The sequence below is a fragment of the Alligator mississippiensis genome, chromosome 2 (genome assembly GCF_030867095.1).
Source record: "Alligator mississippiensis isolate rAllMis1 chromosome 2, rAllMis1, whole genome shotgun sequence".
NCBI lineage: Eukaryota > Metazoa > Chordata > Crocodylia > Alligatoridae > Alligator > Alligator mississippiensis.
In genome coordinates, this window is record NC_081825.1 from 116,101,888 (window position 1) to 116,246,066 (window position 144,179).

The 144,179-nt window shown below is 44.1% G+C and overlaps 1 long non-coding RNA gene across 1 annotated transcript; it reads left to right on the plus strand.

Annotated features, from left to right (window-relative positions):
• Positions 1–32,759: 32,759 nt before the first annotated feature.
• Positions 32,760–110,722, plus strand: LOC132248585 (uncharacterized). The gene is made up of 4 exons (XR_009459839.1): positions 32,760–33,262; positions 106,709–106,907; positions 109,947–110,063; positions 110,500–110,722. It is a non-coding gene; the product is annotated as an uncharacterized LOC132248585 (long non-coding RNA).
• The last annotated feature ends 33,457 nt before the right edge of the window (positions 110,723–144,179 follow it).

Sequence of the window (144,179 nt, forward strand, 5' to 3'; positions counted from 1 at the left end):
CATAAAAACACAAGCCACTTTTTATTATCTCTTTACTATTCATATATATTTATCATTGGAGTTGCAGCATATTGTTTTAATTTTTCATATCAAAATTGTATCGCAATAGAGAGAAGTGCAGAGTAACTGATGGAATTAATGATATGGTGTGAAGAATGCAGCACTGTATATATTTTAAAACTATCAGATGTCCATATTTTATATAATTTTGCTGTTGCATTTGTATATTATTTTAAAGAAGAACTTGAGAATTCTTTTCAGAAAATTGCAGTCTTTTTGAGAATATATATATTTTGTGCAACAAGAATGTGGCAAGAATATTTGAGGAGGCTAGATCACATTAAAATAGCCACATGATCTAAGGTAAATCAGGATGGGAAGCTAGAGGAGGGTGGTGGTGGTGATTAGGGTGGGGAACAGGCTCTGGGGATGTTCAGAAGGTCCATACGGAAATCAGGGAAGCTGGGGGTAGGGGGGGGGAGTCTGTGGGGAGATTTGGGGGGACAGGGTGGATCCAGGGTAGTTTCTGGGGTCTGAGAGGGTTTGGCAGGATTAGGGGAGCTTGAAGCATCCAGGGGGGTGCTTGGGGGATGAGGGAACGTTCTCCTCCATTCCCCAGGACCTGAAGCTATTTTTAGACCCCTGACCTCTCCCACCCCCAGATAACCCCCTTCCCAGAAACCTAGTGCCCCATCCCCACTGCCCCCTTCCTCTACCCCAACTTCCTTCCTCAGCTCCTGACATCAGTGATTGCTGATAAAACTGACGCCAAGAGTGGATTGTGGGCTGCGGGGTTTGGTAGATTGGGAGCTAGGCCAGGCTAGATGATCCATATATAAGGGATCTGGGGGGATAAAAATAGCCTGGTGCCAGGGAGGGGGTAGGAAAAGCACAGTCCTGGGGCTGGGCCAGTGGCTGGAATTTCCCAGCACTAGGGTTGCTTTGGGAAGTGTACAGAAGTTTAGTTAGATTGGTTTTGCCAGACCTGAGCTAAGTTAGACTAGACAGAGGTACACTTAGAGTGAGTTGGCCATTTTTAGACTCATCTAACTGTCCTGAACTTCTGTAAAGTTCACACTCTGATCCATCTAACTAGAGTAAAGTCTGCACTTGGGCGAACTAAGATTTGGTGGCCCTTTTTGGGTGGGCAGATAATCTAACCACCCTCTAACTTCCATGAATGTTTGTATGCAGCCTATGTCTTGATTGATATAGTCAGGGTTCATGAAGGTAGTTACTATGGTAGTATGCTTTCAGAACCAGGCATCTTCATTGTTGTGATTTGTATTACTATAGCACTGAAGAGTCCTGGTCATAGATGGGGATCTGAATTGTGCTAAATTCTGCACAAATACAAAACAAAATGACAATTTCTGCCATCGAGAGCCTACAATCTAGGTATGAGAACAGAAATAGCATAGCAGATATTGGAGCACAAGAGAAAAACAGTGACTGTGATCAGCATGACAGACAGCAGTCATAGTACACCAGCGGCCTCACTCTTGTCAACTGTTTTATAAGCATTACTGCAAAAGAGAGTTTTAAGGGGTACCTTGAGGGAGGATAACAAGGTAGCTTTTCTAATGTTTACAAGGAGTTCCTTCCAAACATGGGGGAAAGAAACAGCTGGTATGGGCTGACTAGATGCAGGAGTCAACTTCTTGCTGATTACTGAGGACTGATAGAGTGAGGATAGGGTGGGAAAGTGAAGACAAGCAGCATATCTTTGAGAAGGGGAAATCAGTGAAGGATGCATAGATAGGTGTGACATTGTTAAAGCTGAGACATTGAAATCTGGCATTATCCTGTTTATCATTAATTAACCATTTTAACAATCTATCAGGTTATAAAATGAATTTTGCTAAATCTGAGTTATGTGGACTAAATGACTATGCAACAAAGGATGTGTTTAGCAAATGGCTGTTTCAGCGGCAATCAGAACACATAACTTATTCAGGCATTAGCATATCCAAGAATATTAAAGTTATTGTTTGCCTAACTTTCAGAACATTTTTAGATGTTATATTAAAGATTCTGAATAAATGGAGCAATTTGGGAATATCCTTGCGTGGGTGTGTTAAAAATGAATGTCTTACCCTCACTTAATTTTCCTAAGTGAAGGGACCAGAGCAGATCATCAAGTCTGATCCCCTGCCGGGCAGGAAAGAATGCTGTGGTCAAATGACCCGGGCAAGGTGTCTATCTAGCCTCCTTTTAAAGACCCCCATGGTAGGAGTGAGCACCACTTCCCTTGGAAGTTGGTTCCAGATCCTAGCCGCCCTGACTGAAGAAGTGCCTCCTGATATCTAGCTTGAATCTATTCTCCATCAACTTATGGCCATTATTCCTTGTTACTCCCAGTAGTGCGCAGGGGAACAGGGACTCTCCCATTGCCAGTTTATAGACAACCACCAGATTCCCTCTCAGCCTTTTTGTGTGGAGACTGAACAGGTTCAGGTCTTGTAGCCTGTCCTCGTAGGGCCTGCCCTGCTGCCTCTTGATCAAGCAAGTGCCCATCTTCTGGACCCTCTCGATGTTGTCCACATCCCTCCTGAAGTGCAGCACCCAGAACTGGATGCACTACTCCAACTACAGCCTGACCAATGTCATATAGAGGGGGAGGATCACCTCTTTGGACCTGTTCGTGATGCATCTGTGGATGCATGACAAGGTGCGGTTGGCCTTCCTGACTGTGTCCCCACATTGGTGGCCCATGTTCATCTTGGAGTCTATAATGACTCCAAGATCCTTTTCTGCCTCTGTGCTGATGAGAAGAGAGTTCCCCAACCTGTAGGTATGCTGCTGGTTCTTTCTCCCTAGGTGCAGTACCCTGCACTTGTCAGTATTGAACCCCATCTTATTCTCATCCGCCCACCCCTGAAACCTGTCCAGATCCAATTGCAGCCTATCCCTCCCTTCTAGCGTGCCCACTTCTCCCCACATATTAGTGTCATCTGTGAATTTGAACAAGGTGCTTTTCACCCCCTTGTCCAAGTCACTGATGAAGATGTTGAACAGTGCCGGCCCAAGGACTGAGCCCTGGGGGACCCCACTGCCCACATACCTCCAGGTCGAAAATGACCTGTCCACCACCACTCTCTGACCGTGGCCCTCCAGCCAATTGGCAACCCAGTTACATTACATATCCATTGTAATCTCCAACTGTAGTGTGTTAAAATCAACCAAATGTTCAACAGGATCTGTGGAGAGAGGATAAGAGGGCTTGAGTTGCTTAAAAAAAGAGTCAGCTACTAATTGAAATGAGTGGTTTTCATTTTTAAAACATTCAGCAACATCATAATACCTTCTTTGTAACCTGCGCTATGTACTGGATGACTGATATAATAGCTCAGCAGGTTCCAATCTGTGGTATGTATACCACCAGTGGTACGCAGAAAACCTGTCCATGGTATGCATACTCCACCCAGACCTTTTGCTCGTAGGCAGAGGGAAAAAAAAATTTGGTGGGGCTGAGACCATTCCCCCACCCCCTGTCTAGCAGGTAAATTTGGGGGAAGGGGTGGGGGAAGAGGGAAGTGCCATGGGAGCAGGGGCAGATTGAGGCCTCTGTGTTGAGGGAGGGAGTGGGGCAGAGGCAGGGACAAGGGCTGGGGTGAATGGGGCTGTGGCCTGGCTGGTTGTGAGATGCTTGGAGCCTGGGCAACTCATTCAGGGGTGTGGGAGGACTCTCATCCCTGTGCTCACCCTAGGGGAGGCCCAGGGGCCAGGTGTCCCCCCGATCTGTGTGTGGGATGGAGGCAGGCTGGCACTGCACGCAGAACTCTGAGCCCTGCTGCCGCTGCCTCCAGAGCCACGCAATGCCATGTGCATCCCAAATCTGGGTGGGCAGGGGACACAGTGCAGACCAGTAGTGGCAGGCACATGGCACTGTGCAGCTCTGGAGGCAGTGGCAGTGGCAGCAGCAGTGGGGCGCAGAGACCAGTGTGCAGCAATAACTTGCCTCTGTCCCACACACAGATGGGGGGGCACGTGCCCCTGGGCCTCTCCCAGGATGTGCACAGCAGCAGAAGCCCCCACTCTCCACACCCCTGGATGAGCTACCTGGCCTCTGAGTGTCCCATGACCTGGCTCGCCTGGGACCCCATTCACCTCAGTCCCTCCCTTTGTCCCACTCTCTCCTTCAATGTGGGGGCCTCGATCTGCCCCCCACAAACCACTTTCCCATGACAGATTAGGCTGATACTTGCCTGCCAGTGCTGGGCAGTGATCTATATGTGGGTTTATGATCCTGGCTATGTGTTCGCTTCTTCTCACCCCAGCTGCAACCACCCAGAGCCTGCGGCTGGGCTGCTCTGTGGCCCTACCCACTGCCCCAATTTTGGCAGGTCTAAAGTCCATTATCCCTGGGCTTTCACTGCCTGTGCTTCTTCCAGCAAGAGTGGGTACAAGGAGCTCATGTGGGGGATGCAGTCAGGAAGACCAACCACACCTTGTCATGCACCCACAGATGCATCTCGAGCAGGTCCAAGGAGGTGATGCTCCCCCTCTATGCAGTTGGAGTGCTGCATCCAGTTCTGGGCACCGCACTTCAGGAGGGATGTGGACAACTTGGAGCGGGTCCAGAGGAGGGCCACTCGCATGATCAGGGGCCAGCAGGGCAGGCCCTACGAGGAGAGGCTAAAGGACCTGAACCTGTTCAGCCTCCACATTAAAAGGCTGAGGGGGGATTTAGTGGCCTGTTGCAAACTAGTCAGAGGGGACCAGCAGGCATTGGGGGAGTCCCTGTTCCCCCAAGCACTTCCAGGAGTGACAAGAAATAATGGTTCCAAGCTGGCAGAGGGTAGATTCAGGCTAGACATCAGGAGGCGCTACTTCACTGTCAGGGCAGCTAGGATCTGGAACCAAATTCCAAGTGAACTGGTGCTGGCTCCTAACCTGTGGGTCTTTAAGAGGAGGTTAGATGAACACCTTGCTGGGATCGTTTGACCCCCGTACTTTTTCCTGCCATGGCAGGGGGTTGGACTTGATGATCTGCTCAGGTCCCTTCTGACCCTAGCAACTATGAAACTATGTGTGCACACACCCCAAACATACCCTATTGCACCTCACTCCCACCCTTGTGGGTGGAAGTGCCCAGCCACACCAGCACACAGATTCTGGGTACCTGCTCAGCTTACCTGATCTCCTGCTGGCTCCAGGCAGTGGGTAGGGAAGTGGTGGGGGCGGGGGCAGGGGCATAGCTGCAGCTGCATGGAACTGCAGATTGTGGGGCTGGGGCTGGCGGCAGCACAGAGCCTGTGCCCAGGGGGGTGGCAGTGTGGAGCTTGGGTGGGCAGTGTGTGGGGCTGAGGAAGGGTGGGAGGTGTGGGAACTCCCCCCACACTGGGACCCATGGTGTGAAGCCCCAGCAGGTGGTGGCAGCAGCAGCAGGAGGTGAGGGTGCTCAGGGCACTCATGCCTGGTGCAGGCACATGGTGGGGCAAGGCCCCAGCCAGTGCTGTACATTGCAGTGAGGGGTGCAGCCTGTGGCTTGGGCTGTCTGTATCTCCAGTGCTCCCCATGTGCACACACAGCCCCTGCACTTGCTGGGCACAGGAAGGAAGCCCTGCACACTGGAGCTGGCTGCCTTCCCCGCCAGGGCTGTGTGGCATGGGAGGGAAGCCCCAGGCAGCTTCCCCTGTGGGGTAGGTTAGGCAGCTGGTTCCAGCACTTGGGGCTTCTCTCCCATGCTCGGTGAGTGCGGGGAGCAGTGGCAAGACAGGACTGCCCAGCAGAGGATGCGCCTCTTATTGCTTTGTTCAGCAGTGGCTAGAGCCGTGCTCCTCTGGGCACCTGAACCCTGAGCACCCCTGCCTGCTGCTGAGCCCTGGAGGGGGTGAGAGGGGTGGGCCCACCCCCCCCCCCCACACCCCACAAAACCACCATACCCACACCCTGCTCCTGCAACCCCCCTCATATACACAATCCCCCAATGTATCCTATGCTCCCCAACACACAGCCACACCCCTTCACAACCCCGCCACCCTACCATACACATAGATCCATAGCCCCTGACACCTCATCCCATACACACATCCACTCCCCACACCACACCATACACACACACCTTAAGTGCTGGTGGTACTTAAGGTTGTATCATTTTAAATTGGTGGTGCACAATCTGTCAGAGTTTGGGAACTGCTGTAATAAATAACTCTCCTGAATGGGTAGAAGTGGAACAGGCATGTATGTTTGACCCTCCATTATTAACCATCATAAGGTCATATCACCATCTTTCTAACTTTCTAATTCCTACAATTTTTGCAGCCTGACAAGGTTGGAAAAAATTGGCAAACTTACTGAAGTTTCATCCTTTGTTATATCATAAGGTCTCAATTTGGGGCAATCCATTTCTGAAGCATGTATCCCACAAATTGATGTGGAGGAAGTGGATAGATAAGTGCATATAGGACAGCTTCTAGTAGGAAATCATATTAGATCCCAAGTTATGTGATGAATTTGACCTTCTGAAAACAGTTGAATGACAAAATATGTGGTTGCAGCAAGTATTAGAAATTTAGGTTGGGCCTGAGGCTTTACATTTAGCAAATACTGCAGATGTATTATTGTTTGTCTTGAAATCTATTTCTCTTCTTCATTCTGTGCCATCACTCTATAAATGTATGTCACATAACAGCCCTCATGCAGAATATTTACTTCAATGTTTGAAGTGAAATGAAGACCTAGGTATCCAGATGACCAAATCCCAGTGGAAACCAGCAGTTCACAATATTTGAACATCAACAATTGATCTTAGATGTTGTCCTATATGAGAAAAGATCATTCTTGTCTGTACTGCCTCCCTCTAAAGTTAAAAAAGGACTCTAAAATTAAAACAATCAATATATACTGCCAATAGATATATGCAGTGCATTGCAGGCAATAGTTTGTCATGTTCTGCTTTATCATGCCCTATTATCAATTTTTTTGGAAAGAAATAACTAGAACTAACATGGTTTTGAAAACAGCACTGATCTTTGGCAAATATACGTGGTCTTGGGTATATCCCTCAGGAATTCAAGCTGAATCCTTCTCACAATAGATTCTTGCAGCAGGCCTTATTAATGACACCAGGATTATATTATTGCATTGGAAGAGCAGGACATTTCCAAGGGCTGAAACCTATTATGATGAGATGGCACATCTGGCATCTATGGAAAGAGTCATGTTTAGCAGATTTAACAACTTTGAAAAAGTTTAGCATAGTTTGGAGAGAATTCGTAGATTAAGCTGGTAATTAAATATTAGTCTTGCACACTTCTCTTTTCTTCTTCTGTCTATCCCGCAAGGCAGAGAAGGTGGGGGGAGGGAGGAGGGAAGCAGGCAGCTGCTGAGGCTCTGAGGTTGGGGCCAGAGATGCAGCTGCAGCCGCTGCCTCTGCATTGCCTGCCATTCTTTCCCTGCAGCCCCTAGTCTCCCCACTCCCAGTGCCACTTCTCTCTCTCCCCCACTTTGCAACACTCTTTCTAACCTTTTCTCTCTGCCAGCAGGCTCTGTCTCTCATGCAATCTGGGACATGAAGCATGGCCTCAGCCTGGCCCCATAGCATCAGTGGCAGGGAGCCAGTGCTGCTGCTATAGGGTTGCACTGGAACCGCAATGCTGGTTCTGTACCATTGCTACAGGGCATCTTGAGCCATGACTTTATTACATAGCAAGGTAAAACCCATCTGAGGTATTTTAGTTTGCTACAAAACAAAGTGCACAGGGCGCTGGAAGCAGACGTGCTCAGGGAAGCTTGGGCTCAGTGGCTTCCAGCGCCCTGTGCACCATCCCCGCCACTTTCTTCTACCACCAGCACACCCAGCCATCCTTCTGCCACCTTGCCGCTCTGCCCCAGTGGCAAGCCAGCCTGTTTCTGGGTGGTCCTAGGCAGCAGGAAGGTGGCAGGGATGGTGCACGGGGCACTGGAGCCTATCTGCCTCTCCTGCGACCTTCCTTCTACAGCTGTGGTACCCACCTGCTAGCACTTGGCCCAGGCAGTCCCAAGGATGGCCACCACTGTGGAGGGAAGCACTGAGCCCTGTGCAGCTCAGGGGTTATATGATCTGGCAGCAGCTTGTGCAGGCAGACTCTACTGAGGGGGGAAAAAAAAAGCAGCGAGGAGCCTGATCTTTTAAAATGTTTTTTCCTCCCAGAGCTTGCCTGCTTGCTTGAGCTATGCAGGGCCCAGTGCTTCCATCCATAATGGCGGCACCCCCAGGCAGTATCTGCCCGCTAGCAGCCCACCTGGGACTGCCCAGGCTGGGTGCTAGTGAGTGGGTGCTGCCTGGGGGGGGCAGTGCCACTGCTGCAGAGAGAAGGACCAGGGTCCCCCACAGCTCAGGGACTGCTCAGCCCACCAGCAGTGCACCCCTCCCCTCCCACTGCAGGAGACACAGGTAGGCTTTGGGGGAAAAAAAAAGTATCAGGTGCCTCACCACTTTTTTTTTTTTTTTTTGTGGAGCCTGGGGGGCAGGGAGGAGGAGGTGAGCTGATTGGGGGTGGGGGTGTGTATGATGTAATGTGATGCCACGTGACATCACAGAAGTCCCTAAATTGAAATGTTGTTTTTTGAAATGACACAATTAAAAACCTACCAATTAAAAACCCACCATTTCAATTTAGGGAGAACTAAACCCTTGTCACATGTACAAGCACCCTAAATGCTTAGAAGGAATTGTCTCACTAAAAAAAGATTTTAGCACATCAAAGCAACAACAACACCAACACACCAAAAACAACACACAGGAGCATTGTAGTGATTTATGACTCTTATGATCCTGCCATCTGGGAGGCTGGGATTTATCAGAAGAATGCTTGGGTAAGGTAGAATGGTTAGAGTCCTGGTGGACTCCAGGAATTGGCCTTTTCTGTACGGTTACTAGCTGATTTAAATTAGGTTGATCTAACTGGTGGTTGAATTGACTCTCAATAATCCTGTAGTGGAACTGGTGTTGAATGAGGAGTGTAGAGGTGGCAAAGCATATATTAACCATGAAGATGATGTAATGCGAAAGAGCTCAGTTCTGGAAAGCACTGGGCACTATACTGTGTTGGAGCCTAATTCTCATATGTTTAATGTCTCAGGTAAATTCTTTATTGAAGTCAACTATTAAAAAGGAAGTCCAGTGTATGCCAATGCTGCTCTGAGATACATTATACAGAAAGAAAACAAAACATTTGTGCCAAACAAGCATGATTGTTCTTTGTTTATGTTCATTATATTTATTACAGTTTAATATACGTCATAATACAGTGTATGCAACAAGTACTCGTATATTTTGTTGTTCATGATATTGGGATACTCATAAAAACTTAAACCTTGTTGGGTTGATAAAAATTCTATAGCTCTTTTTCTAATTAGGCTTACATCACTTTTATAACGCATGTTCTGGGCCAGGGGTTTTCAACCTTTTTGGATCAGTGTACCCCCAGCAGCCGGACATGGAGCAGTGTACACCAGGAGGCTGGATGTGGAGAGTAGGGGGAAGGTGGTGGTGCATGGCTGGATGTGGACTGGTGGCAGCTGCCATGTTCAAGCTTCCTCCACGTCCAGTTGGGTGGGCAGTGCCTGCGCAACAGTGTGGTATGGTGTGTGGCGGTGCTCTGTCCCTGCCCGCCTGTGCATACCCCCTAGGGCCGTCTCAAGTACCCCCAGGGGTATGTGTACTCCAAGCTGACAACCTCGGTTCTGGGCTATTAAATTTTGTGCATCTTAACTGCTGTTATGTGACATTAAAGCAATACTAAGGATGAACTTGGTTGTGCTGAAGGCAAAGTTTCAGAGTATGTTTTTTAAACGTCTGGATAATGAATAGCTCTACCCATTATACCAAAAAATCTATTTCAGATAATGATCTTTTCAGTAAAGATGACATTCAGGAAACTTTCAAAAAAAAAAAAAAAAGAAGATGCTTAAGGACAGTACAGGTTTCGCTCGATTTATGTGAATTTGCTCTTACGCGATGATCCTTTTGTACCTGAAATTTGTTATATGCAAGGTAAATTTGCATATATGCAGTTGGCATAGGTGTGCTCCACCCTTCCCCAAGCAGGTAAGTCTGAGTTTGTGAGGGGAGAGAAATGGGCCGTAAGCGGAGGAAAGGGGTGAGGGGAGGGAAAAGGGCCATGAGGCCGGGCCCCACTCACCCACCCCTGAAGAACTTGGTGCCACTGCTGCCCCGAGTCTGCAGTGGCTGCCGGCCCCAGCCTGTGCTCATCCAGCTGCAGGAGGCTGCCCGCCCCTGCTGCAGCTGCTCTGGGAGCGGCCTATGCAAGTGGCTTGCAGCCACTGGGCTGCACCATGCCCCAAGCCCCCCAGGGCTCCACTTCCCCCAGGTCACCATGCCCTGAACCCCCTAGCATGGTGCAGCCCAGCAGCTGCAATCACGCAGCATCCACTGCTCCCAGGCCTGCAGCAGGGGCAGGCAGCTGCCTGCAGCCAGATGAGAGCATGCTGGGGCCAGTGGCTGTTGCAGACTCAGGCCAGTGGAGGCACCAGGCTCCCTCCAGTGCTTGGGGTGGACCCCTGGGGAAGCAGAGCCAGTGGGGTTTGGGGCATGGTGCAGCCCAGTGGCTGCAGGCAGCTGGTGTCAGCTGCTCCTGGGGCTGCTGCAGCAGGAGCTTGGGTAAATGGGGACAAGCAGACCCCCGGGGTGTTTGGGGCATGGTGCAGCTCAGTGGTTGCAGGCAGCTGGAGTTGGCCGCTCCCAGGGCTGCTGCAGCAGGGGCTGTGGTGAGTGGGGAGAAGCAAAGCAGTGGGGTGAGTGGGGAGGAGTAGAATGAGTGGTGCTGCCGCCCACCCTGAGCACCACGAAGAGCCCAGTGCTGCCCCTGCTGCAGCCCTGGGAATGGCAGACACCACCAGCTTGCAGCCAGTGGGCTGCGCCGTGCCCCTCTCCCCTCCCCTTCCCTAGCCTGTAGCTCCCTCTCTCCCTCCCTCACTGCTCTGGGAACGTAGCCCTATCTGTTTCATTGTAAACTGGGTTCGCTTTATGCGAATTCGATTTATATGCCATTGCCTACCGCATAAATTGAGGGAAACCTGTATTATGTTTCTAGAAGTTACAGTGTTATGTGGTCCTGCATAAAGAGAATTACTAAATTTAATCAGGGTTCTGGAACTTCTGAATGCATCATTATCTGCAAATGGCCCTGAGATCACAAACATCCATGTATGTGTTTTGACTTCAAACCCCCTTAGGGTTTGAAGTCAAAGCACAAGCACATGTAGAGGTTTGGTATTTATTTGCTACTTTTTCAGGTGAGACGCAGAACCCTTAAATCTAGTTATTAGCATGTTATAAAACTTTCAGTAAACCTTTGAAAACAGGGAAGGAATCTGATCATGAATTATTACAAATAAATATTGTTTTCTGCACACATTTTAAAAGCTTTTTGGGTTACAGAGCCCCACAGGGATGACACCCCTCTTTATTCTAATTAATTTTATTTCTACTTTTTGTGTCTTAAAAAAGAAAAGTAAAATATTTTCCTGTATTTACCACTCTCTGGTTCTAGCATTTGTGCCAGGCTGTCAGATTGAATACAGTGACATCCACATTAGTACTGCTGTTATTCCTGTTAAATTATTGGAGAAAATAAAGATAGATTCAGAACTGCTTAAAATGTCCTATTTATGTCTCCTTTCTCTCTCTCTCAAGGAAGGATGGCAGGAGAAGGGGTGGGATAGGAACACCTCAAAGAGATTGGAATACCCATTTGCACAGATGTCTGGAAAATTAGTTTCTTCCTAGGCTATTGTAAGACTGTTGAAGAAATAGTCATGTTACTTTTTAATCCCTTGGTGCCAGCAGTTGCTTGTGCAACCAGACATTGCCAGTGATGTTTTTTTTTTGTCCAGCAGTCTCTTCTCAGTGTCCACATGTTAATTATATCTACTTTTGGGAAGAAAGGGATATGCTTGCATGTACGTACACACACACACACACACACACACACACACATATACATTTTGGTTTTCAGAGTTCTACAGTGAATAAGAAATGAAAGAATCAATGGTGTTTTTGAAAAATACAAATTACACACACACACACACACACACACACACACAGAGCTTTTAGTTTTCCGAGTACTATAGTGATTAAGAAATAGAAGAATGAATGGTGTCTTTGGAAAAATACAAATTACAATTTACATCCCCTTTGGCATCAAATATATTCTGTTCCTACAATAAGGAAGCAAAGAAATGTTGGCAATCTTTGTCTCTTACAATAGCCCAGACACAATAACAATTGGATGCTCAGCTCTTCCTTTTCATGGATAGAATGAATCCAAACTAATTCCAACCTGGTTAAAAAGATCAGATTTTATTTTAAATAGATTTGTTGTTTTCTGGTTTGTGGAATAGACTTTAGAAACACATTATGGGCAAAAGATCCCTGACTGATGACATTTTTATTTCTCTGATGGGGCTTAACTCCTGGACATTAGCTTTTAAAATATTGCAAATAATATATTTGACACCATTTTCTCATGAATAATCCTTACATTTCTGTTTCTTAATTACTTCTTGCAGACATTATTTGCCAAACAAGGACTTGCTTATGTAATTTAAGCTGTTTCAATATGTATGTACGAAGGAGCTCAGTAAAAGTTTAAATGGAAGGTTAACCATATGCCTGACATTTCTTAACTTTTGAACACTTGATTTTTTTCTATCTTAATAATGTTCTGCTAATGAAGTTTTTTCTGTAAAATGAAACATATCCCAGGCTTATATTGTGTATATTCAGCTAGAACCTGACATTTTGAAGATAATGTGTTTACTATTTAATCTGTGATATAAAATGTCACAATTGGTCATTTAGAGCTAAGTCTCATGCCTTTTTCACTCAAAGTAGTTCCACTGTAGTAAAAGAGTTTACTCAGTTAAACATGTGGAGATAGATTTGGCTCCTACCTTGCAAGTAATTAATTTTCAAATGAGCATAGTTACTAATTTAGCAGTTGTCATATTGTGGTTAATGATAGCTTAGATAAACAATACCACCTTTGTTATCTTAATACTGAATATAGAAATGCACACACAACTCCTTGAGTAACAAAGATTGGCTTTAATTGCTAGCAAAATCTAGAAAAAAATTCTTGTTGAGGATATTTCTTCATATAAACTGTTTTACTGAGCACCCTTGGGTTGGAAGTGCTGAGCCAGACTGATTGCTTAAACCTCAGCTGTTGAAATCACAATTGTATGTGTTGGTGATCCTAGGCTTGAAATGTGAGAGAGATTATCATTCTGTTTTTTAAGAAATGTGGCTGCTCGAGTCAGTTTTGATCTCTGCTAGGCAAAACTATTTATCTACAATGATAGGGTGGTTTCTGGAAAATTAGGCTCTTATAAAGGTGACCCAGATGTCTTCCAAGTATCGTTTGTCCTAAGATAGACAGGGGTGATGTCCCCAAAGTCAGCTAAGTAATAGAACTGACTTAAAGGTGCATTATCTCAAAGACATGAGCAGAGACAGGGTAATTGGCTTTGTCCTAGTAGCAAGTACAGTTATGTTAAATGTGGGCCTGAGGGGAACCCCTGTTTTGGGTTGTAGTTTATTATTAGGTGAGGAAATTACTGGACACCTCCAGCTGCCATTAATCAGCCATGGAGTCTGACTGGAGCCAAGTGAGAGGCCTGTGGGTGGATTCCACCGAATAGTAGGGAAATACAACGAGACAGAGACAAATGTTTTCCAGCCTAGCAGCACTAAACTCTGCCCTTTCACAGTCCTTAACATGCATGTTCAAATTGATTTAGTCTGTTTACCCCCTTAGCCTAACCATCCATTTCCCTTGAAGACTGACAGTTTTATGTGTTGCTACCATGTTATTATGTGTTGCTGTTCTGCCAGTAGCTATAGTATTTCAGAAAGGTTTACTTCCAGACATAAGGGGGGTAGGGGGTGGGAAGACTGAGTCATTTAATTCTTTTTTACAGGGTGCAAAACATGTTGAGCATGGCACCAATTCTTTCCTTCTTTTTTTCCTTTTTTTTTTTTTTTTTTTTGTTGTCAACACATTCCATGTAAAAGCCTTAAATAAACTGGCATGTTTGAGAAATACATCTGTCAGGTGATGTAAGTGTCTGGCTTATTCCTTTTCCTGTTTGGTTTACAAACATGACATTCCTTCATGGCTCTGGAATGCCGACTGGAAGTCTGTTGTAGGTATGTGCCACTTAAGCAAAAATGAATACAGGTAGCAAATTGTAGGCTTGGGTTGACTTGTAAACCTAGTTGAGAGAATCATTCCTGCTCAGCTGTAGGGCGGGTATATCTGAATTGTTAAAGAAACCGAACTCACTTAATTTTTAATAGCCTATTCATTTACAACATGGGGATCAACTAGAAAAAAGTATTTTTCAATTGCTATGAATCTGTCAGTCCAGTATATCAAACCAAAATGAAAAGGCTGCATCTTTGTTTCCTTTGAATATAGAAATCTAAGAAGCCCAAAAGAATCATATTTAATATGAAAAGACATGTAATTTGAGAGAGACAGACGTGACTGAAATACAATGGTTAATTTCAGTAGTTTGATAATAAGAGAGCCCGCTCTGACCTCCAGGGCTTTCTCATATATCCTATGCACTTTATTCTCAAGTTCAGAGCTGGGCTGCACAAATACCCAGACAGTTTTACCTCCCTTTCCTTGCATAGTCTGAGCACTGGCAGAAGCTTTTATCAGCTGATCCCAGTTTTGGAGACTTTTGCTTGTTTTCTGAACTCTGATTGCACACTGGCTGTTCTGAGAAATGGCACAAAGATTGTTCTTATGGTTTCAGGAAGAGTCTAATGTGATCCGTCATATTTTGCTTTGCTTCATGCATATGTAGAATATACAATAGCTCTATGGAGTAGTCACATTAAAGTTACATCCCAATAATAAAAATGCCCTCAGGCTTAGGATTGCCAGTTGATAATGGGGTTTGTTTTGGCTTCTGTTTGCATTGCATAGCTTCATTGCTATCAAATCATAACATGTTTAGAGACAGAAAATTGGGTCAAAAAGTACTTACATTTGCAAAATTCAGATTGCAGTTGTGAAGTTAGCGTGCTCAGGGCCTCATGTACGCTGTGGCAAGCAGATCCTAAATTCTGGATTTTGCAATGCACTGAAGCAGCTGACTGGAACTTCTGTGGTATATTTGGGTACATTTTCAATAGCGGACGCCTTTAGTGGTATAAAAAAATAGAGAATGATACAGCAAGTAAACAGCTGACAGAACTACCCTTGTAAATACTTCCTGCCTCCAGAAAGTAGAGGCTGTCTCTTAAGGTTCTCTAAAATCTAAAAAGCTTGTAGACCAAGCCTCAGCACTTTCTGGGTCACCCAAATCTTCTCTCAGCTTTGAAAGGTGTCCAACATATTTCTTTGGCATCTTCTCATATGGACTTCTCCTATGCTGCAATTTATATACATTCAGTAACCTGTAAGATCACAGGCACCTATGGGAGTGATGGTTATTTTTGATAAAGTTTTCATAGTTTCATAGTTTCTAGGGTTGGAAGGGACCTGAACAGAACATCGAGTCTAACCCCCTGCCCTGGGCAGGAACGAGTGCTGGGATCATAATACCCTAGCCAGATATCTATCCAACTTCCTCTTGAAGACCCCCAAGGTAGGGGAGAGCACCATCTCCCTTGGGAGTCCATTCCAGAGCCTGGCAGCCCTAACTATAAAGTAATGCCTCCTGATATCAATCCTGAATCAATCAATTTGTTGCTGTTATTTCTTGTTATCCCAGGTGGTGCCTGGGAGAACAGAGCCTTACCTATTTTCCGCTGGTCCCCCCTGGTGAGTTTATAGATGGCCACCAGATCCCCTCGTAGTCTTCTCTTGTGGAGGCTGAATAGATTCTGGTCCTTTAGTTTATCTTTAAGAATTTAAGATCCCTTTCAGCCACTGTGTTGTTGAGAAGGGAGTTCCCCAGCCTATAGGTATGTTGCAGGTTCCTTCTCCCCAGGCGCAGCACCTTGCACTTGTCTGCTTTGAATTCCATTCTATTCTCATCCGCCCACCCCTGAAACCTGTCTAGATCTAGTTGGATTCTGTCCCTCCCCTCCAGTGTGCCCACTTCTCCCCACATCTTAGTGTCATCTGTGAATTTGAACAAGGTGCTTTTCACCCCCTTGTCCAAGTCACTGATGAAGATGTTGAACAGTGCAGGCCCAAGGACTGAGCCCTGGGGGATCCCACTGCCCACATACCTCCAGGTCGAAAATGACCCATCCACCACCACTCTCTGGGTGTGGCCCTCTAGCCAATTGGTGACCTAATTATATTACATATCCATTGTAATCTCCAACCATAGTATGTTAAAATGAACCAAATGTTCAACAGGATCTGTGGAGAGAGGATAAAAGGGCTTAAGTTGCTTAAAAAAAGAGTCAGCTACTAATTGAAATGGGTGGTTTTCATCTTTCAAACCTTCAGCAATATCACAATACCTTCTTCATAACCTGGGCTATGTACTGGATGACTGATATAATAGCTCAGCAGGTTCCAGTCTCTGATATGTATACCACCAGTGGTACGCAGAAAACCTTTCCATGGTACGCATGCTACACCCAGACCTTCTGCTCGTAGGCAAAGGGAAAAAAAAATATTTGGTGCGGCTGAGACCACCGCCCCCCCCCCCCCCGCCTAGCAGGTAAATTTGGGGGAAGGGGTGGGGAAAGAGGGAAGTGCCATGGGAGTGGGGGCAGACTGAGACCTCTGTGTTGAGGGAGGGAGTAGGGCAGAGGCAGGGACAAGGGCTGGGGTGAATGGGGCTGTGGCTTGGCTAGTTGTGAGATGCTTGGAGCCTGGGCAGCTCATTCAGGGGTGTGGGGAGACTCTCACCCCTGTGCACACCCTAGGGGAGGCCCAGGGGACAGGTGTCCCCCCGATCTGTGTGTGGGATGGAGGCAGGCTGGCACTGCATGCAGAACTCTGAGCCCTGCTGCCGCTGCCTCCAGAGCACCACAAGCACTTATACAGCCATGCCAGGGGCCCTGCTATGACCACCGCCAATTCCCTCAGTACCCTTGGATGAAGAGCAATTGGACCTGCTGATTTAAACACGTCCAGCCCCTCCAAAAGTTCCCTAACTAGATCGTCCCTGGCCCTAGGCATGGTGTTGTGTCCCCTGAGCCTGTCTGTAATCCCGTTGGGGGAGTTGTCCCGGTTCCTGCTGAGAAATGTGGAGGCAAAGAACTCATTGAAGAGATCAGCTTTTTCCTTCACTGCAATCACTAGATTGCCAAGCCTGTCCTATAGGGGCCCCATGTTACCTGGTGCCTTCTTACTCCCTATGTATTTGAAAAAGGACTTTTTACTATCCTTAATTCTGGTTGCCAGCCCTAGTTCTGTCTCTGCCTTGGGCTTCCTAACCGCCTTCTTGCAATCACAAGCAATGGAGAGGTAATCCTCCTTGGTGATAGACCCTTGCTTCCACTGATTATATGCCACCTTTTTGCCCTCAGGCCCTCCTGGATGCCTTTACTGAGCTAAGCGTTTAATTTGCCCTCTCAGCTTTCTGGACAGTCAGTAGTTTAGGAAGTGGTTTAATAGTTTAGAAATGAAGATGATTTTGGCAAGAATCAAAGATGTGTTAAAATGAGATATTTCTGAATGTACCATAAAACCGACATCATGGGATCTTTTCTTATCGCAGGAAAAATGAAAGAGTACACTTATATACTTTATAAACAATCTGCTGACTTCAGGTTTTCTTTCAATTCAATTTAAATATAATGCTGGAATCATTTCACATAATTCTTCACCACATGAGTTAATACAATAGGAGTCACCAGAGACTGGTAGGGGAGGTATGGGGTGGTACGTGCCCCTCTCATTCCCCCGACAGGGCTGTTCCAGCTGCTGCTGCCGATTACGCCATTTGCAAGTGCTTGCCAGCTCCATTCCTGCCATCGCCACTGGGATCTGCGGGTACTTGCCAGCTCTGTCCCCGTTGCTGCCACCCACTTCTGTGGGTGCCCTGCCAGACTTGGGGGCACCAGTCGCCCATGATAGGAGCCAACCTTTTAGGGAGGCAAGCCCCAAATTAATCCTACACCTTTCCTGAGTGTCACTCCAATTCCCTTTCCTTGCCTGATTGGCTGCTCTGCTTTCTGTTTCATAGTTTCATAGTAGCTAGGGTCAGGAGGGACCTGAACAGATCATCTAGCCTGACCCCCTGCCACAGGCAGAAATGAATGCTGGGTTCACAAGACCCCAGACAGGTGATCATCCAACCTCCTCTTGAATTTGCCCAAGGTAGGGGCGAGGACACCTTCCCTGGGAAGTTGGTTCCAGATTTTGGCCACCCTAACTAAAATATTGCCTTCTGATCTCTAACCTAAACCTGTTCTCCATCAGCTTATTATCATTGTTCCTTGTCATCCCAGGTGGTGCTGGGGAGAAAAGGGCTCTGCCTATTTACTGTTTATCTCCCCTGATGAGCTTGTAGGCAGCCACCAGGTCCCCCCTCAGCCTCCTCTTGCTGAGGCTGAGCAGGTTCAGGTCCTTCAGTCTCTCCTCATAGGGCCTGTCCTGCTGCTCTCTCACCAAGCAGGTGGCATTCCTCTGAACCCTCTCCAGGCTGGCCACATCCCTTTTGAAGTGTGGCATCCAGTACTGGACACAGTACTCTAACTGTGGCCTGACCAAAGTTGCATAGAGGGGGAGTATCACTTCTCTGGACCAGCTTGAGATGCACCTTTAGATGCATGACAAAGTATAGCTGGCCTTGCTGGCTGCGGTCTGGCATTGGCGGTTCATGTTCATCTTGGAGTCAATAATGACTCCAAGATCCCTTTCCTCCTGTGTGCTTTCAAGAGGGGAACTGCCCAGCTTGTATGTATGCTGTGGATTCCTTCTCTCAAGGTGCAGCACCCTGCATTTGTCTATGTTGAACCCCATCCTAGTCTCGTCTACCCACTTTTGTAGTCTGTCTAAATCTATTTGCAGCCTCTCTCTCCCTTCAAGTGTGTCCACCTCACCCCACATCTTAGTGCCATCAGCAAATTTGGACAGCGTGCTTTCCACCCCCTCGTCCAAGTTGCTGATGAAGATGTTAAACAGTGTGGGCCTGAGGACTGAGCCCTGGGGTACCCCATGGCTCACATCTCGCCAGGTTGAGTACAACCCGTCCACCACTACTCTCTGGGTGTGCCCCATCAGCCAATTTTTTACCCATCCAACTGTGCAGGCATCAATGCCGCAGTTGCTTAATTTATTGATGATGGGGTGAGAGACAGTCTCAACGGCCTTCTTAAAGTCTAGAAAGACTACGTCCACAGCGACACCATCATCCCAGGATTTAGTTACTTGGTCATAAAAGGCAATCAGGTTGGTCTGGCATGACCTGCCTTTGATGAACCCATGCTGATTGCCCCTGAGCATGATCTCCCCTGCAGGCCCCCCACAGATGTGCTCCTTGATGATTCTCTCCAAGATCTTCCTGAGCACCGAGGTGAGGCTTACAGGCCTATAGTTACTTGGGTCATCCTTCCTCCCCTTCTTGAAAATTGGGACCACATTAGCCAGTTTCCAGTCCCCCGGCACTTGGCCAGATGACCACGAATGCTCATACAGGCGGGCGAAGGGCTCCACGATGACCCCTGCCAGCTCCCTCAACACCCTTGGGTAGGGGGCATTTGGACCTGCAGATCTAAAAATGTCCAGCCCTTCCAGAAGATCCCTAACTACATCTGCGCTGACTGAAGGCTTGATAGCTCTCTGCTCTATGCTCCTGCTTGAAATTCTGCTCTGCTTTCAGCTTCCTGCCCTATGCTCCCTGTCCAATTGGCTGTGTTGCTTTCTGCTCCCTGCCCTCTCTTTCACTTTTCCACTTTCCCACTTCTCAGTCTGCTCAGTGTCACACCTAGAGACTACCTATGCCACTTATGGCATGTGTGTTGTAGGTTGGTTACCCCAGGGTTCATTTATCACATGGTGTATTTTTTAAAGCAATTTTCATTGTCATTCTCTCTCTCTTGCCTCCAGGATTGCATTAAATAAAAAGTTAATGTCATGACTGGGTAGTCTTAAGGGTGTCTGATCTCCGTGGACTGTTCAGAGTAGGTACAGTACATCCTTGGTTAGCCAATCCTTGTTGAGTCAAATGCTTACTTATTTGAATGGTGAAAGTTGCCGCCATTTTGATTTGATGCTGTTGCATGTGTTCTTGTAACTAGCAGCAATGGGTCAACTAAGACTCAGGTAACAGATTTCAGCCCAAATACATTGCATACAAAAAGTAGCCTGGCCAGCACCACAATGGAATTGATTTAAATAAACAAATCAAAAGCTGTATGAGGAGAGAGAGAAGACCATGATCTTGCTATGGTTTCACTTATGTAAACAAATTCAAGTATATGAATAGCTTCTCAGCAAGTGTTTCAATCACAAGCTGTTATTTAATACTCTAAAATCCAACGAGGAGGAAGATTTTCTAGAGCATTTAAATAATTCTGGAGCTCAAATCAGTTGATTTGGAAAATCTCTACCTTAATTGTTGTTGATGTTTTGAAAATATTTTTATTACTTGGTAACTACTTTCAGAGAAAAAGAATAGTCCTGTGTTTATCTGCAGTTTTTATTGAATGAACTAGTTTATAAACTCTCCTATAACATAACATTTTTCATTCCCAGTATTAACTGTCATGCTTTTATTTAAAGGAAAAAATAAGTTTATAAATGTCACCTCTAGCTATTTGTGTACAGTTATGTAGCTCAGTAAAGTCATTTCAGATTCACATTCCCTTTGAGAACTAAACTGGGTGGATAGTGAGAATACTAGATTGGTGCTATCACAGAAATATTATGGATTCAGTTTATGAATGTCTTGGCATGGGATAAAATTTAAGTGTGTTTTGTATCATATGTCTGAGTTGAGGATTTGTCATTAGTGATAGCCATTTGTCTTAGTGCAATACCTGTATTTTTTTATCATTAAATATGAAAAAGAAGATTGGGACAAATCTGTTAAAAAAAAAAGAAAGAGAAGGAAAAACTCCAATTTCTTTCCCCACTCTCCTCCCAAAACATAGCATTTCTTAAACTGGTGTGACTGTGTTCTTGTATGCCTGCATCAATGAACATCTGACATTACATTATTCAACAAGTAATATTGAAACATCCTAGGATAACTTAGATTTGAATGACAGACACTGTATTAAAGGATGCAAGTATGCTTAAAAAAATTAACATCCTGTGAACTCTGCATATATTGGACATGCCAAACTTTAAACATTACTAATCCCAATGAGTTCATTGACTTAAGTATGTGCTTAAAGTTTGTACAACTGGGAATTTTAATGTTATATTTATATCCCTTCATTTATTGCATCCAGTGCAACTGCAAAGGACGAGAACTGAAGTATAGAGAGTCTTGCTGTTTGCCCACTAAGCTTACTCCAGTGGCCATGGAACATTATGGGAATCTATGCATTTATTTCCATAGGCTTTGGATCAGACCCTGAAACCCTAAAGAGAACTATATGTTGTCCATGTAAAAAATTATGCTTTCTCTCTAAATGTTATAATGAAGCTCATTAAATGATCTGCCTATACGGAGTTTTATGTTGCCACAGAAATCCTCTGAGGTTGATTTTGGACAGCCGGCCTATGCATCCCTTTCATTAAAATGCTTTTCCTTCTGGAGATACTTAAATAATAACTTGAGGGTGTTTCCTCTTAATGAGGTAATAATACCCATATCCTGGGCTAAATAAACTTGAGGCCAAAGGCCTAGGTGTTTATTAGTGGAGGATGTGGTTGTTAACAAATTTTAACAGGAAGCACCCTCGAGATATTATTTTACTGACATTTCTAATGATTATATATTTGAAGAATAATTGGGTGAAAAATAATGCATTCTTTTCTTTTTTTTTTAATAGGGGAGGTAAAGTAGCAGAAACTTTAAGGAAAGAAGTTTTGGTAGGAGCACACCTGTATGGATGGTTCATTCTGAAGGAATAGTGAAACTAGAAACTTAGGCCATGTCCAGACAAGTGAGCAAGTGCCTGTTGTGGCACCTCAGAGCAGTTTGGGATGTTGCAAGAGGCACTCTGAGAATGAAAAATGTTCCCCGTGCTGCATATTTGCAGTGCGTACTCTAAATCAGATACTGGGAAATCCTGGTATAAAAAAAAAATACGCTGGGAAAAGTGGCACAGGGTGCACTCCTGGAGCATGTCCTGAGGCAAACAGAGGTTGGGTCCTCCACAGAGGTGCCCTGGCACCCAGCCAGAGCAACTTTGTGGCTGCCCCATTTCCCTGCTGCCCCAGCATGCTGCTTCAGTGTGCTGGAGCAAATAGGAGCAGGGCAAGGCTGCAGTGGTGGATCGTACCCAGGCTCTGTCCCTGGTAAGTAAGGATGTGGGGGTGGTGGGGACTATGGGTGGGAGCAACTGCTTGGGGAGGGTGGGTTCCCTGTCCGCCTGCCTTCCTGCATGGTGCACAGCCCCCCCCACCTGCAGCAGTCAGCAGCAGCCATCAGGGTGCTAATGGCCCGCTGCAAGCACAACCCCCCAGCAGCGTGTGGCACCACCTCAGACCTGGGGGCTGCACATGGTATGACCCCAGTCTGCTGTGCGCACCCTTGAGCAGAACTGAGTTGCTCTTGCTGTCACCTGGACTGCTAGCACCGCATACAGAAGCCGCATGCCCTCGGGCTCAGCCAGGTCATGCCTCGATGGAGCCAGCCTGGCCTGATGGTGCCTGGAGCACATAGAGGAAGGACTCAGCACAGCCTGAGGGTGAACGGCTTCTATATGCGGTGCTGGCAGCCCAGGTGACAGCAAGAGCTGATCTGGTTCTGCCTGAAGGTGCAAACCGTCAGGCAATGCCCATGCCATGCACCATGTACAGCTCCTGGGTCTAAGGCAGCACTGCACTGCTGGGAGTCTCTGCCAGGAGTGGGCCAGGAGCACTCTGATGGCAGCTGCTGCTGCTACACGGGGGCTGTGCACTGTGTGGGACAGGAGAAAAAGGCGGAGCAGAGCATGCACGGGCAGCGCTCCCTTGCAGTGTGGAGAACACCTGAATTTGTGGTATGTGGCACTGCAGATGTGTTTTCGGTGCCACATGCCGCATGGCTGTGCTTGTCTAGACATGGCCTTAAAGGCCCCATTATAATTACTTGCCCCCAGGCAGTTTAGGGCAGCAAATTAATACCATGCATATGGGTATGCCAATGCCAAGTTTGGTTTTGAATAAAATTCCAGTTAAACCATATGTCTTCTTTTGAGTTACTATTCTTTTACTTAGTTACTTTTTTCATTGTAGATGGTGCCGGTAGTAAAGTTATGAAAAAGGAATAATACTTGCATTTGGGGTAACTATTTCATTTAAATTGGGGTTCTGATCCTGCACTTATTATGTGTGGACGTTTTGCCTGGATAGTAGTAGCAGCAGCAGCAGTAGTAGTAATGATGCTCATTGCTTACAGAGAGTACTAAGAAGTAAGATCTTTAGGTCTCAATGCATTTTACAAAGGCATTATTTCCTCTCTTTTAAAGATACGGAAACTGAGACACAAGGAAATTAAGTACTGTGTCTAGATTGTATAGTGAAAAATAAGAATTTAGAACAGAACTTGGGGGCTTCTATTTTGATTACATCTGGGGTCTCTCATGTTCTGTAAAGTCCTGATCTTACCTACATGAATACACATTTGAATAATCTGATCTTCATTACCTTGTACCTTGTGTAGTCTTCTGCCCCTATGAAAATGGGTACAAAACACTACCATTCTGTCCTAAAAAAAAATTCATAAGCATTTTTCATGCAATAGCAGATACCAACAGAAGATACATAGTTACAAAGAATCAGGCTTACTGACCTGAACAAGACTACTCACAGGTTTAAAGTTAAGTACATGTGCATGTATTTGCAGGATTGGAATCTAAGTGAAATCAGAATCATGTCTATTTATTTCACCCACGTCATAAAAAAAATAACAGCCATGTATAAAACACCATCACTTTCCTTTTCTGGCAACAGACTTGAGAAGGTCGGAAATAATCATGTAAAAAGAAAGCAGTTTTCTGAACTATGAGGTTAGCAGTGTAAATTTAAACATGCATTTTCAGGTCAATTATGGACACTGTCGTAAAGCATTTTCACAGATTAACCACTTCACCTATTCTTCCCTCTAACCCACCAAACCTGATATCGCCCATTACAAATGTGAAATTGACTAATTGTTATGCTGACAGTTTGCTCAGGTTGAGTATAAGATAGTCTTGGTGGAAGAACAAAAACAAAAATACTGAAGGGTAGAGATGTTATGCCTACAATTAGCAGAATAAACATTTTAATAGGCAGAGAGGGCACAAGCAGATGTTCTGATTGCACGGCTGTGAGAAACCGATATTTGCTAGTTCCACTCTAGCTTGACCTCTACACCTCAGGAAGTTTCAGTCCCTTGGAGATTTAAATGATTTATTCATTTGGGTGAAATGAATATTGCAGAAGCAACCAGTATTTGATAAAAGGTTAAATGCATCCTTAGTTTGTGGAGCACTAATTCATGTTTTAAAGGAATCCACACATCACTTTAATCAAACCAGAGGTATCTACAGCATTTGCCACATTCTTAAGCAAGTGGGAGGAAAGATGGATTATGCAGAGGATATGATATTAGGAAGCAGGGTGAAGATTAAAACAAGGGAATCATTTCTAGTAATTAAATCCTCTACTCCAAAATAATAGTTTTGAATGATTTGCACTGAAGGAAAAAAGCATTTTGTATCACAGATTGCTGAGCCAGAAATGCAGCTGACCTTTGGAAAATAACATTATTAACCTTTCTGGAAAGATAAACAAGATTTCCGTTCAAGGATTTCATAATAAATCTTCAGACAATAAGTAATGAATGTTAAGTGACTTTAAATCAATTGAGTTTAACAAATGCAGCATATGTGATTCTCAGGTATGATATCCTTCTTTTCTCCAACCCGGAAAAATGATCAATTCAGGTTTTTATTAATTTTGTGCTTATTTTTAGTTTAGAATATTTGCTTGGCGTGCTCTTGATAACTCTGACCAATCCTGCAAACATTTACTTGTGCATTTAACTTTAAGCCTGTGAATATCCTATTGAAATCAGTGCTTATGCTTATGTATTTGCTTACCTTTGTTATGGGTGGAGGTATATGTGCAGTAGGTGGTCTGCATACCTTCCCACTTAAAATGATTTAACTATGTTGAATTAAGACTTAACAAAAATACCACTTAGCACTGGTGAAAGTAATGTTTGTTTCACATCACACATTATGGAATCAATGCAGAGGACAGCCTGAGCTCCTTTGTTTGCCCTGCTAGATTAAAGAATATGTTTTCACTTTAAAAACCTTTTATTTTAGCAAAAAAAAAAAAAAAATGAAAACAGATACAATAACAAGTTTATTACCATAGACTGAATGGATGAAAATGTTGCAAATGTGAGCAAAAATAACTGTAATCAGTGCAATGAGGGTGAGACTGGGTGAGGTCCTCACATAAGTGGAAAAGGGTAAATATATAGTGCCCATCATAGGTGGTGGGGGGCTGGGGCTAATGGGGCTTAGCCCCACCAAATGCAGGCAGCCCAGGTGGGGGCTCTGGACGGCTGCAGCAGGGGATGGAGGGCGGGGGGGTGTGGAGGCGTGCGTACAGACAGAGATGAGCAACTGGAGCCTGCAGGTGTCTGGGAACTCTGCCCAGCCCAGCCGTGTGTGAAGCAGTGCCCAGGAAGTAAACGTGTGGACAGGAAGGGGCACAGGGGAGGGAAGGGGTGTGGGAGGGCAGATTGAGGCCTTTTCATAGATTTCATAGATTTCATAGACATTAGGGCTGGAAGGGACCTCGGAAGATCATCGAGTCCAGCCCCCTGCCCAAAGGGCAGGAAGTCAGCTGGGGTCATAGGATCCCAGCAAGATAAGCATCCAGTTTGCTCTTGAAGGTGTTCAATGTAGGCGCTTGAACCACCTCCGGTGGCAGGCTGTTCCAGACCTTGGGGGCTCGGACAGTAAAGAAATTCTTCCTTATGTCCAGCCTGAAACGGTCTTGTAGTAGTTTATGACCATTCGACCTAGTTGTCATCCCTTGGGGCGCTCTGGTGAACAAACGTTCCCCCAGATACTGGTGGTCACCCCTGATAAACTTATAGGTGGTCATCAGATCACCCCTGAGCCTGCGCTTTTCCAGGCTAAAGAGCCCCAGGGCTCTCAGCCTGTCATCGTAGGGTCTGCTTCCCTGACCTCTGATCATGCGTGTGGCTCTTCTCTGGACTCTCTCAAGCTTCTCCACATCCTTTTTGAATTGTGGAGCCCAAAACTGGACGCAGTACTCCAGCTGCGGCCTCACTAAGGCTGAGTACAAAGGGAGAATGACGTCCCGGGATTTGCTTGAGAAGCATCTACGGATGCAAGCCAGCGTTTTGTTCGCTTTACTAGCCGCAGCATCGCACTGCAGGCTCATGTTCATCTTGTGGTCAATGATGACCCCCCAAGTCTCTTTCTTCCTTAGTGCTAGCCTACATATCACTGCCAAGCCTATAAGGATGCTGCGGGTTTTTCTTCCCAAGGTGGAGAACCTTGCATTTATTGGCATTGAACACCATCAGATTCTCGTCCGCCCACTTGCTGAGCCTGTCCAGGTCAGCCTGGATCACCCGCTTGTCTTCTGGTGTGGATGCTTTGCCCCAAAGTTTGGTGTCATTGGTGAACTTGGCCAATCCGCTTCTGACTCCAGTGTCCACATTATTAATGAAGATGTGGAACAGTATGCAAGGACAGAGCCTTGGGGGACCCCACTGGTCACAGGACACCATGATGAGTGACTTCCATCAATTATTACCCTCTGGGTCTGACCCCGGAGCCAATTTTCCAGCCAGTGGATCGTGGAGATTCCACAACAGACTTACTTGCTGGAGGGGATAGATGTGTGCTTGTGCGCTTGCATGCACGTGCACACTCAACCCCCCCATCCCAATCATATTTTCTTCCTCTGCCTATGGTGCCCATCTTTAGGAATGAGAAGCAGGAGGATCTAGGGAATGACAGATCAGTCAGTCTGACCTTGACACCACAAAAATTTATGGTTGACCAACCTGATTTCTATCTACCTCAATTAGACAGGCTTTATGGATCGGGGAGAGCAGTGGGTGTAATTTACCTTGATTTTAGCAAGGCTTTTGACAGTTTTCCATGACATTCTCATTAATAAATTGAGGTAATCCAACCTTGATGGAAGTGCTGTAGGGCTGTTGTATTTGGTTGGTTTATGTATTTGGTTGGTTTATAAAGCGGAAAAAGTAGTCATCAATAGTGCAATGTCAAACTGGAAAGAGGTATCAATTTCCCCAGCAGACTGTCCTGGGTCCAGTATTGTTTGATGTCTTCGCTATGATTTGGAGGATTGGATTAAGTGCACAGTTAACAGATCTGAAGACTAAGCTGGTGGAATCTGCAGGCACTTTGGAGGGTAGAATAAGAATTCAGAATGACCTTAATAAACTGGAAAAATGGGTCAAAACTAATCAAATGCAATTCAGTAAGGATAGGTGTACAGTCTTTCATTTAGGATAGAACAGTCAGATGTAAAGATGCAAACTGAGGAATGATTGGCTAGGCTGCTGTACTGCAAAAAAGAACCTGTGGGTTGTAGATAGGGCCTGGTTTAAATCATGGACTCAGCTTGTTAATATTGTGGCCCAATTGTGGTGGGGGCCACCATTTTTGTTCCTAGACTGTGGTGCTCCCCCATGCTCCCTGATTAGCTGGGGGGCAGGTTTAGAGCCAGGTTTAATTGTAGCAGCAGAGGCCTTTCTTTCAAGGCCTCTGATGGCTGCTGAAAAGCCTATGTCTCCCCTTTCCCCCCCGCCCCCCCTGCCTTAGTGGAAGAGGCAGGAACAGCAGTAGCGGCCATCTGACCCCACATTGTTTCTGACAGGCAGGGAGAAAATTCACTTTTCAAAAATGCCACTGCTCTGCCGGACTCCCAGCTAATTGGCAGCGAGTCTGACACTCAGCCCCAGTCAGTGCCTGGTGGCTGCCTTGGTAGATGGCCCTGGCACTGGGTAGGGGATGGGCTGTTTGCTCTTCCATGTGTGTGTTCTCTCCCTCCTGCCCCCAACCCCATGGTGCCCCAGTTTTCCAGCCCAGAGAAGCAAATAGACCCTCCCCTATCCAGTTCTGGGGCCATCTGTCAAGGCAGCCCCCAGGTGCTCCCAAACCTCTGTGCTCCATTTTTCCTGCCCAGAGAAGCAAACAGCCCCTCCCCTCCCCATCCTCAAGCTCTCTCCTTCCCCTGCCCCTTTTGCAACCCTTTCCCCCTCTCCTGGGCTGCTCAGCTTTTGCTGCTGGCTGGAGAATGCTTTCCCCAGCCTGCAGAAACCATCTTATTGCAATGAAATGCCATGATATGGCTGCTTGCTGGGGAACTTGCAAATTGAATGTTGAAAATCACATTTTTCATGAAAATCACTTAATTTCATCATTTTCATGAAAAATGTCAAATTGTAATTTAAACCAGGCCCTAGTTATAGAGGACCACAAACTGAATATGAGCAAACCATGTACTCTTGCTGGGGAACCCCCCCCCAAAACAAAACAAAACAAAACAAAAACAACAAAAAACAATAATATCCTGGGCTGCGTAACAAAAGAGCATTCTATAAGTCAAGGGAAGTGATCCTTCCACTCTGTTAAACACTGGTGAGGCCTTATTTGCTGTACTAGGTCCTGTTTTAGGTGCTGCTCTTCAAGCAGTATGTAGGCAAATTGGAAAGAAGCTAATGGAAAGCAACACCAATGGTTACAGGCCTAGGAAACATGATTTACCAGGAAAGGTCTTGGAGGAGAGAAGACAGAGGGGATCTGGTAAGTGTTTAAATACATGAAAGATGGTTATAAGGAAGATGGTGACTTTTTTTCTGTGGGACACAAGAAGAAATAACTGTCTTAAAGTGCAGCAAGAGAAATTTAGGTTGAATAAAAGGAATTTTCTAACTGTAAGACCATTTAAGCACTGGAACAGATGACCTAGAGGGATTATCGAATCTCCTTCCATGGAAGTTTTCAAGAGCAGGTCAGAGAAATGGTTAGAATCGTAGAGAAGCAGTGCTGGAATTGACCTTCATAGGTCATTTAGTCCAGCCCCCTGCCTGAGACAGGATCATTCCTTTATGAACATTGCTATACAAATCCATTATCTAACCTCTTAGCAAAACTACACAGTCAACCCTGACACAACACAAGGCATAACACCCTAACCTCTTGCAAGTAAATAGGGGGACCATGGTGGCCAATGTCTTGCTGTTGTAAAGTTTTGTTAATATACATTCAAGAGATTCCAGGAAGAGGCCATGCTCCCTGCTACAGGGGAAAGAAAAAATCCCCACAGTCTGTATCAGTCTGACCATAGGTTAAAATTCCTTCCTGACCCCAAATATGGAGATTGGCCTGACTCTGAGTGAAGGGGCAAGACCCTGTATTTAGGAACTTTTGTGTTTAAGTCCTAGCAGAAGCATTGATGTACCTCAGTCAAAATTTCCAACTGTGGCTGCAGCCAACACGTAATGCCTCTGAAGAAGACTCATAACAATCTGACACATGTATAAGTAAGAGAAGTAGTGGGGGGAGGGGTACAGGAAATTTCCTCCTAGCCACATGTGGCACCCAGCAAAGCACAGAAGCATGGGAAATACCCATAGTAGAAAATAGACATAGCTATGCCAAAACCATCCCCAACCATTGGCTGCCCAGTCTCTTCTTGAACAACTCTAGTGCTGGAGAGTTCACAATTTCCCTAAGCAGTCTATTCCAGTGAAGAAGTTTTTTCCAGTTATGTAATCTAAACCTCTTTTGCTGCAACTTCAAGCCATTGGTCGCATCCTAAGTCTCTGCAGTAAGAAAAAAAAAAAGGGTTTTCCCTCTTCTTTATGGCAGTCCTTCAAGTATTTGAAGATTGCTATCATGTCTCTTCCTAAGCACCTTTTCTGCATGCTGAACATGCCTAGGTCCTTCAGCATCTCCTTGCCTTCCAAGCACTTTATTATACTTGTTGCCACCTTTGGATCCTATCTAAGTTCTCCATGTCCTTTATGCAGCATGGAGCCCAAAACTGCACCCAGTACTCTAGAAGAGGCCTAACCAGTGCTGAGTAGAGAAGCACTATCACCTCATGTGTCTTGCACCTAATGCTTCTATTGATGCATCCCAAAACCACATTTGCCTTTTGTGCTGCTGCATCACACTGCAGATTTATATTGAGTCTGTGATGTACGAAGACCCCCAGGCTATGTACAGATGCTACACCTAGATGGGAGCTTAGGCTGAGCAAAAAGTGGCTACCTGATCTAAATTTGTTCACCTATGTGCAGATCTTATTTTTAGATCTGTAGTAAAGTTGATTTAAGTGCCAAAGTGCCGAACTATATAGACATTCCCTGAAGGTTGGATTGAGCAAAAAATGACTGGTTCCATCTAATTTAGTTCACCTGTGAGTGAGGTGTACTTAAGTTAGATTGGGCAAGGTTAAACCAGTTTGCCAAACATGTGTACATGTTCAAAGTACAGCCCAGTCGCTCACCCCAGCCCTGGGGTTGCACTTTTCCTATCCTGCTCCCCAACTGGGCTATTTTTAGCCCCCCCCAACCCACCCCCAGACAACAAACAATTGCCCACTGTAGACCCATCAACTGTGTGGACCTGCTGCCCCCCCACAATCCTGCCAATCCTCCCCACCCCATACCCTACTAATGCCCTGTGGACTTGACAGCCTCTCCAGTCCCACCAGATCACTGCTGATCCTGCCAAACTGTCCTCAATGCCAGTGTTTTAGACATTCACTAGTGGTGGGAGCCCAATTTAAGTAATTTGGAGTGGGGGAAGGGGCGGGTGGAATTGGGGGTTAGTGGGTCCATGGAGGTGTTGATGGGGCCTCAGGGGAATTTGGCAGGATCTGAGGGCTAGCAGGTCTGTGGGAGAGTTGGTAGGATCTGGAGGGAGCTTGGGATTGGAGAGACTCTCCAATCCTTCCCCCCTTCCCCCAGACCTCAGCAATCTGCTCACAGACCTGCTAGTAACCTGATCCTTCCAATACACTTAGATATGGCTCCTCACACCAGCAAACATCTGAAACACTGGCACCCATTCTACAATCAGATGTCTTAAAGTAAGCTGCCTTATTAGTAGATCAGGTGCCAGGAATGTCTGTGCTGTTCTGCAAATAATTTGTGAAGAGCAGATTTCAAGTGAGGAATCACTGAGTTAGATCAGGTGGCCCTTTCTTTACCCAGTCTAACCTCTCAAACTTCTAAGTATAATGTTTGTGCATGGGGCCAGATCCTTACCTCTAGTGCATCCATCCAGCCAAGTGTCATCCATTTTGTATTTGTATTTTTTTATTATTTTTTCCAAGGTATAGCACCCTGCATGTGTCAGCATTGAACTTCATCCTTTTAACTCCAGCCTAGGTTTCCAATCTGCCAAGATCCTTCTGTACTGCACTCCCATCCTCCAATGTGTTCACACAATCCTTCCCAGTTTTGTGTTGTCTGCAAACTTGCTCAAGAAGCTTTCTATGCCAGCACCTAAGTAATTAATAAACATGTTTAGATGTTTAGTGCCCCCTGGCATTGGGGATATAATGGGTAGTCTCCTATATTTACCATCTGTTTGTAGGAACAGTAAAGTCATGGTTTTATTTTATTTTGGATAGGCATCTGCCTGGGATCATCTGACCCCAGCACGTTTTCCTGCCTAGGCAGGGGGTCAGACTCAATGATCTGTTGAGGTCCCTTCTGACCCTAGCAGCTATGAACCTATGAATCTTTGTTGAACAGTGCCGGGCCCCAGACAGACCCCTATGGGACTCCACTCAAAACCACCTGCCATTCTGATGTGGAGCCATTATAATTATCTTTTGGTTGCAGTTATTGAGTAAGTTGCATATCCACCTTGTAGTAGTTTTTTCTAGCCCACATTTCTCCAATTTGTTTATGAGAAGGTCACGTGGGACCTTGTCAAAAGCCTTGCTGAAGTCCAGATACACTGTTTCCACAGTATTCCCTTCATCCATCCAAATAGTTATTTTGGTTAAAAAAGGAGATCAAGTTTGTTTGACATGATTTGCTAGTAAATCCATGCTGGCTTCTTGAGATTAGCCTTTTCTTATTCACATGCCTGTAAATGGAGTTTCTTAGGATATGCTCTATTAGCTTCCCAGGTATTGAGGAGAGGCTAAATGGTCTGTGGTTTCTTGAGTTTTTTGTTTTGTTTTTTAAAGAGGGGGGCACTTTGTTGGCCCCTTTCCAGTCCCCTGGTATCTTGCCAATCTCCCATAACTTCATGAATAGCTAGAAAACTTATTAAGGATAGTTTAAGTAGTGATGATCCTGTTTTAAATAGTGGCAGACTAGAGGACCTCCAGAGATCTCTTCCAGCAATATTTTTTTTATGAGTCAATCATCCATTTAGTCTATAGCAATAGGATTTTGTTACTTTGGTGGAATGGACTATAATTGTTTTTTGCAATTTTGGTGTTTTTTAGGTAATTTAAAAAAGAGTGAAAGATAAAAGTAGAATAATATTAGTGTAGCAGGCTTAGCCTTCAGAGCTTGGGTTGAATCCCAGGCTTGAGATCCTGCTGTTTTGATTGGTGCAGCCCATCCACCAATCAGGAGGCAGCAAGAGAAATAACATCACACCCCTTTCCTGAGGGGAGGGGGAGAAGAGCTCCCCAGGACCTGATTGAAGACTGCAAACTGTCAGGTCCAGAAGACTTCAGGGGCGGAGACCTGGAGTGTATAAAAGGAGCTGCGTGCCCAGCACAAGGGGCAGATGCATCGGGACAGAGAAGAGAGAAGAGCTGGGGTTAGAAGAGCGGAGGAGAGCTACACAGCAGGGTGAAGCAGTAGCCCAGGAAGAGCCCCTGAAGACTTCTATCAGCAGGGAGTGTGGCACGGCTCCAGTGGTTAGGCTCTCGGTGCGCAGCACGGCATCCAGACCTTGGGAGCTGTGGGAGGTGGCTTGGGCCTACAGGTGCTGACGGGCCAGCAGCTCAGTGCAGATGAAGCTGCCCAGAGGGTCCAGGAACAGACTGAGCCCCAGTGCTGCATAAGGCTGTCCAGGCCTCCAATCCCTAGCACAAGGCAAAGCACCCACTACACACAGCGGTGCGTGTGGCCCTAAGCAAGGACGGCGGCAGCAGAGTCAGGTGGCAGGAAAACCCGATGGGGAACCAAACTTAACCTGGAGAAACAAGAAGCAACCCCCCAGGACTGTGGAGTAGTAAGTTACCCTGGAGAGAGAGTCCCCACAGGGGAGGGACCCCCTGAGGGTTGTGAAGAGGCACCACGTGGGCTGCGCCTGGGTGATAGCGGGGGAGCTTAGGAGTCTTTGGGGTCTTCCTCTCCTTTTTCTTTCCCCCCATCTCCTTTCCTGTAGTGGTACCTTGGGAGCGGGGCCTCTGCCCTGGAGGGCACCCAGGTAGTTTAAGGACTGCTCATCATATTTGTGGACTGTGCCTTACAGTTTATGTGAATAATTTGAACTAATAGTTTGTATATGAATAGAGTTATAAGGTTGCCCAATCAATATCCTTTGGTCTGGTTTATTCTCTTGTTCAACTGTATTTCAAGTGATAACTGGGCGTGTGTATATGTGAGTGAGTGAGTGTGTGTGTGTGTGTGTGTGTGTGTGTGTGTGTGTGTGTGTATAAACAAAAATAGGTTTTATTGTTTTGTAAATTTGTACATATAGATATAGATATATATGTCCTTACCCGTTAATGGTTTTCTTATAATAATAAATCTGTATATAGTTAAGTAATTGATTGACTGGACCTGACTCTATGGGGGACAGAGGCGGCCGCTGGGCTGTTGTGTCCCTCCACAGCACACTGCCCTGCCAATAATTCCCTCAATTGGAGAGGGAAGTACAAACCCATGTATACGCGGACTACATTAGAGATCCGTGGAAAGATAGTAAGAAAGGAAGGAAGAGTGAAGAGATAAAAGGCTGGATAATTGGAAATCTGAAATGGACTTCTGGGAAGAGGGAAGTTAGATACTGCTTGGCCCATGGCATTCATGAGCTAAGAGGCATCAGAAAATTCTTTCTTGTCCTTGACATTTTGAAAGACAAGATCCTACCTGATGAATGCTGAGCTTTGTCTTGTTTTGCTTACACAAGGGAAGAAAAGCTTGGTTTTTCAAGTGATATAGACAATTTACTTAAACAGAGCCATCACTTGAGGCTGTAACTTAAAAATACTGTAACGGGAGATTTCATTTTGGTGCAAGTGATTAGTAGCATAACTTGGGGGTGGGCTAAGGGCAGGGCACCAGCTCCAGGTGCCAATTCAAAGTGGGTGCCAGAATGGCAGCCTCCAGGGAGCCCGTGTTGCCAGTACTGCTGGTGCAGCAGCCCATGTTCAGGAAGCTTGTGCTGAGGCAGCAGAAGCATGTGCCACTACCGCAAGTGCAGCAGCTCCTGCTGGAGGAACTAAGCACTTGCTCCTATTCCCATCTTTCCCGCAGTGCCCCCAACTCTCCTGCAGTGCCCAGGGTACCAAAATTTAAGTTACACCTCTGTGAGGGACTTTGGGTAATGAAGATATTAGCTTGAATTTTTTGCCAATCCCGGTCCAGTTTTATTTTTATAAAAGTAAGACTGAATTTGCAATCTGATTGTTTTCTTTGGGATAGCGATGGGTTTGTGTGGAGGCGTGTACTACATCCTCTGTGTCAGATACCTGTAGAAAAAAGCTTGGCCACAAAGCTCACGAATGAGTTTTTTAATGACAAATGTCTATGTTCCAGACAAGCAAGCATTCAGTCCAAGGATTTATGAAGGTGTATGTCTATGAGCATATGGTTTAATAAGATGCGAGATGTGAGGTTAAAACTTAGTATTTTTTTATACCTGGGCCAGCTACCCAAATGTTCACAGGTTGTATTGTACTTTACTTAATAATACAAATATACACTCAATATTCCTTGAATAAAATACACCCAGACATAAAAAAACCCTTCATCACTCATCCCTTTCTCTCACTCTTTATTGCCTTTACCTTCCAGAGCTTCCATCTCTCAGCCTTTCATGCTCCCTTTCATCCACTGCCCACTGTTTCATCCAAGTTCATTGAGGCTCTTGTATATGGCTTCCCTGCTGACTGTTCATAATTTAAACTGTAGTGCCAGATGAGCTGCCCTGTGGTAACAGCAGTGGTGGCAACTAAATCTTTCAGTCTCTGGCTGAAGGATGGTTTTTTGAACAGGGAGTAGGTTCACCCCACTGAGGGTCTGGGTGACTGGTCAAGGAGTTGGATCTCTCTTGGTTCTTCATGTGGGCAAACCTCTACTAAATCTTGATTGTCTCCTAAGTCTGTGGGGTAGGTAAGAGAAAGTAATTGTAGGCTCTGTGACCAGGTTTCTCCTGACTAGTGGGGGACAATGTGGCTTCAAGTTGTCCCCAAATATCTAGTGTTAAGAGGCTGGACTGGGGTAAAATGCACAGGCATTAGCAGGGGGAAAAGTAATCTGCTATTGGGTTTATATTCATTGCAGGTTCAGTTTTACCCTACTTTCTGTCTTCTTTCTTCTTGTGCATGCCAGCTGCAGGAGTAACTAGCATGTGGAAGGGCAGAAGACTTGTGATGGCTAGAAGTTGCATTATCCCTGTATTCCAAGTGTTTGTTTTCAGTAGGTTTCTTACTGCTCCTACCACGTATTTCACTAGGATGTGTATTTTTTCTAAAAATGACTTTCCCTACGCATGGCTGTAGAAGCATATTCGGCCACTTGTACAAGTGACAGGGGTTTAGTCCCCTAAATTGAAATGGTGGGTTTTTGAGATGATTAAAACCCACTGTTTCAATTGAGGGGCTTCTGTCACTGTTATCGTGAGGGGTCCAATCTTTTTTTTTCATGGAGCCCGGCTATGTTTCCTGCAACGGGGGGGGGGGGGGGGGGGACGCAGAGGCAGGTGGTGACACCTGGGGGGCACTGCCACCGTGGAGGGAAGGTCTAGGGCCCACAGGCAACTTGTTCCTCAGCCACAGGAGAAGCAGGCGGAGAGGCAGGCAGCACCCACTGGATTCAACTCTTCCCTGAGCCTGTGTGGGAAGCAGTGCCTGGTGGGCTTCCAGTGCACAGAGTTGGGGAAGTGTGGGATCCAGCGGGTGCTGCCTGTGACCTGGGGCAATACCCATATAGCTAGCACTCTACTCAGGTGGCCCCGGGGGCTGCACTGCCACAGAGGGAAGGACCCAGGCCCTCTTGTAGCTCAGGGTCTGCACAGCCCTGGGGCAGCTCGTTCAGGCAGGCTCCACGGAGTGGGGGAAAAAAAATCAGAGAGGGGCCTGGTACTTTTTCCCACCCCCCGTGGAGACTGCCTGCCTCTCCCACAGCTGGGGGGTAAGCTGCCAGTGGATCTTCCTTCCATGGTAGTGGCATACCTCAGCTGGCATCCAGGTGGGCGGCTAGTGGGTGAGTGCTGCCCCAGCTCCAAGGCAGCACCCAGCCTGATCCAACCATTCCCTGAGCTCGAGCTGGGGCAGCCTGTCTGGGTGGCCCCAGGGGGTGCCACTGCTACAGGAGGAAGGACAGGGGCCCCCTGCAGCTAAGGGGCCAGATGGCCCATCGGCAGCTTGCCCCTTGGGCTGTGTGAGATGTGGGCAGGCTCTGCGGGAAAAAAAATGGATCGGGCCCCTTGCCACTTCTGCCTGCAGCCCACCTCTCCTGCAGTGGGCAGGGGCAAGCTGTCAAAGGCTGCAACATTACAAACAGCTACACTGCAAGCTAAATTACATGCGGATGTGGTTTAGTTTGCAATGTAGCAAACTTATTTAAACTGTAAAAAACCCCACACGTGTATAGCATGATGCAATTAAACCGCAAAATGGCCAATTTTCATCACGTGTGCAAGTGCCTGGGGATAAAATATGCGAGTTCCCATAGCAGCACTGTGTTTGTGCCTCCATGGGGATGCTTAGAGAAGGTGAAGAGTGATAAATGTGAAAATGAAGCATAGGGCATCAATGCAGTTTCTAAGCCCCTTAGCTGTTCCCAGACTTAAATGTTTTAGAACTTTTATGTATTCCATCCAGGAAGAGCACACATCAACTGCTGAAACTTCCTTAGCCTGATGAAGGGTTTTTGAACCCAAAAGCTTGCTTAATAACTATTCTCCAACTATTTGGGTTGGTCTAATAAAAGATATCAAATTCACCCAAGGAACCTTGTCTGCCTATGTATACACCAATGCACTCACATGCAGGGATTTCTTTTATTTACTTTCCTTTTGAAGAATTATTCTCTTTTCTGGATTTTCTGTGCTTTTTATGTATTATATTGATATATACTTTCAATGTAAACTATTTCTTCATGACATTTTTGTTTGTACTTACAGGGATGAAAGACTTATATTACCAATAGGTATCATGATGAAGAGTTCACAGCATAAAAGAAAGCATACAAATTATACATGTGAAGTAACTCCACTAAAACCATCAGAGTTAGGAAAGGGATTACCTATGGCATGGTATTATTGCTTTTCAATCAAGTTTGTTTCATTCTTTCTTTTGTTCATTCTTTCATTTCTTTCTCTCTTTCTTTTCTTTCCTTCTTTCTCTCTTTCCCTTCTACTCTCTTCCTGCCCCCCATGCTGGTTCATTTTTCTGTGCCAGTGGTGCTAAATGGTGCATGAATGCAATTTTCGTATAATTGCTTTGGTGCTCGATATCTTTTCCCATATTTTCTGGGTAAATTGCAACCGTTGAATTAGAATACAGGTTATTTTCGGATACCTATTTCAGAAACAAGGAACAGGCATATGGGCTTCTATCTACATTATTTAATAAGTCCCATATGAAATTAATCTCCAAGAACTTTCAGAAAAATGGCAGCTATTTGACATCTGTTTACTGCCTATCCATGTACTACCTCTTGTATAGTGTGTGTATGTGTATACACAAATATATTACTTGTGCAACATAGATATTTTGTGAAGAATAAAACTATAAATGAAGAGAAGAGTGAGAGAAAGGGAGAAAGAGAGTTCTAGTATTTTGTGTAGCAGAAAAGACAGCTCTTGGGAAAGGGAAATTCTACAATTACAATCATACGTACATTAATTTAATCGTATTTGAACCAATATGACTCAAAAGACAGAGCCAGATAACATAGAACACTCATATTTCAGAACTCCAGTATCACAAGAAAGACTGTATTTTATGACAGCATTGTCATGAAATATGACTTAATGTAAAGCTAATAAAAAATAAACTCTCTGGTTGTTCGGGGTGGGGTGGGGGAAGGGAGGTGGTGAGGTTCCTACAGTATTGTATTTATATGTAACCGTTCTGTCAGGCACTGGTTAGCAGCAAGAAGGGGTGGGTTCACATTTCAGGGTATCCCATAAATTATACCAGTGGCTCAAGCCCCCACCCAGAAATCTGGGAACACTAAATTTGCTGGGGCATCCTGTATATACAAACAGTATAGACACAAGCCCCCAAATTTATTACAGAGAATAAAAACAAAAAACAAAGGAAAACATTACATATAACTTAAAAACACAATTAACTACAAAGGAAAGTCTATAGGTGGCACCCTCCTGGGGAAGCTTCACCCATGCCCAGACAGCCTGGGACTTGGGGCTCTCCCAAGGGTAATTCTGGGGGCCTTCACCCCTATACCTGTCCTTCAGCAGTGGGCAGGAGAGGGGGGCCCACACCACAGAGTCCTATGAGCCGTTCTTTGGGTTCATTGCACTGTGGGGAGCTGCTTGAGAATGTGGGTCCTTCTTCATTGCAAGGGGCTGTGTTCAAAGGTTCATAGATTCTAGGGTCGGAAGGGACCTCAATAGATCATCGAGTCCGACCCCCTGCATAGGCAGGAAAGAGTGCTGGGTTCAGATGACCCCAGCTAGATGCCTATCTAACCTCCTCTTGAAGACCCCCAGGGTAGGGGAGAGCACCACCTCCCTTGGGAGCCCGTTCCAGACCTTGGCCACTCGAACTGTGAAGAAGTTCTTCCTAATGTCCAGTCTAAATCTGCTCTCTGCTAGCTTGTGGCCATTATTTCTTGTAACCCCCAGGAGCGCCTTGGTGAATAAAACCTCACCAATTCCCTTCTGTGCCCCTGTGATGAACTTATAGGCAGCCACAAGGTCGCCTCTCAACCTTCTCTTGCAGAGGCTGAAAAGGTCCAGTTTCTCTAGTCTCACCTCATAGGGCTTGGCCTGCAAGCCCTTAACCATACGAGTGGCCCTTCTCTGGACCCTCTCCAGGTTATCCACATCTCTCGAAGTGTGGCGCCCAAAATTGCACGCAGTATTCCAACTGCGGTCTGACCAGCGCCCGATAGAGGGGGAGTATCACCTCCTTGGATCTGTTCGTCATGCATCTGCTGATGCACAATAAAGTGCCATTAGCTTTTCTGATGGCTTCGTCACACTGACGACTCATGTTCATCTTGGAGTCCACTAGAACTCCAAGATCCCTTTCCGCTTCCCTTCCACCAAGCAGGTAATTTCCTAGGAGTGTTGCTCCTGGAGAAGTGGTAGAGCGCTGACCTTCACTTTGACATGGTGGTTTTGAGGGGTTAACTGTGGCTTTCATCAGCACACCGCACCCCAAAATTCCTAGTACCAACCCCAGCTCTGCTGGGCAGAAAGCTGCAAAAGAGCTCAGAGGAAAGGTCAGGTCTATCTTGGCTTGGGCCTGAACTACAACTAGCCTCCAACCAAATCACTTGGTTGCGACAAACTACAAAAGGGAAAAAAGGAGGCCCAGGCCTATCTCGCTGGGCCTGAACTGGGCAGCAAAAGTTAGCCAGGCCCATACTGCACTCACTGAGGCCTGGATCAATAACAAGAAGTGCCAGGTCTCAACTCAGCTCAGATATGCCAGCCAAACATATGGCTGGGGTTCAGCCACACAGCCAGGCTGAAACACAATAGCTGTGAAACAGCAAAAAGGGCCCAGGCCTATGGCTGTAGCCTGGACATCTAGTCTCAGTTGTACCACTATGCTAAGAAACTACAATTACGAAACAGAGGGGGTTAGGACTATTTGGCCAGTAAGTGCCAGGACCCTATTCCTGGTCAGTCTGCTCCAGGGATTTATACCCCCATGGTATTAGCCCACTTAAGGCCTATGTGGCCAAAACCACCACCAACACTGCTAGAACTCCATTCCTGATCAGTTTGCTCCAGGGTTTAACATCCCCATGGTACTATCCCACTCAAAAAATGGGGAAAAAGGGAGGAAATAGGGGTCTTAAACTCAAAGACAGATTTTCTCTTTCTGTATCTGAGGCTTCTCCTTTAAATAGCTTTCTCCAATGAAGACAGGGGAAGACCTATCATGGGGAACAGTTTTTCTGGATCCCAATTCAGGAGAAAGAGAAAAACCTCAGTTGAGTTGTTCTTATATACCTGGTGTGACATCATCCAAGCCTTGTCCAATTAGGGAGTGCCACACTCCAGCCTCTCTCACATAATCTGCCTAGAAAATCTTCTGCTTCCTCTGGCCTCAGGCCAGAGGATTTTAAATATTTTGCCCAGATACAGGCCCTAGCTTTCCATGTGGAGAGCACATGTCCAGAACAACAGGGGCTATCTTGCCCACATGAACATACACACACACACACACACACACACACACACACACACCCCAACCAAAAGCACACACTTTACCATACACAATCCAAGTGTATGTGGGTGCTACATATGCTAAAGGCAAACCCATTGTTAAGGGAGCATTAATGCAATGTAACAATGAGATAATGCAGATCTTCAGTTCCTAATAACAACTCTGTTGCATTGTGTATGCCCTAGCCCAGCCCTTCCAGCACAAAATATGAGTGACTTGCAGTATGTTGCAAGCTATACCTAGTGAATCAGACCACGTATGTTTTGAAGACTCCCTTCTCTGGATATGGACGTCCCTATAAGTATTGGAACTGGTACAGTTGAGCTAGTGGAAGGCAGTGTGTCTTGGCTGTCTCCTGCATTGTGAGTTCTGTATCCAACTCACAATTCAGCCCACTATTTCCTTCATATGGTTTAAATAGTTTGTGTGTAAAGGAGTTATCTATTATTGGATTGGCTTACGTAGGCTTACTTATAAAGTAGACCTCTTATAAAATGTGGTCATTATAATTTAAAACCCTTCAGTGGATGCAGGTTCTAACTTATTCAGTATACATGATCACACTTTCCATATAGTTCAGTCCAATGTGGCTACTGGTGGTAATAGACAATATTTATACCTGTGAGCACAACAAACAAGTTGACCATCTGTAGGTATTTAGATAAAATAAGACTTACTATTAATTTGCAATGCATTATGATGTGCATTGAACTTCACCAATTCAGGTTCTTTTGCATCATGTGAGAAAGTAAACTGACATAATCTTAATGAAAGCATCACTTTGTATTATGTTGTTAAACATGCTTCTGTGACCTAAAATAAGACATATTTATCGAACATCCTTATTGTTTGTAGAAAATTATGTGTATTCCAGTATTCATACATGTCTGCATTACTGAAGTTGGGTGGCTAACATATCCTTAGTTGTAGTTTTCTTCAGATAATCACATGGGAATAATAGAGTTGGTCCTGTGGTAAAAGGTATGAGCTAGAGTTTAAGGACATACAAAAAATCCTTGGTTTATGTATTCTGGACAAAGCACAGAGATAATGTCAGCTTTAATTACTGTTTTCTTCTGCATACAGGGAATAGGCCAAAGGCCATGAATGGAAATTAAAGAAAAATGGAAAACAGATGGTAGGAAGTATGCCACAGGAACTGGAGTATATGCAACACTGTACATAATTTACCAAAGAAAAGGGGTCTTTATGAGTTATATTGTCCCCATTCATGCAAGGTCTTCTTCAACTCTGTTTCACAATAAAGAATTATTACTAGAGTATTGCATACCTTAGTTACTGAGCCACTACTGCGGTTTCCAGAACTTAAAATACAAGGTTACCCCAAAACTTAATTTTAGGAAGTCTTTGAAGAATTATCTTTTAAAAATATACTGCCTGTATAGGTGCCTGAAGTTAGGTCAGTGGGCCTAACTGAACCACTGCCTTACAGAAAGGCTGGGCACTGAGATGAATCCATGTATTTTAGTGAGTATGACTGAACACTCTGTGCTTTTGAAAATCAGGGCAGTTATTATTGACATTCCACATTGTGGGGTTAGGAGTTTACATTTAAATTTCTTTACGGCCCATACCATATATTTTAGGTTGGTATTTTACATAAAGGCTTGATTTGTTTAAATCAGAATAGTTTTTTTTTCATACAGTGCCTCCTTAATTGGGGGACCAGACTGGAGCAACCACTACCCTGATTGGGTGACTGTTGTGATTAAAAGAAGATACTAGAAATACAAAAATTCTGAAAGGCTTTAAATATTCACTGATTTAAACATAGGAATATATAGGATATTCACAGAATTTAAATATCTTAAAACAGGTTTTTTTTCCTTTCTTTATATTCAAATACTTCCCCAAGAATCTGTGGGGTTAAGTAGCTTAAAAGAGAAGTGAAATAATTCCATTTCAGTTCACAGAACTGGGGAGGCAGGCTGAGGTGAATCTGCTGACAAAAAGGCTAGGGACAGACGTTCAAAAAGCTTGAGCTTGAGTTGATTCAATCTTTGCAGGTTACTCTAACCTGGCTAGGCTAAATCGGTTTTGGAACTGAAGAGACATCCTAGAAATGAAAGCACATGCCTGCAGTGGCTCAGGCTAGAAGGTGTGTATGTGTGTGTCCTAGAGCAGCCCTCTCTTTCTTCCACAGCATGAAGCTGAGCTGAGGGGGGCATGGTCAGGCTCCAGTAGGAGCTCTGACTAGCCCAGCAGGGAATTGATAACAGTGTTTATCACCCAATTAAGAAAACAACAGAGAGACATTGCCAGCTACCTGGTGATTCTGCCTGTTGATTTTGCCTGTTGATTCAGCACCAGAATGTGGTCTGTAAGCTAATACACAGACACCTCCTCAGCAAGGCAGAGGGGAAATCCTCCTTAGCAGGGAGTGGTAAGGGGAGTCTCTGGAGCTTCAGCTGGAGAGCAGAGGGGGGGGCCAGCCCTGCTGTGGAGCAGAGAGCCCCGCCCAGCCCAGAGAGCATGCTGGGATGCTGGGGGTGTCTGATTTATATTGTACCAGCAAGGGGTCTGGGACAGACATTGCATAAACTGGTTTGAGCCAAATCAGTTAAGTCTGATACTTCATTCAACCAGGTTTATCTCAAACAGGTTTCAGCCATTCTCAAACTGGTTTATGTGCACAGAACATCTGTTCTGTTACAAATTTAAACCAGTTTCTGATCACTTAAACTGGTTTATGTGTAATGTCTGTCCCTAGGCAAGATGACTAACTATCCCTTGGAATAACCCGGAACAATGGCCACAAACTGACAGAGCAGATTTAGGTTGGACATAAGGAAGCACTGCTTTATGGTAAGGGTTGCCAGAATCTGGAATGGGCTTCCAAGGGAGGTGGTGCTCACCCCTACCTTGGGGGTCTTTAAGAGGAGAATGGAAAAGCACCTGCTATGGTCGTATGACCCCAGTGCTTTTTCTTGCCCAGGGCAGAGGGTTGGACTTGGTGATCTATTGAGGTCCCTTCTGACCTTAACAACTGTGAAATTAGTGGTTGTAGCAATGGTATCCTCCCCAGACTTCATCCAAGTTAAAAACAGTGAAAAAGGAGGCTTTGAAAGGAAGGCAGGATGTTGCCTACTCAACTTCTTGTGCTAATTCAAATCAAATTAAATAAGAAACTTTCAACTGTATAGGAATTAGTAAAAAAGAAAACATTTTTGTGAAATCTATTTTCACTCAAAAATTATTAAAAGAAAATGTCAGTTAGCAATTTGGTAGTCTTTAATAATAGAATTGCACTAATATTGTTTAAATTTTTGCCAACCTCATTCGAAGCACAAATAGCAATTGATTCACAGGCCTCTCCAAACTCCAGGGATGTGAAAGAGATGGTTTCTCCAAGGAAGAGATTTTCTTCTTTCTCCTGACAACAGGTTTGCTTTCAGACTTTTTCTCAGAGCTAAAGTAGGATTGCTGCTACTATGTGCCATGGCTCATAATACCAGTTGCAATCACTTTAAACAAAAATTGATAAAAATGAAGATTGATTTGTATAGTTCTTATATAGACTGAAGCTTAGTTAGTAGCTTTGTCTGAGAGGACAACAGTTACCTCCTTTACAAGGAGCACTGGCTGGAAAATTTCTGATGGAGCCCTCCAGCCAAGGAGGTTTCAAAGTTCCTGCCTGGCTGAAATGTGACTCTGTTTCTTTCTAAATTTTAGCTTTTTCTTTTGAACCAGACTGGCACATCTGTTTTGTTTTGTTTTTGTTTTTGCTAGCAGTGTCTTCAAAGATAAGTGAAAGTGGGGAAACTGACTTAGTATATATTAAATTTACAAAGTAAATTTGTCCAGAAAACAACCTGATAGCTAAGTGAGTTTCACCACAGTTTCTGCATTACTAAAGGGAACAGGGAGGTTGGGAAGAGTAAGCAAAATATGAAGAGAACTAGCAGATATTTAACTTAAATGTTTCAAAAGCTGAAGTATTGCTCCTCCTCCCTCGCATTCCTCAAAGTGTTTCAGAAAGTGGACTGCTGCTAGCTCTGGAATGCTCCTGACTGGTTAACTGTAATCTTTGTTATAAAGCACTACAACTTTGTTTCAAAATCATTCTCCTTCCAGCCAGGCAGCTCTGGTTACTCAAGGCAGATTAACCAGAACATGATTTATTTCAGGCCCCATTCAGCAATGCCAACTGAACACCATAATTAGTCAGGATGCCATCACAGATAATATTAACCATGTACTTAGAAATTTTTCTAGATAAATCTGACTGTCGGAGTTTGGGCCTGAGTTTTTCACATGTACAACTGTGGCGTAAATGAGGAGAGGCAGGCAGGGAGAATGAGGTGCTATCTTAATCTCTCATATGTTGGATAGCATGGATATTTACACAGGCAGGCAGATGCCATGTAGTGCAGTGCTCTTGCACTGCCGCATGGAAGTAGCTTCTTGGTCGGTTGTCTATGTAACACACATTTGGAGATCATTTGTCCCTCAGGAATATCTGATATTATTGCTTAGCACTTTGCACAGCATATAACTGATGTCCTGAAATATACACTACATTCAAAAGACAACCCCTGCCATCCTTATGAATTAGGCAGATTTGTTTAGTAAGCATTTTGTTTTATTTCTGCTATAATTTTATATGAGGAGCACAAAATTAATAGCTTTCCACTGAAACAGTTGGCAAGTTTAAGTCTTGCATTTAAAAAAAAATAATTAAAGAACCATCTAAGTTCAAGGGACTTTTGTCCCTTAGCATAAAAATGAAAAGTGAGTTCTTCCAACATTGGAATTGGAACAAGTCTCCTTTCTTGGTCAGTGAAAACATCACCATCCTGCAGCTAGGCATAATCATCAGCTCAAACCTTTCTGCAGTTCATCTGGGCGAATCCTGTAGATTCCCAGATGGTCAGTGTCTGTTGGTACCCCTGCATTTCAGCGCCTTGGGCAGTCACCCCACTTGCCTCCCCCCACCTGCTATGGCACTGGGGGGCATGCACAGGTTCTGAGAGTGGGGAGGTGGGGAGGAGAAGGACACAACAGTCTTACTTATGCCAGGAATTCTGAAACAGTCCCCAGCTGTACTACTGCTGCCTCGATTGTGTGTTTTTCTGCCCCAGCTGTTGCTCTTAAAGCAGCAGCAGCAGCCACTGTGGGGTCTACTAGTTTGTAGTTCCCAGCATGGGTAAGTCCTGGGGATGCTCTTGCCGCCATGGCTTGAACTCCATAGGGATGGGGGGAAATTCTTGTGCCCCTCCTAACTTAGCACCCAGGGTAGGTGCCCCTTTCGTCTACACTTAGTTATGGTACTAGCTGACTCTTACTTAGTCTGCTCATATTGGGCCTTTGTACACCCCACAAAATTTGCCTTCAAAGTGGCTTAAATGCCCTTTTTGCAGTACTTTAATGGTGTAGTTGTTTACACCGTCGACGGTATATTGTGAGTTAAATGACTTTGGGACGCAGCAAAATAAAATATGTCCGAGGGGTTTCAGTTTGCTACCTTGTAGCCATGGAGGGAAGTACCAGGCCTCATGCAGCTTGGGGCTGTGCAGGAAGTCCATGCAGGCAGCCCGTGCAGACAGACTATACTGAAGGAAAAAAAAAAGTGGCAAGCCTGATCTTTTGTTTTTTTTCTTTCCTGGAGCCTGCCTGCCTGCCTGAGCTGAATGGGAGCCTGGTGCTTCTCTCTGCAGCTGCTATGCTCCTCGGGACCACCCGGGCCAGGTGCCTGTGGGCCGGTTCTGCCTGGGGGTGCCACAGTTGTGATGGAGGGAAGCACCATTCTCCCCCTGCAGCTCAGGGATCACTCGGCCCACTGGCAGCTCACCCTGCCCCCCACTCCCCCACCACCAGAGAGGCAGGTAAGGATCGGGCCCAACCCTTGTGTATATGCCACGGGGGTTTACTTCACCCAAATTGAAGTGGTGTTTTTAAAAACCCACTTGTCAAATTTAGAGAGAATTAAACTGAAGTAAACCCCTGTGGCGTGTACAAGCAGCCATTGACTTCCATTACCTACTTGTCATATATTCAAACAGGTACCTTTGTGCTTTCTACTGGGCAACCCTTCACACTTGGGAGAAGCTCTCTATAAATATCTGCAAAGCCATTTCATTGTTTTCCCTCAAAAAATTCCTTAAAAAAAACCCTCCGTCTTGACAACTGCAGGCTGTGCAAGCCACTATCCATCATGGCAACAAGTACTATCTCACTGTTTCCCATGTGCTCCCCACTCTGTTGGTACCCATCTCATTTCTTGTTTTAAAATTGGATTGTAAGATCTTTGCAGCATCCACAACTACCTGAACAGAGTCCTGTCTCCTGAATGGGGTTCCCAAGTGCTACAATACTGTAAATAATAAAAATGTATTTATTTAATAATAAAATAATTAAATAATAAATTAAAATAATACATAATAAATATGTATTCTTTTTGTATGCTATAGATTGAATCAGCTGAGGAGATCTATTGTAAACCAGGTGCATTGAAAATAAAATAAGAAGTATTTACCTTGTGCTTATTAAAGAATATTTAGAGAGAGAATACCTTTTTGGCCATTAAATAGTATCTTCCCTTGAAATTATTTCTTTGCTTTTACCAGGCCTAAAGAAAGACCAAGTTACATCCTGGTACTATTTTCCAGTTAATTGGATCAGGTTAAAAGAAAAATAAATTAAATTACGTTATCTTCATGTAGGCTTACTTTTTAGAAATGGATGCATCAGAATAAATGCCTGTTGGATATCTACAATTGAATTACATCAATACTTAAGAGTGCTATTGAAAGTGGAACTCTGTTTGCATTGAATTTTACCATAAGTTTTGCTTTACATTAAAATTGCTGTGAAATCTGAAATTAATTGAAAGAAGACTGCAAAACAGGGGAAACAATAATTTGCAAGACTCTTAGGTCAAATTTTCACTGCCGCATGGCTCTCTGAAGAGTTGGGGGCTGCTAAGAAAATAAGCATGCCCTCTCTTATGACTAGGGAACCTGAGATCAGGGGTAGAGTGTATTCATGACCACTCTAAGCCATATGTGCTGGCTTTGGCCTGAGTAGAATTTGAACAAATGGGTGTGTTTGCTTTCCTTTGTGGTGGTCCCTGACTCAGAGAGGCAGTATAGATATAGAATTAGTACAAGACTGAGATCTGCCCTTGTGCTGGGGTACAGAAAGAAAGTGTGTGGGGGGGGGGAGGGGGAGGAAGGATACAAGGAGGAAACCTCTTCCCATAAACCAGTGCAAAAATAAAGCATAAGAGTTGTGTCATAATGGTGGAGCTCTTTGTGACCCTTGTTTCCTACAGAGAGACAATTGCCTGGAAAGAGCTGGGGAAGAAGAAGGACCTAGCTATTCCTTTACAGCTCCCCAGAGCACTAGTGCTCAACCCTTGGGTCCTGTGGGCTGGAGGAGTGGTGTGGGGCCAGTCTGTGGGCTGAATCAGGCCCTATGCTGCCTCTCCATGGCCCCATGCTTGGATTGGGCCCCACGCCATCTCCACCCAGCCCGTGTGCACCTGGATTGGCCCCATGCCACCTCTGCTCATAATGAGCCATGCACACTTAGAACAGGCCCTGTGCACCCAATCTAGTGTGCAGGGCCACTCTACCCAGACTGTAGGGATCCCCATGGGTCTGGAAATTTGGCATCAGGGGACCCACCACTGCTTTCCTGTCACCAACCTATGGGGAGCCTTGACAACCCAACGACATATCTCTGTAGGCTGGATCTGGCCATTGAACTGGGGGTTGAGCACCCCTACTGACCCAGGGAATTCCTTCTGTAACAGACTTCAACCCTATGCCCCATGCACTGGATAGATTGTGCTGGACGTCTAGGCCCTCAGATCCTCCACAAAACCTCTTAATACAGGTCTAATGTGTCATCACCATTACACATTGTATGTGGATATGGGTTTATGCATAGTTACCCTGCTAAGCAAATTATTTTGTAATCATAATCAGAATAAAATGAATGTAATGATATACAGGTAGTTAGAAACAGCAGTTCCCCATTGGCAGATCTCAAAAGAATAATGTGAAGATTTCTTTCCCCTCTGGTGGCTAAGGATTTTTTGTGCTGTTAATTATTTTTATAAATGCTGTCTGTAGTTCTGCTGTCAGTGCAACATACTACCAAGTTTCTGTCTTGGGGCACCTGTATGGTTAGTGTCAGTCAGGTTTGATGTGTTAGCACCTGATATTGTTCAGAAAGGAGAGACAAATAATTATACTGAAGCAACTACAGCTTCTGCTGCTATTTCTCTATATAAAATCACCATATGTTGTTGACACAGATTAGAATCCTCATAACATTGTATGGTGATATGTAACATTACATCAGGCCACTGTCAAATCACACTATTAAAAAAAACCCCATGCTTCTGTTCCACTGAGAGTGATTCAGCTTGATAATACATAAAAGTACCCTACAGAGGGGTGGTGGAAGTATGTGTTATAATCAGAGGCAGGTGAAATTTGACAAGAAATAAATTTGCTAAAATGTGTTGATTGGGTTGTTCCTAAACTATTAATTAATTTGGTTTAAGTTTGCCTAATACTTTCACTTGGAAACAAAACTGAGGGTGGAGTGGAGTGAGAAGGATTAGATTTGCATAATCTGTTTTACAATCCTTAATTACCCACTAGGCCAAGTGTATGCACAGCTTGAATTGATCACCACAATGTTTTTTGGGAATGATTACTGAGATTGAATTTACTATTTAATAATAATAAAAAAGGAAAAAAAGCCTCATTCAGGCTCCGGGAGTGGTGAGAGATGCACGGGTGCAAGCCCGTTGCGCCCGCACCCCAAAGCCCCCCAGTGACCCCCAGCAGACGCAGAGCACCCTGCCGACCCCCAGCACAGGTGAAGGTAAGCAGGGCCCATGGTGGGAGGGATCTAGCCCAGCTGCGGGGCAGCTGAGTGGAGTGGAGAGTCTCACCCCACCCTGCCCAGCTCCTACTTTGTCCAGCCCCCCAGGGAGTCACACGACGGGAACCTTGCGAACAGGATGTACAAACAGGCATGCTTCTGGGCCCGGTGCATGAGTTAGCATGGGAGTTTGTGCAGGAGGGTGAGCAGGAGGGCCCGAGGCCCTGCCAGTGATTCCTAGGGAGGGTAGTCCCATCAGTAGCTGGCCTACCAGTGGCACAATGTGGATGAGCACACGCTGCTCCGAGGGTCCCCTCAGAGTCTGCAGCGTCCCCCTCTGGCACATCAGAGGCCTCCACCCAGATGGAACCCATGGATCTGGGCTCTATGCAGATGGAGCCTCTGGCTCTGAGCTGCAGGGGCTGCTTGGCATGTTTCCAGGTTCCTGGGACTGGGAGCATAGCCACCTCCCCTTGCAAGGTTTGCTCCACTTTGGAGTCTCTGGGGCACCAAATAGAGGAGCTCCAGGCCACAGTCCAGAGACGGCATGCCATCAGGGATGGTGAGCGGGAGATAGACTCCTACTACCAGGCCCTTCTCCCCCAGGAGGCAGAGGATAGACCAAGGTCACCTTCCAGGACAAGAGAGGACTCGGGGATCTCCCATACCGTCCATCCATAGGGTTGGACCAAGGTCTGCTGCACCAAGGTCCCCTCCCCTCTGGGGCTTTGCAACAGGTTCAAACCTCTTGCAGCCCCATTTGAGCCTGCAGAGATGTCAGATCCTGCAGGCAAGGGAGGATCACCCACCCCTACTCTCCCTAAGATGAAACACAGAGTGATTGTCATGGGAGACTCCCTCCTGAGGGGGACTGAGGGGGCAATCTGCCACCCCGAACCCCTAGCCTGGGAGATCTGCTACTTCCCAGGGGCCTGCATATGAGACATAGAAGAGAGTATCCCAAAGATTATCCAGCCCTCCGACCACTACCCTATGCTTCTTATCTATGTGGGCATGAATGACACAGCTTGCAACAATCCCAGCAAGGCCATGAGAGACTACAGGGCTCTGGGAGTGGAGCTTAGGGGGTTGGGGGCACAGGTGGTCTTTTCCTTGCTCCTCCTGGTTGTGGGTCATGGGCTGAGGAGGGAGAGACGGGTCGAGGTAGTTAATCAAAGACTGCAGCACTGGTGTCATTGTGAAGGTTTTGGCTTCCACGATCACAATCTGCTCTTTGGTGACAGAAGCAGTGGTCTGCTGGGGAGAGATGGCTTCCACCTCACTCTGCTGGGGAGGAGGCACTTCTCAGCCAAACTGGCTGACCTGCTTGACCAGGCTTTAAACTAAGTCCATCGGGGGCTGGGGGATTAGCACCATAGATTCATAGATTCATAGATGTTAGGGTTGGAAGGGACCTCAATAGATCATTGAGTCTGACCCCCTGCATAGGCAGGAAAGAGTGCTGGGTTCAGATGACCCCAGCTAGATGCCTATCTAACCTCCTCTTGAAGACCCCCAGGGTAGGGGAGAGCACCACCTCCCTTGGGAGCCCATTCCAGACTTTGGCCACTCTAACTGTGAAGTTCTTCCTAATGTCCAGTTTAAATCTGCTCTCTGCTAGCTTGTGGCCATTATTCCTTGTAACCCCCAGGGGCGCCTTGGTGAGTAAAGCCTCACCAATTCCCTTCTATGCCCCCATGATGAACTTATAGGCAGCCACAAGGTCGCCTCTCAACCTTCTCTTGCGGAGGCTGAAGAGGTCCAGGTGCCCTAGTCTCTCCTCATAGGGCTTGGCCTGCAAGCCCTTAACCATACGAGTGGTCCTTCTCTGGACCCTCTCCAGGTTATCCACATCCCTCTTGAAGTGTAGCACCCAAAATTGCATGCAGTATTCCAACTGCGACACGCAATATTCCAACTGGACAACCTTTGTAAATCCAGCAGGCTAAGGCACTTCAGGGTACCCACCCCTAGCCTAGCCCCCAAAAAATCTGTAGGGAAGGCAGGGGCCCCCAGTAGGGCACTTACCTGCCTGTATATCAGTGCCAGGAGCTTGGGGAATAAACAGGAGGAACTGGTCCTCCTGCTAAACAAGAATGACTACAACCTCATAGGGATAACGGAGACCTGGTCGGACTCCACCTATGACTGGGCTACAGGTATAGATGGCTATACCCTGTACAGACAAGATTATACAGATAAAAGGGGTGAGCTTTCTATGTCAAGGACAGCTACACGTCCCTGCTAATTGACATTGGCATCCAGGAAGGACAACTGGAGTCTCTCTGGGTTAAAATATGTGGGGAACATGGCTCAGGGGACATCATGGTAGGAGTCTACTACAGACCTCCTAACCAGAAACATGAGCTGGACCAGGAATTCACCAGGGAACTGGCTGAGGCAGCATGCTATCAGTGCATGATTGTCATGGGAGACTTTAACTACCCAGACATCTCATGGGAAGAGTACTCGGCCAAATCCGTTTGGTTGCAAAGCTTTCTCATATGCATGGATAAGCTCTACCTGACTCAAGAAGTCTATGGGCTGACAAGAGGCAAAGTGTTGGTGGACCTGGTACTGGCTAAAGAGGATGACCTAGTTAGTGACGTAAGAATCGATGGAAAGCTGGGTGATAGTGACCATGAGCTGATCACCTTTACTATCCATCACAAAGCTGGTAAGTCAGTCAGCAATACAGAAGTCCTCAACTTCAGGAAGGCTGACAAGCTCAGGAGGCTCATTGTCAAGGCCCTAAGGGACCATGACTTGACAGGAAGAGGAGTGCAGGAGGAGTGGTTGCTCCTCAAGGGAATGATCCTGACAGCACAAGGGATGGCCATCCCATCTCGGAGAAAGGGTAGCAAAAGGACACAGCAACCCCCTTGGCTCAGCAGGGAACTTGAGGACCTCCTATGCCTCAAAAGAGAGACTTATAAAGGATGAAAGGCTGGAATCACCACCAAGGAGGAGTACTCAGCACTGGTCCATACCTGCAGGGAGTGGATCAGGAAAGCCAAGGCTGCAACTGAGCTCCATCTGGCTTCACATATCAAAGATAACAAAAAGTCCTTTTTCAGATATGTAGGGAGTCAGAAAAAAAACAAGGGTAACGTTGGACACCTGCTGAACCAAATGGGACAGCTGGTAACCGACACCCAGGAAAAGGCCAATCTGCTTAATGGGTACTTCGCGTTGGTCTTTCATCAGTCCATTGGGACCACCCTGCCTAGTAAGACAGGGGACAGCCAGGGTGAGGGCATATTTATACCCAGCATCAGTGTTGATCTAGTGAAGTATTTGAGCCATACAATTCCTAGTCACCATTCAATGCATGAAAATATTTCTATGAGATTGCTGAAGTTTAAAATTATTTGACCTACAATGATTTCTTCTGATGCCTGAACAGAATTCGCTAAGTTTACTATTTCCTGCAGCAGGCTGACACAGTTCATTGTGTAAAAAAAAATAAAAGTTAAGCAGAAAATTATTTGACCTACAATGATTTCTTCTGATGCCTGAACAGAATTCGCTAAGTTTACTATTTCCTGCGGCAGGCTGACACAGTTCATTGTGTAAAAAAAAATAAAAGTTAAGCAGAAAACTTTTTTCTTTGTGAATTATATTGACATTACAGATGCTGCGTTGACTTGCTGTGTTTTCCCTTACAGCAATTGGCTACAGATGCACTTAAGAGTAAACAAGAATAGTGCCATCTCACTTCCGCTTCAATCTAAGCATTATGAGCTGTGCCAGTTACTGAAATGTAGTTGCTTCTTCTTCAAGCCAATGTTTTAGTGATATTAAATAGTTCTGTGTGGTCACCAAATACTTCTTTACAAGTTGCCAACTATGATAACTATCTTGCCCCTCCCCAAAATATGTTGTTCAGATCCAGAGCGGATTACAAGTGCAACGTAAGTAAAATATAAACATTTAAATATAAGGTCTGGAAAGTAAATTCTGGGGAGTGAATTTACTGGAGAGTGTCTTCTTGTTCCAGAAACCATAAGAGTGGCTTATTCCAAAGTGCAAATCCTTTGTGAGTTTGCACTCACACCCTTTCATTAGACATGGCTTAGATTGGTAGAAATAATCTGCAGTCTTGAATAGGGGACCTGACTGGCCTATGCCCTTAATGAGGGAGTACCAGAGAGCTTTTCCTGAGTTAGAATGGAGCAGATTGTTTTCCCAAATACAGTGCTGTTCTTGCTTCTTTTCCCTCAACCTCTTTCAACACCCTTCTCTTTCAAATGGAAGTGGCAAGAGGAGAGACCTGCCTTCGTATCATCCAGAATGCAGAGACTGCTATGTTGCTTATTAAGCCATAAAAGGAGGTACTTTTATTGAAATATTACTGCATTTACTCAAATCTAAGATGAGTTCCCTCACCCCCAGTCAGCATGGGGAAAAAGCCCCATGTCTTAGATTCATGTACAAAGCAGAAGGGGGCTGGGGAGGGAAGGGTTGGGGCCTGAGTCAGATCCATAGCAGGCTCCTCCCCTGCCTCCCCTTGCCTTCTGGAGCTTCTGCCTTCCCCTTCTGTCCCCTGCTCCCTTCTTTCTGTCAGGCACAGCTTGGTTCTGGCTCAGGCTTGATTCCCTCCTGGGCATGGAGCACATGGAAACTCTATCCCCTGCCCAGCCAATCAGCAGTGCTAACACTGCCTGCCCAGCCAGACATCAGCACTGACAGTGCTGCATGGCCAGAAGGAGCTGTGTTTCCATGTACTGGGCTCTAGGCAGGAGATGGAGCCTGAGCATCATCTGGCAGTGGGTTGGGGGAAAGGCAGAGACTGGGGAGAGTGCAGAGGAGGGGCAGAGGCTGTGGGGAGCTGGGGCTGGGTAGCAAGGGGAGCAGGAAGGCTGCAGGGGAAGTCGGGGGGCAGAAGAGAGGGCAAGGGGCTGCTTGACCTTCTCTCAGCCACCTGACCCCCCCCCCCCACCACTGCTTTCCCTGTTGTAGCCATGGGGGAGGATGAATTAAATGCAGCCCTCCAATACTTAGATTCTATACCTGGAAAATTATAACAAATTTATACATTTTCCATATATAGAATCGAATTATTGGGGGTTGTCTTAAAGTCAGGGTTTACTTGGATTTGAGTGCATATGGTATGTAACATAGCAATAAAAACCTGACATAGGCTACAGTCACTCGCAGTCCATACCATCCCTGCAGTCCATGACCCCTCGTCCACCCTATATTCTCATACAAAAGGCACCTCCTTCATGCAATTGCTATTGCCCAGAGACCTTGAATAGTCACAATAGTTACATACCTCTGCAAGCTGTGTGAGGCTCCTTCCACTATAGCACAAGCAAATCATTTGGTTCTTTGTTAGGGAACAACAAATACTTGACCAAAACCCTGAACTCCAAAATCAAAATCTGAATAACATCTTTTGTCCCCACATTTTTTTCCTTTGCTGTGCAGAGAGAGAAATTACCAAAATATGAGCTAAGGTCATCTTAGTTATGCAGAGTCACATCATGTTACCCATGGTAAAATTTGTGGGTCTTTCTTAATTGAGAAAGTATGTGTTACAGAAAACAATTCTATTTCTCCTTTACATCACATTTTATTTTTTTCATGAAAAGAACAATGGGAAGTATGAAATTTAAAGCTGTAAAAGGAAATAAATGCACACAGAACATACAGCCAGCTTGTGAAATTTGCTGCCAGAGAGATCACAGTATCTGGAATTTGTGTTTAGTTTGAATACTGTGTATTCATGTTCAGGAAGGATGAATTCAAACTGGAACAGGTGAAGAGAAAGGCTTAGTAGGCTCATCATTGAAGTAGAGAGCTACCTTATGCAAAGAAACCAGAACAGCTTGGATTGTTTAGTCTGGCAGATCAAAGGCTGAGAAGGGGTCTGATTATTTTCTGTAAATGCATAAGGGCTGTGCAAAACAGCACTGTTCTGTTTCAACTTGAGTTTCAAGGTTTCAATGGAACAGTGTTTTGTTTCGAATTTCATTTTGATTCAAAACCACTGTTCCATTTTGTTTTGTTGAAACTGAGGTTGTTTTGACGCTATTTCGACGTTTCGCCCATATGCTATAATAGGGAAGCTTGAAACAGCCTCTCTCATCCAGCAGGCAGATGGGGACCCACAACCCTGGGAGGGCTGCGGGAGCTGTGCCAGTCCTCCCGGAGCTGTGGGCCCCCTGATCTGCCTGCCAGATGAGGGAGAGAAGCCGGGTGCTGCTGCCTGGGACTGGGGAGTTGGGGAAGGGAACTGAGCCCAATTGCTCAGTTCCCCTCCCCAGCACTAGAATTGGGCTGGGGAAAGGAACTCAGCCCCATTGGATCCTAAGGGCTCAACATTGTCCTTCCCAGCCCCTGACATGCTGGGATTGATCCATGGGGTTCAGCACAGCCCCTGCCTGCCTGTGTGCTCTGGAATTGGGTATCTTATCCAGCACACTGGGCCTGGGGTCTGAACAGGCCTGAAAATTTGGGAGTAGGGGAGTGGTGCCACCACTTCCCCACTTCCCTGCTGCCAAACTTCCAGACCCAAGGGTAGCCCAGTGGGTTGGATGATATCGCACTGTCAGGCTGGATCTGGCCCACAGGCTGGGGGTTGAGCTCCCCTGGACTATTGGAATGGTCAACTATGGTTATTCCTTTCTTCTTTTCAGTAAAGATATTTCATGATTCTCTTTGTGATATTTTCAGGCACTGATTTCCTAAAAAATTACCAGATCACTATGAATTTTGCAGTTTGTTCATGCTTCTTTCTGGGGAGGTATTTCCTTTGTGTGCAAAGTGGCAAGCAACAGTAATAATCATTATTCAGTGTCAATTTAATGGATCAATTAATAGCTCAATTACTACCTGTGATGGTGGCAGAATTATGCAATACAGGAGACATTTGATGCAAGACATGTAATAAATTTCCAGGTGGAGCTCTGGGTAAGGGTTCATCATGGCTTTAAGTGACTTTTATAGTCCTCTGATTGTAAGGTTGGGGTTTTTGGACACAAGTCCGATTCCATAGGATAAGGGAGAGCAAGCTTAAGGTGCCTAGTACACAATAAATTGATACTTGTAATTGGGATTTCTGAGATACAACTAGCTTACACTACTGTGTACTAGCTTACTCTACTACTGTAGAGTCTCCCTTACTCAACTTAGTATCACTGTACTTAGTATCAGTTCATCTTAACATGAAACACTGCGTGAGCAAACCCCATAGTGATTCTATATATGAATGGTATCACCGATACATTTAATTGATGAACAAGGGTTTAGTATTTTCACACCAAAAGGTAGCACTGGTATGTTCCATTGCTGCTGATTTTTGCAACATGAGTTCAAAGAGAAATAAATGTACATACAGGACCAGATAGTGCCAGGAATAGTAGACGACTTTTATTGGCATTAAGAATTTAATGACTCAGTGAGTCTTTTGAACAGCACCAGCCAAAAAATACCAAGTAAAGGTTGCAAAAAAACCCCAACCTCACACTGACTTCCAATAAGAAGTGCTCACTTACTGATCTTCATTTCTTTTATAAGGTCTGATTAATCATTTCTTTTAGATTATATATGAGTATATAATTATCATAAGTCTAGTAGAACAAACAGCTCTTTGTTTTCATGGAAGACCTTACGTGTATCTATAGCAAATGTTGATTTATTTTCATGATGTCCCTCAATAGTTCTCAAAAGCCTAAGGATATTTCCCTCCTAGGTTCATAGTCTCAAAATTCATTTCACAAAGATATAGCACACTTTATAAATGTTATACTATAGTATACTATAGTGCAATTTATAAAGTGATAGTATTTGGGAAAGAATTGACAACCAGAATTGAAAGTAAAAAAATATTTTTTTTGCTTAGACTGTGGGGAGACGGTGTGTTTATTGCTTGGAACAGGGAACTGGAATGTTTGGATTGTATTACTAGCTTTTCTGTTAATTCACTGTTTTGAAGAAGTCAAAAATACTATTTTATTTTTTTGAATGTCATGCTCAATCAAAATATTTACTCTTAGAAGAGAGAATACATTTGAGGCTCATGTTAATCCAAATTAAACAGGAAGAAAATATGATTTAGCTGTTACAGCATGGCAATGAAATATAGGAGTCTTGAATTTTATTCTTGGCTGTATACTTTTAATTGAAAGACACTGTAAAAGTTCAAGGTGGTATATATAATTTATAGGGTTATTTCATGACCTTGTGCCACTGTCTGCGATTTGACAGTCTTTCACCTTGAGCTCAGGATTAACCATACCCCTAGTGGTCAAAGTGTTATTGTAATATGGGGGTTTAGGTTGTAGCCGTGTTGGTCTAAGGACATAGGCAGACAAGGTTCCTTGGGTGAATTTGATATCTTTTATTAGACCAACCCAAATGGTTGGAGAATAGTTATTAAGCAAGCTTTCGGGTTCAAAAACCCTTCATCAGGCTAAGGAAGCTTCAGCAGTTGGTGTGTGCTCTTCCTGGATGGAATGAAAAGTAAAGAAGCCAGGGGCTGGGCTGGGGAGTCAGTTGCCAGGCAGATCGTAATGTATCAAAAATCCAATGTCTATGTTTAGTCCCTGATCTCTAGTATCCAGCAGGTTGATGAAATGGAGCTCATAGGCTCGTCTCTGGGAAGTGTTGTGTAAATTTCCCTTGAGGATCAGGACTGAGAGATTGGAGAAAGAGTGGCCCTCCTGTGAGAAATGTGCCCCCACCGGGAATTGAGTGTTTTTGTCTTTGATGGATTTCAGGTGTGCATTCATTCTGGTGCGCAGTTGTTGTCTGGTCTCTCCTACATATCTTCCATCAGGGCATTTGGTGCATTGGATGAGGTACATCACATTTCTGGAGGTGGAGCTGTAAGATCCTGGGATGCTGATGGCTCTGTTGTGGGGTGTAGTAATTGTGGGGGTGGTGGAGATGTGTGGGCAGATTTTGCATTTCTTGTCATGGCACGGTCTGGATCCTTTTGGTGTGTTCTGGTCTTGAGGAAGTTTGCTTCTGGTGATGAGGTTGGCGAGGTTCGGTGCTTGTTTGAAGGCTAGGATGGGTGGCTCTGGGAAGATCTTTTTAGTCATCCTAAACCGTGAGGATTACATAAAGGAAGCCAACAGACAGCTCTCTGACACCACCTACTACAAAGAACTACAAGAAGATCCTACTCCCCTTTTCACCAAAAGACTCAACAATACCATCAAAACATTTCCACCAAGATTACAAGAAAAACTACAGACCTTGATCCCCCTGCTACCTAACCCAGGGACTTTTTACATGCTCCCTAAAATCCACAAACAAGGGAACCCTGGCAGACCTATCATATCCAACCATGGGACCCTAACTGAGGAAATATCAGGTTTTGTTGAATCCATCCTAAAACCACTTGTCACCCACAGAGCAAGTTTTGTCCAAGACACTACAGACTTGCTATGGAAACTTAAAAACATAGACCACCTTCCCAGCAACACACTCCTAGCCACCATGGACGTTACCAGCCTATATACCAACATCCCACACAAGGATTGGGGGTCGGACTTGATGATCTATTGAGGTCCCTTCTGACCCTAACATCTAACATCTATGATGGCATCCAAGCCTGCCTTACATATCTACGGGAACAAGGTTACAACCCAGAATACAGACCCAAAGATATTACTGAGCTTATACACTTCATCCTCACACACAACAATTTCACTTTTAATAATCAACACTTCCTCCAGATGATGGGAACAGCTATGGGCACTAAAATGGCCCCACAGTATGCCAACCTTTTTATGAGCCACCTGGAAGAAGACTTCCTCAGGAACTGCACCATCAAACCCTTACTATATCTAAGATACATCGATGACATCTTCATCATTTGGAGTGAAAACCTGCAATCTCCGATTGAGTTCCACCAGAAATTCAACAGTCATCATCCCTCCATCCGACTTTCTTTAGAATACTCCAGCACCAACATCCCCTTTTTAGACACAATGATCAGTATCCGGAAGGGTAAAATAGAGACCACAGTATACAAGAAACCCACAGACCAACATACATATCTGCACAGAACCAGCAATCACCCGAAACACACCAAAAAAGCTGTGATATACAGCCAAGCCCTCAGATACCACTGCATCTGTACTGAAGAGCACACCCGGGATTGCCACCTCACCAATCTTAAAAAGCCTTTCACCCAGCAAGGACACTCCTCCAGAGAGGTAGATCGCACATTTGAAAGAGCCACCTGGATACCACGTGAAGAACTGCTGCAGTACAGAAGAAAACCCCCCACAAATCGCACACCGCTGGTTATGACCTATCACCCATCCCTTGAACCTGTACGGAAAATCCTCAAAAAATTGCAACCCATATTAGAAAGAGACCCTATTCTTAAAAAGATCTTCCCAGAGCCACCCATCCTAGCCTTCAGACAAGCACCGAACCTCGCCAACCTCATCACCAGAAGCAAACTTCCTCAAGCCCAGAACACACCAAAAGGATCCAGACCGTGCCATGACAAGAAATGCAAAACCTGCTCACACATCTCCACCACCTCCACTATTACTACACCCCACAACAGAGCCATCAGCATCCCAGGATCTTACAGTTGCACCTCCAGAAATGTGATGTACCTCATCCAGTGCACCAAATGCCCTGATGGAAGATATGTAGGAGAGACCAGACAACAACTGCGCACCAGAATGAATGCACACCTGAAATCCATCAAAGACAGAAACACTCAATTCCCAGTGGGGGCACATTTCTCACAGGACGGCCACACTCTCTCCAATCTCTCAGTCCTGATCCTCAAGGGAAACTTACACAACACTTCCCAGAGACGAGCCTATGAGCTCCATTTCATCAACCTGCTGGATACTAGAGATCAGGGACTAAACATAGACATTGGATTTTTGATACATTACGATCTGCCTGGCAACTGACTCCCCAGCCCAGCCCCTGGCTTCTTTACTTTTCATTCCATCCAGGAAGAGCACACACCAACTGCTGAAGCTTCCTTAGCCTGACGAAGGGTTTTTGAACCCGAAAGCTTGCTTAATAACTATTCTCCAACCATTTGGGTTGGTCTAATAAAAGATATCAAATTCACCCAAGGAACCTTGTCTGCCTATTGTAATATGGGAAATGTCTTCTGAATACCTGAAGCCTTAGATTGCTAATAGTAACTTTTTGCATGATGAAGCCTAGTCAGCGTTTCCACAAAAAAGTGGATAAAAAGAAAATTATGAAAAGCAGAGGCAACAAATACTCCCCTTGTAAGATTCTATGGCAGACACAACAATAGCTAGTTACACCCCTGAATGGTTTTGTCTTCTACCTAGTCATAACTTACTTAACAGCAGGGCTGTGGGGGGCCGGGGAGGGGGGGCTTTAATCTTAATCACGGATTTTGGGGTTTTTAGCAGAGAATTTGCAGTTTTTTATCATGGAAAACCAGGATTCCTGGTCATAAGTAAGTCTGTAAATGTAGCGGTATTTTATGAAGTGACACACATTCCCATTAACCCATTGTTGTGCTTCAGTGGTAGAATCCTTATCTGCCATGTGGGAGACCCGGGCTTGATTCCTGGACGTGTATATAACTACAGCCATTGATATACCAAACATCTGGACTTGGTGTTTGGATGCAACATTGGTCTGGCCTTTGGATCCTGTCTCAATTGTCTAAAGTGGGGATGAAAGATCTGAGCAACCTCTACTCCTCCATACTCCTGCTTAGGTGTATGTGTCAAAGGTCCTGGTGGTCTCTCATGATATATCATGATCCAGAAGAATTGAAGGTTGCCTACCACTACATTCTCATTGTTTCTTGTTCCCATGAATGTGGGACTGATCAAAAGGCTTCTTGAACTTGTCTACACTGTGTTGGCAGCATGGCCTAAGCATACCCCACCCATGCCCTGCACACTTGCTCCCACAGAAATGTTCCAAATTCAGAATTTGGATAGTGAGGATGGTTGGGGCACTCTTCTGAGGGTGGTTCTGAACCTTTTGTCTCAGGTGTGCTTGAGTGCCTACTGGAGGCAAATCCAGAACATCTTCACCAGTGAACTCCTGATTTTGGAGTGTGTCTGTTGATGTGGGTGATTAGGGTATGTTCCAGCTTATCCTGGCTGGAACAAACTGCTGCCATGACATAGAAAAGCCTCTGGTAGTCTATCCATACTACCCTGAGGGTTATTTTTCTGGTTTTGGTAGTCTTCATAATCATCATGGCAATTAGAAGCTGATCTCTTATACTTCTTGTAATTTGTTTGCATCCTTTTCTGCTTCCATGGGAAATATCAGTGCTTTATTGGCTGGTCATAGATGTATATTACAGATGAAGGAAAGTTGTATATTAGATGTATAATACAGATGTATCTAATATAATAAAGGCGTAACTTAGATCAATTCCACCTCAGGCTTTTTGAATGTCTGTACCTAGGCAATGAGAGATCCTCAAGTTTTATACACTCAGAGTAGCTCCCTCAATGCCAGTGAAATTTCAATGAGCGTAAGTCAAGGTAGATAGCAGAATAATGAGTAAAAAACCATGCATCTCAAACAAATAAACAAGAATGTTGTTGAACCACCTGTGAAGTCTAACAGCTGAATTTTGCAGCAAAAAAAAAAAAAGAGTCCAGAAGTCTCCCTTTAAGTCTGACTGCTCTGGAACAAAAAATGTCTATATTCTCTGACCTGATGGAATTGAATGATGCTCTACAAAGTAGACCGACTCTTCACAGATAAACAAATTATGGTTTCTCTCCCAAATTTAATGCGCATATAGACAAGTAAACACTTTCACAAACTACTCAGGTTCCATAGGTAACTTTACTGAATCCCTGGGAATTGTCTGAATGGGCAGTGGTGCATTTTGAGTGTGCAAGTGCACGCCTTGTGCATGCAGTAACCTGTTGTGCCTGCATGCATGTATTTTGTGCGTTCAAGCCTGCTTGGACTTAGAATCTTATATGCTTATGTTATTTCTCTTTAATATTCTTTCTCTTTCTAAAATGCTGTAAAAAGATTGTTTTCTAAAATAGTAAGTCAGGGTCGTCCTTATTCATTTCCATTCCTTTCGAATCACTCCTGCAGGTTCCTTACTGATACAGAGCCAATGTAACCTGGTCTACACCACCTACCTTCACAGTTCCAGGTAGGGGCAATACTGGGTCCTGGATAGGGTAATTATAGCTTTACTGCATTTTGGCAGTTGCCAGTTGGAGGAGTTAGTAGTTTGTAATCAGATCTATATGAGTGAATGAAAGAAAGAATCAGGGCTTTTTTAAGGGAGCTTGTGACCTTCTTGTTTAGGTTCTGTAATAACTTTCTCTGTAAATCTAAAATGGCACCTGACTGTCAATCTTAACAAAACAGCAAGATGCATATTACAGGTGAGGGAATAGTCACCTAGTTTATTAATCAAGAGTCTTGGGGAAGATGTTGAAGCTGAATGCAGTTTTGAATGGACTGAAGCTGTTTTGTATTGCTGAATTGATTTTTGGTAGGTTCCAAAGTAAAATGAAAACTGGGGCAATGCTATCTTTGTCATTCTGCTTGAATCTTGTATCAGGAGCTGCTTATTTAAACTGGAGAAGATCAGGGGCATGATTGTTTATTGAATGGCAGCAAAGCAAAAAGAAACAAATAATACCCTTTCTCCCCCCCCCCGACAATCTTAGCTAAGGGATTAGAAAAGTAAGTACTGTTGCTTATCAATTAAACAAATCTTCATTTCATTGATACTCTGGAAACAACATGCATTGTCTAACAGGCTTAAACTTAATGTGATAATGAAACTTAGGAGGTGTGTTCCACCTGGATTTGTTAGAGCCTGGAGGTTCATGATACAGGTGTCTTGACTTGAAAATATAAACTTTCTTTGCAATATGTTTAACATTTGGATAATCAAGTGTGACAATGATTTATTGACATTTCATGAAGATGAGAGACTCAGATTGGCCAAAGGGTGATAAATATTCCATCCAAATAGGTTTCTTTTTCCGATGAAAGTAAAATAAAGAGTTTGACCCATTTCTAATTGCTGTGTATTTTGCAGCTTCCCATGTGTCTTCAAAGGGAATCGTCTGTATATTGTGAATGTATAAAATGTTAGTTAGCATTGGGCACGTTTACATGAGATGCTACTACACAGTCATTTATTCAGTGCTTGTATAAGCAAGTACTAAATAAGTGTGCAGTAACAGGAGTTACTGTGGAGTAGCGTCAGCAAACATCTTTTAGGTGATGTTACTGTACAGTAGCCTAATAATACTGCGCAATAGTATATTAGCACTGTCCATGCTGTGACATGCTACTAAGCAGTATTTTTTGGCTACTGCTCAGCCAGCGTCTCATGTAGACATGCCCACTTTGTGTTTTACACTCTGCTCAACTCGTTGTCCCCAGAGCCTTCCAAGAAAGTTTTGGCATCACCGAAAATTAATTAAAAACTCAGTGGTGTTGCAGCAATCTGCTAATATATTGATAGACTTTCTAATGGAAAACACTAGAAAATGAAGATCACCACTAGAAATCTTTCCCACCAGAAATTAAAAATTTCAAAATGTTGGCCTATGGTGCATCTTGTATCCCTGTCTGCTCCTCTGTGCCATTTCTCCTAAATTTACTTCCAAGTATTAAACTATAATTACACAGTACTTGTTAGTTTGGAAAACTTTCCTTCATCTGTAATATACATCTTGCTGCTTTGCTAATATTGACATTCAGGTGCAATTTAAAATTTACTGAGAAAGTTCTGCCATAACCTACATAAGAAGGTCACAGACTCCCTTTAAAAGCCCTGATACTTCCTTTTATTCACTCTTATGTATCTGATTACAAATGACTAAATCTTTCTGCAGTTTGAGAGCTTCTAGATTCTAATCAGTACATTGATGAACGTACAACACGATAACATAGATGAGTGATGTCACCTTTTTGTGTATAACAGCATGCATGAAAAACAATGCAAAGAAGCCATTCATAAGCTATATGAGATCTTGTTATCTCACTCTTCCTTTGTAATCAATACTGACTATAAATCATTTTCTGGGGTTAACATAATTAAAACAATACAAAATGCTCTGGCTAAAGTGTGAAGCTTAGACCTGCTGCTGAAATTAAGAAAACAGTTCTGAGATAAAGAATTACTTCAGAAATACATAATCAGGAATAAGATCAACATATGATTTTCAGTTGCCCAAGCAATGTTTTAGGTCTTTTCTTAGTTAGGATTTAGGAATTAGGGTCCAGTTTCAAATTGGTACCCTGGTCAGGACTGAGTCTACCTGTACAGCATGGTGGGTAAAGGAGCTCCTCTGGGAAGCACCATTTGTGCATTTTACATTAGACAGTCGTTGGCTGAAAACAGATGTAGCTGAGACAGCTGGAATTGGAACCTATGATTCTAGGCTGCAGAATTGTCTTATATGAAGTGTATATAAAGCTAAAACCTATTTTTCCTTGCTGAAAGAAAGTAAAAGAGTATTCACAGGTTTTAATAAATTAGCAAACTGGAAACAAACTTTTCCAAGTAGTGGGTACTCACAGGAGACCTTGAGATTAATCTGGCACGTCCTCTTTCTTTCTGATACCTTTTAGTTTTGTTAACATATTTGTATTCAATATTTTCATTGGCTGTTTCACCCGTTTCTCACAAATTAATATGATCACTCATCCAACTAAAGCTACATTGAAAGAATGCAAAGGTTGTGACATAAACCCACAAGAGCAAGGAAATTCATACTTCAGGATTAAGTCTTCAATATCCAGACACCACTAGGGAAGGTACCGATAAAGATGGTGCCCTGCTGTGCATATTTAATCCTTATGTATAGATTTCCTTGCTCTTGCAGGTTTGTGTTACAACATCAATATTCTTTTAATGTGGTTTATGTTGCAGGACTGGCCTTGTTTTATTAAAATAATCCAGTTAAACCAGAATAATTAGAGGGATTTCTTGAAAGATGAGAGAGGCTATACTACCATGTTACACAATGTTCATACTAGCTTCTGGAATATTGTGTAGTACTCTTATTTTAAAGTATTATATCAAGAAGGGGAAGATAAAGTAAAATCACCAAAAGTGTAATGGAGTTGAGAAAATGATTTCTGGGGAATTTTTAATAAGGTTGTCAAAAATGGCCTTTTAGCTTGCAGCATTATATAGGTCATGCTACTGTGAAAAATTTCTGAAAGTCAGAGAAGTCTTTTATGATGTTCCTCTTCTTATGTACTCTGAAAGTTGAGTCATATACTTAAACTATATTAACTTCCCCTGTAAAAGGATGATCTTGCCACTTTGGACAGTGCTTTGTTCTAGTTTCTCTGCTTTCCATCACCAGATATTACTCACTTGAACCTGCCTCAGCAGATATGACCTTTGGCTATTGGGAGCAATTATCTTTGAATAACTCTTCTCCTATCATGGGTTTCTGACAATCCTTGTATCTTCAAGTTGGTATATCTCAGATTTAAGAAAAGGACTTTTCTTGAAAAAGTTGTTTCAGTGTACCTATTTCGAATCTCTTAGCCTTCAGTTCTGTAGTTAGTTTGCTTCTCACTCTACAGTTAATTGAACATGTATCACTTACTAGAAGCTGTCAGTATTTTTGCATTATTTTATTTCCCATTTCTGAGTGCTAGAAATGCTTCTTAAAGGGAAATAGCAGAGAGAAAGTGGTACTACAAAGCCTAGGTGACCAAGTCTTTGTTGCATGATGATGTTTCTGATCATCTTGCCACTTAAGTGGAGCACAGAACAGCCCAACAGTGCAGAATGGTGTGTCTGAAATTATTAAGGTAAGGGTTCCCTTTAGCTAATGAACTCTGATGGTACAGACTTCATTTTGCTATGCTTACTTTATGGAGGTGTTATGGATAACCTGAAATAATTTAATGGTAGTAAATTTGGCACCTGAACTGAGAAGATTTCTGGTATGGTTATTATATTACCGAAAATCATAGGTATACATTCATTTTATATTCAACTCAAAGACTCCGAGCCAGATTCTCAGCTGGTATAAGTTAACAGAGTTTCATTTACTAGAAATTCTATTCATTTCATACCCATGCATATTCATGCCATTCCAGTTGTCTGTGCTGTTTTAGCTGGAAAGATCATTATATAAATTAATGATTTTCCCAGCTGAAAATAGGTACCCTTTGCACTGTGTCACTTTGCATTAGCACAAGGAGGCTGTCTTTTCAACACTTAAGCATGTCATGTCATCACATGATTAACATTTAAGGCAGTAGAACACTGTTTTCTACAGTGAAAGTCACTATTACTTCCATAGTTGGTTTCCTTGATGATTGTAATATGGAAAGTCAACATGATCCAAACTGAGCAAATTTCTTTCAAGCAGTGTTGAAATAAGCAGTATAACAGTAAAACATCCGTTCATTCCCCACCCCCTACATCATTATATCTGAGGCTCATTAAATGATCTGGGGCACAACATGAATTATTTCACAAGATAGGAAGATGTCTCAGACTTATTTACAGTTCTGGAAGAGGTCACCTTGAACCTCTGTGAATATAAAAAGGCAGGGATGCTAGCCCAGATGGTTTCTTGTTAATATTTCTTATAATGGAAAATAGGGAAGTGTTAGTGTGATTTTGAAAGAGTTCAAGAGGAAGGGGATCAAGAGTAGAAGAAAAGGATTTATAGTATATTATTGTTATTACAGTATTTTAGTTTTTACTTATTTCTATTTACAGTCATTGCATCTAAGGAAAAAACCAAAACAAAATCCTCTTTTTTGCCAGAAAAGTCTGTTTGAATTAAGACTGGAAATCAGTTTGACTGTAAATTGAAACAAATCTCCTGGGAACCCAGTAACCTGGTTTTCTTGTGGCATTCCTTCCATACTCTAATGTACTCTAATGCATGATACTGAATGATAAGCAAAGCTTGTTTCTGGAAACAGCTGTTGTGGGTTTGGTAGTTTGGAAGTACATTTTGAGAGCTGGATATAAACCATACGTGCAAGTAAATACTTCCAAGTCAGCTTAGTCTTCCTGAGATGAATTGAATCAATAATTTAAAAATAGTTCATTAGAGGCACTAACTGTAACTTTTCAAGCTTTTCAGAAAGTTAGACAAAGATGGATCCCAACATTATTTCATTGAATAAAGTATGTGAAATATATTTAATTTACGTTGTGTTTTAATTTGTCAAAAATGTTAGGTGGCAAAATCAGAATTATGTTTTAAGAACACATGAGACTATCAATTTGCATGTTTCTGATATGGACATTGTTAAATATTTAATGACTGAATAGTTTTGTGAATTAAAGTGAAGGTAATCTCTTGTTTAACCACGAATGAGGATTTCAAGCACCTGGCTCTTTTCATTGTCAGGAATTAGAAGAGAATTTTAAAATTATGTTTGGTAACTGAATAGGTATAAATGTGAATGTGCTAGCCTGTGCTTTAGTAACCTATACATTTTCATGATGGAGTTTGTAGTATACTGAATCATAGACTAATATTATTTTCCTGCTATGCTGGTGCAGGGCCAGTACAGATGAAGTGCTCCCCTGGAGACCAAAAAGAGTAGTTCTTTAGGAATAGATTTTTTATAGATAATTAGACATGTAATTTCTACTGAAAACTCATTGCATGTGATAAAAGCACCCAAATACCTTTAAAAAGCTGGTTTTTGCTTCTTAAGTCCTCTCCTGCTGCTTACTAATCCCTTTAAACTATGGCGGGTCACCTTTTGGCCAGGAGGTTTTGAATTTCTCACTACCCCTTGCTTGACTGCTGGGGAATAACTTGAAAACCAGTTAGTAGGTGCCCCCATTTGTTCCCAACCTATTAGGTGAGAAAGAAACAACATCTTTAGATTGCTATATCTCCGCAGGCTCTTTGCTCCTGTTGGTGTCTTCCGCTCTCCACAGCTATACCAGTATTGCCATCCTGCATATAGCCCATGGTGCTGAGCTTCTGGGTATGATTCAGCTTCAGAATCCCTTGAAGTGTCACTATGGCAAAACTGAGCACTCTGTGGACACAGGGAGGTGAGGTGTTGTCACAGCAGCACGAGTATTTCTATGAAACGATATTCTCTGACCCGGATTCCACATAGTATTCCTGTATGGTTACAAAGGATTATAGAATTTAAGGCTGAAGGTTTCTTTTGGCCATTTTATAGTTTTCTGATGACAACATAGAAAAAAATTGATAACCAGTCAAATAAGGAACAATAGACATATTGATTCACTTGATAGGGAAAGGGCAGAAAGCAGGGCAGGATGGCATCTTACGGTGCCCATCCATGTGCTGCAAGGCTGCTCTGATGCTCTGTAATTATAGTGTGTCAGAGCAGCCTCGATTCCCGTATTTTCATGCATATATTCTGCGGGATATGCACGATTTTACAAAAAAAATGGATGGGTGCGGGCTATACAGGGGTGCGGGCTATCAATGAACTTTTTTTCCCCGCAGGGCCTGGGCAGGCCAGGCTGCACCGCTGCTGCCGTGGGGGCTGGGGCCAGGGCGGGCTGCGCTGCCTCCCCACTGGGGCCGGGCAGGCTGGGCTGCGCCGCCGCTGCCACTGCCGGGGGGGGCGGAGGCAGGCTGCGCCGGCCCCCGGCTGGGCCCGGGCAGGCCGGGCTGTGCCTCTGCTGCTGCGGGGGCCGGGGTGGGCCGGGCTGTGCTGCCACTGCCGCTGCCGTGGGGGCCGGGGCGGACTGCGCTGCCTCCCTGCTGGGCCAGGGCAGGCCGGGCTGTGCTTCCGCTGCCACGGGGGCTGGAGTCAGGGCTGGGGCCAGGGTGGGCTGGGCTGCGCCACCTCCCTGTGTATACGCCACCATGGGGAATACACAGGTGCGGTATATACATGGACTAATTTACAAAAATACAATTTTCCGCAGGTTATACGTGTGTGTGGCTTATACCCATGGGTGGGCTATAGGCGCGAAAATACAGTAATTGAGTCTGCTGAAGCATGGTAATTACCATGTTTCAGCAGACTCCAGCATCACACGTATCAGTGTCCCCATGCTGAAAAATGGCAGTGGGGACGCTTTAACTAAAGCTTGTTCGATGAGCTTTAGTTGTCCCATTTTTCAGTGTCAGGATGCTGATACATATGACACTCTGGGTGCTTTAATTAGAGTGACTCTCAGACCCACTCTGATTAAAGTCCCTCTCCTCCCCCCCACCACTCTCAGTGAATGTGTATAAAACACCCTTAGAGACTAAGTCATTCAAAGAAGCATAAGCTTTCCTAGATGAGAGCCTACTGAGATGCAGTTAGTTTTAAAGGGTATGTACAAACATTACATTTAGATTGACCTAACCACAGTTAGGTCAATCTAAATACTCTCCTGTGCAACCATTCACAGGGCTTAAATCTCCCAAGAAAGGGTGCACCCAACCTAAAGTTGGTTCATCTCAGAGTGAACTAACTTTAGATCAACCTGTGTTAACCTATTCTAAATTGAGCTAACCTGGTCTAGTGAACACATTCACATGTTTATAGCACAGTCCCAGGGGCTGGGAAAGCCCAGCCACTCACAACAGCCCCAGGACTATGCTGTTCTGACCCCTCCCCTTGCCCTGACCCTGACTTGGGTATTTTTGTCCCCCCAGTCAGCCCACCCCTGACCATGCAGCCCCCTCTGTACCCACCAGCCCTCCCCACATCTCACCAGCCTCTCCCCCTCCCCACTGAATTACTTACCTTGCCCCCCACCCAGTCCCATTGGCCCCTTCCCCTCCCCCTCCCCCACCCCCTCAAAGTGCTTACTTTGGGCTGCCCACATAGCTTCTGGGAGCAGTGAATACCTGGACATGCCAGTCCTGGTTTAAGTTTCAGTCATTTAAAGCTGACTATACCTAAACAGGTCCCACAAATACTTGTTCACATCCTAAAGTGCAACCCTGCCCTGCCTTCTGCCTATCTTTAGACTAATATAGTGAACTACCTTTGTCATGATGGGGAAAGAAAAGAAAAGCACTTTTAGCTTGCATTTCTAAACACAGAGCTGTGAAAGGAACTGGTTCTCTACCACATTGTGGAAGCAAACAAGTAGCATATATTATTTTCATAAGAAAATGAGGGCTTTCTCCTACAGTGGTGATTGGAGAGATGTATAATTAAATAAAATTGTGTAATGCTAAATAAACTTCACCAGTAGCTCAACCTTCCAAATACTTTTGAAAAACGATAAATTAACAATGAATGGAGGTCCATACAATGTATAATTACCCATTACTTACAGAATAGAAAGTGAACAGTGAAAGTACAAAATCATGCCATAACATGCACTATGTAAAGAACTAGAAAAGAATTCACCACTACTTTTATGCATCATTTTCTATTGTCATTTTGGAATAGTGAGAAAATGCTGTAAAATACAGCTTTAATAGGCATTGTAGTCTGAACTGGATTTTAGTGGAAAAGTTTGGTATAACAGCAGTTTAATACTGACCTCAGATTTTAAATATAAATTCATTTGTATGCTTCATGTAAACTAAACAATAGTGTTGAGGAAAACAGTTTTTTGGTCTTGTTAAGTTCACATTCAGCTTCTTATAACATGCAAAATAGACAGAACACAATTATGGAATTATGGAAGGCCATCCCACAAAGTAAGATGTTTATATCAACTTCATCATTTATGAAAGAGTGATTTTTTTATACTGATTTTTGTTAAAAAGTGCATTGGCAGTTGCATGTACAGTTACAGAAAAATATGCAGATAATTGGATGGTAAGTAAGCAGCTAATAAGATTCTTGTGGGCTGTTTGTATACAACAAACTTTTAATTTTATTTTATTTTATTTTATTTTTAAGTATGTGGAAGAATGGAAATTCTATGCTTGAGTTAGATACAAAATTATATGTGAAATATTGAAAATGAAGCCCTTAAGGAAAATTCACCCCAGTACAAAGGAAGTGTGCAAAGCTGAATAAAAGACAAATCTGTACCGCTGAAGCCTTAGTAATAAAGTTCCAGAGAGTCATTTAGGTGGTATGGATAGCTTTCTATTGGTTGTCTGAAAGACTAAGTTCACTACTGTAGAGAGGATTAGCATAAAGCAAATGGACCTTATACTTATAAGCCATATTTCAGTGATAAGCCTGTTGCATCTAATGAAACAAAGTGAATTTCACTCCCAAATAAGCAATACCTGTATGCTTGTTGTTAAGGAAAATGTCAGACTTAGTCGTCTTGTTCATTTAAATATGTAAATTCTGGCTAGTAAACCAGATTGCTCAAACTGGGATATAATTTAATTTATATATTTTCTGCCATGAATTTAAGAATAAATAATGTTTAGCTTTGTTTTATTATAGAACATTTATTTCAAAGGAAGAATTTTGTGTTTGGTTCTTTGGCAGAAAATAAGTCTTCAGTTTCTGTTTTCCTGTTCACGTTATTAGTTAAAGTACAAAATGACTCCCTTGCTATTGCTTTATCTCGTTCTCATACTGTACAGGGTGGCCAACCTGTGAAAAGTGGCATAGGCAGCCTTGTGTGTGGCACAACAAAAATTAGGGAGGGGATAGGCAGCACAATGGTAAAGAGTGCTGGAAGCAGAAAGCAGAGCAGTAGTTCAAACAGAGAGCACAAGGGAAGGAGCAGAAAGCTGAGCACTAGATTGGGCAGGGGAAGGGGATCAGAGTAGCACTAAGGGAGGGCTTGGGTCTAATTTTTGGCTTGCCTACCAAAAAGGGTGGCCCCCACTGCTGTAGAAAACTGTAGTGTAGTCCTGTAGTGTAGTGTAATTCCTCTTATAATGCTATTAACAGTACATCTCAAATACTGTAAAGTACTTTACAAAGGAGCACGGGATCACTAAAACTTTTACGGATGAGGAAACAGAGACACTGAGGTGTGAATTGACTTGCCCTAGGTCAGTCAGCAGGCTAGGGTCAGAGCTGAGAATAGAACCAAGGTTTCTGAGTTCAACTTCAAGTCTGTCCAGTTTCAAAGGGCTTAATTATGAATTCTGCAAAATTCTCCTTTTCTCAACCAACAGTTATCTATTTTGTACATCTTCAAAATGGTATGTATAAGGTCATGGACAAATTGTCAAATTTCAGGAGACAGTGGAAGTGGTGACTAACTGCAGAGTAAATGATAACTGTGTGTCAGCTCTTACCTGGCTACCTCACTCCAAGTGAAACAGAGGCTAAGATGTTGTGGTTTATCTTTCACTTATCATGAAGTAAGAGCAGACAGAGGAACAGAGTTACTAGGGCTGTATGAAACAGCACCATTTCGTTTTGACTTCTGATTCATCATTTCAAAGGGACAGTGTTTTGTTTTGGCATTTCCATTTTGTTTCATTGAAACTGTTTTGCTGTTTTAACGCGTTTTGACGTTTTGCCCATAGGCTATAATGGGGAATCACAAAAATGCCTATAACTTTGTCATTTCTTGCCTGATTCAAATGAACACAGCAGAGATGGTAGCCTCTGCTGAAGCCACAAAGTCTGCCAAGTTTCAAGGAGTTAGGTGCAGAGGTTTCTGGGAAACTGCACCTCAAAATGTTGAAAGCAAAACTCATACGTTACAATTTTTTTCATATGGGGTACCATATGGTGGGGTACCAACTGGTGTAGCATATCACTATTTATGGTGTGATTAACACATTATTTACACCATAATTGTAAAGTATGCCAGCTAAAAAAAACAACCCAGCAGGCATGGTGCTCTCTGCTGAGGCCACAAAGCCTGCCAAGTTTCAAGGAGGTAGGTGCAGGGATTTCTGGGAAACTGCACCTCAGGCTGCTGACAAGCAAAACTTATAATATGTGTGACTGTGTGTGTGTGTTAAGGCATGCCTTCACCGGCTCCGGTGCCTCTACACAACATGGTAATATGCCCCAATGAGGTCTTCTCCTCCCCTACAGCCTCAGCTCAGTCCACCACTTGAAATAACAACTGGTAATTAAGCAGCACAGTAGCACTAGCATCTCATGCAGCCAAATTGTCACCGAGCCATTCTTTCTTTTCCTGCAGGAGCTTCTTCTCCAGCAGCTGCCAGAGTACTCTCCCTGTCAGCCCCAGCCCTGGGGCTTAGATGTGCCCAGAGCCCTGCCTCCTTCCGGTCAGCTGACCCGAGATAGGTGCTAGGGGTGTTGGTTGTAGCCATCTTGGTCTAAGGACATGGCACTGGAAGACAAGGTTCTTTGGGTCAATCTGGTATCTTTTATTAGACCAATGGAATAGTTGGAGAAATATATCTTAGCAAGGTTTCAGGTTGAAAAACGCTTCATCAGGCTGAGGAAGCACCTGCAGTTGGTGTGTGTGCTCTTCCTGGATGGAAGGAATAGTAAAGCCAGAGGCTGGCATACAATGCAAGTGAGAAAGCCAGTCAGTGAAAATGGAAATGGAGGTGTCAGGGGGTGAGGGACAGGTTGGTGGGGGGCAGGAGAGGGGAGGAGGATGTAGCAGTGCAGGTAAAAGTGGAGAGGTACCTGGGGAGTCGGATGTCTGACAGGTTGTAGTGTGTCAGAATTCCAATGCCTATATTGAGTCCACGAGTTTCTGGATCTAGGAGGTTGATGAAGTGCTGTTCATAGGCTTGTCTGTGAAAAGTCATTTGTAAATTCTCTTTGAGAATCAGGCCTGAGAGATTGGACACAGGTTGTCACTCCATTGTACACAGCTGCCTCTCTCTGTGTATTTTGCACAAGCAACAAGTCAGGCAAGATGCTTTTTAATGAGTCACACCCACCTAGAAGAGAAAGCTGTGCTTTAATTTTAACTCCCTATGGATTCTATTTCCCAGTAATGCTATTTGTCACCTACGTTACAGTTGTATATGGGCAAAGATTTTTGTGGGTGATATCTTTTATTGGACCAGCTGCATGGTTGGGAGAAAGTTAGACAAGCTTTCAAATGCAAGGCATTACAATTCTGTAGCTTATTAAAAAAAAAAAAAAAGATGAATATGTAAAACTCATTTAGCTTCACAAAATTAAAGTTATATATTTAAATTCATGATGTAGGTGAAATAGAAATTTATGATTATTTGAGACTTAGAATAAGGAAGAATTTAACAGTTATAGTTAAATATTGTTATATGGTAGAGTTAAATATGGTATTATATGGGTTTAAGATATTTCAGTATGACTGTTACTTCAGTATGATCTCTTCCTTCTTATGTTGCTATATACATAGCGCTAAAGTGCTACAACCTTAAATATCTTTCAGTATAGAGGTTTAGTTTACTTGGGCCTGGCAGACATTAAAATAATGGCGTGATTGGGATCTGAAGAATTTTATACCCCTTCATAAACATCACATCTCCTGCCATGCCACACATGGCATAACATTCCTGAGATGTCATCTATAACATTTCTCAGATCACAAATGGAAAACTGCTGGGGCCAGGGCTGTCTTCTGTTCAGGGCTGACTTTGTCCTGGATCCCAGGGCAGCCTGATCCTGAGGCTCAGTTGAACATTGGTACTGGCACAGGGCAGTGCCAGGTCTAAAAACTAATATGCAGCCCAGCTGCATGTAGTGATTTAAGGATGGGTGCGGGAAAGTGGAACTGGGGAGAGTCTCTTCATGCAACACGTTCAATTTAAGGCACCAACCACAAAGATATTCTACAATATTTACTATGGCACTATATATTGGGGTACCATATGGTTGGGTACCAATTGGTGTAGCATATCACTATTTATGATGTGATTAACACATTATTTACACCATCATTGTAAAGTATGCCAGGACCCATATACTGGTATGAGAGAGGCAGGTATAACAAATAAGAACATCAAGTTCTCCCTCTTTTAAAATGGCTTAAAGGTACAGTTGTCCACAGCTGTATGGGTAGAAAGGTTCAAACTGTTTTTTACTGAATTCTCAGGAAATGGTTTTAGTCTTGGAGCCCCAAAACAGAAAGGGTTAATTCCTTACTGGCAAGAGAACAGCTACAGAGGAGGACAGGGGGAGAAAAGAGGATAGAATGGCAGCAGGAAAGGAGGTGGAGATGAGAGTGGGCATCAGGTGTGGAGGTGTAAAAAAGCAATAGATGAGAAGTAGATGGAAGTAGCAAATGGTGCCAGGGAGCCAACCAATTTGTTCTCATCAGTAACATTTCAGAAACATACCAGATTGGTATGTAGAAGGCAATTATAACACCTGGTTGTATTAAGAAGCCAAAGAAACATTGCACTTCATGGTTTATGGTATCAATAGAACCCTTTGAAAGGCTGTTCAAAGAGAAGCATAATTCAGTATGTTATTTGTTGCAGGAAAGCAGATAAGCAGTCATGTGATATAACAGAGGAGAAAGAACACAAAAGAACAGGCAAGGAGAGGAAATAAGAGAGAGTATGTTTTTTCCGACTGGATAAAAATTATTGTAATATTGCTATCATTACAATTATTGTTAATGTTACCGTATCACTTAGTGATAGGAAACTAATGTTGGATGCCAGGATCCCAGACAAAATAACCCAGTGTTTGTGGCAGTTTCTTCCTTTGCTGATTATTAAAGTGTTTCTGTGAATGAAAATAATGATAACAACAAGGAGAAATGTGGATCATGCTGTGAACAATTTCCTGCTACGCTGTGAGTGATCTACCTAAATAACCCATGCAGCTGTAATTATACATGTTGATAGAAAAAGCCTGAACACAGAGATTATGAGCATGGTTGTAGTGACCTTCTGAACTGCAGTGTTAATGCAGAGAAATCAAATGCTTTTTGAGTTGCAAATGGCATAACATTCTATGTACTGCATACAGGAAAATGGTTTTAGAAGGGTTGTTTGTTCAGGTTGAGTAGCAAATCTTGATTTCTTCTTGGACATGAGCTCCCCAATGAAACTGGATATTTACAAGCTCACTGTTTTCATCTGTGTCTGGCTGCCTTGTTTCTCTCTCTCAATCATGTATTTATTCTGTGATGGTGAATGAATACAAAGCAAATTAGCTGTACTCTTATGCAGAGCCTTGGGATATGCAGTTAGTCATATTTTTTCTGCAACCTTTTTTAATGCTTTTGTAGTCAGACTGGTATTCCATGAATCAGTCACTATGTCCCATGAAATGTCTCCCACTGGGGATTATATTCATTCATATTTTTGTCATTGCATTCTCATTTTTATGGGGTCCCTTTTCTCTTGGAAAATCTTGGTAGCTCTTGGGACAGTAACTGCAGGCTTGTCCCACAAGCTTGTCAAGTTCCCTGGATGCTGAAATTATTCTCAACTTCGCTGCAGCATTCTTAAACATGAGAGAGAGCTAAGGAGAAAGGAGAGGACAGGAGTATGAAAGTGAAGTATATCCCCATGGGATAGATTAGGAAGACAGGAAAGAATACAGTCCAGAACCAGATATAGTAGGCAACGTCGATCCTCTGGATCATGGTGTATGTGTAAGAGGCATGGGTGACTGGTGCCTCCTGAGTCTGGGGGGACACCTGCAGAAGCCACTGGTGGCATTGGCTGTGGGGGTGGAGCTGGCAAGTATCCGCAGATGCTGCTGGCAGTGTTGGGGGCAGAGCTGGTGAGCACCTGCAGTCACTGCTGGCATCATCATTGATGGGGATGGCCCTTTCAGGGGGGGCACATGTCCCTCCGTACTTCACCTACCAGTCACCTATGGTAAGAGGTCTAGTCACCAAGATCTTTGACACATACACCTAGGCAAAAGTATGGAGGATTGGAGACTGCTCAAGACCTACATCCCCCTTTTAGACCACTGAGACAGAATCCAAAGGCCAGATGGAATCCAGACATTCAGTGCCTCAATTGCTGTAGCTTTTGCTAGAGAGCAACAGATGAGAACTGCTGCTAATTACCCTAACCCCCCTGTGAGGTTCTGTCATGGTGATGTCCCTTGGCCTTTCTTTAACCAAAAAGAACCTACAAGGGAGTGGGAGCTAGGGTTTGAGGAGCCCTATACTTGCCTTACCCTGGAGGTTGCAACATTGTGATATTTTATAGGAGCTACCCTGCCCTGAGTAGCCCCAATACACTGTCACCAGTCCCCAAGCCTATCTATTCCAAGTCCTGCCTCACCCCTCATGGGCTCTATGAGTTTGCCCCTCTAGGAATGCTAGGTGCACCTCCTTCAGGTGCTATGGGATCACCCCTCTGGGTGCTACAGGATTGGTGCATCCCCTTCTCAGGTGCTATGGGACCTCCAAGCCACCCCTCACAGTCCTCCCCAAACCACTGGGTCTTCTCTCAGTATCTAGTCCCTCCAGAGCACAGGATTCTTCTGGTCTCCTCCAGGCCCCAGACCAAACTGAAACCAAAACATCAAACACAAGCCCTTCTAGCTATAAATACAACTCCTACCCCAACCTGGGTCTAAATCAGTTGCTAGCCCTCAGGCTCCCTAGCTGTTCCTGGGCCTAGCACACTCATAGTTTGCCTCCCAGTCACAGGCACCTAAGAGAGCTCTTCCCTGCTCAGCCTCCATGGCCAATTTTCCTGCCATGGCTCTGGCCCTGCATTATTTCTCTCCCAGGCAGGGGTGATGTGTAGGGGGTGCACAGGATTGCATGTGCACCCCCTGAGAGTGCCTATGCACCTCCTGCCAGGCTGCACTCCCTGTTTATCTGGTGGGCAGGGGTGCAGACGGGAGCACCAGTGCCCCCCGTGCAAGTGCTGGCCAGGGAGCAGGGCTGCCAGCAAAAGTGGCTGTGCTGCTTCCAGAAGTGGCCAGGGGACTACCGGAAGCAGTGTGGTCACTTTCATGGTGAAAGGGGCTCAGCTGCCGGGGACCCAGCACCGGTCGCTGACTGGTGTCAGGGGGGTCACGTGTGCCCCCTGACTCAAGAAGCATCAGACACCCATGCTCCCAGGATGCATCTTCCTTCAGATCAGGTGACTCTCCTGGGTTGCTTGCAGGTGCCTTCTAATTAACCTCATTAGCTCATTTCAATGGCAACCCAGCCCCAGCTGCACCCTGCCTGCCTTGCAGGGTTCTTCCTGGGTGGCTTCTCTGTCAAAGTGACAGAGCACCCCAGACCCTTTGTCACATCACTAGAGAGACAACTAATTGTGTTGGTCATAGCGCAATTTATACTACTGTTGCTTGGACTCTTTGGGTGCCTGTAGATGTGTGAGGAAGCTGCTCTGACATGCTGTAATTACTGAGCATTGAGTCTGCTGGAACGTGCTAAGTAGCATGTTCCAACAGCTACCATGTCTCATGTATCAGCATCCCTGTGCTTCAAAATGGTGGTGGGGGTACTTTAAAGCTTGTTTGACAAGCTTTAGTTAAAGTGCCCCTGCCACCATTTTGAAGCATGGGGGCACTGATGCATGAGAGACTGTGGGGCTCTTTAAGTCAAACTTTGGTAGTAAGCTATTAGGAGTCTTCTTAGCTTACACAGAACAATTCATAAATGGGATCAAATCAAGTTAAAACTGTGAATTCATTATTTAAAAAAATTTAAGGATGTATTATGATCTTATTTGCAATAGTGTTAATTTGGAGTACTCAATGTAAAGCAATCACTGTCTGAATTGTCAATGTCCAGAGGCTACAAAGGTGAGTGAATTCCATCTCATTTAAATCAAAGTAGATTTACTGTCAATGTAAATAGGAAAACCCACTGTAAACAGGAAAAGCTTAATAAAACAAGCTACAATCTCAGACATGCCAATTGACCCACTTTATAATGATCTGTGATTGTGGTAACACATCTTTGCCAGATAATCTGAATGTCCTTACTGTTACTGAATGATCTGACTGTCCTACTGAAAATGTTACTGATGTGGAAATAGGCTAAATATTATGAACTAATAAATATAATAACAAATTTAATTTTGTTCTTCAAATCCATCAGAGGTCAGTTAAATAAACCTATGATGTCTTTGTAAAAAAGCCTATTTTTCCAGTGTCCCAGAACAAGGTGGAAACAGAACACTGACAAGATATCACATAAAACTTATCCAGGTGTTTCAGAGGGTTTTGTGTAATAAAAAGTCTTGTGTTCTTAATTTCTTCTACTTAGTTTTACTTAGCTTTTATTTTCTGTTTATGTATGACATCATATCTGTTTAGCCTTTGTCATTCCCTTCAGGTTCCATGTTCCTGTAATTTACATTTCTCCCTTCCTGAAAAGATTCCTGAAGGTTGACGAGACATATAGACCCTATCAAACTCATGTTTTCTATTTCTCCAAAATAGAGATGATAAAAATTGTAATTTGCCTGTCTCAATTTTCTTTGTCCTTATTTTCCAAAAGGTTGTATCAACAACAAGTGCCAAGAATTTATGCAATGTTAAATTACTGGAGGGAGACTATTTACCTGAACCTAAGCTATTCAGGACACATCACTCTGTGAGCCTGAACAACTATGTAGAATGTTAGATTAGGCATTTTAATTGAAAAAATAAGGATACTTATTTAGTGCCTGAAGAACTAGTCATCTTTCTGGGTGCCTTAACAGACTTAGGAAGGAATGTAGGTGTCTTAGTCACAAATGCACCCCGGCCCATCCACCCCAGTTCCATCATTAGGGGCAGGACCCACATGGGCAGGGTGCTTGGCTGGGTTGAGGCTGCAGGTTGCCAGAGGGCAGTATCTGGGACCTAGACAGGCAGGCAGGCAGGTCCAGGGAGACCCCAGGAACCTTGGCCAGTGACAGCATGGGTCTGGGGCTGGAGGAAAGCTGAAATTGACTGCCTGAACACCCCTGCAATGGGTGTGGGTTTGTGGGCAGGGGTGTGCAGGGAGTGGATCATGGCACTGCTCTGGCTCTGGCCCCATGCTGTCATTGTTCCAAGATCCTGTCCCTGGCTCCTGACTGCAGTTCCCTGCCCGCCCACAGCCTCATCCCATTGCCCAGCCATGTGTTCTGCCCCCATGACTCCCAGCTGGTTTCCATGGGGACCCTGGGATCACGGGGCAGTGAGAGTGTGGGGCTGGTCCTGTGGGCAGGGACATGGGGTGAGAGCATTACGGCTCTGCCCCAGCCCAAAGCTGTCACTGCCCTGCAATCCTGGGGTCTCCATGGGCAGGGCACACAGCCAGGCAGACAGGTTGGGTCTGGGATCACAGAGTAGTGAGAATGTGGGTATGGGGCCTGGGCCAGGGCAGAGCCTCAATCCATTCCTTGCACACCCCTGCCTGTGGAACCAATGCCTGTTGCACGGTCGTGCAGGGTGCAGATCATTACTGCCCAGGCCCTAGCCCCGTGCTGTCACTGCCTCATGACCCCACCCTGTCCTCCTGGCCTCACCTGCCCATCCCACTCTTGAACACCACTTCCAACCCTCCCACGGCTCCATCCCACACAGAGGTTAGGGACAGACATTCAAAAAGCTGGAGCCTGAATTGATTCAGCCTTTACAGGTTAGTCTAACCTGCAGAGCTTGAACCAATTTGGGGGTGGATAGACATTCCCTTTTCATTCCAGAAATGCACTCACATGCCTGCAGTGGCTCAGTGTAGAAGCCAGGGGGTACTAGAGGAGCTCTCCTTTCCCTTCATAGTGCTGAGCTGAGGGGGGGTTTGTGGCTAGGTTGGGTCCGGGCAAGATGCTCTGATTAGGGAGGGGTGTAAACACCCACCCTGCCTGCATGTCTCCAGCCTGAAGGAGTAGGGGGAATGCAGGAGCAGCAGGCTTCTCTCCTTGCCACTCAAGGGGTGGGGAGTGTTGCCAGGCCCTGGCCCCGAGCTAGCACTCTGAGGCAAGTGGGGGAGGACTGTTTGTGTGTTGTCTGTTGATGATACTGAGCTTTTCAATCTCCATCTCCCTGCTTCTTCATGCTGTCTATGTGTGGGAGAGGGATGGGAGGGGGGAGGGGGGATCCCTTCTATTGTTCCTGCTGTCTCTGCTTGAGCAGCCAGCGGTGAGGGGGGTGCGGGGGGCTGGTGCAGGGGGAAGCCTGGCAGACACTGCAGTCCCTGAGCCAGCCGGAGCAGTGATAGTGCTCCAGCTAGGGAGCATGGGGCAGAGTCAGCCCTGTTCTCTGGAGCAGACAGCCCAGCCAAGGGCTGCAAAGCATCTGGGATGCTGGGGGACTCTGGTTTAACTCAAGCCAGGAAGGGGTCTGGGACAGACATTGCATAAGCTGGTTTGACCCAAATCAGTTAAGTCTGATACTACATTCAACCAGGTGTATCTTAAACCAGTTTTAGCCATTTTGAAACTGGTTTATGTGTGCTGAACTTATGTTCTGTTACAGGTTTAAACCAATTTCTGATCACTTAAACTGGTTTATGTGTAACTTCTGTCCCTAGCCAGAGAGTTTCAGTGTGTTCTTGTGCAAGGGGAGGAGTGCTGACCTGGCCCACAACAACTCAGCAAATCTCCCTATGTGGCCCATGGGCCCAAATAATTCACCATCTCTGGAATATACATAGAATTGTCCCATACTAGCTACTCCAACCTAAATTCTGCTATAGCCCAAACTGGTTTAGTAGACACACAATTCCTTCCACAGGGATAGTTTGATGCTGACAGCATGCATGCAGATGTATACAAAACACAGTTGGCAGGTGTGGTGTGCACTTTTGTCCAGTAGTCTAGATTGACTGAGTTTCTGAGAAGCTGGAGAAATTGGTTCCAGGCTTGCCTCATCCTGAGAGGAGCTTTCATTGTTAGCTTGGGCACCAAAAGTAGTTAAAGTGTGGCTACCTGGTTCACTCTGTGTGAAGAATCTAAGACTACTTACCCAGAGTGGGCCCCTAGCCCGGCTGGAACAGTGTGACTATGCTGCATGGGTACTCACGGTCCATCCTGGCTTGGCTTTATTGCCTCACCAGGTGAGGCGGATTGGCTGAATTAAGCATCCAGGACTATTTCCAGTCTCGGGGAATAGGACGCAGGAGAGGAGTACAGATGGAGAAGATGATGTGGACAGGTAGAGTGGATAGCTGTCCGCTGCCCGAGACTGAAGTCCCCAGGAATGGGGCAAGAGATCGGTTTGGTCTTGCGGGCTCAGAGGAGCTCACCACTAAAAGGGAGAAAAGGAGCGGAGAGAGATGTTCTTTTGGTTTCCCACACTAATTGGATGCTGTATGAGGTCAATTAAGCCGGCGCAGCGTCAATTACTGAAAAAAACAAGCAAACAAAAAGCCCCCCTCCTGCTTGCTCGCAGCTCTGGCGATGAAGCACTTGTGGGGTGAAGGAAAGGGGATGAGAATGTCTCGAAGTCCCCTGCAATGGGAGAAAGGGCACGGTGGATGGCAAGGGTTTTTTTTTGATTTACTTAATTTTTCTCTGTGAGAAAAAATTGGATCTGACAGTGGAGTAAGTGCCAGTCAACGTTGGGTCTGGAAGTCACCACCCCTCCCCCTTTAATCAATTCATCAAAATCGTGGCAGGAGAGATACGAGAGAGGAGACCGACCCAGTTTTCCGGGCTAGTGCCGCCTTGTGAGGAAAGAAGGCTAGTGAATGTCAACAGGGCATAAAGGCCCATGCCCATACTCGGTGATCTCATGACATTCTGCCAAGTGGATATTCAGGGACATGGCAGGTTTGTGAAGCCCCTGCTGAAGCTGATGCTCTTGCAGTATGACTATCAATAGGATCTGGCCCTAAGTGCCTACTTACAGACATAGTTGCTGAAATTTGGCAGCTCTCTCAGAAAGTTCTGGCCTATAATTATTAGATCTGAAGATGATTATAATGGTTTTTATGATAAAATGGTTTATAGTTTCATGACAGCATCCAGACTTCTTTCAGTGAAAAGATCAACAGGGTATAGTGAAGCTCACATTCAGACTACATTAGGTATTAGGGATTGCTTGTATAACAAGCCTGTCAATGATTTATAAAGCGTGCGCACACTGTACCAAGAGGAGGCTTATCCAAAACAAGTGGTTACTCATTACCACATAGTTTCAGTGAACTTCTCCTCTTACCTCATACATGGGATAGCAAGAAGGAGCTGCCTCTCTCTTCTAATACTTGTTGGTTCTTAGACAGATTTGTTACCTTCTCTCTAAATCAACTTCAGATTTTTAAAGAGGTATGCAATTGCCTGCTGAAGTAAGATGTCTGCTTCATTCCCCTATTACATGGGAAGCTGTTTAGAGAGCATCTACTTCAAACAATTTCTGCTCTGCGATATCTGCAGTATCTGTGTCTCTGAGGGGTAGGTCAAGGGGTTTGGATCAAAGCCTGATTGAGTTTTAGAGGCTCCATATACCATGGGAACGAGAGAGAAACACATTCAGCCTTCATGCCTTAAAATTGGTTGTTGATGTGTCTGCATTTCTTTCTTGTATTGTATAAAATCCAGTTCAGCCTAGTGTCCTGTGTTGTCACCAGACAGTAAGTCATTAGACAGAATCCCACTGATGAAGGGCTTAGAAATCAGCTCATCCTGTGGTGGAAATTATATTTTTGAGGTGGTGAGGGAGGAGTCAATTCTGTGAACAACTATAATTCTCACCCTTTTCCCCCTGAAAAGTAGAGGAGGTGTTCAACAAAATCCTTGGATTCCTAAGCTATATCACTTGAGCAAGGCAAGCTTTTATTGCAGTAGCTTTGGGACAGAGGCCACTCAAACTGAAATAAATGAGCCCTGTAGAGTGCTCTGATTTTAGGATAATTGAAGCTATTTTGGACTAGTGGAAGGAGTAAATTCCAAAGCTTTTTACCTATGACAGTCTGCCAGTTTCTTCTCTCTTTAAACATACTAATCTCTACTTGAATTTATCCTTAGGACATAGATTTAAGGAACAGATCTGGGAGAGAACTTGCTTAAAAAGTAGGAGGGTTTCAGGCTCTATAGCAAGAGTCTTGTAGGTCAACACAGGAAACCAGTAGTCAGTCTACGTAGATCGTGGAGTATGGGTGGCATTTACTTCTTCTAAAATATTTTGCTTAACACTCAACCTGGATCTTCATGAATTTAAAATTTGGGTCTGTCATAAGAACACTGCTTGGAAACAAAGGGAGGAATGATGGTGGTGTGTTCCATCCAAGAAAATAATGGTAGCAATTCCTGACCAAATGCACACAAAAGAAAGGAATCTTTCTTAGTTACTGTTTCTGACCATAAAATAGCAGCTGAGGACTTAGTTTTGAAATCAAGTAGAAGGCAGGGTAAATTTGTACTTGATCTCAATCAAAGATGAATAAGCTATTATAAGATGTGGCTTACTTCATTAGATGCTTTGAAGGGACTGCAAGAAGAGGAGCTTCTAAATCAAAAGCAGTTAGTAGAATGTAAAGGGTAGGGAAACGGAAGGAAAAAGGGGACACTGTTGAAAGAGACAAGAGGGAAAAACAAAGCAGTTAACCCGTAGAGTGACATAGGAGTTATAAAAGCTAATCCAGGTAATGGTGTAAGAATCCATAGTCTTGGTTTAGACCATGCTTAAACCCATAGCAACAAAACGGTCACAAAAAATAATGGGATAAGAGTCTGTAATCCCTGTTTAGGTCATATATAACACAATCCAGTCTATGGATAATTTCTTTTTTCTCTATTCCCATTCAAGTTGTTTTTGAAAATTTAGTTGTCTAAAACTAGCTACTCTGTAGTCAGCAATGGAATGTCCAGGGAGGTTAAAGTGTTCTACCATAGACTTGTGTGTCCTTCTGGCATTAATGTCAGATTGATGTTCATTCATTCTTACATGTAGGGAGCAGAGGGCCACTGTAGGCATATGATACCATATCTCATGTTGGTAGAGATGCAGGTGAATGAACCTTGGATGTTACAATCTATGTTATTTGGCCGACTTCAAGGTCTGTAATAAATATATTGGCATCATGGGACATCATATGTGTGCCCATAGCAGTGCTGTTCATTTGCAGGTATAGGGAGTCCCCAAATCTGAAACAGTTGTGTGTGAGAACAAAGAGGTAGAGTGCAATGGAAACAACAGCAGTCTTTTTTTTGCAGATAATATTCCTTATGGCTTGTAATCTGCCCTTAGTAGGGATATTGGTGTACAGAGATGTAACATCCATGGTAGTTAACATGATGGTGGCTGGAAGCTTGTCGATGGAAGCTAGTTTATTTAGGAAATCTGTGGTACCTTTCAAATGACTGGCAGCTCCCGTGGCATATGGAAATAGGGTAGAGTCAACATAGCCAGAAAGTCCTGCCATGATGGTGCTAAAGCTAGAGACAGTAGGACTTCCTTGGTTGCCAGGTTTGTGGATCTTGAGTAGTGAGTAAAAGTTATTTGGTCTGAGGTCCTGGGAGGTAGAAGCATTAATCTTCTCATGTGTTTCTAGAGGTAGTGTCTTAGTTCCTTGTGGCACTGTCATGGGGTCCTTGGTCGGGAGTCTGTAAAACTCCACGTTGGAAAGTTGTCTCCCAGCTTTCTTTCTGTCTGTACGCTATTTTGTCCATGACAATAGTGGCACTCCCCTTATTAGGCTATTGAATGATAATATTAAGATTGTTTTTAAGGCTCATTATGGATCTCCATGCCACAGGACTGAGGTGACATATAAAAGACATTCTTGTAGGTATAATCCTTGCCATATCTTGCTACTGTTGTTTCTCAACATACATTCGCCATGTTGAACTTCTTAAGCTAGGTTGAAATTAAGAGAAACTTGACCTTGGATGTTTTCAACATATTGATGGCCCCAATGCCCAGCCACCCTCATTGCAGAGCTATCCTGGCCTCAAGCACATTGGGACACACAGCTTATGGGCGGGGCTTCCCTGTTTGGCAGAGGGTTTTCTGGGAACTCTCCCAGGCATGGGGCAGCTGCAAGCAAGCCTCCTGCCAGGCAGGCTCCTTGCTTCCGCTCAGCAGGGAACTGGCCAGGAACTGTCCCGCAAGCAGCTGCCCCACTTGTAGGACAGTTCCTGGCCAGCCCCCTGCTGAGCTGGGGGGCATAAGGCTTGCCAACAGCTGTCATCCAGTGACACTGTATAGGATTTAAAAATATATACTTTATCCTTTCCTGGTGGTTATATTTCTTTAGGGACTATTTCAACTTAAAGTAATTCAAGTGGTATTAAAATAAAGTATTAAAAGAAATATATAACTTAAAGGGGAGATGAGGATATGCATCTAATCTTGCTAGTAGGGCAAGTTGAAAAATTTCCACTGAAAAGGTATTGATTGAAAATTTTAGCTTTTGCCAAATTGATTTGTTTCACATAAAATGTCTGCTTCACTATTTAAAAAAGGAATTCCCATAACAAACCACAATCCCCTAAAAAACAAACTTTTCTCTCCAGAAGTTTGGCTACATTTTTTCATTTTTTTTTTAATGAAAGACTGAATTTTCACAGGGGGAAAAAGATGCATACAGACATTACATAAAAGTTTGGGAGGTTAGAGCAGGTTAAAAATGGCTACCCAATCTAACTCAGTGGTTAGATAGGTGCCAGGAGCCTGGTCTCAGGTAAATTGGGATAGGGGGAGAGGCAGGCAGATTGGGGGCTATCATGACTGTGAGGGAGGTTGGTGGAATTGGGAGGCTATCAGGGTCCACAGGGGGGCTTGTGGAGATCAGGGGGGTTGGTGGGGCCCAGAGCGGGTTTTAGCAGGGTTGGGGGCCTAGCAGGGTCTGTAGGAAAGCCTTAGGAGGGATTGGGGGACCTTGTTGATCCCATCAATCCCAGCTGGAACTTCCCAACACTCCTCCAATCTCACCGAATCATCCCCGATCCAACAAACCACTTCTAGTGATGGTTTTACTGGCATTCATTAGTGTTGGGAGCCTGACCAAAGGATGTTGGGGTGAGGAAAAGGACACGTGGATTAAGATAGCCAACAGCCTTTTGGTGGGAGGTTGGTGGGATTGGGATGGTTAGCAGCTCCACTGAGGGGACTGTTGGGGCCTGGAATAGTTAGTAGGATCTGGGGGGCTCTCCCTGCCTCAACTGGGGGCTATTTTTAACCTTCTGTCCCCCCCCCACACACACACCCACCCACCCAGATAACACACTCTGCAGACCAGCTCTCTCTGATCTTCCTGCCCTTCCCTCCATCCTGACTTACTTGGATCAGGCTCCCAGCACAGCTGAAAGTTGATAAAACCAGCACCTGGGGTGATTTTCAGGATGAGGGGGAGGGTAGGCGTATTTTTTTTGGGGGGGGGGGCTAGTGGGTCCATGAAGAGGTTACAGGGTTGTGGTGAGGGATTGGGAAGGGATAAAAATAGGCCAGTGGTAGGAGGGTGGCGGGGGAGTTGGGAAAACATGGCCTTGGGGCTGGGGTGAGCAGCTGGGTTTTCCCACACCTGGGGCTGGACTCTGAACGTGTACAGATGTTTGGTTACATCAGTCTTACCATGCCTGATCTAACTCAGTGCACCTCTCAGGTAAACTAGAGTTAGATAGGGCCAGCCAGTTTTAAAACCAATTTAATCTTCTGGGAACATCTATACAATTTACAGCTTAGATCAATTTAACTAGGGATTTATGTGTAAAGTCTGTATGTGGGTGAACTGAGTTGGATTGGGCAGCTATTTTTTGCCCAAGCTAACCTCTGTATGCACCCCATATTTGCAAACATGTTAATCTTTCCCTCTCCTATGATGGGCAATGGATATTTATTGATGTTTCACCTGAAACAAAATGTGAAGAATTATATACATTGTAGTGGGGATTAGTGTAGATGATATTGGGTGCATCTACATGTGCTATTAATGTGCTTTAAGTTTATTGTACAATACAATACTGCACAGTAAGCCTTCCCCAGGAGCATGTCTACACATGCACCCTATTGGGAGCAAAGTTGCCCTGCTCTGCCCCCTGCCCCCACAACCAGCAGCCAGAGGGAGCTCCAGGCTCCTCTGGATGCTAGCCTGGGCTGGTAAAGGGCACAGGGCTGGTCCTGCTGCACATGGGGCCAGAAGAGCTCTGCCAGTTGCAGCAACAGCTGTCTCCTGGTCCTGTGCATATGAGGATGGTACTTGATGAGCACAGGGCTGGGAAATTGCTGCTGCATCTGACAGAGCTGTTTTGGACCTATGCACATTGGGACACACAGCTGCCAGGTGGGGCTTCCTTGCCCAGCAAGAGGTTCACGAGGAGCTCTCCTGGGTGTGGAATAGCTGGCCAGGAATTGTCCTGCAAGCAGGGAGCTTCCGGCAAGCCCCATGCTCTGGCAGGTGCCCTGCTTGTGGGACAGTTCCCAGCCAGCCTGCTACTGATCGGGGGCACAGGGCTTGCTGCAGGTTCCCTGTTTGGTTTACAGCTCTCTGCCTCCTGGAGGAGCTCTGTGTGTCATGCGTGACATGGAACTGAGAACTCCAGAGAGCGAGCAGGGGCTGTGAACCCAGTCCCCGCTCACCCTCCAGAGCAGCTCTGCATGGTGTGGAGCTGGAAACTCTGGAAGGTGAGTGGGGACTGCATTCACCATCCAGAGTTCCCAGCTTTGTGGCATGCAGACCTGCTCTGGGGGGCAGGCAGGGGCTGTGTTCCCAGCCCCCACTCATTCTCTTGAGCTCCCAGCTGTGCACTCCAGAGCTCCCCAGTCCCAGTGCTGATCACCTACTGGGTCCTGGGTGGACTATGATGCTTTACTGTGCAGTAGATTAGTCTTCTGCACAGTAAAGTATCTTGTGTAGATGTGCCCACTGAAGATTTTTAGAGGTAGAATCTTAAGGAATTCAGAGGAAATGATCATAAGATGCACAAAGTTGGGCCTGAGGAGCTTTGAACTGTATTATTTTTTAACTTATTATCTGTCTCCATTACTGGGGTGTTGTGAACATTAATTAGTTAATGCAAAGTTTGTAAAGTGCTTTTGAGATTTTTGAACAAAAGTGATCAATAATAAATTCAATAAGCATTATTATTATTGAACCTTATTCACAAACTCACGGGACTAATATTAGGCACCTAAATGTAGGTGTATATTTAAAGCAGATATTTAGTTGCATAAATATAGAATTGGATATCTGACTTGGAGAACAGTGGTTCACAACCTTTTCAGACTCAGGGCATTCATTATTAGACTCAAAGCAACCCATGAGAGAGGGTTCCGCAAGAGAAGGTTGAGAGGCGACCTTGTGGTTGCCTATAAGTTCATCACGGGGGCACAGAAGGGAATTGGTGAGGTTTTATTCACCAAGGTGCCCCCAGGGGTTACAAGAAATAATGGCCACAAGCTAGCGGAGAGCAGATTTAGATTGGACATTAGGAAGAACTTCTTCACAGTTCGAGTGGCCAAGGTCTGGAACGGGCTCCCAAGGGAGGTGGTGCTCTCCCCTACCCTGGGGGTCTTCAAGAGGAGGTTAGATAGGCATCTAGCTGGGGTCATCTAGACCCAGCACTCTTTCCTGCCTATGCAGGGGGTCGGACTCGATGATCTATTGAGGTCCCTTCTGACCCTAACATCTATGAATCTCTGAATCATGGAAAATGCCAGCTTTTAATTTTTAGTTGTTTTTTTGACTACGGAAAAATAACTACAACAGGTCAGAATGTTTTTAGCACTGTCAATACCTATTTGCAATCTCTGGGTTTATCTTGTGAATCATGTTTGCACACCATTGCATGGTGCCCTGTGTCAACCCTGAAAGGATCCCAAGGCACCTCAGAGTCCTGTTGAGATTACTGCTGTGGAAAGTACAAAGACCCATGGAACAATGCATGGGATGAAGGCAAGACTGTTTTAGTTCTTGTTCCAAGGATAGTTTCTGCATTTAACATGAGATGACAGTTGGTTAAAAATGGAAACAATCCTGTTTATTAGAGACTGGAACCCATGTTTTCTCCTCCTAGTGGTGTGTTCTCATCACTGTGATATGAGGTTCCCTTTTGCATGCTTTCCTTTTTTCCTCTTAACTCTCTTGCATTTTTCAACAGAATAGAGGGAGAGGCCATTCCATTGCCTGGTGGTTAAGACATTTTTCAAGGCAGTGGGAGATGTATATTTGACTTAGAACCACCTTCTAGACAAATTCTCTAACCACTAGGCTATTATAGAGGAAGTGTACACAGATATTGCCTAGTTAGGTGCTTATCCTTCAGGGGCTCAGGACCTTGAGTTGATGAAGGAACATAATCAGTCCTGAATCAGGCATCAAAGGTCTGGAGAGGTATGGTAATTCAGAGGCATTCTTGTCCCATGTGCTTTCTACTGACTAGCCATAGATGCCTGCCTGCTCACTACCTATGGCTGCCTATACGTGTGCTCGGAGGTGGGGGAAGGGTGTTTTAATTAGAGTGGTTCCCAGACAGCTGCTTTAATTAAAACTCTGTATCGCCATGCGTCTTAAGCCCCAGCACATTTAAAAATGGCTGTGGGATGCTTTATCTAAACCTCATTTGATGAGGTTTAGTTAAAGCGTCCCATGGCTATTTTTAAGCACACAGGGGCTTAACACGTGTTCTAATTAGAACATGGAGCAGACATGATTCACCACAAAGAAGCAATGAATTTTGTCTGCTCTGATGTGTTCTAATTAGAATGCCAATGAGCATGTGTATAGGCAGCCATAGGTACTGCCTATGAGAAACACTGTCAATTTGGATCACTTTCCTGGGTTTTGCAGCTCTGAAGCAGAGGTACTTACAGGGCTGATCTAGACCTGGTCATTACTTCTTTACTATGTGACCTGTAGTCACTACCCTGTATAGGGTTTGTAAACATTCACATCCACTTTCTGAAGTAGGAAGTGTGCTAAAACTTTTAATTAAAGTATATCAGGTAACAGGAATAAAATATTAACCTAAAAAATCCCTAAGAATAAATCTAGGCTTCAGTGGTTCATGAAGAGAGTTAAGTTCCTATGAAGGAAGGGGAAGATGGTTTCAACCTTCAGCCATGTTATCAGGGAATTTTTCTCCTTTTTTTAAACACAGCTACACATTCTTTGACTTCCTGGAATTCTCAAGATCTCACATAATCATTCAGAAATTCAGGAGACTTATTTTTGGTTGCACTGATGAAGGGGTAATTAATCTGGACTCCTTCAGCAACAGACCTTGGCTTATTGTAAGCTCCCCAGAAATGTCCCAGTAAAATTTCTTGGACATTTCTGACTATGCTTTATCTGGATTTTTTTGTGGTGAATACTAACTTGGCTCAATATTTTATCTGTTTCTTGCTTTTCAGACGTAAAATAGAAATAACTGCATCTATGAAAACTTGTATGAGCAGCTCCAGCTGCTTTCAGAGCCCTGAAAAACATGTCAGCTGTGGTAAATCTCTTCCCTTGTACATGAGAAATCAAGAACTGAAACCTCTTGGGCTCCATTAAAAAGTGTTGTATTCTCTGTGGTAACTCATCAAGGTTTTTTAAACTTAGAATAGCAAGTAGTGGTTTGTGGTTAGTTTCCACGTGAAATGTTATGCCTGCTAAAAAGGATCTGAAATGCTCACAGCCCATGTAGCAGCTAGGGGTTTGTTTTTTGTTTGTGTAGCACTGCTCAATCTGGGTGAGTGTTCAGAAAGCATAAGCTACTAGATTTTGTAATGAATGAGACTATTCCTAAAGGAGTACTACCCTACCCCTTAGGATGAAGCATCAACTGAAAGTGTGATGGGTTTGACTTATATAAACCTCAAACTGAAGGAGTGCCCAGGTCTTGATTTCTTTGAATTCCTGCTTTTCTGTGTTCCCAACCCTGGTAATTTTGTGGACTCAAAGAGATTTTTTACCAGTTTTGACTTTTCTGTGACGTGGGATAGATATTTTCTCAGGTGTGTATATAAATTGATGTATTCCAGGAGGGGTGCCTGTATATGTGTGGAGAGGCTTCTCCAACTTAATTAATCAGGTCTGTTGGAGCGTGCTAATTAGCACGCTCCAACCAGCCTCCACATCTTGTGTATCAGCATCCTTGCTTCAAAATAGTGGTGGGGGCTTTAGTTAAATCACCCCCACCACCATTTTGAAGCACAAGGATGCCGATACACGAGACTTTGCAGGTGCTTTAATTAGAGTGGCTCTTGGAGCTGCTCTAATTAAAGTGTCACCCTCCCACCCTGACGAGCATGTGTAAAAACACCCTAGTATTCTGACATTCTTTGACCGAATAATCATTTTCTCTTTCTTGGGCTGCCTGTACAGACGTTTGATCTCCTAGGAGCCACTTCACTTGTGTTGTTTCCCAGTTATTTTTTTCCTCCAGAATGGCAACTTTTATTCTGGGAGAAAAATTATGAATTTCTCTACACTCCCGAGAGAGCAGGGACTCCCACTGGAGAAACTGAATGTCTGTCTGTACATAGCACAAGTCTAGTCTGAACCTTGTTCCATCAATGTTCTGGCCTAGAAACTTGATTTCTGTCATTTAAAGATTCACAGTTTTTAAGTGTTAGGCCTGTTTTCTTTTGTCTTCCTAAGAATGCAAATAAAAAAGTTAGTCATATTAGGATGAGTTGAACCATAAAAAGGGAGATCATCCATGTGGCAGGCAACCCTTTTCAGACATTCTCAGAGTTGTGGTACTTTTCTCTGAAGTTGTTCAGGAGTTGATGATATGCTAAATGGTAGTCAACTGAAATAAAACTTTCCAAAAGGTGTGATGACGGTTGCGCAGATTCTGCAGCAAGTGATATCTACTTGATCCAGACTGGACAGCCAATTTTGAGACTTGTAATGTGAGTAACAAGGAGTAATGGCCATAAGTTGACAGAGTAGATTCAGGCTAGATATCAGGAGGCACTACTTCACAGTCAAGGCAGCTAGGATCTGGAACCAACTTCCAAGGGAAGTGGTGCTCGCTCCTACCCAGGGGGTCTTCAAAATGAGGCTGGATAATCACCTAGCTGGGGTCATTTGACCCCAGTACTCTTTCCTGCCATGGCAGGGGGTCGGACTTGATGGTCTACTTAGGTCCCTTTTGACCCTACCAACTATGAAACTATGAAGTTGTCTAAGGGTATGTTCAATTCATGGACTATATACATCTTGCTCTTTACAGACATTCCCAATGAACTTGGTAAGGCCTATACAGAGCCAAAATCTTATTGTGTATTTTTGGGTCTACAAGCATGCTTGTGTACCATTTTGTTGGGGTGTCTGTTCTGAAAGCTATGCTCGTCTACTCCGTTTACCAAGCTCTTGGGGAACAGTCTTTTCTTTAAATTTTAGTGTGACCAGTATCATCCCTTTCACAGTTAATAAAGACTGCCCTGAGCCTTTAAGTATTATTTCTGGCTGTTGAAGAGTTGATGCTTTCATCTTTCTATAGAGTATATCTGGAATCATAGTTACATGTATACTTGAGTCTATTTTGAATTCTATTTCATGCTTTTTTAAGGATATTATGATAACCTGTGGTGTTTCTTTTTAGTCATCACTTATAGCTCCAAGGCATAAAATCTCTCTTTTGTTTTTATCACCTTAAAAGAGAACTGTTAGTGTAAACTTTGGTAGGCAGAGTGCTTCATAATTTCTTATTTATGGAAATTTCCTGTATGTGTCATGTAGAAAGCTGTGAGGTGAATTGCCCGTAAGGGACATTTTCATTCTTTTGTCATGTTTCTTTTCTTTAGTCCCTGATATTAGAGCCCTTTGTGGATCACTTTGTGTTTATTAATGCTCTTGGATTGCTTTGTTTCAAGGCATCCTGGGGTATTTCCTTCCCAATGTCTGTCTTCTATAGTTGGTTCTTCTTCAGAGTTATTCCTCAGGAAAGTCTGCTGTTTCTTTATATACTGACTTGGAGGAATGTGTTCAGGCTCCAGTGTGAAGATAGGATCATTTTCAAATCTTTTTGGAATTTGAACACTCCTTGGATCTAAAACAAACCTGTCTCTGATAAGTTCTCTTACTTACTGATAAGTACTTTTGCCTCTCTGGATCTTTGTTCATTTGCTGACTCACCTTCCTGTTGCTTGCATGAGATCTTGTCTGCTCAAAGCTCATATTGTGGCCTGGCATAAAATGCTTATTGAGTTCTATTATATTGAACTGTTTCATCTGAACAGCCTGAGGCTTCTGGAAAGCTTAATACCTTCTGCTGCAGAGTCCATTATATAAAGCAGACTATTAAATTATTTTTCTTGTCATTGTTATCCAAACTAGAAGACTGACAGAATCTCTAGAATATATTTATTCAAAATGACCATTGCTCAGGGTCCTGGAAATCATGTTACAATGGGGACAATCTCTGGAAAATGCTAGGTTGCTCCTGCTGTGTTACCAGGATATCTCCCCACTACATTTTCTTGTTCTTTGTTGTCTTTGTATGGGGTATGATCCCGTGGTCCTTTAGGAAACCAAACTGGTGTTGCTTGGGTCTGTGTTAGCTTCAGTGTCCTTTTCTTTTCTATTTTTGCTTGCCATGGTAGCCTGGTGAGATAATGAAACATCAATTCTCCCTGGGTCCCCTGTGTTTTAAGCCTTTTTTTCTGCCTTTGTTGATACTTGTGTACAGCTTTTAGTTAGATTCTAGGGCTGGGGTGGAAGGATTGCTTATCTGTTTTCCTTTTTTTCCAGGGTAATCTGTGATCTGTGGGTCTTTATTCAGTCTGCTTTCTGACATCATGTGGAGATTACAGAAACCAACCACAAAGTAGATGGGGTGAATACCAGACTGCCTGTGTTTCCTGTTTACAAGGGTTTTACCTTCCTACTCTGTTCCCTCTCACAATTGCCCCACATAATGGCTCTACTATTCACAACTACCATAACAACATTAGGCACCCAACATAGAAAATAAGGGTCTATTTGGTAGTCTCTTTTATTTAAAAGTATTCTGAGAACAAACTGGCCAAATACGCACGGTTTACTCTGAGTATAATTACATAAATCACTAAATATACATAAAAAGAGAAGAAAGAGGAATTATATTTTTAGTGTAACTTCATTATTTAGCAAGAAAAAAAAGGACCATAACTATAGCACCAGCCTTATCAAAAATTTGTCTGGGCTTTTGCATTCCACTTCCTTGTGATAAGGCTCTTATGCTGAGCTGGTATTCGGAAGTGAGCCCAAAGGGCAGACTGATAAGTTTACATAAGGAAGGAAATAATCAATTTAGGGCTGTTACTCAATGAGCCCTTATCATGCTCATTTCCTCACTATTGCTTCTCAAGCTAAATATTACATGTTCAGGAGGAACTTCAAAAGATCCACCGCTCTGCTCTCTGGGTTTTATTAAGGAAAATTGCTTCAAGGGCTCTAAGTATTTGCCTATACCACAACAGGAATACAGTTCATAGACAGACAAACTTGTAATTAAAACTAATACTGCATATGTGGAAAGAACTAAAAGATTTTAGCAGGTCTTTCTACCCCAATATTTTTTACCTTAAGAGTATGAAATGTATTGTTAAAGGCAATGAATGGTTCTACAAAGCACCATTTGGTGGATTTCCCTGTCCTTAGGAAGATAATGGACTTACAGTAAGGTACTCAAAGTTCCTGATCAAGAACCTCATAACAACTAGATTGATATGTGCACATGACTCATCAAGCTGCACTTTGAAAATGAGGAACTTTGGTTTGAATGAAACAAGCAAATTGACCTCAGTGTCTTATGTGGAGTTGGTTCAGATTCACACCAGTATCAGTGGGAATGGATTTTGACTTAGAATCAAAATTCAATTCAGTCACCAGTGGGAAAAAATCTTAACTTCAGAACCAAGGCATGGATTAATTGGCTTCAGCTAAATGTTTATTTCAGGAGCTGGGGTTCAAATATGGATGGAACAGCTGCAAACTGAATGTGGTACAACTATTTTATAAACCATTAAGGGAGACTAATATTTTACTTCATAATTTGACTGGTAAGACTTACAGTGCATGTCCCTTTCACTTAGCTATGGGCAGGCTCTACTTAGGCCACAGCTAGGGACGTTTTTCTACCTGTGACAGCTATATTTATGTCATAAAATGGTCATGATTGGATCATTTCCCATGCCCAATATAAACCACAGCAGTTTTGTAGAGCTGTCATTGCCAAGAAAGTATTTCATTGGCATCAGCCAGATCAAGCAATTTCCAGCAAAGCTATGGAATCTGCCAACTATGGTCAATCTTGCATGGCAATGGGTTTTATAGTTACTACAAACTAGCTGCATCTGGAAAAATGGGTAAGAGCTGATACTTACAATTAACAGTTCAGAAAAACTGAGATACATTTACACAGAAGTATGTGGAACCTTTTGTGTAAAAAAGCTAGCAGAATAGTGTGGAAAGCTTAGCAATCCAATTAACTGATATATATTTGTTTTTTCATGTATTCACAGCTTATTTTTTTAATTGTTTGGTATTTTACATATTTTAGAATTCCAGAAGGGTTGATTATATTTATCTAACCTTCTATATATATAAAAGACTTAGTCTGTCTGTCTGTGTGTCTATCTGTAACGCTCCTGGGGGCCATGGCTCCTAACAGGGCATGGCTCCAGCCAGTGCTGTATCAAGAATGCCCATCAAGAATGACGGGTGGGGCGGGGCTCCAGCGGAGCGGGCCAGGCGGAGTGGGCATGGTGGACATGGAGGGGCACAAGTCCTGGCCCCAACCTCTAGCTCCTCCTGGCTGAAGATCCTGGAGGAGCTGAGCAGGGTCAGTTTGCCCCAAGTGGCACAATTTGCCCCAGATCAAAGTGCATGCTCAGACATGTGTACTGAGGCACAAATCCCTAGCACAAATTTTTGCCGTTGCTATTTGAACTGCTGCAAGAGCACATGCAGGGCTGGATTATGACATGCTGGGGCCCTAAGATAGGGGTTTCCAACCTTTCTGTGCCTTGACCCGGCACACTGCGGACCACTGCACAGAGCCCCATGGCTGGAATTTCCGACCAGAACATAAGTAAAGAGACATCCACCCCCCGGGCAGGGGGGCAGGCCCAAACCTCAACTGCAGCTGCCATGGGCCCTGTGGGAGGAGTTGTGGCCTCTCTGCCCAGCTCTGCAGGGCCGTGGTTTGCCGGTCTATGGTCAGTTCCAGTCCGGCAGCCGACTCTTTGTGGCCCAAGGGTTGGTTTAGAGACCCCTCATAATGTGAAGCTTACTTAGCTTATGCCTAAATCTGGCACTGTGCACATGCCTGCATGTGTGGAGGTGCCCAGAGGCTCTAAACCTGTCAGGGAAAAGTTTCTTAAAGATTAGCAAAACCATACACGTTTCATAAGCCTACTGAAAATACCTTGTAAAAAATACTTAATGTGATTACTTAACATTGACCTACTGGTATAAATATTGATTGCCAGTATCATTTTTGAGGTTAATGTGGAATTGAAAATGGTTATGCTGATCTTTACTGCTGATAACCAGCAAGGGTTGTATCATCTATACAGAACCATGATCAAACACTCTATTAGCAACTGTGTTCTGAGAAAACCAACAATGTACATGAAGGATAAAAAACTATGAATAACTGACTAAATGTCTCAGGGGTGTTGGTCTAAGAACATTGTGCCTGAAAGCTTGTAAGGAACAATTTTTTCCAACTATTTTGTTGGTCTAATAAAAGATATCGCATTTACACAAAGAACTTTGTCTGACTAAGTGTCTGTGATATAAAACTTAAAAAATAATTCTGTTTACCAGTTATGTCTCATTATTTTGAAGATGTCTTGCCTTAGAAAAACTGAGCATAATAAAATAAATGCTAATGCTAACACAAATGACTCTAATAGCTCTGATAAATCTCTGCAAATGACCTGTGCAAATGAGATATTTCCAGAAACCTACAGAGATTCCTTACATTGAATGATCATGGCATCGTTCTGGTTGAAGATGATGATAAAGCTCTAAATGATTAGAGCCAAGTATCATTTAGTGTGCCTTTCCCTGTATGTCCCATCGTAATAGCTATGGTTGTTTGGAATGATACTATCATCCAGCATTACAGGAGAGTGTGGAAAAAGTCAGCAAGACATTTGTAGCTGAGACCCTCTGATGTTGTAATTTATTTCTGCCAAAAGCCCAGTGTTTTGATTTTAGTCTGCAGTGCAGGACAGCATATCTATAAACCCTGGGTTTTTTTGTTTTCTTTTACAAAAAATACAGGATTTCATGATTTCCAATTACAGTTATCTCTTACACTGATTTTTTTTCCTCCAAAACTCTCTAATGCCACAGAAAAAATATTCCTATAATAACAGATATCCTATTGTTTACATAACCAATCCTAGTCATGATCAGAAGTGTTTCATTTTAATTTCCTTTTATTTCAGAATGACACAGGAAAATTATTATATGCATCAGTATACAATACATGCGTACTTAAGTCTTATCTGCTTTTCTTATTTCAGGAACAAAGTTTGTTTCTTCACAGAACTTTCTTTTCACAGCAAGGCTAATTTTCAAGTTTAAATGTTAAAAGACCCCAAAAAGCTATTACAATAGAGACTTTCAGGGCACTTATACATCTATATAGCAGTAGAATATAAAATAAACCCAAACTCACTTTAAATACAATTTTGGTTGGGATCTATGGAGTTCTCAGTCAGTATATATGGGGCAGGAGTAATAATGTGGCAGTGATGTCCATATCAGCTAGCTGTTCATAATGGCTTTTATACATTTGTATTTGCCCCTTAACTGTTGGCAGATTCAGCCTAAAACATATACATTGTGTGGGCGTATGTATATGTTATTATTATTATATATATGTACACACACAAAGGAAATGTAATTATGTACCTTTACATAATTCAGTTGATAAAAATGGAACCTTTTGTAACCATTTATGAATTATTATTTTAAATATATGTAATATATACTATTAATGCTTGCAGAAATGTAGCTAATTTAATTTAAGACAGCCTGAGTCATAAAGTAATAATTTAATGGTATATGTAACAAGTTCTGTGGTTCAATGCATACCAGGACAGCACAGCCTGATAAAGGAGCTCAAATGACGGGATTGTTGTTGTTAGAGATGTGATGACATGTTCCTTAAGCAAATGTTACAGGCTGCAGATCTGTGACCCAGTAAAACACACTCTAAACCATCAAAGTAGTTCCATAACTTGATGAAATCCACTTGTCTCCAGCAAGAATGACCTAAAACCCTTTAGAAAAAAGTGTTTTGGAATTCAGAAAGCATGTTTTTTAAGCAAACAGTTACTTAATAGTAATGGCTAATTAAGCGGAGTGTAACCAAAGCTGAGTGAAATCCAAATCTAAGACGAACTCATCCATTTTTTTAACAGAAACTCAAATCTTGAGTCAACTTTCAAGCTCATTGAGATCAAGTTTAGAATGGAGCTGGATGGAGACACAATTTTGATGAACAAAACCTTAACTCAGTGCTTTTATAGTCAAAGCCAGATAAAACTCTGTGGTTGCATCCAGACGAGCACAGCTGTGTGGTATGTGGCACCGTAAACAGGTCTGCAGCACCATGTATCGCACATTTAGATGTTTTCTGCACTGCAAGGGCTCCACTTCTTTGTCCATGGGTTTTATTGACCCATGGATATCCACTTCAAAAGCGGAGCCGGGCTGCCCAGAGCCATGCTCCAGCTGCCAGCCAGGCTCCGCGCAGCAGAATCGCCGCTGCTGCAGCCCTGGGAGGTCCCCAGGACCCCAGATAAGGCTGCTGGGGCCAGCCCAGTGCTGGCCCCAGCCTCCCCTAGTGTCCCTGAGGTAACTTGCTGTGTGCCAAAGCATGCGTGGCACAGGCATTCCCTGGGGACAAGTAGCGGCGGCACAAGGGGAACCAAATGTCCCCGCTCATTTGGATGCAGCCTGTGGGTGCATCCAGAGGAGCACATGTGCGGTTTGTGGCACGTCAAAGCTGTTTGTGGCACGTGTGCAACCATTCGCTGTACTGCAAATTTGATACTGCAAACTTTCAGTATATATAAAAAAAAAACCCCAAAAGGTCCCCAAAAAGTGACATAACAGAGGCTGGGTCTTTCAGGGAGATGCTCTGGCTGCTAGCAAGCTGGGAGCCAGGAGAAGTGGGGAAACAGCTTTTCTCTGAAGCAGGGCATTTTTCCCCACACCAAACCCCATGTACAGGGGCATATGCAATGGCAAAAATGTGTGCCACTGCTATTTTTACCATGGGAAATGCACACCCCTGCACATTCACACTTATCTGGACGTGCCCTATGGGTGTGCCCAGACGAGCACGGCCGTGAGGTACGTGGTGCTGCAAACACATCTTTAGTGCTACATACTGCACAGTCAGGTGTTCTCTGCATTGTAAGGGCATGCTGCCCATGTGTGCACCCCTGGATATCTAGGGGTCAAAAAACCTACAGAAAAAACCCCAGAGCAGTTAACATACAGGCAGCATGTGCTGCTGAAAAGAGAAGCCCGGCTACTCAGAGTCATGCTGCATCTGCCAGCCGGGTACTGCTTGGCAGGATTGCCACTGCTGAAGCTCCGGGAGGCACCCAGGATGCCAGGTAAGGTTGCTGGGGCATTCCTTGGGGACAAGTAGCTGCGGCGCTTGTTCCTGGGGAACCAAATGTCTGCGTGCATCTGGACATAGCCTGTGGGTACAAAGCACCAAAATAAGACTTTAAATCCTGGTCCTTTTGTAGTCAGTGGCAAAACTTCCACCGATATGAAGATGGTCAGTATTTTACTTACAATTTGTGTGATGTACTACACTGAACTCCCTAATTTTCTACACAGCTATCCTAAAAATTTACCTTTGGTTCAAAGCCAGGTATGCTGCTGTTGATTTTATAGATTTCATAGATTTCATAGACATTAGGCCTGGAAGGGACCTCGGAAGATCATCGAGTTCAGCCCCCTGCCCAAAGGGCAGGATGTCAGCTGGGTTCATAGGATCCCAGCAAGATGAGCATCCAGTTTGCTCTTGAAGGTGTTCAATGTAGGCGCTTGAACCACCTCCGGTGGCAGGCTGTTCCAGACCTTGGGGGCTCAGACAGTAAAGAAATTCTTCCTTATGTCCAGCCTGAAACGGTCTTGTAGTAGTTTATGACCATTCGACCTAGTCGTCATCCCTTGGGGCGCTCTGGTGAACAAATGTTCCCCCAGATACTGGTGGTCACCCCTGATAAACTTATAGGTGGCCATCAGATCACCCCTGAGCCTGCGCTTTTCCAGGCTAAAGAGCCCCAGGGCTCTCAGCCTGTCATCGTAGGGTCTGCTTCCCTGACCTCTGATCATGCGCGTGGCTCTTCTCTGGACTCTCTCAAGCTTCTCCACATCCTTTTTGAATTGTGGAGCCCAAAACTGGACGCTGTACTCCAGCTGCGGCCTCACTAAGGCCGAGTACAAGGGGAGAATGACATCCCGGGATTTGCTTGAGAAGCATCTACGGATGCAAGCCAGCGTTTTGGTCGCTTTACTAGCCGCAGCATCGCGCTGCAGGCTCATGTTCATCTTGTGGTCAATGATGACCCCCAAGTCTCTTTCTTCCATAGTGCTAGCCAACATAGCAGTGCCGAGCCTATAAGGATGCTGCGGGTTTTTCCTCCCAAGGTGGAGAACCTTGCATTTATCCGCGTTGAACACCATCAGATTCTCATCCGGCCACTTGCTGAGTCTGTCTAGATCAGCCTGGATCACCCGCCGGTCTTCTGGTGTGGATGCTTTTGCCCAAAGTTTGGTGTCATCAGTGAACTTGGCCAGTCCACTTCTGACTCCAGTGTCCACATCATTAATGAAGATGTTGAACAGTATGGGTCCAAGGACAGAGCCTTGGGGGACCCCACTGGTCACAGGACACCACGATGAGTGACTTCCATCAATTACTACCCTCTGGGTCTGACCCCGGAGCCAATTTTCCAGCCAGTGGATCGTGGAGGACCCAAGGCGACAATTGGCCAGTTTCTCCAAGAGGTGATCATGGGAAACCAGATCAAAGGCTTTTTTGAAGTCAAGATATATGACATCAATCTCTTCTCCCTTGTCCAGGTGATAGGTCACCTGGTCATAGAAGGAAATGAGATTGGTCAAGCAAGACGTACCCGCAACAACCCATGCTGGCTATCCCTTAAGATGTTGGCGTCGGCCAGTCCATTAAGGATGACCTCTTTAATAAACTTTTCTAAGATCTTCCCCGGGATAGAAGTCAGGCTAATGGGCCTATAGTTAGCTGGATCCACTTTCCTCCCTTTCTTGAAGATAGGCACCACGTTGGCCTTCTTCCAGTCTTCAGGCACTACACCAGAGCGCCAAGAGTTTTCAAAGATCCGTGCTAGAGGCTGGGCTATGATGCTCGCCAGCTCCTTGAGTACCCTGGGGTGTAGATTGTCAGGGCCGGCTGACTTGAAGGTATCCAGCTTCTCAAGATGTTCCTTCACGAAGTCAGCATCAATGGAGGGCAGGGGATCACCCTCACCTGGACTTCCCTGTCCCGTAGCGGGCATGGGTGTCCCATGGGACGATGAAAGATGCGGATGATGAAAGACCGATGCAAGGTACCTATTTAATAGCTTGTTTTTTTCCTGGGCGTCAGTTGTCAGTTGCCCCATCTGGTTCAGCAGGGGTCCAGTGTTGCCCCTGCTTTTCCTCCGGCTCCCCACATATCTGAAAAAGGACTTTTTATTGTCCTTGATGCTCAAAGCTAGTTGATGTTAGACCAGAGATTATACCCTCCAGTGAATCATTCAGAACCAAACTGAGAAACATTTCCTCCTTTAAACTGTATCATTTAAATGTGATATGACCCTTTTCACTTCCATATTCTATACTTTCATCTTTTCAATTACGTGCATTAGGTGCAGAGTGTGTGCAATGTATTGCATGGCATTTATTGCTTCAGCCACGAATACTGGAGTATTCAAGGAAATGAAGTACAAGATTATATATTGTCTTTTCCTAACTGTGTGGTGCTATTTTAAAATATGAAGCAGAGTGGTATTTCTTTGGAGTGGCCATTGGTAATAGTAATGGCTAATTCATATATTTTATTGCACAGACATATAAGATGTTCTACACTTGGATGGTTTTCTTTTATTTTTCTTTATCCTTCTGCACTTCCAGGCGCTCAGAACTTCCACCAGTTTCCATGATTTATTCTGGTCTGTTTAGGTTGGATGATTTTACATGGTTTACATTGAATGCTTGGCAGCCTTAGTGAGAGAGATGAAAAAGCTACTTTTTTACCGGTTGCAGATTTTATTTTGAACAGCCATGTATGCCTGTTGGGCACACTCCAGTTTTGGTGGCAGAGAAACCTACATTTAAGTACTGGGTTGCCTAAAAGGAGTTGTGTTGCCAGCTTGACCAGTTTAGGCACAGAAGTGCCCTGTGCAGAGAAAGGGGAGATGGCCTCTAACAGGCCTTTCCAGAAGCTTAGAGGTAGTCAGTGGGAAATGCTATGCACCAGGAATGGTGTAGAAGTGTGGATGAGTGCAGAGGCTTGCTTTGGCCAGGAATGGTGAGATGGTCCTTAATGTTATCTAGATCATTTATGGCCTGGTTCATGGTAACACACATGACACTTGAATTTCACCATGAAATGGGTGTGCTGTCAGAAAAAACAACAAAGTAGAGTTGATTTTCGCAAATTAAGCCATGTGCAGTTATTCATTTGTGACACTAGGAAGGCATTTGAAGCAGTGAAGGTCTGATTTGGCCACTCTTACTCCAGCAGAGGAGCTACCATGGAAAAGTATTTCTCACCATGCACAAGGGTGGCAGAATTAGGTCAACATTTAGATGAAGTGAATTACTGTAACTGGAAACCTGAAGACCTTATGTAATAAATTGGCTAAAAGTGCACAATGCTTACACAATGTAAAAAAACCCCTACGTGCTGCATGCTTGAGGAGGGGTATGGACTGGCATTAAGGTATGAACAGATTTCTGAGATATTTCAGGGGAACCTATAAACAGTCATTGGGCAAAAAGTTTGTTTTTTAAAAGATCTGCAGATTGCCAAGTGGAGATTATGAGAGTCATAGAAAGAAACCAAAATAAGGGCGGAAGAGATTACTTTCACATCCTGTGCTTATTAACTACAAGCATTTGGAAATATGTGGAGATCACAGCGTACCCAGCCCAAGCTTCAGGCTGCTTGACATCTTTGCAAAAGTTTGGGATGAATTCAGGTTTCAGGTATTTTCAAGCAAACTTTATTGTCATGACACTTGCATTAGTTCTTTAGAGAATAGCAATGTTTTCTTTTTATACAGCAGCACAAAGTCATGCTTGTTTGTTTACCACAAACAAAAATACTTGTATTTTGGAAAATTGAAGCCCTTGCACATACAATTGTATGCAAGGACTCCAACAGGTAATTTGTATGTGATGCTACGCAGAAATTAGTTATGATAGAGGTGGTCAGTCTGAATTCAGCTTTCTCTTTTGTTTTGCTTTTCTCTGTTTTTCAGTGTTCATTTTTAAAAGCTATATTATTTTCCTACCAGCTGATGTAATTTCTGTTCATAAATAAGGTTACCGTATTTCCAGGTCCAAAAATGAGGACACCTGTTGGGGGAGGGGGGGGAATATGATGGTGGGGTGGCAGTGGCATGCTGGTGCCCTGCCACTGCCCATTCTGTTGCCCCTCACTGAAAAGCCACCCCCCCAGCCCTGCTGCTGCCCCTCACTCCAGACCCACTGAACCCAGCCCTGCCAGTGTCCCTCACTCCCAAACAGCAGTACCTTGCCCCCCACCCCTTGCTGGTGCCCCTCACTCCCAACCTTCAGCCCCCTGGCACTGCCAGTGCCCTGTACACCCAACCCTCAGTCACCCATCCCATCCCATCCCATCCCACCCCATCCCCCGTGCCCTCATTCCTGAGCCATAGCTCTCTGTACCCCTCCCAGCCCTGGCGTTGCCCCTCACTCCGAACCCCCTGCCCCCCCTGCCCCCCCAGCCCTGCTGCCCAGCTCCTGCATTGCATGTGCACCCGCACTCACACTCTCTCACTCTCACTCTGTCTAGTTACCTGGTTTGCTGGAACCCACGTGGGGAGCACATGACCTCCAACAGCCAATCATCTTGCCCGCCAGCTTGGGAGAGCAGAAAACTTGGACATTTGGTTTTATTTGAAAAACCCACCCAGACAGAGCACAGGGGTCCAAAAAAAAGGACCTGTCCAGGAAAACCTGGATGTATGGTCACCCTACAATGATTGAGTTTTTACTTTGTTCATAGGAGTAAGGAATTAACTTGCAATCAGAAGTATAAAGTCCTGAATCTGACTGAGTTGCTTTTGCTTACTTTGGCTATTCTGATGGTTACCTCTATGTGAAGCTGCATTTTAAATTAGGTACCCAACACTAATCAGAGATTAGGCGTTAGTTAGCCATGTGAACAACACATAAGCTGACATACTATCATAAGACTGATTTGGAGTGGGTGGAACACAGCAGCCAGACTGCCATGTGGTCTGCTGTTTACCATAAAGTGGCATCTAGAGAATCTCATTATAAAGACTTTCAATGAAGTGCCCAGGTTATTTTCATTCTATAGAAATGTCAGTGTAAGGTCATACCTCTATGGACAATTAACAGTCAGCAGCTGAGGTGTGGCAAATCCTGCCCCATTAACTGCAGATACACAGACACTTACCACTGTTTGTATGCCCACAGTTAAGTGGATGACAGTTTCCTGAGACTAAACTGCTTTGTGGTAATTTCTCCCATGCTCCCTCCTACCCCCTGGGGAGAGCTAAACCTGGACAACTTACCCTTAATGAGACAAGGTTTGCTTTTACTGGAGGGTAAAATCAGGCTTAGGGACAACTATTGCAGAATAGCTGATGAAAGGTAAGTGATTGTGTATTTTCAAGTAGCTGGCAGCAAGGACTTCGCTTCTCAGCTGTTCTGCAGTAGCTGTTCACATATTACTGTACCCCTATTCAGTTGTCCTTGCTGTCATATCAGTGGAATATTTGCTTGATGGGGAAGAAAGATTTTATTTTAATGAATGGCTCTCTTTATCCAGGACAGGAAAAGTGATTTATTGTTGAAGGCCTTTTTGTAGTAGTGGGTTTTGCTCAAAAGACATCTACTTAGCACTGTTTACTATGGGCTAGTATCCAGGCCTTGGAAATATTTTTATTGCAGGCGAATTTTTGTTAAAATGGATTTTGTTGTAATGGAATTCCACTTGTGCTCTGCATATGACTATTCAGACTAGAAGGACTAGAAGATACCACAAGTTTTACAACCAGTAATAAACAGCAGACCATTATTTGTACTACCCTAAGAAAACCTCAGAGAAGAATCTGGAGACTGGGAAGCCAGAATCACTTTACTGTTCCCCAGCTGATCCAAGAAGAAGGAACAAATTATAAAACAATCTCATTTTGGACACATATGCTGACTGAAAAATTGGGACTAGACAGAGGTGTTGGCACCCAACCTGTTTCCTATCTATCTCCACCCACTTCCTCCAGACCCAGCTAAATCCTTTGCACCAAAGCCTTAAGTCAATATATTTCATATGACTTGCAGTACCAGTCAGCAGCATCTTGTCTTTGTTGGACATAATCTTGAATATTTTGGTGCTATAGTGGAGACTGTGTGAAGATGCTACTTTAGTTTACATTTCTTTTTCTTTCAGTGTGGCTCTGTGATTCTCAAGTTGTTCCTTGTTTCTGGAACAAATTCCATGTTTTGCAGACAGCTTGCTACACCCTCTCTTGTTGAGCAGAGATCTGCTCTGGGCTATGTTCTGCTTCCTGGGAACAGCTGTCACAAGTGGTGTTAGAAACATTCTTCTTTCAAAGCAATTCTTACTAAAGGATGATCCTTGAAAACAGGTAGAGTAAGTTTATTTAGGGTGTATCCCTTGAAATAATATATCCCAATGATATTCAATGTTAATGCCATAAACATAAGAAAGTGTGGTAATTTACTGTCTCAGCTGCTCTGTGGTAAAATCATAAGGTTTATATTATGTCCTTTGTTTGGGAGAAAAAAGACTAAACATCTAAATAAGTGGACAGATTTCGGAGACACCTTTAGCTATGATCTATTAAGATCCTATATGAATCACTCATGCTGGAATACATTTCTAAGGGTTTATGCATTGTTCTGAGTTTTAGTGGTTCAAGGATTATTAGTCAATTCTTTGAACTATTTTTCTTTCCTATAGCATTAATATAGACAAAACTCTATTCTTTCAGGTGTTGGATTCCCTTCTGATGATAGAAATTATACCTTTTCCCTCAGCCAGAACACCTATAATGTACAACATTTATTATAGGATGCTGCAAAGTGTAGAAGCCAATTGGTTAAATGACATGACTGACACCTTCAACATGAACATTTCAAAATTTGATTTTGTCTTTATGGCTAGGGACAGACATTACACATAAACCAAATAAAGTGATCAGAAACTGGTTTAAACCTGTAACAGAACAGGCATTCAGTGTACACAAACCAGTTTCAAAATGCCTGAAAGTGGTTTGAGATAAACCTGGTTGAATGTAGTGTCAAATTTAAACTGATTTGGGTCAAACTGATTTATGCAAGGTCTGCCCCAGGCCCCTTGCTGGTTTGAGTTAAACCAGAGACCCCCAGCATCTCAGCATGCTTTCTGGGCTAGGAGGGGCTCTCTGCTTCAGACCAGCCAGGCTGGCCCTGCCCCTCTGCTCCCCAGCCTGAGCAGGGACAGGCAGGGGTGGGAATCTGGCCAGAGATGGGTTTAATTTCCTCTTCCCTGTGCCACTGGCAAGGACCCAAGCCAGGTCTGCCAGGCACTCCCCTCTCACTGCTGCAGCAGCGGGGCACCATGGCCTCTGAGGCAGAGTGGGGCTGGGAGGAGAGTTAGTCTCCCCTCTACCCTCACTAGCAGCCAGTCTGTCCGCCCTCACTACTGCACTTGCTCCCGGCCCTGGAATAGGCCCTCTGCTGTCCCCTCTGCTGGAAGCCAGAGGAAGGAGGAATAATCCCTGTCTCTGCCCCCTGGCCTACCTGGCCATGCTCCCTCTCTGCTACTGCAGAAGGAGGGGGCAGGGCCCTTGTTGGGGGCAGCAGCCCCTGTCATAATGTGGGGGAGCGCAAGCCCCTTTCTGGTGAGGGACTGTGCTGCAGGGCTGGCAGAGCTGCGGCAGGCTGTGCATGGTAGCACCGGGGTCTGGAGGGGGCCAGAGCCCTGCAAGCCCCCCACAGCACCACCGTGCTCCACAACAGCTCTACTGGCCCCACAGCATGGCCTGCCCACCGGGAAGGGGCTTGCACTCTGGGATGCCATGATGGGCTGCTGCTTGTCATGGTCACTCATCACTCGCTGCTCCAGCTGCTGGGTGGGGGCAGGACCTGGCCCTTGCAGCACGTTCTGTGCTTGGGGCAAGCCCCCTCCTGGCAAGCGGGGGCTTGTCCAGCCACTGGCCCCGGGCACTTGCAGTCCTGGAGGGGTTAACTTGAAGCCCCTGAGCTCCCAGCTAGTGGGTGCTCCTCCCCATTATTCCCCCTCGAGCTTTAGCTGTGGCTGGGCTGGGCTGGGCTGGGCAGATCCTGGTGGAGTGTCAGCAGCGGAATAAGCCCCCTCCTGGCAGGAGGTGGCTCACCCTGAGCATACAGAGGCTGCCTGCACCATAGCAGGGTCTGCCCGGCACGGCTGCCACCTCCGCTCTGTGCTTGGGACCAACCCCCTTATGGCAGGAGGGGGCTTATTCAGCCGCTGGCACCAAGCACAGGCTGAGGCAAGTACTTGTGCTTATTCTGGGGCAGGGAGTGAGTGCGGCAGTGATGGCAGGGAGACTCAGACGCCAGTGGGGGTAGAAGGGAGACTAATTTTCCTTCCTACGCCCCTCTGCCTCAGGGGCCATGGTACCCCACTGCTGCAGCAATGAGGAGGGAGTGCCCAGCAGACCCAGCTCCGGTCCCTGCTGGTCAGTTAGAGAGAGGGGAATTAAACCCCTCTCTGGCCAGTTCAGCCCAGTCTGGCCACGCCTTCCCCCACAGCTTCTCTTCAGCTGAGGGCATGCTCTAGTGCCCCCTCCAGCTCCTGGCCTGAGCAACTGCAGGCATGTGCCTGTATTGCTTCAGTCCACAGAGAATGTTTGTCCTGGTACAAATCAGTTCAGCCTAGGCAGGTTAGACTAACCTCCAAAGATTGAATCAATTCAGGCTCTGGCTTTTTGAATGTCTGTCCTTAGCCTATGGGAGCAGACAGAATTGACAATTTTTGCCCAATCTGGCCACAGAAAGTGGTCTATAGGCATGACCAAACGCAAGCGAACAGCTACAGGCTGCTTAAAAGAAGGACTGATCGGGTGAAAATCTGGACCCTCATTGCATGAGGGGTCAGATGAAGACGTTTCAAAGCATACCATCTGCTGTAACTTCTTTCTGCACTGCCTCCCAGCCTCTAGCTGTTTTCAGAATGGGAGGGGGAAAGGGAGCAGGAGTAGTTTGGTCTGGGGTTTTTTCAACCCCTTCTGGAGGATGGAGTATATGTAATAGAGCACCCTCAAGGTCAGGGGACTCCAATTCACCCACCTCACCTTCCAGTGCTGACTGAGGAACCCATAGAAGGAGCTCCCTCTGCTCCCTTTCCCCCCTCCCCCCCCCATTCTGAAACAGGGACAGGCTGGGAAAGCTAAGGGAAACAGGCTGCAGGCTTGCAGCTAGATTCTCTTTCCCCCTGGAACCAAGACTGAATTTCTGTTTGGTTTGAGGGGTCATTGTAACTCAGAACGCTTCCTGCAAAGCATTCCCAGTTATAGCTGGGAGCCACACTTCTGTCTGTACCGTATGTGAATACAAAGTTTTTCTCAGTTTTGTATTTTTTTTCATGATGTTTAACAAAATAACCAGTATACCATAACATACCTTGAAACTCTTGACCTTAGGATTGCTGTTCTCAGGCAACAAAATGTTAAAAATCCATTTGAATGGGAAATCGCGGAACACAAGAAATCATCCACAGATTGGATCTTATGGATTATGGATTCTTACCCTATTGCCAGGTTAGTTTTTGTGACCCTTTTGTTCCTATGGGTTCTTAGCTTATCTGCTTCTTCCAACAATGTCCCTCTTCCATCTATAACCACTTCCTCTGGTGTCTAATGTTTATTAAAACTGATTCACTTCCCTCTGAATATCCAAGCTAGTATGGAAGGTTACAGACTGATGTGATTTTTAAATATCTGAATACGTTCAGATGAATTTTGTTAAGAGACAAAACTGATTGGAGAGCTTAATGGTATTATTACGTGACATTTTATTTTAAGTTCTGGGTGATGTCTGAGATTTCCAAACCCTTTTGATTTAGGAATTTAAATAAACTATACATTCACAGTGTGTAGATATGAGTATTTGTGAGTGGTGTATAACTTAAAAAAATTAAGTGTTATCATAGTAAATGCCTATGGTAAAAATTGTCCATTATAAAATCTTCCACAGCAAAAAACCTGAAGAACCAGAAAAATCCTGAGGAGTGGTGAAACTAACAGAACTAAGATTAACTGTTTCTAAATAAAAATAGTAGCCTCTCTCCAATGTCTTGGTGCTTCTGTCGCGTTACCATTTTGTTGACTTCTGTGACACACTTGAATGTTGTAGAACTAAAGCATGCTTTTCTTAATGGTCTGGGGGCTTGCTGAGAAATTGGTTTGTTATGGTTACTGCAAATAAAAGAAGACCTCATTAGTCAATTATTTCTTTGTCTGAAATAGGTCATTAAATTTGATGATAGAATCTGTCAATGTATAAAAATGTACAACTGAATGAAAGGTGAGAACAAATGCTGACATCTATAATATACAGACAATGCTCCTGACAAGACACAGGGTTGAGCAGAGCAAATGGCTCACAAAGCTTATTTAGCAGTAGGACAGTAAAATCCTTCCTTTGAGGTGATTTGGCTTTTTACTAAGCATTTATGTGGAGACAGGGGTCTACCCTGGTAGGTGGGGTGCTAGTTTTTACTAGATGTTGCAGACACCGCAGCAATATAACTTTAGTTTATTATGGCACTAAAACTATTAACTTGTTATAGTTTCTTTCCCTTGCAGTAAAGTTTCTTTTCTGCTAAAAAGGGGATAGTCATTCTTTTCCTACACTGGTTATCGTTTTTGACAGGTAATCATCTGTATCTCTTTTAAAGGCCAGGAAGGATTAAGTTCTCTTTGTGCTAAATGGCTGTATCAGGAAATGATTTAGAGTTCATTTTAAAGATAGATGAGTAATTCCCAACCATACCAGCCCCTCTTAACATTTTAAGAAATTCTAAAACAACTATTTTATGTCCCTGTTGTTATATTAGTTCACTTCAATCAAATTCTAATAAATGGTGATGGGCAATTACTTAAAAAGTTCAAATGTTTGTTTCAGTGTAGATGCTGATTCATTGTGGATGCTTTTTGCTTTAGGAACTAGGCTGAAGACCAGGGCTTCTGGTCCAGATCTTCAAAAACATTAAGTTCTCCAACTGCTATTGAAACCAATGGGAGTTAGGTGCTTAAATACCTCTGAGGATCTGGCAATTTTCCCAGTGCTTTATATTTTCAGATGAGTTATTTAATTGAGAGAGCAGTTTCCTGTGGTGTTTCCATACTTTTCAGTTCTACTTCAGATGGGAAACAAGACGCGTGGTTGTCCACAGCATTTTAGGGCCTGATTCACCAACATCCTAGAACTCAAGCAAAACTTCAAGCACACAAATAGTTCTGTTGATGTTGATGGAATATGCCTATTTGTTGCCAAATCAGGGCCTTAGAGAAGAGTTAAAATAATGTTTTGAGCTTCCATTAAGGTTTAGAAAACTTATTAAATGTAATTGATTTTATTTGCTTTTATCCTGGAGAATAAGCATATCAAACTATGCTGTTAAATCACTTTAAAAGTGGAATTCTCTTGGCTGGCAGTGTTCCAGTCAGAACAAAAATTACAATTAAGAAATGATCAGTGGCTCATGATGCCATTTATAAAATAACAAATTCTGGACTTCTTTAAAGTGTGCAGTATTGAATCAGAATAAGCACATGAAAGAGTAGGCTGGCCAACAAACCGAGGAAAAGGCTTTCATGAAATAATTTGTTATTTAGAGTGCATATAGTAATTTGAAATTGGGCACAGAAAGAAAAGAAGACATCTTCATCCATTAATTGTTGAGGTGCTAAGTGTTAAAAGTCCTTTCAAATTCTTAAAGTGGGATTAACATACAAAATTGTTTTTGCTGGTGTAAGAGAAGGTTTAAATATTTTAAACACTATTTTATTTTTTAATACTTTAAATTATCCAAATTGTGCCAATGTTGTCTTTACCCCTTCAATGTTGTCTTTACCCCTTGCCTCCTTATACGGGAAAATTCTTCATAGTGGCTTCCCAGAAGAATCTAATCCAATTCCTGCAAGTTGAAGTGAAGGGGTAAAAAGGAGAATGTTGCAGAGCACCTTTGGTGCCTGCCACTTTAAGGGCTTAGAGCTAGCAGCAAAACAGCCTGCTGGTGGCTGCACTCCCCAGTCAGGTGTCATGTGGCTGGCAGGGTACTGCCTGATTGGGGAGGAAGGCTCAGCTGCTGGAAATAAGAGCAGGCCTGAGCAGGAGAGCCAGCAGTTTGCTGGCTGCAGTTGCAGGGAGAACATCGCCCAGCTGGAGCTGCTTCTCACAACATCTTGAAGGTAAGGGCAGGAGCTATGAAGATGGCAGGAGGCTTCTGGTCCTTGGGAATGACCAAAAACTACACCCTGATAGGGTAGGATGGTGTGGTGGGACTACCTGTGGTGGGGTGGTCCCCAGGAAATGCCACACCAGTTGCCTCCCTAGTGAAAGGCAAGTATGGGGTGCCTTATAGCTCCAGCCACCACAACCTGGTGGGTAACCCAGATGTAGACACAGGCATGGGGGCCAGGCATACCTAGGGAAAGGCACCTGATCCTCATGGGCTGTAAGATGCTGGTGGCTCCAGTGAGGGGGCAGAAGAGTGGCCCCAGTGAGGAGGCAGAAGTATGTCTAGAGGCCTGCACAGAGTAGGGTTTGCGGTAGCAGCCTGAAGAAATGTGCATGTGGGGTGCAGCGTAGGGTCTGCTAAGGTGGGCCTGAAGGGCTGCACAGGGGCCAGCCCCACAACAGTGATAACTTAAGTGGGACGCCCTAGTGTGGTGGCATAAGTTGAAGCCCCAGGGAGGGGGCAGAATGGCCAAGGTAAGTCTACGGATGCCTGAGGCCACAGTTGGGCTATAGGCCAAGTGATACAGCTCAGCAAGGGAGTCAGGGGTAGTAAATAGTAGGTTGTTTGGGCCAGTGGAGCCTTGTATCTTGGATGCCATTTGCGAGGCATGGGACACGGTATAGGGAATGTCAGAGTCATGTATATACCCCTACCTTTGGAGCATTAAATGGGCAGCCACCTACATTTTACATCAGTTTAAAACAGAAAGACATGGCAGGTGAGACAGGACAGACTGTCCTTGACTGCCATTGAGACCTGGCCCTGAGGTGGCCCCCTGTCACAGAGAACACAACATGGGTCTTACAGATGAAAAAGAGAGACTGGAGAAGCTGTGCTGTGTTCAGTGGAGGAGGTACGCTACTAATGGGAGATGCAAAGAAGCCTGAGCTATTCAGTGTCTACTTTACTTCAGTCTTATAGATTCATAGATTCATAGATGTTAGGGTCGGAAGGGACCTCAATAGATCATCAAGTCCGACCCCCTGCATAAGCAGGAAAGAGTGCTGGGTCTAAATGACCCCAGCTAGATACTCGTCTAACCTCCTCTTGAAGACGCCCAGGGTAGGGGAGAGCACCACCTCCCTTGGGAGCCCGTTCCAGACCTTGGCCACTCGAACTATGAAGAAGTTCTTCCTAATGTCCAGTCTAAATCTGCTCTCTGCTAGCTTGTGGCCATTGTTTCTTGTAACCCCCGGGGGCGCCTTGGTGAATAAATCCTCACCAATTCCCTTCTGTGCCCCCGTGATGAACTTATAGGCAGCCACAAGGTCGCCTCTCAACCTTCTCTTGCGGAGGCTGAAAAGGTCCAGTTTCTCTAGTCTCTCCTCGTAGGGCTTGGTCTGCAGGCCCTTGACCATACGAGTTGCCCTTCGCTGTACCCCCTCCAGGTTATCCGCATCCTTCTTGAAGTGTGGCGCCCAGAATTGCACGCAGTACTCCAACTGCGGTCTGACCAACGCCCTATAGAGGGGAAGTATCACCTCCCTGGACCTATTTGTCATGCATCTGCTGATGCACGATAAAGTGCCATTGGCTTTTCTGATGGCTTCGTCACACTGCCGGCTCATGTTCAACTTGGAGTCCACTAGGACTCCAAGATCCCTTTCCACCTCCGTGCCACCCAGCAGGTCATTCCCTAGGCTGTAGGTGTGCTGGACATTTTTCCTCCCTAGGTGCAGCACTTTGCATTTCTCCTTGTTGAACTGCATCCTGTTGTTTTCTGCCCACTTGTCCAGCCTATCCAGGTCTGCCTGCAGCTGTTCCCTGCCCTCCGGCGTGTCCACTTCTCCCCATAGCTTTGTGTCATCTGCAAACTTGGACAGAGTACATTTCACTCCCACGTCCAAGTCGCTGATGAAGACATTAAAGAGTATCGGTCCAAGGACCGAACCCTGCGGGACCCCACTGCCCACACCCTTCCAGGTCGAGACCGACCCATCTACCACGACTCTTTGGGTGCGACCCTCTAGCCAATTCGCCACCCACCGGACTGTGCAGTCATCCACATCACAGCCTCTTAATTTGTTCACCAGTATGGGGTGGGATACCGTATCGAAGGCCTTCCTGAAGTCCAGGTATACGACATCCACCCCTCCTCCTGTGTCCAGGCGTTTCGTAACCTGGTCATAGAAAGAGACTAGGTTGGTCAGGCACGATCTGCCCGCCACAAACCCATGCTGGTTTCCCCTCAGCATAATTTGTCCTGCCGGGCTCTCACAAATGTGAGCCTTGATAATTTTTTCAAATACTTTACCAAGGATGGAGGTGAGACTGACTGGCCTATAGTTGCCCGGGTCCTCCTTCCTCCCCTTTTTGAAAATGGGGACCACGTTAGCCCTTTTCCAGTCCTCCAGGACTTGGCCCGTGCGCCATGAGCATTCGAATATTCCCGCCAGTGGCTCTGCAATGACGTCGGCCAGTGCCTTCAGCACCCTCGGATGGAGCCCATCTGGGCCTGCCGACTTAAAGGCATCCAGTTCTTCCAAATGACTCTGCACCACCTCAGGATCTACGCATGGAAGTCTGGCGCCTTGCTGCTGCCTCTCTACAACCCCAGTGAGAGACTTGTCGTGCCCCTCGCTTAGGAACACTGAGGCAAAGAACTCGTTGAGGAGTTCAGCCTTGTCCCCTCTATCTGTCACCAATTGCTTCTGCCCATTTAGCAGGGGTCCTATTCCTCCCTGGGCCTTCCTTTTACTCCCTATGTATCTAAAAAACAATTTCTTGTTGTCCTTTACTTGGGTTGCCATCCTCAGCTCCATGGTAGCTTTGGCCCGCCTAACTGCCTCCCTACAAGCACGAGCAGAGGAGGTATATTCATCTTTAGTGATCTCACCCTGTTTCCACTTTTTATGTGCTCCCCTTTTGGCCCTTAGGCTGCCCTGGATTTCTCTGGTCAGCCATGGAAGCCTCCTGGCCCCTTTCCCTCTTTTGCCTCGCTCGGGGATCGTCTTGCTTTGTGCCCAAAGGATCGTTTCCTTTAGGCACAGCCACCCTTCTTGGGCACCCATCCCATCAAAACTCCTACTCTGCAGTGCTTCCTTGACTAATCGCCTGAGTGCAATGAGATCAGCTTTCCTAAAGTCTAGCACTTTCACCCTACTAGTTACCTTACCCACTCGCCGTCTTATGTTGAATTCTATCATAAGGTGATCACTGTCTCTCAGATAGCTACCAATTTGGAGGTCCCCTATCATGTCATCTCCCGTTGCCAATACCAGATCCAGTATGGCATTCCCCCTAGTGGGACCATACACCTCCTGTGTCAGGTGGAGGTCCTGTACACAAGTTAGAAACCTGCGTGAGTGATGGGACCTTGCTGTCTGCGTCTCCCAGCAGATGTCCGGGTAGTTTAGGTCCCCCATGACTACCGCCTCTTTAGCTTTTATGGTCTCCGAGAGTTGCCTCAGGAGCCCCAAATCTATTTCTTCCCCTTGGTGTGGGGGTCTGTAACAGACCCCTACCACCAAATCCCTTTCTCCTTGCCCCCCATGTAGCCTAACCCACAATCCTTCTACTTCCTCAGCCTCGGATTCTGTCTTGATGAGGGTTGATGTATATTGCTCACTGACATAAAGTGCAACCCCCCCCCTTTCTTCCCCGACCTGTCCTTTCTGTACAATCTATAGCCCTCAATATGTACTATGCTATCTTCTCTTTCATGTGTGTGTGTGTACACACACACACACACACACACACACACACACACACACACACACACACACACACACACAGGAACTAGGGACCCACAGTTTGGTTAGCTGGTTGCCACGTCTCTACCAGGATGTGGTAGGTTCTGACACAACGAATGCCTGGGGCACTGCCTTCAACTTTCCTGCCATGCCTTGATCTTAAAAAGAAAAGGAGGGTCCAGTGATTGTACGGGTACCGCTGTGGGTGCACTCATGTTGTGGTGGGTTCTCCTTGGGGCTCCTCCTCCCCTACAGTCCATCCACACTCTGTCTGATGGTATAAGCATGATGATGTGCTGAAACTCCAGCTGCAATGCTGGGCTGCCCAAAGTTTCAAGGATGGTTTCAGATCAGCTTTGAATCACAGCTCAGGTGTTGCTGTGGCTTGCGCCAGTCAATTCTGGACTGAGCTGTGAGATTTTTTTTAGTTCATTGTGCACAAAAAGAATATAACCTCTCTAGTTAAGGTATATAAATGACATCCCCCTCCTGGAGTGGAGTGAGCTTCAAGTTTAAACAGTTCATAATCATTTCATAGGTCTCATCCAAATGAGAGTTCTCAATTCATTCTCTGATTCTGGTGAGTACCAGGTATTGTTTAGGCCCAGTACTTAAGCCCAGGTCCCCCTTGGCTGGGGTAGTTTCCCTGTAGCTAGTCTCAGCTAAGTGCCATGAATAATCCCCGCCCCCCCCAAAAAAAACAAAAAACAAAAAAAACCCAACCCATACACATGTAGAAGCATAAAAGAGAGGAAAAAAAAGAAACAGAAATAGATCGGTGGCAGCCTCTCCTCCTGACCCAGGTCCTCAGGTTCTGGCAGCTACCCCTTCACAAACTCCCCTCCTGGGGTTTGAGGGTTGTGGTCTATCGGGCTTCCCTACCTATGTGATCTGGGGCTGGTGGGTAGTTGGAGACCCGTCTGGGCCTCTAGGCTGTGGAGGCAACTCTGCTGTGCTTCAGCTCTGGCACTCCCGCGGCTTCACCTTCTGGTATGCTCCTCTCTCCTCTGGCCTGCTCTTCTTCCACTTCTTTAGTGATCCTGAAATTCAGGTGCATGACTTCAGCTTCTGCGCTCCCTCCAAACCAAAGACAGCAGATGCTGATAAACTGCTGTGGCAGTGTGGCATGCTGTTCTGTCTTTGGTGTTTCCTTGCCTGCAGGCAAGTTTAGGTTGCCTCCTGTCTTACTGGGCTAGAGTCGATCCTCCTCTGGTTGCCTGCCCACACTCCCAGGGCTCTTCCAGGGATTGACCAGCTCACCTTTTCCCGCTGCTGCACTGATATATATGCAAGTTATAGACTCATAGAGAAACAGGACTAGAAGGGAGCTCCAGAGGTCATCTAGTCCAACTCCCCTGCCAGAGGCACAATCATCCCTATTGAAATCATCCTATACAAATCTGTTTTTTAACCTTTTAGTTAAAATATACAGTTAAACTTGATACAACCACAAGGCATAAAACCCTAACCTACTACAGGTAAAGCAGAGGGACAACAGTGCCCAATGTCCTGCTGCTGTCAGGGTTGTTAAAATACATTCAAGAGATCCAAGGAAGAAGGCCGTGCTCCCTGCTACAAAGGAAGGCAAACCCCCCATAGTCTATACCAGTCTGATCATGGAGTAAAACTCCTTCCTGACCCCAAATATAGCAGTTGGTCTGGCCCTGAGTGGAAGGGCAAGATCCTTTAGCTAGGATTTTCTGGTTTTAATCCCAGAAGGAGTAATGGCATACCCAAATCAAAATCCTTTGCTTTGGTTGCAGCCAACACCCTGGCCAGGTACAGACACTACACTTTTACTGATATAAATGATCAGAAACGAGTCAACACCCATAACAGAACAGAAGTTTGGCATGCATAGACTGGTTTTAATATGTTGGAATCCAGTTTAAGATTTGCCCCTCCCAACAAAGGGCAAATGTATGTTTTTTGTTCATTACCAATCTAAACTGCTGCTTACAGAAAACTGTATAACTTAGATCAATTCTGCCTTGGGCTTTTGAAATGTCAGTACCTAGCCCCAGCACTTCTGTGGGAAAAAACCTACCCAGACATACATAGCAGGAAGGGAAAAATGTCCTTTGTGGTCTTGTATGGTAACCAGAAAACCCTAGAAGCATAGTTATAGGGTCAAATTATAAAGCAGACAATTTGGGAATGTCTGGTGGATAGTGAGGTAATTGCTAGCCATCATGGACCAGTGAAGAACAATTCAAGCTAACTTAACTTGATTTCCTCCTTTGACAAAATAGTTGGTTTAATTAATAAGAGGAATGTTTAAGGGTTTAATTAATAAGGGGATATACCTGGACTTTAATAAAGCATTTGACATAATTCTACATGCCATTCTAATAACTAACACGCAGAAAAGGCTAAATAGAATTACTCTCAGATGAATACTTAAAGAGAAAAATGCGCATCTACATGTGACACTATGTTGCCGTAGCAATGCACTATGGCGACATAGAGTCCACGGGTGTCTACACATGATCAGCAGATACTTTGCCATAGCGGCACGCTCCCCCCATTGCAGTGTGCCATTACGGTGAAGTAGCTGCTAAAAATACCATGTATCATGCTTATAGAGGAGTATGGGTGCTTATTGCGCCATGCTTCGGTACTTCCAAAAGGAAGTATTAAAGCATGGTGCAGTAACAACATCACCATAAGGTGATGTGTAGATGCACCCAAAGAGTAACAGTTAATGGATTAATGTCAGGAGATCTCAAGTGGGATTCCTCAGGGTTTAACATTGTTATTAATGTCTTGAAAGTAAAAACAGAAGGATTACTGGAGGAGTCTGCAGATGACACAAAATTGGGAGAGGTTGCTAACACTTTGGAGGATAGAATTAAAATTCAAGATGCTCTTGATAAATTGGAGAACTGAGCTAAAAATGACAACATGAAACTCAACAAAGTCAAATGTAAGGAATTACTCACATGGAAGAAAAACCAAATGCCTAAATATAGAATGGAGATAATTTGTTTGGTGGTAACACTGTTAGTAGAGATCTGGGACTTATGATGAATCACAATTTCAACATGAGTTAGCAATCTGATGTCACGATAACGGGAATTTTGGGCTGCATTAACAGTATTGTGTGCAGGACATGGGGCTGATAAAACCTCTGTCCATGTGGTGCTGGTTAGGCCTCAGCTATAATACTGTGTCCCATTTGGAGCTCTGCATTTTAAGAAGGTCATAGAAAAACTGGAGAGAACTTAGAGGTGAGACATGAGGATGGGAAAGGGGTTGGAATTTAAGCCATATGAACAAAGGTTGAAGGAAGTATGCTTCGAGAAAAGGAGACTAAAAAAGGACATGATGGAAGATTTCAAATATTTAAAAGCTTGTCAAAAGCAGAAGATAAAAAACCCATTCTCTCTTGCCATGGGGTTGGGGGGACGGGGGGAGGGATGGTATAGGGTAGTGGGTTTAAATTACAGCAAAGTGGATTTCAATTAAGCCTTAGGACAACCGTCCTAACTGTAAGAGCCATAGAACAGACAAGGTTGTGGAATCTTTGTCATGGGAGGTTTTCCAGAGTTTGAATAGGTATATTAGAATAGTTAGGAATATTATCACACATGCAGGGCAGGAGGTGTGATTGGGAGATCCAGTATCAGATCCTAGCATGCTTTATTGCCACTGCAGGGGGAATCCTGGATTGTTATCCTGGGCTCTTCCTGCATTGGCATACTAGTAGCAAGCTTTCGTGGTTGGGAGCTGTGGAGGCATAACCCATGCTACATGTGCAAATTAAACCTGGATAGAAACCACCTATAAAGTTATTAAACATTTTCCAGCTCTAACTTTATAGCTGATTGGACCTTTTAAAGGCATGATAGTTAATTTACACATGTAGCTGGTCTAAATTAATTGTGTAATTAACCACATCATTTGCTTAATGCATGTAATGTATAAATGGGGGCTGAGATCCCCTCAGACCTTCTTATTCTTTATTTGAGGGCAATGCAGATAATATATTTTAGGCTATATATTCAAAATGTAAATATTTAAGTCAAGAAGTTGAAAATATTTTCTGAATGTCAAATGGTTAAAGAATTAATACAAAATAAGGAAGGATTTAAGCGTGATAAAATAACTTTATTTCCACATGCATAGAGACAGATCTTAGCATCTGATATAATGAAAAATGACTGGCAATGCAATAGACCTAAGCCCCTGAAGCAGGGAATTGCCACATGCTAAATTTCTTATACAACGCACTTTCTCATTCATCCTCTAAGGGACAATATCAGGGAAGAATTGGGTACATCTTATGCATGTGTCCCTATAACTAGTGATCCTTGGCTGCTGGCCGAGCCTCTTGGGGCATGAACAGGCCTGAGAATAATCTAACATGCCAGAATGTATCAATGGTTAGTTCCAGAATCAACGGGTTCCAAAGGTGGCTTTCCACACTTAGTTTTGTGGTGAGCACAGCTTAGTTGGACCAGATGCTGGAGCCTAAAATCTTTCTGAAGACACATGTTGTTGCAGGGCAAAATAATGTATTTTGTGAGTCTCAAGATTTTGGTGCACAAGAAATGCATAGTTAACTGTATTAAAAGTTAAAAACTCCTGCATGTTTTTGATGTAACAAAACCCATGGGTGGAATATTTCTAGTTGTGAATGCTGGTAATTGAAAACTTTCCCTAACTAGGGCCAGATGAGTTCCAGTTCTTTTCATGCTGCTGGCTCCTTATCACAGCATCTGTGGGAAGTCTTCTATCAGCAAAGAATTTGTGGATGGGGGGAAGTGAGTTAGAATCAGCAGGATAAATGATTGATTGGGGCAGGACAGCACGTGTATTAGTCCCGTTAAGGTGTGTGTGGGGCATCCAAAGAATATAAATACAGACTTCCAACTGAATTAACTTTTCAGTATCTCTTACTTAAGGGAGGCTCTTCAGATAGTAGATTGCAGGAGCTGCTACTGCTGAAATAAGCCCTGACAATTGATCTTTGCTGCAGCTGAGCTTCCCTAGAAATGAAGACAGTGTTGGTGGAGTTCACAGTGTTGGTGAAGAAATACAAGACTTCCATGCAGAAAGCCCTTACCTCCTGTACATCACATGAAGAAAGTCTACTTTCATGGGCTAAGTATAGATGGTCAAAAAGGCGGATGCTGAATCGATTCAGTCTTTACAGGTTAGTCTAAGCTGCACATATTGAACTGATAAGCACATGAACAGACATTCACTTTTGATTTAGGAAATACAGTGAAACGCCTGTAGTGGCTCAAGCATGCCTGCCAGCCACTGCCAAAGGGAAAGGAAGAGAAAAGCCCTCCAAGGCTCCCCCCACACCACTCCAGAGAAGGGGGCATGGCCAGGCACCAGCCCAGGCTAGCCTGATGAAGGGTGGGGACCCCAGCCTGGGTTTGCCTGAGTGGGGCTGTGCCTGCCAGGCTTCTGCCCCCTACACCTGCTTTCTGCTTAAGAGGGGGTGGGACAGTCACTGCCAGACTGGGGGGCGGGGGAGGAGGTAGTGGCATTGAATCCATAAAAGCTTAAACAAGAGTAGTCCTTTATCTGAAGCAAGCATGTATTGAACACAGCACTTTGCAATCTCAAGCACACAACAGAGAACAACCAAAACCTTCACCTAAGCTAAGATACAGCCCAGTAAGACACAGCAAAAGTACACACTGCATAGTCTAACTTAAAACGTAATAAACCAAAAAGACAAGAGAAAACCTTGCGTAAGTCTGATGTAATCCTGAGGGCAGAGTATCTCCTTACAGCCAGGTATTCAGGAAGTCCTTGCTTAGGTATCCCAGTCTTCCACCTTTTATGGGTTCTACTTTATAATGTCAATGCAGTTCTCTGCTTTCTTTGGTCACACTAGCTCAAGCTGTCTGTGACCCTCTCCTGTACCTCTGTCTCCAGCACATACATGTGATGATTGTGTCAGATCTTTGCCAAAATCTCCCACTTCTCAGTCTGGTCCTGAAGGGCTTGGTGCCAGCACACTGAGCTGGGGAAGGGGGAGTTAAAGCCAGCCCGGGTTTGCCTGGGGGGAGGAGGGACAGTTCCTCTCAGGCTGTTGCCCACCTGTGCCCTGTACCCTGCTCGAGCAGAGAGCAGGGGATGCGGACAGCACACTCCGCTGGGGATGGTGGGACCCCAGACCCCAGCAGGGGTATGCTTGGGGGCACAGTCCCTCTCAGGCTGTTTGTTAATTCTGATACTGCATTCAGCCAGGTTGATCTGAAACCAGTTTGGGCCATTTTGAAACTGGTTTATGCACGTGGAACTTCTGTTCTGTTTCAGGTTTAAACCTGTTTCTGATCACTAAAACCAGTTTATGTGTAACCTCTGTCCCTAGTCATATGGAACAATTTGAGGGAAAATCTGGTTTTTTTTCTGCCAAGATGTCTTACTATAGGCAATTCTCTTTGAAGGGCTCCTTGTCTCAGAGAGATTCTCTCTCACTTGGACCTGTTGAGATAACGTTTCAAGATACAATCTAAAATGCCTCAGACCTTTTGACCCTTCATAGTGTATTTCAAGACACATTCTCTTGACAAGCCAATTGAAGAAACAAATGTTGCTGGGTGTAATGTTTAGGGAAAAAGAAAAGTTTATTTCTTTTGGTGTTGTGTGGTTTGTAGTTTATTATATTTTGTGGAATTGCTATTTCTGTTTTGAAATATTTACCAGAGTTGCACTTACACATCTTTTGTAAAGGCTAAAGAATTAAGAAAATAATAATAAATACAACAGGTCACCAGATCAGAATAAAACCCTATATCTTAAATTTCATACTCTGTTAGCCCTCCCTTTCAGCATCTGCTGTCTGTCACTGTATGACACAGAATACTGGGCAGGGTGGGCCTATGTCCTTAGCCAATAAATGGCAGTTCTTATGTTCTTATGTACTCGGAGATCAGTGTAAATAGCCAAAGCTTTTGTATTAATCATCCTCAACTTGTAAAATATTTTAAATACACTTCCTACATTTCTACAGCATGCAATATCAATTTAAAATAATAGTATCACAATGTTGAGTCATTCTGATAAATCCTAATTGCAACACATTTATTATTTTTAGCAATGTTTACTGACACTGAAAAATAAATTAAGCAACATATAAATCACATAAAGAAGTATATAAGGCAATAGTCTTATAATTAGGAAACATAAGGGGAGAGGACAGCAGCAAGAAAGCTGGGTATGCATGTTACTAAAATGTAATTTGGCCTGTAGGGGACATCATGTTTTTCACTGAAGTGCAAGAGGTATGATCATTGCCTACGGCCTTTGAAAAGTGCATTGTACAAGCTGTTTGTGGACAATCATGCCAGTATACTTTAGCATGTAATTTTTTAGGGTTTCACTTATGTGAATTTGACTGTAATAGACATAAACTGAACTGCCTCTGACTTGCATCTTACCAGTGGTATTTGAGTTGTTGCTGCCCCTGTTCAGGCCTACTTTGTATTATACCTGGGTGAACAAAGTCACAGAATTGAAAATTATTCTTTATGGGAACAAAAAGAGTTAGAGGCTTCAATGGCCTCGAGAGCTAGCTTAAGTCTGTCATTCAAAATTTTTGCATATAATAGGTAAAGTAAATTACTGTAGGAGCTGCTTGGGTATATAGACCTTTGAAAACCAGGCTTCATTAGACATCCTTTTTTGTTTTTTTGTCAAAATATGGGATGTTTTAAAAAATATTAGCCAATTAATATCCACAGCAAAAAATGCCATCATATTCACATCATTGTGGTATAGAGTCTAGAACATTTGAACATGTATTTGAGTTTCAGATTTTGAACATCCCAAAATATGATGGATGGACATTCATCTCTATTTATATCCATTTTAAATATTTTTAATGCAATATAAAATCAAATATTGCCTTGTATATTATTGGATGATGCTGTACGGTAACTTCCACTTTAGAAACTCAAGAAGACATTTAATTCCTGTGTATCCTGCCAAAGGAATCACCTTTAGCTTTCCTGAAATTTAAAGGAGAAGCTCTCTGCTTCATTTCACATAACTGTAGAAGTGTTTTGTTTCTGTACAGATATCAAGACATTTGAATCAATTATGCTTTCAGAATATCAATTACAAAGTCCTCCAGAGCTTTACAAGTAGGAAACATGTTGGATTCAGTTTCTCATATACCATTAATTGGTAATATGTGGTAATGTATCAGATAACAATTATTCTAGGTACATTTACAGTGATGTTTCTGGGAATCATCCTTAGTCACATTATTTACAACACCTGTCAGCAAATATCATCAGAACAACACTCAGCGTCCACCATCCCCACGACTGCATAAGAATGTAGGAGTCCTGCAGCAGACCTGCTAGCTGATATGTGTCACAGTGCCTTAAAACAACCTTGATGCCTCCTTCTCATTTATTTATCTTTATTATTTTGTAGCCTTAGACTTAAATAAAAACACATACCTATGTTTCAGCTCTTTATCTTGGATATCATCCCTGAAATATGTTGTGGTTATGATGAAGCTATTCTAGTTACCAAAAAATTAAAACAATCTACTAAACAAGGAACTATGCATTGTATGACTTGATACACTAGCTGGGTAAACACGTACAATAAGTTTAAAACAAAACTTTAGAGTCTCCTCTCCTGTTTCATTAGTGGAATGGAGCGGTCTAATGTGGGAGGAATGAAAACAGATGAATATCTTTTGACATCAGATCTCTCAAAAGAACCTCCTCACCTATATGTATATTGAGTCAGGAAATACAAAAGGCAGTCCAAGTCTAGCATCTCTGTCTTCTTTCCTATGTGGATACTGCAGTGTGAGGCTTCCTACAGACATTTGGGGTGGTTAGGGGGAGGTTAGATTGCATTAAAAATGGCCATCTGATCTAATTTAGTTTGCCCAGGTATGGACCTTACATTAGTTAGGTGGTGTGAACTGTATAAAAGTTCACAACAGTTAGATCAGTCTAAGTTAAGTGTGCCTCCAGGGTAGTCTAACTTAGCTCAGGTCCAACGAGACCAATCTAACTGAACTACTGTATGGTTCCCTGTGCAGCTCCACAGCCGGGAAAACGCAGCTGCTGGCCCCAGCCTTGGGGCTGTGTTTTTCTTACCCCCTCCCTGGCACAAGCCCCTTGGCCCCTCATCCCACCCCCAGATGGATACAGCCCCCATAGATCAGCCAGCCCCCACCACCCAGCCCACCAACCCCCCCATCTCACAAGTCACTTCTGGTGCTAATTTATCACCATTCACCAATGCTGGGACCTAAGGAAGTAAGTCAGGTGGAGGGAGAGGCAGGAGGGATAAAGGGGTAGGTTTACTGGGAGGGGTTGTTTCTCTAGGGGTGGGGGATGGTTGGAGGGCTAAAAATCCTCTAATCCCGAAGGGCGGGGGAGAGAGCCCTCTCATTCCCGCAAGTCTCCCCACAGACTGAGCCCCCCTGATCCTGCCAAACCCTCTTGGACCCTAGCAACACCCACAAAGACCCTGCCTGCTCCTCCAGTCCCCCCAAAGACTCTGCCTCCCTGATTCCCCCCGATCCTCCCTGTGGACTCCATCTGACCCTTGATCCCCCCACAGACCCCCCAATCCCCCCAAAGATTCCCCAGTATCCTCCCAGAGTGTGCTTGCTCCCCCTCAGTCCCCTGGTCCTTCCCTGCTAGCCACTCCATCCCCACTTATCTTCGATGAGATGACTATTTCTAACATGATCTAATCTCCCTATAACCTCTCCAAATGTCTGCATGCAGCCTGAGAGTAAGATAAATGCTTCCCCCTTCTACCTTAAGTCCTTGAAGTGTTGGGGAAGTTCAGGGCTCTGGCTACATTTTGTGAGTAAATGAGCTGGGTTTTTGGTTGTAGCTATGTTGGTCTAAGGACATAGGCGGGCAAGGTTTTGTTAGACCAACTGAGTTGCTGGAAAAACGTTCTTAGCAAGCTTTTGGGCTCAATTGCCCTTCTTCAGGCATAGAAAGTCTCTGCTGTTCTGAGACTCCAAGGACCAAGAGAAGCTAAAAATGTGACAGGATGTCAGTGACAATATAAGTAGGTGGAAATTAGGAAAACAAAAGGTAGAGCAGAGGAGGGAGGGAGGGAGGGGGAGCCAAAGTTGAGTAAGGGAGACTCTACAGTAGTAGTAATTCAAGGTAGAAAAGAGTCTGTCTGTGAAAAAGAAAATAGCTTGAAATTAGGAGGACAAAGGGCAGAAAAGGAGGGGAGGAGAGGGAGGGGGTGGGGAAGAAAAGTATAAGAGGTCAGGTCTGGCAGGTATCTGGTGAATCACATGTCAGGCAGGTTGTAATATATCATAAATCCAATGTCTGTTTTGAGTCCGTGATTTTTTGTATCCAGTAGATTTATGAAGTGAAGTTCAAGGGTGAGTGGTGGAGAGTGGGTGCTTCATGCCTGGGATGCTGGAGTACAAGGCATGGCTCCAGCCAGGGTCCCGGGCCACGAGGATGTCATCCAGCTGCCACATAAACAACATGAACTTGCAGGCAGTCCCCGACCTGTGGTTGTGGTTGGTAACAGTGACCCACTGTGCCTGCAAGGCCTTGACCTTTATGTGGCACTGGTGCTCCGACTATTTGTGCCCATGATCCTGCATGCAACCTGACATGCCTTCATAGATATGGGTGTTAGAGGTCCCACTCCATGCAAACTGGCTCAGGACCTTGGCCTCACCCCATGTTGTGATGAGGTCCATGGTCTCTTCCTGGGACCAGTTGCAGCCCTAGGAGGTGGTGAGTGCTCTTGGAGAAGATGTCAGCATGGCTCCCTCAATGGTTTATTGGGCCTCCATGTGGCAGTCCCAGTGCTGGCAGGCCTGGGCAGGAGCATGCAGCGCCTAGCACAGGGGCATGGCACAATACAAGCAGGTGTGCTGTGAGGGTATGCTAGGCTCCAGAAGTGGGATCTGGATAGGCTGCTACAGGTAGCCTAGGGCTAGCTGGAGTGGGATGCAGTGATCAGAGGCTGCATCCCACTCCAGCTAGCCCTAGGCCGTGGGTGTTGCTAAGCCTGGCAGGTGCCTGCAGCTCCCAGCTTAGTGCGACATGTGGGCCTGGCAGCTGCATGGCAGGGTGGTGCCAGGGAGCAGTGCTGGGGTGTGGGCAGGCTGCCATGGCTGGCCTGGGGCCTCTGAGGGGGCACTCAATGGCCAGAGGCTGGATGCAGGTGGCCCAGGACCCCAGCATCCCTGCAGGCTTTTAAGGGCCTGGGGCTGGGGCAAGAAAAGAGCCACCCCAACCCTGGGGCTGGAGAAATTCCCAGCCCCAGGGCCCTGAGGCTGTGTTGCAGGTGGTCCCCTGTTGGTTGGGATGACCAGGAGCTAATTACTCCTGGTCAGCGTCTACACGTGTGTTACAGCATAGTAACTAACTGTGAGTAAATTAGCTACTTGTATTTACAGGTAACAAATTTCCTTGTAATTAAAACAATTTCCTGTGTGGTGAGGGTCTGGACATGTAGACAGTGATGCTTACTGCCAGTAATTTGCTCTAATCATGAGTAAAGCATCTCATATAGATGTGCCCAGTATTTCTCTAAAATGAAGGCTCATGTAGAATGGGACAAGTACAGTGAGGTCACTAGAAGTTGATGTTCAGATTCAGATGGGTCAATGGTACACCTGTGTTTTTCTCCATTTACAGATTTTCTACTTAGATCTTTTTTCATTAAAACAAATTAACAAACAAAGTACTCATAGCATTGTATCTGGTAGATAATAAACAGCTGCTATTTTGCTGCCTCCAGACATTTGGATGCACTGAGTGAATACACCAGATGAAAAATCTTGGGCCATTTATATTTCATATCTTTGCCTGTGTTTTATGGTCCAGCTTTAGAATTCATGACAAGATGTATTCATAAAACAAAAACATTTCCTTTAAAACATCTTTATCCTAATCTATTGTGTTTCTTTCAGTATGAAGAAGAAAACATAGGAACAGAGCTCTTCTACTTTGTGTATCCTGCTCTTGAATACAATAGTTGTACTTTTCCTATGGAAATGCTCCTGTCAGCTTTAACATACTTGATTTTCTTGAGCCTGAAAGCTACTGTAACACACTCAAAATATATGCATGACTTAAATTCATCCAAGCCTATAGCTATGAAGAAAGTTTTATAAATATGAAAAAACCCCAAACACACACACACGCGCACACGCGCACACGCGCACACATGCACACGCGCACACACGCACACACGCGCGCACACACACACAGAGCACTAGGCAAACACCCTACTACCAATCAGCCACCCTAAGTCACTAACACAGAGAAGAGCCTCCCAGACCAGTTTTGCCCGAGTCTAATGTTTCAAAGATTTCATAGACATTGGGGGGTGGAAGGGACCTTAAGAAATCATTTGAGTCTAGCCTCCCTGCCATAGGCAGGAAGTCAGCTGGGATCAAGTGACCCCAGCAAGAAAAACATCCAGATGTTTTTTGAAAGAGTCCTGAGTAGGTGTTTGCACCACCTCTGGGGGGAGTTTGTTCCAGACCCTGGACACACACACTGTAAAGAACTTTGTTCTTATGTCCAGTCTAAATTGGCCTTCCTGGAGTTAATGCCCGTTAGACCTTGTTATCCCTTGGGAAGCTCTGGTGAACAGCTCTTCTCCCAGGTCCTGATGTACCCCTCTTATATAATTGTAGGCTGCTACCAAGTCCTCCCTGAGACTTCTCTTTTCCAGACTGAAGAGTCCCAAGTCCCTCAACCACTTCTTCTACAGCCTGCCCTCCAGGCCTTGGATCATACGGGTGGCTCTCCTCTGGACTCTCTCAAGCTTTTTCACATCCCTTCTGAAGTGGAGGGCCCAAAACTGCATGCAGTATTCTGGCTGTGGTCTCACCAGGGCCAAGTAAAATAGGAGGATGACATCCCTGGTTTTTCTTGAGATGCATCGGTGGATGCACGCCGGAGTTTGGTTTGCTTTGCCAGCCACAGCATCACATTCATGGCTCATATTCATCTTGCAATGTTTTTGATATCAGCGATGCCTTTGAGCAGCCCTGGGTGTAAGCCCAAAAACACACATCAGAAATAGAGTGCCTAAGAGTGATGCTGTGCTTGCACTTGATTGCAGAGAGTTTCTCTCTTTCGCAGGTTTTTTAAACTGTATATTTAGTATTTGTAACAATGGCTGGTTAAACAGTGAAAGCAAAGGCAAATGCTGTGGCCACTTTCCCATATTCCTATGCCTAGGTGCTTAAATCTTAATACAGAATACATATTGCATTGTCTAGTCTCAGGCCACTAAACAGAAGCTACCTAATAATCATGACAAATTATACTGTTAACCAAAGCAAGGATCTTGATTCTAACCTTGTGGAAGAAGGCCAGCTTAATACTGAATGTTATATGTATTTTTGAGGTATTAATCTAGAGAGAAGTAACTAGAAAGTGCAGTAATAAATAAAGGCCATATCCTGGTATTGATCTGCATTAGGAACTCACCCTTAAATCAATAAGGAATTCTGCAGAAAGAAATCAATGCCAGGATATGGTGCTAAATAAGATGAGATAAGGAGTCATAAATCATTTTGTCTTGCTGCAACATGAAAGGCAGGTTACCTCCTCTTATCTCATCCTCCCACATATCCTCAGGCAATATAAATATTCTATGCCAGAAAAAGACATATATAAAGGAAATATATATGAAAACATAGATGAAGGAACTTAATATGTAGTTACATACCATATTTACTCAAATTTAAGATGACCCCAAATATAAGATAATCCCCTAATAATTACATTCTATATATGGAAAATTTATAAATACGTTCTAATTATCCAGGTTTAGACTCTAAATATTGAAGGTTTGCCTTGAATTTGTGCCCCTCCCACTGCTACAGTAGAGAAAAAATATCTGGGAGGTGGGGGGTCAGGAGGCCCCTTTGTTTTCTGCCACCCCAACTTTTTTCCCCCTGCAGCCCTTTACCCCCACTCCCTTGCTGTCAGACCCTGCTCTCCCTAAGCAGATGGAAGTAAGGGGCAAGTTTAAAACCAGTGCCTTTGAAATAAACATATAGGCAAATTACTATGGGTACTCATAGACTTTGTTCATCCAGAATTGATGCATTTTACCTCTTTTTGGAAATGCTGCAAGTTTTAGCAGAGGTACTACATAAGCATACTTTTGCACCTACTTATATATAGTACATACTATGCATGATATTAGTACAAAGCTGAAAGGCTCATGATTTACCATATAGTTCATTGGGCTGGGCCCCAGCAGGTTCAACAGCATTTCAAGCCATGATGGCACCATAGCTCAGCACTGCTCATGACTGGAACCAAGTGTTTTTGTCACGAGTCTGGGCATCTTCCAAAAATGTGTATGCAGATAAGGTGCAGGTCAACCTGGTGTGGCTTCACCTCATGGATGGCAGGGCCACACTATATGTGACAGGCTGAGAGGGAGGGTGACAGAGGGATTTTGGGTTAAATGTTTGAGGCTCCATTTGGTGATGCCAGACATTTAAGGCTGGTGAAGGAACAGGAACTGGGAAATGGGAAATGGGAAAGAGAGGCACAGTTTAGCTGTGAAAATGAAGAGGAAGTTGAAATGTATTCAGTGTGATGGCTCACCATGGCTTGAAAAAGACTCAGCACTGAGTGGGGCTGAGCACAGTGTGACCTACCATATATCTTATTCAGATGGGTTACTCTAACCTAGCCTTGGTGTAGGTTCTCATCTGTTGATTACTTTTCCACCTGTGGGACAAGATCAGGATGATGGCCTGGTCTGGTTAAAAGGCTTAGGAGGCATCAGCCATGGCTGGAGTTGAAGTGGTGATGATGGCAGCAGCAACATATAGAATGACAGCAAGAAAAGAGATGGGACAGATGTACCTGGTGAAGGACAAAGGATGAGAGCTGGGAGAAGAAAACAGTTCTATGTAAGGCTTTCTACAAGGCAAGGTTTTCACTTGGGCATTTTAAGGCTAGAGATGACTCTGCTAGATTTCAGCAGGATGATACTGCAAAGGACGTTGAAGGTTTGGGTGCTTTGTATGAATTGCTTAATCTAGAAGTTGAGCAACTTGGATTAGGAGATAATGTTTATGGGATACCTACAAGTTTATGGGATACCAAAAGTTTTGGGATACCTACAAGGAATATCATTTTGGAGCTGTTGAGGATACCTGACAAAGAGTAGCCACAATTAAGATGTATATGGACTTTTTTGAAGAAGAGGATATAAAATTCAAGAGTGTTTTGTAGTGAAAACTAGGCCATATGATCTGCATGTCACAAAGTAGTCTTTCTTCTCTGGTGTAGCTTTTTCATAAATGAAAACATTACAGGGAATTTTAGCTAGTCTTGTTACACATTACACTGTGAACTTCTCAAATGATGATTGGTGCTAGTGATAGCTTGAATTTGGAACAGTCACATATTCAAGTCAGTAAGGGTGATGGGTAGTGTTCCCATTAAGGTCTATCTTAGAGTGGCTACAACTTAGTGTAACATGAGCTGGGTAATATGGATCAGAGATAATCCTACCCTGGAGAGGTAACACTTTGAGCTGCCTAACAAGTGCCTAAAACTAGTTTCAGGTATTGATGTGCAGGCAATCCAGGGGTTAAGAGCTCCAGGAACCACCCAATATTACCATGTAACAAGGCCCTGTGAGTCAAGATCACCGGCTTACATTCTTGACTGTGGCCTTGTGCAGACATTCAGTTTTTGCTGGAAGAGTTGCTGCTTTCTCAGGAGAAACCATGAGTGTATAGATATTTAGGATTTTTTTCTTCCAGAGCAAAAATGGCCATTCCAAGAGAAAAATAAGGGTTAAGTCACTCTTGGGAGAGCAAATGTCTATACATGTTTTCTTCTGAGAGAAGCCACAGCACAGTCCTCCAACACAGTGCTTTGCTCCCTTTCCTACCACCCCAAGACAGTGTGTTGCTTGCTGGATTCTGCTGTTCCAGCTGATCAAGGAGCAGAACATGAGCCCTTCACAATCCCACATTGTGCTGTAGGGAGACACAGGCTGACTGAATAGTCCAGATCAGCCAATCAGAGCTGCCCTGTGCACTGCTGCCATCTGTCTCAGGGAGCCTGAGGGAGCCTGCAGAGCATGCTAAGATTTGTGCCCGGGGCCCCTGGCTATGCGACATCAACGCTGCAACCTCTCTGCTTTTCAGGGACTCAGCATTCAAATATGCATTTTTTTTTAACCAGGAAAACAAACCTGGAAGAATTCCCTCAGGTTATTTGAATGTGTGTACACAACCACTGGCATTATCTAGCACTGTGGTTGTGATATGGAGCTAGTTAGTGTAGGATGGGGTTTTGGAACTTGTTCAAGTGACTCAGACTAACAAATAGCTTTCAAGATGGCAGCATAAATGAGTCTTTGGTAAAATACTGTCTACTCACATTATCATTCATAGAACTCTTGTTTTCATGAATATTCACGTGGAAAATTGTTCACATGACCTTTTTTGTAAGTGAGTAAAAGGTTTTTGAATATCACAGAACTTATGTGAACAAATATCTATTTTTTTCATGATGTATTTACTGTATTCCACTCTCTGGTGATTGCTACCTTAAGATCTAGCATACAGAATTTTATGTAAAAAATGAAAAATATAGGGCAGAACACAACAAAACAAAAAATTGCTACCAGAAACTCAATTTAAAAAAAAGGGGATTCAGCTCATATTTTCTGTAAAATTGTCTGCTTGTCTCTAGCCTCCTTTTGTTTTTTTTTTAAATTATTTTCCTTTAAAAATGATTTTAATTTATTTTATTTTAAATGTAATTAGTGAATGGGGAAAGATCTAGGATGTGATTACATTCAGTTACAGAATTGTAATCCCCAATGATTACAGCTCCACAAATCCTAGAGGTTAGTTGAAAGAGCTCAAAATGTCTCATATATTTTTACTATGTGATCTAACCTTGCCTAGATTCTTGTCTAACCTTTTCTTCCATATGTAGGTATGCTCTTTTTTATAACTGCGAGTCTGAAAATTCTTAGTGTAGACTAGAGCTGGGATACTGAAGTTCTCTTTGTCCACAAAAGAGATACAACAGTAATGCATACTTATGCATGCTTCCCTATCAGTGTGTCATCTTGAGCCATACCTGGAAGAGTTCATTTCTAGGGAAGATAGGATAATCCAGTTCTCCATACATATTTGGTCAGTCCTTGGCTTTTATCTTGATAGTTCCAAGAAGTCTGTCAATTGAGATGGTATTTGTGGATGCCTGTACACGAGTGTGGAGGTTGTTCTGATGTGCTGTAATTACAGGAAGTTGGAGCAGACTTGATTAATCGAGTCTGCTGGAACGTGGTTATTACTATGATCCAGCAGCCTCCTGCATCTTGCATATCACTGTCCCTCTGGTCCAAAATGGTGGTGGGGCACTTGACCAAAAGCTCGTTGAATGAGATGCTGCGGCACTTTAATTAGAGTGGCTCTGAAAGCCACTCTAATTAAACCACCACCTCCCACCCCCCCAGAGCATGTAAAAGTGCCCGTTATGCTAGTGAGATGGAGACCACAAATATTTTTCACATTAGCTGCCAAGTATTATTCAAAAGATGTCCACTTTCAGTCACTACTAATAAAGGTTCAACTCAAATTAACAATCTGTTTTTGGGAGGCTAATCCAATAAATCATTAAGATTCTGCTTGTCTTTTGGTGAAGGATGTGTCATTGTAATGTAAATTGTTTGTTTCAGCTTTGGGCAACATTTCTACTTACCTCTTCCCTCCTTATTTTGCTATTGAACAATCCTCAATTCTTTTTTCTCATGATAGTGTCTAATCCTGCATCACTGAAATCAGTGAGTGCTTTGTCATTGATTTCAGTGGATTCAGACCTCTATGAATGCTTCTTCTTCCCTTTTATCACAAGTGAACCTTCCTCTTACTTCACCTGTTACACATTCTCATATGTGCCGCAGTCAGTGGGTGTGTCTACATGATGCTCTGAAGTATCACTACCTACATGTGTGCAGGAATTTACTGCTCGGTAAATTAGTCTATTGCATGGTTGGCTACTACGTGCAGATACAGGCATTAGATTAATTATGTGTAAACAGTAGTGCATGTGTAAGCAGCTGACTGGGAGCAAATTGCTTCCAGTCAGCCAGGCAGCAGGGGGCAGGGCAACTGTTCCATCCCCTGGGCAGCTATTTCCTAGTTCCATGCCCTCATTGTCAGATTGGCATTGCATCACCAAATTGGGCACATGGCTGGGAAACAGCTACTGGGGGAGGGAACAGTTTCCCAGCTCTGCACTCCGATCTGCCAATCAAGGTGCAGGGCTGGGAAGCAGTTGCCCTGGAGGTGGGACAGCTCCCTCTGCCCCCTGTAGCCCAGGCTTCACCCCAGTGCCCACTGCCAGCCTTGGGCTGGCATCCAGGGGAGTCTGGAGCTCCCCCTGGCTGCTGTAGGGGGGGCAGAACAAGGTAGGAATAGCCCTGCGCTGAACTACTCCCATCAAGAGCCTGTGTAGATGCACTCTCAGGGAAAGCTTACTATACAGTATTTTACGGGATTTTACATACTTCCCTTTCTTCAGAGATTGCTGTTGCTAGGCAGAGGTGTCCTCAGTCCAGATTACTATTGCAAATCACACTCCTAACCACCTAACTCTTCCCATTTAAGGAACCTGGGAACCTAACTCGAGTTTGCAGATTTTCCTTCTTGAACCAGATGGCTGACTTTTAGATGTGGAAATATTCACTGTCATCACACCTATGTCCCTTTGTGAATCTCTCCGTAACTGCTTCTGTCCCCCTTGTTTACAACATGCTGGGTATGAAGGAGAAAGACTTATTTTTCTACCATTATGACATTACACATATGACAGGACATTATGTACTCCTGTTCCTAGAATGGCTTTCTCTTCCAGCCTAAACTGTACATGGGCATTAATGGGCAAAACCCCAAAATAGCAGGGATGTAATGGGGGGGAGGGGAGGGAGGGAAGGGCAAGGGCAGGGGAAACCTAAGGGCAAATAAAATGGATAAAAAATTTTGATTGGGAAACAAGAATAATTTCTGATGAAATTAATATGTCTCATATTGCATCATTGTTCATGGTCCACTCAGAACTTGGAATATGAAGTTCACATTGTGGAACTTGGCAAAATTCATAACCTGGCAAAAAGAAAAGCATTCATATAACTCCAGGCATAAAGCCAAATCAAACCATTCCTTTTAATTACAGGTGAGTAATACCACTCTTACATGTCTTACAAATAACGTCAGTGCACTCTTGCTCTTTGATTGATGGGATGTGGTAAGTGGGGACATTTAATTCAGTACAGCTGGGTCTCTCTTGTTGAACTTTCTTGCTCCAGCTTTCAGAGATGTTTGGCCTTAGATGTTCTGGCAATAACTTAACTAGCTAAGCCTGAGAAAAAAAAAAAAGCCCCTAAAGAACAGATATTGAATGGTTTGACATCTTGTCTAGTCAGTAGCTTTGCTGAGCATAACTAATGAGACTGCAGATTACTGCTTGGGTCTTTAAAAACACCCTGTTACCTTTTCTCACACTGGGGCTAAGTACAGACAGTCAAAAAGCCTGAGGCTGAATCTATTTGATATTTGCAGGTTAGTCTAAACTGCGTAGATTGAACCAATAAACAAGTGAACAGACATTCACTTTTGATTCTGGAAATACAGACACATGCCTGCAATGGCCTAGGCCAGACGCAGGGGTGTATGTGCAATAGCATACCCCCTGCTCAGCTGGAGCAGACAATCTGGGCCAAGGCTAGCCCACCCAGCCTGAGATGAGTGTTTGTGTGGGAGAAGCAAAGCATCCTGGGATTCTGGGGGACTGAGAGTTAACTTGAATCTGGAGGAGATCTAGAACAGAAGTTAAATAAACTGATTTAACTTACGTCAGTTAAATCTGATACTACACCCATCCCAGCTTGTCTTAAACCAATTTCAGCCATTTTGAAAATGGTTTATGTGCATTGAACTTCTGTTGTGTTACAGATTTGAACCAGTTTCTGATCACTTCTACTGGTCTATGTGTAATTCCCATCCCTACCCTTGGTCCCCAAGGTATTGGTCCAGTTCTGTGGAATGAGTTGTAATAGGCCTTCTCATTAGCCATCTGCCTAATGCATGGATGCCTTCCTCATGATGGTTTTGCAGTACTAGCTCACCTTTACTGGCCAACTTCTGACTGGCACTCTGCTTCTTTCTGTGGTCACTGTGAAGCATGCAGGAACAGAACATCACTCCTCTGAAATTTCACTGATACGTTCTCCCAGATACACTCATACGATGAATGAATTACACTTGTATCTCCACAGAGAGCATCACGATGAGGCACACCATGCCCATTCTGCACATGCCGTCTCCAAAATGGAAGTAACATAGCCACCTAAATGCAGCGCTGAGCAGATGCCAGTAGTCCTTCTAGGAGAGGATAAATCTATACTGTCTCATGGAAGTGTTGCATCAAGGTGGCAATGTTATGGGTTGTAAAGTATGTTGAGCATGCCTGGTATGCCTCACTGTGGCATTTCCTGGTGCAATAGTGAAATGGTGCACACATGCTAAATTCTCTTATTCTAAGGCACTACAGGAACATTTTGGGGAGGAACACGATATCTGCCGCTGTTCAGATAGAATCACACATTTGACTCTTGGAGCTGCTAAAGGACCTAGTTTATACATAATGCCAGAATGAGGTAGTGGTGTAGATTCCCCTATTTTACAGGCCCTAGCCATTGGTACATCTCAAAGGCTGGAATGGAAGCTATGGAGAGAAAGAAAAGTTCTGAGCTTCATAGAGAATGCAGGAAAGTGATTATGCCATCTCTTTTATTAAGCCTTGTCTAGCTAAGTGCATGGAGGTTCAGTGTACAAGTTATTTAGGGAACAGAAAGATTACACTATTATAATTATTATATTATTTTATACTAGTGTCTAATTAAAAGTTGTATGTAATGAAGGACAGTTGTGATGGGCTTATTTAATACATTTAAGGGTAGTTAATACCTGAATTGCAAGGTTTACATTTCTGCAAATTTGACTAAGGTTGAAAAGTAGAGCTCTCACAGAGAAAACTACATATCACATTTCATATGAATTTTGTTTCAATTTCCAGTCCAATTTGGAAAGGGAAAAAAAAAGAAAAAATGGAATTAGCATACACAAAATTGTAAAATGAATTTGAATATGCATTGTATAACACTGACGCCGTACTTAGTTTTACATCTCCATGTAAAGGACTATGAAATAATATAAGTGATTCACATAATTGGGGTAAGGTTGGACCACGCAGATCTATACAACAATGGCACCATCCTTGGTAGCTGTTTCCCCTCTTGCATAAAGGAGAGGCTCAGATGCCTCTAAAGTAATGTGTTCCCCATCTTGGCCCAGGAGCTGTACAAGGTAGGCAACTCCTATTCCGGAGTTGTCCCAAATATACCACTTGTTGGAATTGAGTTAAAAAAGAGAATGGCAAGAGACCAATGTGGCTGCACAAGGAGCTTCTAGGATGCCTCATGCATACAGGCAATGGAAAGATGGACAGGTCACCAAGGGAGCATACTGAGAAATATCAAGAACTTTCAGGGATAAAATTAAGAAGGCAAAGGTAAAAAAGTGAGCCTCACTTAGCAAGGATTCTATAAATGTTGGCCAGACAAAGAATACCAAGGAAGCTGTGGGTCCACTGTTAAATAGCCAGAACGAACTCTTAACAGAAGATGCAAAAAAAGGCAGAGTTGCTCGATAGCTACTTTGCCACAGTCTTGACAAAAAAATAAGGCTGCAACCAGACAGCTAATAAAGATTATTTGGATAATGAAGGGGACAAGAGAAGGGATGAGATAATAAAAGACAAAGACAGAGAGCTTTTGATGGGTCTGAATGAATTCAAGTCACTAGGCCTGATAAAGGACCCAGGGTACTGAAGGAACTCTCAGAAGAGATCTCAGAGCCCTTGGCAAACATGGGGCTGTGTGAAACAGCACCATTTCATTTCAACTTCTGTTTCACCATTTCAAAGGGACAGTGTTTTGTTTCACTGTTTCGAAGCACATTTTGTCAAAACTGTTTGCTGTTTCGATGTGTTTTGCCCATAGGCTATAATGGGAAATCACAAAAATGCCTATTATTTTGTCATTTCTTGCCTGATTCAGATGAAAATTGCAGGGATGGTAGCCCTTTCTGAGGGCACAAAGCCTGCCACGTTTTAAGGAGATAGGTGGAGGGGGTTTTGTGAAACTGTACCTCAAACTGTTTGAAGCAAAACTATTATCACCTGCCGGCAGCGGCAGCCTGCTGTCATCCCACATGCAGATCTGGGGCCTGCTCTCCCCCAATGGGAGTCTGGCACAGCCCCGCAGCCCTCCCAGGGGGGCACAAGCCCCTGGATCTGTGTGCAGTCTGCCGCTGCTGGCTGGGGCCAACGCCAGAACTGGGTTCTTCCCAGTGCTTGGTGCGGGCTGTGCTGGGCAGACTTGGGGACTGGCACTGGCCCCAGCTCGCAGTGGCAGCATGCTGTCATCTGCATGCTCCACAGCCAGTGAAGGTGGAGCTTTAAAAAAAAAAAAAAAGCCCTGCATTCACTGGCTGCAGCAGCAATAATTGGGGCCTCTGAGGGCTTGTGGCAGAACCTCCCCACACAGCAAATCAGAGGCCCATGCCCCCAAGAAAGAGCTGAGGAAATGATCACAGAGCTGGGGAATCAAACCAGGAGCTAGATGTCAGTATCAGAACAGTCCTTCCCCCTTAGTTTCTGTTTAGCTGAAAGCAAGCCAGTTTTGAAACTCGAAATGTTTAGAAACTTTTGAAACATTTTGCGTAAACCTCATTTTGTTTCGAAGCTGTTTCGAAGCCTTTCATTTTGTTTTGATTTCACTGTTTTGAGCTTGAAACGAGTTGAAACAGCTTTGAAATGATATACCCATTGAAATTTCACAAAGCCCTAGCAAACAATATTTATGTGGGAGATGGGCAAGGTGCCAAAGGACTGGAAAAGGGCCAAGATAATGCCCCTTTTTAGAAAGGCAAAAAGGAGTATCTGGGAACTTTAGGCTTGTCAGCCTCATCTTGGTACTTGGGAAGTTACTGGAGTATATTATAAGCAAGCATCTGAAGAAAGAAAGGCTGATCATGAGCAGTCAACAGTTATTTACCATGAACAAATCATGTCAAACAAACTTGATCCCCTTCTTTAACAAGATAATTAGGGTAAATGAAGAGAATGCAGTAGATATAGAGTATCTGGACTTCATCAAGGTTTTTGACAAAATCCCACATGACCTTCACATAAACAAATTGGAGAAATGTGGGATAGACAAAGCTACTATAAGGTGAATAAAAAAACTGGCACAATAGCCACAGGCAAAGGGCAATTATAAATGGAGCTTGTCAAAATGCCAGAATTTTCAAATGGGGTTGCACAGGGTTCTGTCCTAAAGTATGAGGTGGTTTGAATAGGGATGCTTCTGTCTCAGGAATGATATTGGACTAAATGATATCTAGAGGTGTCTTCCAGCCTACTTTTTTATGATTCTATGATTCAGGCATGCTGCTAGTAGCCAGAATTGCCAGGAATGCAGAGCTGCTGTAGCTGCCCTGGGTCCCTGAATAGATGTCCTAGGCAATCTGTGAGTTTTACAGGTTGGTCTAATCAGTTTGAGAAGGACGAGCCCTGTTATCTGAACTAAATAATGAAAGATATGTTCCATTAAAGCATTTAATAGAAAGTTTTACTCCTTATGAACTCTCTTTTACCATAGGAATGGATGATCTATTATAATGTTAGTTAGGTATGCCGAGATAATATCCTATTATTTCAGAGCACCCTTGACAAACAGGATTGACTATGCATATATGCTTGTAAACAGCTAAATCAGTATTTCATTCTCTCTTTCAGAAGCATGGGATGCAAGACATAGGAGGTGACAATGCCACTCTACTCTGCACTGATTAGATCATCATTGGAGTACCACATTCAATTTGGAGCAAGATGATGAAAAGCTGGAGAGGGTCCAGAGGTGAGCGATGAAGATGATAAAGGCATGGAAAGAAAACCATGTGAGGAAAGGCTGAAGGTACGAGATATGTTTAGTTTTGAAAAAAGAAGATTATGGGAGACATGATAGCAGTTTTCAAATATTTGAAAGCCTGCCATAAAGAAGGGGCAGAAAAAATGTTCTCTCTTGCTACAGAGGGCAGGATATGAGGCAATGGGTTTGAACTACAGTGAAGTGCATTTTGAATGAATCTCAGGAAAAAAAAACTTCCTCACTGTAAAAATAGTAGAACAATAGAACAAGCCAGCTAGGGAACTTGGGAACTCATGGAATCTCTTTCACTGGAGATTTTAAAGAAGAGCTTGAATAGGTAGCTGTCTGGGGTGGTAAAAAAGGAGTACCAGGATTAGATTAAAAATCCCTTGAGGTCCATTCTAATCCTATACTATGACTCATTTTTCTTAAATAAAGGAGTTTGTCTTGAGTAAAGAATGAATAAAAGGTGAGAGAAAACTAAGTAAGAACCTTAGGAATTTGCCCAGTAACACTTTATATGAAATATATATTAGTGTAATATTTAGGGCATATCTGCCCTGCGTTGGATGGTATTAAGAAGTCAGATGGTGGAGCCAGATGGTGTTAAGGCATGCCATTTTAAAACTTAACTTGTCTGCTTACACCCAGTTTGTACATGCAGTGTGTTAAAAATATGTCATGTAGCCACACATGAGCATGCCTGAGCCTGAGTGGTGTTGTGGGTGTGCCTTTGGTGTATGTCAAAAGATGGACACATGACATTTTTTAGAGTTTGGCATATACTGTGTGAGTGAGTGAGCAGAGCATGTTTTCAAAGCAGTGCTCACTTGGCAGCATCCACTGCAGTGTAGATATGCCTTTAGGTTACAATTTTAATCATCAAAGTCTGGCATACTGATGATTGTTAAATGCTTTCATGGTAACCTTAATGCACCCAGAGTGCACATAGGGAGCATTATGGATTAATACTTTACCATAAAATGACTCTAGTCCTCTCCTTGAATTTTCATGTAGTTAATCTTGCTGAGACTTGCATTCATAATGAATTTGAGGGCAAAATGATATCCGGTACAGACCTGTGTAGGAAAGAGATGTGTTTATTATCACGGACCAGTGGATAAGTTCCTAAGGAGATTTTTTGTAGTGAATGCTAATACATTCAAGCTGTTATTATTCCTGAGCTCTTGTACATAGGAAGCTTAGTGTAGAGGTCAAGAACTTTCTGTAAAATGTGCTATGGAGGGAACTAATTTTGCATGCCTTACACCCCAAACTCTGTGTGCATTGAGTATCTGCAGAATTGAGCCCTGAATTGAGTCAGGAGTTGGCCTGAACGTGACTGGTCCCTTCCTTGTGGAACAGGTTTCCCTTTGTAGCTTTGAACTCCAGCACACAGTATACATTGCCTTGATAAAGTTGACAACATAATTTTTAGTTACCTCTCCAGAGCAAAGTTTAAGTTGACATTCATTGGAGCGGTGACTGAAGCTCATATCTATCCATTTCTATATGAATGCCCTAGCCCCAAGAGGATAGAATCATTCTTGTCATACTCTCTCTGGCCCAATGATTATTTATTTTTTCCACATAAGGACAAACAATTTAAACAAGATGGATCCAACATAAAGTTCCAAGCCAGAAGAGTCTACAATCTAGTAGTTAGAGCATTCTCATAGAAGATGTGGGTTCAGGTCTCCTTAGGCAGAAGAGGATTTAATGCTGCATCTCATATGTGCTAGTTGTAGGACTCTAGTGCCCTAAGGACTAAAATCTTTGTTAAAATATGTCCTCTGTCTCATTTTGCTGTGTTGTGTACAATGCCATCTTATTATTATTATTTCATATGGCATCGGGTATCATCTTACAAATCCATGAGCCACTATCTGGTATTATATTTCAATGTGCAGTTTCCGTTGACCACATCTGGAGGTTTGTAAAGATTGCAGCTTTCAATTAAGTGTTGTGTTGTTTGTTGGACATCACATTCACATAGGGGGTTCTCCAAGATGTTCATCTTGTGAAGTGCTGTTTCGTGGCATCTGTATCCAGATCTCAGTCTGTTCAGCTGGGCCCACACTTCTCTGCCAAGGTCATGCTCAGTGGGGGACTCATTTGATGTTGGTATAAAATGCTGTAGGAATACTACCAGTCGTCCCTGTCATTGCCTCCCTTAGGTTTAATTCAGTATTCCCTATCTCTTCCAGGAGCTTGTGGGCTTTGTGTACAAATGATTTACAACTTTTAAGACCCTTAAGCCTCCATCTGTTAGGGTCTTCAGTTAACAGTTGATGGAACAGGTTATTTTCATCGTTTCTTGCCTCTATTGCCAGCAATAATGTTAGGGTTTGTGTTCTTATATCACTTGGTTTAATGCCCAGGAGTAAAGGGAGTATATCTGTGTGTAAGTTGGGCAGCCTGTTTATATATTTATGTGCACTGTTATGTGCACAGTGTTGAGCTTTTTTAGTGTGACAACTTCTGGACCATATAGGAGCACAATATTCTGCTGGGGCATATACCATTGCAAGTGCAGTGGTTCTGAGCACTTTGAAGTTGGCACCCCATGTTGTGCTGTCTAAACATCTTAAGGCAGCTACCCATGCGGAGACTTTACTGCTGACCTTCTGCATGTGATGTTTATAGGTAAGGGGATGGTCTAGTGTGACTCCTAGGTACGTTGGGGTGTGTTCATGGGGAAGAAAGTTGTTGCCTACTCTTATATTCAACATGCTTGTGGCTCGACGATGGTCCAGGAGTGAAGATACTAATTTATTGATTTTCATCTTTAGCACCATTTGTAGAGGTAGTCAGCAATAAGTTTCATGTCAGTACTCAGTCTTTTCTAGTTCGGTCATGTCTACTGCTTGGGCTATTATGATGACATTGTCAAGGTACATGTGTCGCTTAGATGTTGTATGTGGGAAGTCTGAATTATATACGTTGAAAAGTATTAGTGTTAGCACTGCCCCTTGCAGGACTCCATTCTTCAGAGTTTGTACTCTGCTTTTTTTCTCCTTGGCTGGTAGTGAGTTTGAATGATCTGCTGGAGATCATGTTTATGATGAAAGCACGTAGCTTGTGGTCAGGTATCAAAGAATGCATTTATTTTTGAAGGCTTGATGTTGTACAGTATCACAGGTGGCTGTGAGGTTGATAAAGTGTACAATGCCTAGTCTACTAGCGTGTACTGAGAATGCTCACTGGATTGGTTTTTCAGGCAAGATAGTTCCCCTGCAGCAGCTTAGGTCTGAGGTATTGGCAAGAGTTAGGTGGTGCTAGGCATCTTCTCAAGCAGGTGTTTAAGGCAAGATACAGCTTGGCCTCACACATACGTATATTTAGGATTCTGTACTCCTGAAAAATAGGGATCTTGTTCCAGGTAGGCTGACCAGATAGAATGAGTTAGGCACTTATGATCCTTGGGCACTTAATACGGAAACTTACATGCCAAGAAAGGATGATCCAGAGTATCTAGATACAGAGCAGAAAGTTGTCTAAGAATTAGCCGATAAGGAAACACTATGCCCAGAGTTTGCCTGAACTCCCACTTCCCCTTTGAGCTTAAGCGCCTGACTTAGAGATGCAAATTGGATGGCTGCTGACCACCTAGTATACAGAAGATAGGAATGTATCTGCTGCTGGTAATGCCCATCATTTGCACGGTGGCCTAATGGTTAGACTTCTTGCCCAGGAAATGCAAAGATTTAGGCTATGAC